Source organism: Durio zibethinus, chromosome 9 (genome assembly GCF_047325235.1).
Source record: "Durio zibethinus cultivar Kanyao isolate XHJ-2024 chromosome 9, ASM4732523v1, whole genome shotgun sequence".
Lineage (NCBI taxonomy): Eukaryota > Viridiplantae > Streptophyta > Magnoliopsida > Malvales > Malvaceae > Durio > Durio zibethinus.
Window position 1 is genome coordinate 6052217 of NC_143170.1, and position 143693 is coordinate 6195909.

Genomic DNA, 143693 nt, shown 5'->3' on the forward strand with positions numbered 1-143693 from the left:
TCAGAAGAGGTTTCAGGAGTTTAGTTACATGTGGGGAAGGTTATAGCACCCCCACATACCCATCCAAAGGATGATACCATATTATTTTAAATTTATCCTATGGTTTTAAGTATAATGGTATTAATATTCAATGTTAAATATTGAAAATAATTTATAAGATTCTCCATCAATCTGATAAAACTCTTAAAAAATATTTTCTCACCTTAAGAGTATTCAAGCATCCCATTTGATATTTTGAAGAGGCTCCGTCATCGAAAAAAAGGTTTATTTATTTTTTATTATTATTACCTCTTTTTTGTTGAAAATAAATCTAATTATTCCACCATTTGGGCCAAATTAGAAATATTTTCTCTTTGGAATTTCTAAAATTTTCATCATTTGGGCTTATTTAGAAATTTCCTTTTTTCTTTTTTTTTTCTTGGAAAGAAAATAATATGACAATTATTTCTATTGGAATTTCACCTAAATTATTCCACCATTTGGGTCAAATTTAGAGAAAATTTTTTACCTAGAGATTTATTAGAAATTGATCATTTACAATTTCTAAGAATCTCATCATTGGATAATTATCAAATATTTTCAAGCCAAATTTTTATGTGGAAAAAGAATACAATTACTTTTATTGAAACTTTCATCTAAATTATTCCACCATGTGGGACAAATTTAGAAGAAATTTCTCACCTAGAGAATTCTTAAAAAATTTACCATTTGAAATTTTTAATTCCAAAATTTTTATATTTTTTCATTTTTCATTTTTTTGTTTTAAGATAAATATTAATTATTGGTATTGAAACTTTATCTAAATTATTTCACCATTTGGGACAAATTTAGACAAAATTTCTCACCTAGGAATTTTATAAAAATTTACCATTTGAAATTTCTATAAATTTCATAATTGGATAATTAATATTTATACCCAAAATTTTTATTTTTATTATTTTATTTTTTATTAAATTAAATCATGCAAAAATACTCCTAAAATAACTAAACACATAGTAAAAAAAAAATAATTAAAAAAATTAAAAATTAAAAATACCAAAAAAAGGGAAATGACTTGGCTTGAGATAAAAACCACAGCTCAAAACGTGGCTCGGAGGCAATCGACTCGGCTTAGTAGCATGGTTTGCGAAACGAGTCAACGTGACAGGTCGGGTCATCCGAATGGAAACGTGCGGATTCCGGAGTCTTATTAACGTTGAAATGACATCGTTTTGCAGGGATATAAAAGGTTGAAACCCGATTTTCCTTCAAAATTTTCTTTCTTCCTCTCTCTCTTCTCTCATTTTCTCTCCCCTCTCTCTAGAACAGAAACCCAGAATCCAGTTGAATTTTCATCCGATTTTGGAAAATCACATCGAAATTTAGAAAACACATCAAAAAGTCCAAGTTTCGTCGAAAAGGTCACTGAAAAATTGATCGAATTCTGGAAAATTTCCAAAACTTTTCCAAAAAAAAAACCAAAAAATTCAAAAAAATCCCTAAACTACTTCTACGATTGCTACTAACACCTTTGAGTTTTTTTTTGCTTCTGTTTTCTTCTTTCTTTTTTTTTTCTGTGTTCCTTCCTACATGTTTCAACATATATTTATAGGGATTGATCAGAAGAGTTTCTGATTAATCCCAATTTCATCTGGGATTGATATTCAAACTTTGAATCCAATCCCAACTCTATCAACCCCCAAATTCATGTCCAAATCCACTCCTACCACTTTTTTTTGATTATTTTTAATTAATCTAATCATTATCTCCTAATTAATCAAGAAAAGATAAAATCAATCAAATAATAATAATAATAAAATAAATAATAATATAATAGTAAATAATAAAAATAAATAAGAAACAAAAAAAATAAAAAAAACAAAATAAAAAAATGAGCCCATATTGCCCATTTAGACCAAGCCCAATTGATTCGGGCCTGGATCAAATTGGGTGTTTATAGTTGCTTTTCTTTACATATTTTTTATGAAACAAGAATTGTGCAAAGACGTAGACACCCATTCAAGACTCAACTCGCCACTTTTTGTTGTTGTTTTTTTTTTTTTTTAAATCTTGATCAAAGCTCCTCTAATCAGAGGCTCAATGACTTTTAAAAAAATAAACAAGCCTCATCTAAATAAAGACTTAACAACTTTGGAAAAATAAATAAGGCTCTTCTAAACATAGGCTCGATGATTTTGAAAAAAAAAACAAAGCTCATCTAAACAGAGGCTTAACGACTTTTGGAAAGTAAATTCCTCCTCTAAATAGAGGCACCACAACAGAGGCAACCATGACTTTGGAAAAAATAAATTGCTCTTTTAAACAAAGGCAATCGCGACTTTTAAAAAAATAAATTGCTCCTCTAAATAGAGGCAACCACGACTTTGAAAAAATAAATAAAGCTCTTTGACAATCATGTTTTGAGGAGTCAAAGATCGTGTGTGAAGAAATTTTGTAATGGAAACTTAAAGATTCACAATTTGAGTTCAAAAGTGAAAGGTTTAGATTCGTAAGAACCTTTTAACTTTACAAGAGTTTTACTGAAATTTGATTCTCAAAATTTTAGTTTTATTCAAATTTTCAAGATCTTAAGATTTACATTTGCAACTTGCAAAACTCGTATCCAATATTTAAAGATCATCATTTAACTTGAAGTTTCATATCCAAAAGTTCAAGGCTTTTCACTTAAATTCAAAGGTTCACCTTTGGCAAACTTGGATTCACATCCAAAAAGTCTAAAGCTTTTCATTTGAATTTTGGAGATTTACATCCAAAAGTTCAAAGCTTCTCATTCAAGTTCAAAGGCTCACATGCAATAAAACTTAGAGTTTCACATCTAAGTTCAAAGGTTCTTACTTACAAAATTTAGAGATTTGCATCCAAAAGTTTAAAACTTTTCATTCTAGTTCAAATATTCACATTCGACGAACTTTAGGTTTTTACACCTCAAAGATTCTCATTTGAGAATTCAAAAATTCTCATCAAAATATTCACAATTTTGTTTTTCGAGTGACTCAAAAAATTTGCATGAATGAATGTCATGATCAAATATGCAAATGCCTTTTTAATGATGCAAATGCAACAACCTAGATTTTCAAAGTGTTAGGCATGTTCAAACAAAGTTTTAATTCATCAAATTATGTGCATGTACTATTCAAGCAACGATGCCAACATGATGCATGTAATGCGGACATCAATAATGTCATGAAATCCTAAATAATTATGGTAATATGGCTCTTAAAACTCCATCATTTTGAGTTTCTTAACACTAGCCATCTCAGAATAAATTTTATCTTCTATCACTTGGTCATTGCTCATAAGCTTCTCAGTACAAATTTCATTTTTCATCATTTGATCATCGTTCATGGGCTTTTCAATATTTAAGAGTAAATTTCATTCTTCATCATTTTATCATTGTTCACGGGTTTGTCAACACCAATTTCGCCCATGGCCTCATATTTTTTCATCACAACTCATAGGTTATGTTGACCAATTCATCCCCATATTCATTACTTGGACATACCACTTTTTTAAAAATTTGCCTCTTCTTCATTTTGTTGACCAATCCATCCCTATGTTCATCCCATGTGTCATTTTTTCAAGTTTTTATCATTTCTTTATCATTTTTACCTTATCATCTTGGATTTCTTTTCAAAAGAATGCAAGAATATTTTATGCACATTATGATTCATTCATCAGCATCTCAATTCATGACAAAGATAATGCAATCATACATTTTCTTGATTCATTTAGAGATGCAAGAATAAAAGAACATTGGGTGAATCAAGAGAAAGATAATCAATGAAGATGAGTTTGGTACAAAAATAAATGGAGAAAGAAACAAGTTGGATGCATGTCATTGGGATGAGTAGTATATCCAAACAATGAATATTCAAACAATTCTGAATATTAATCCATGATTCTTTTTCAAAAACTCATTTCATTGACTATCGAAATCATCTTGAGCTCATCAAATTTTGTTTCAGCTTTGTCCTTGACCTTCCATCCATGTAAATTATTTATCCAACTCTCAACTCAAAGATTTTTCTACCCAAATTACCCTTTCAGGTTTTTAATTTGAGTTTTCATTTTCTCTCATTTTCATATTTTTTTTCCATTTTTTCATTTTTTTTCTTTTTTTCTTTTTTTCTTTTTCATCCATTAGTGATATTTCTTCACCAATCAATCTTTAAAGCAATATAGCGTGATTTCATTATTCCATCATGAGCATGCCTTAACCCAACCTATGATGATTCAATTCGAGCATTCACATTTGATCTAAATGGACTTTTAAAGGTTGTAATGTAGGCCATGGTGAGGGATCATGAAAAAAATGGATAAAAGTAGGCACAAAACATGTGTTTAAAGGGTTCAAAACCAAATGATCATTTTTTATAATTTCAAATAACTTGTCATTTTACCCCTTTCCACTTCATTTCACTATTTTTTCCTTTTTTCATCGATCTCATTCTCCATAAAAGGATTCTCCTTATTTTGCCCTAAATCATGTGTGGCATTCATTTTTTTTCTTTGTTTTACTTTTTTTCTTTCTATCTTTGAGACCTTTTACAATTCTTTTTTTTTTGCCTCTTTTTTTCAAAAACAAATACCCTCCAATGTAGAAGGTGATTCTTGGTCAGGGTTCTTTAGAATAAGAAATCATAATAGGCTCAAAGAGATAGCAATGAATGGTTTTTCAAATGGTAAAAGAAAGATGGCCATTTTTCATCTCCAATGTGAATCCTTTCCTTGAACATCATCAATTGAATAAAAACAAGCTCATGGATATTTATAATAGACTGTATATCTTCAAGATATATCTATTTCACATCTACTAGTAGCTGGCTTCTTTTGCTCAAATAGTCTCTATAGATTAATGTGGATGAGTTCTCAAAATTAAATCCCAAAATTATTGTTATCATTGTCTAAACATTCATCATTTGAAATTCAAGAATGAGAATAAAAAGTTATGAAAGGTAGCAAAGTATGAAATAATGGTTGAATGAAAGAGAAAATGTAATGAAATGCATCAACTTGCCTTTTATTAAAATGATAACAAGTGAAATCATATTGCAAAAAAGAATTCCTAACATTAACATGAAAGAAATCTTAAAATGACAAGCAGCTTTTAATAGCCTAAACAATCTTTTTAAAAATATGTCCTTATGCAATCAGGTGAATAATCTTTATTGACATCTTGCCTCTCGATTCATTATAATTTTTCAGGCCTTTTCTAAGCAATATGTTCTTAATTTTCACTTAGAGCATTGGCATTATGATTAGACAATGGATTACCACTAACATTAAGTGTTGTTGCTTCTCTTTGATCAAAACTTATCATCTCATCCTTGATTAATCTTGCACTTTATGTTTCAAAGTAGTGCAATTTTTAATGAAATGGCCAGTAGTCGCAGTGGGCTATCAGATCATACCACTTAGGATAGGGTGACTTGAGTGACTCTACATGGCTAGGGGCAATTAAGTGGCTATTATAGAGCTCTCGATATAACTCTATATAAGTCATGAGAATTAGATCAAATATGGGTTTTTCTTAGATAGTTCGTTGCTCTTATGAACCACTTGCTGGGTTAGCAGGAAGAGTTTGAAATCTTACTAGAGGTTGAGTGTTAAGGTTGTATGTGAGAGCTTGGGGATTAAAAATAGGTTGGTATGTGGATTGGTAAGATGGTTGTGGCATGGATTGGTATGGGTAGGATCAAGAATTATTCACAGTTGGATAGTACGGAGAGTAACCCTATGGTGGAAAAGATTGATAACCCCTGAACTGTTTGTCAAAACTCACAGTTTGAGTTTTGATCTCTTTCTTGTCAAACATCTTTTTAGTTTTTCCTCCTTTCAACTTGCCATTCTTGATGGCACTCTTAATAATTTCTCTCGAAATCATCATCTCGATGAAATTCTTGATTGCATTTCCTATCATCTTTTTCATAATAGGGAGATTTCAGAGTGCTGACGAATAATACTATATTTTTTTTCAGTTAAAGGAGGTTACATCGAGTAGCCATATCCCTCTATCTTTAGGCATATTCTTTGAATGATTCAGTCATCTTTTTTTTTATATTTTACAAGAAAAGGTGATCAGGAGCCAAGTCTATGATATGTCGATATTGATTGATGAAGTCATAGGTCATCTCACTCCAAGAACGAATACGATTCCTATCCAGCTGGACATACCACCTAACAGTAGAGCCAGTAAGGCTATCTTGAAAAATAAGCATTAATAGTTTTTCATTATAGGCATGGGCTGCCATCTTTTGATAGTGCATAATGATATGAGTCTTTGGGCACTTTGTACCATTATATTTCTCAAATTCTAGTACTTTGAACTTTGGTGGAATAACTACATATGGGACTAAGCATAGCCCAGTAGCATTGACAGAACCATAAAACTCAATTCTTTCTACAGTCCGTAACCTTTGTTCAAGCATACTAATTTTTGAATCTTCTTGAGATTCTACCACATTTGTCTTTTTCTTCTCTTTTCCTTTTAGTTTATCCAAATCTGGAACTTGGATTGGTTCTACTACCTTTTCAGTAAAGACAGGATTCACATAGCTATGGTAATGTCTTGGATTAGAGGCAGATAACATTTCAGGATATATAGGACATGTAAATTGTGAGGTAAGGCTTCTTGTGTAGGTTGAGCTTGAGGTGGACTAAAATCAGGTGGGTATAGGGGGTCAGTCACTTTTTATGATGTAGGGCCTTGTTGGCTTGTGTTCTCTTCTACTTATTTCCCCTTATTTAACTTGTTGAGAGCATAAAAAATTTTACTCAACTCATTCTCAATGTTTTCTTGTGCTTTTTCCAAAATTTCAAATCAGTGAGAATTTTTTTGGTTTATTTGTCTGGCTCTGGCTCAGCTATTGTATGGATGAGTGAGATTTCTGCTGGATGGAGCTATCCTTGAACCTTGATTAACATAATTATATGATTATTAGGAATTATGATTTCTATGTATGATATACAAATGTATGCATGAAATATACTAATATTTTCCATATTGCCAATATTGATAAAAGAAATCTTTATTTGAAACTTTTTTAAATAAAATTTCAAAATTACATCATAATAAAGTCAAAGCAATATTCTAAAATCCTAAACATCATTTCTAATGCCTCCTTATAAACTTTCTAGTTTGCTGGTAATGATTTTGTACCTCGTCTAGAAAATCTAGCAATTGTCGCCCATGAGCTCTCATTGGTTGCACCATAACCTTCAAGTTTTCCACTTTTTCTTTTATTTCTGATGCTTTGTCCGTGGCAACGCATAACTGATCGAACAAATGCCTTAAATGCATTTTTTTTAGTGCATATGTCTTTTTATAGCTTACTTTACCTAGCTTACTTTCTGTATTCATCAAACAAAGCTTTTATTTATGTCGTGCGTTGATCCACTACTTCTTATAGCATCTGACTGTGTTCATGTGCCCTAGCAGTAGCTTTTTGTTCTTCATCCACCCTCACTTTTAACAATTCATTTTTCTTTAAGAGTCGAGCAAGTTCGGGTGTGACTGACGAATGTGTTATATCTAGATCATTAAATAAGGTTCTCCACTAATTTTTTTGCTCAATGAGGCTCTAGATTTTCAGCTCTTGAAGTCATGAACATTTTTCCATTTTGTAACTTCAATCGCTTGTTTTCTTGTTCCAACTCATCTTTCTTGGATTTGAGTTTTCTCTTAGCTGTTTCCATTTTAAGCAAAGGATCTTGAAGAATGGGTTTTGGGGGATGTCCTAATTGTTTACTAGGAATCACAATGTCTTTTCCCCTTCTCATGTGCCACACACTATATTCTAGGATGACGTCATAAGTAAGCCTCCATTGGTTAACCCTGGTGGTTTGCTTTCATGTTTTTTTAACCCTTTCGACCATTCCATATGCCCCTTTATCAGTGAAAGATAATTCTCACTGATTAAGTCCATAAGTTTTTGGAATGAACTGTTCACATCTGAATTGTTTTCTTACTAAAATTGGGGCATAAGTAACAGCACCCTATAGGCTTAATAAGAACACCCACGACTGATTTCCATAATTGTATAGTATTGTATCATGATGCATCCAAGGTGTTCTTCAAACTATTCCTTGAGTATCAAGGGCTCGAAAGTAAAAACCCCATTTTTCTTTTGACTTTGTTTGAGGCCATGTATTGTAACAAAACTCTTTCATTGGGATACTAGAACGAAGGTATGGTTTATGAAACTGACTTTATTTGCATTCCATATGACTCTTCATCCATACATAAAACAATGATAAGCACCCACTAAATCAACCTTTACCATTTATGCGACAAAAGTTTAGAGAATGAATGGTTTTTGCTAAAATGGTTAGTTCTGTATTGACCTGGTATGCTAACTAATCCATAAAATCTGTTATTATGACATCAACATACCCAATGACTTTTTGGAAGATCATCAGTCCATATAAAGTTATAACCATAACCACTAACCCCTGATCATCATTTATATGTCCCTGGATGAAATCTCATAGAAAACTCCATGGAATAGCCTTACTTTCACCTTTTATCTTGACACATGCATCGACTTGAGGTAGGCTAAGTGCAAACATTTGCATTAGCTTTTTATGATAGCCTACCTTGTTGGACAAGTAAATCTTGTCTAGGTTTGGCAAATCGAAGCGAAGTAGGACCATATATTTTTCAATTATAAGCACTATGTTTGTTTCATTGAAAATGAAACATCTATAACAAGGATCCTAAAACTGAACGATGGCTCTAATCAAATTATCATCTACTTTCACTTGGAGCAATGATGCTATGTCTCTATATTTATTCTCAAATGCCTCTTACCTTATTCTACTCATACATCCCTAGATACTGCTTACATCAACTAAATCATTTTATTGTAGCTCGAGATGAACTCTCTCGGGCAACGATGAGATAAACCATTTAGGCAAACAATTTTCTTATTTTCTTTTACCCTCATCTGACTTGATTTTCAATTGATGAGCAGATTCATAATGAACTAATATAGACTTTGGTTGCGTTTAATTTTTCATGGATGCAAGTGGGAGATCTGATTTATTAATAACTGATAAGTGGCAAATACTTCCTATATGGGAATGATGCAAATGATAATGTGAACATGAGAATGATGCATATGATGAAATGATGATATGGAAATGTTGCATATGCATAGAATCAAACAAACAGAAGGGTTAGATAAACAATATGCAAATTGTTCCTTCTTATGTCCTAATTTTGAGTTATATCTATGGATAGGGAGGAATGGTTCGATCTTAAGGTTGGCCATTTAAGGATGAACTATATGCAGGGTTAGGTGATTTTGACTATTAAAGGTTCCCAAATTATTTCTTACATCATCGTCCATCACAGACTAGTAAGGCAATCCAATCCTCACCTATTATAGGCTACTAACAGAAAAGATTCAATTTGAATGAGAGTATTTCGCTAGTCATTGCAAAGATTATCATTTCACGAGAGCGTAGGTACTTTACTCTCTCCTAAAAAGGATGGAGCTCGGGTATAGAGCTCATATAATGTAAGTGCATGTGATAGTGTGTGAAGGAACACACAAGTTTCATGCCCCAAAAATCAAATAAAAGTAAAAAAAAGGAAAGATGTTTGTAGACATTAATCATTAAAACCATTAGATCAAAAAGTAAGATAAATTCAAAAATTATGGCTTGACTTTCTAGCGTCCACAGTGGAGTCACCAAACTATCATAACATATAGATCCGTAAATCTATAGCTAAACTTAACAAATGAATGGAGTCACCACTAATTTTTTTTATCTAGGTGTGATTGGTCACCTAAGGAATCTGTCCTCTTAAGGATCTCCTAAGCTTGACTAAGGGTCCCTAAAAGAATAGGTTTGGGTTTACTAATCAGAATAGGATTCGGGAGTTCGGTTACATATGGGGAAGGTTATAGCACCCCCACATGCCCATCCAAAGGATGGTATCATATTATTTTGAATTTATCCTATAGTCTTGAGTATAATGATTTTAATATTTAATGTTAAATATTGAAAATAATTTATAAGATTCTTCATCAATCTAGTAAAACTCTTAAAAAATATTTTTTCACCTCAAGAGTATTCAAGCATCCCATTTGATATCTTGAAGAGACTACGTCGTCGGAAAAAGGTTTATTTATTTTTTATTATTATTACCATTTTTTTGTTGCAAATAAATCTAATTATTCCACCATTTGGGCCAAATTAGAAATATTTTCTCTTTTGAATTTCTAAAATTTTCACCATTTAGGCCTATTTAGAAATTCCCTTTTTTTCTTTTTTTTTTCTTGGAAAGAAAATAATATAACAATTATTTCTATTGAAATTTCACCTAAATTATTCTACCATTTGGATCAAATCTAAAGAAAATTTTTCACCTAGAGATTTATTAGAAATTCATCATTTACAATTTTTAAGAATCTCATCATTGGATAATTATCAAATATTTTCAAGTCAAATTTTTATGTGGAAAAAGAATACAATTACTTTTATTGAAACTTTCATCTAAATTATTCCACAATTTGGGACAAATTTAGAAGAAATTTCTCACCTAGAGAATTCTTAAAAAATTTACCATTTAAAATTTTTAAAAATCTCATTCTTAGATAATTTGTATTTAATTCTAAAATTTTTATATTTTTTTCATTTTTTATTTTTTTGTTTGAAGATAAATATTATTTATTGGTATTGAAACTTTATCTAAATTATTCCACCATTTGGGACAAATTTAGACAAAATTTCTTACCTAGGAATTTTATAGAAATTTACCATTTGAAATTTCTATAAATTCTATCATTGAATAATTAATATTTATTCTTAAAATTTTTATTTTTATTATTTTATTATTTATTAAATTAAATCATGCAAAAATACTCATAAAATAACTAAACACATAATTAAAAAAATTAAAAATTAAAAGTACCAAAAAAACAGAAATGGCTTGGCTTGCGGCCATGAACGGCTCGGCTTGAGACAAAAACCATGGCTTAAAACGAGGCTCGGGGGCAATTGGCTCAGCTCAGTAACAAGGCCTGCGAAGTGGGTTAACGCGACAGGTCGAGTCACTCGAATGGAAACACGTAGATTTTGCGATCTTATTAACGCTGAAACAACGTCATTTTGTAGGATATAAAAGGCTGAAACTTGATCTTCCTTCAGATTTTTCTTCCTTCTTCTCTCTTTTCTCCCTTTTTCTCTCCTCTTTCTCTAGAACAAAAATCCAAAATCCGGTTGAATTTTTACCAGATTCTAGAAAATCACGCCAGAATATGAAAAAACAAGTCGAAAAAATCCAAGTTTCACCAGAAAAGTCACCGAAAAATTGATCAAATTGTGAAAAATTTCCAAAAATTTTCCATAAAAAAAACCAAAAAATTTTAAAAAAATTCATAAACTGTTTCCACAATTGCTATTCACACCTTTGAGGTTTTTTTTTTGCTTCTATTTTCTTTTTTTTTTTTTCTTGTTCTTTTCTGCATGTTTCAACATCTATTTATAGGGATTGATCATAACAGTTTCTGATCAATCCCAATTCCATTTAGGATTGAGATTCAAACTTTGATCCAATGTCAACTCTGTCAGCCCCAAAATTCACGTCCAAATCCACTCTCATCACTTTTTTTATTATTTTTAATTAATCTAATCATTATCTCCTAATTAATCAAAAAATAATAATAATATAAATAATAATATAATACTGAATGGAAAAAATAAATAATAAAAATAAAATAAAAATAATTTTAAAAAATGAGCCTATTTTACCTATTTGGATAATGCCCAATTGATCCAGGCTTGGATCAAATTGGGTGTCTACATAGGTGCTTCATGTTTAATGAGGTAGACATGACATCGACTATAAAAGAGTACTTTACACTAATGGGTTTGCATCTTTACTTGCTAGATAAGATATATGTTAGAAGGTAGAAACTAGCATTTTGTAAGAAATTAATCGATCTCATGGGGGTTAAAAAAGAAGATATGAATGTATAAGTTCAAGAAAGAAATAGTGATATCTATCTGCCTTGAGAGTTTTTTTACTATTTCATCACAAAACATCCGAATGATGATCAAGGATTGGACATATTTACTTTGATGATATACAGTATGGTGGTTTTTCCCAGGATTCTAGGTCATATTGAGATAGAAATGATTGATTTCTTCTAGCATGTAGAAAAAAGTTGTAATCCTTTACCTGTAATCTTAGTAGAAACAAGTAGATCCCTGAATTATTGTCTTTAAAATAGGAAATGACATTTTTTTGGATGTGTACCATTGCTATATTTATGGATGAAGAGTTATTTCGAGTGTAAGAAGAATGCATTCTCAAAGCTTTACTTTTGCAATCGAGCCTCAATGAAAGAGTTTTGTGAGAGTGAATAGCCAAAACCCAAATCTAAAGAAAGATGGATGGTTTTATTACAAGGTCATACTTGCACCCAAGTAAAATAGATGGTTTTATAGATGAATCATGAACCAATGTTGTATTAGTGTAGACATGATATTGGGGTCCCACTTCTAGGTTTATGGGAAGCAATAAGTTATGCATCGCTTATGATACAAAGATAGTTTAGGGTTGAACAGTTTGTCTTTATGATACACAAACTCACTCAATTAGATTTTTTTATAGAGTGAGCCAAAGATGTTGTAAGGGGTGGATAATATGATTAAGGCTTAAAAGAATCCTAAAAGGGTGAGTCCTGAGTTTTTCACTAATAGGGTTACCCTAGGATATGTGGTATGGAAGGCAAAAAAAGGTAAAAAGGTTGTGTTCACTTTTAGAGATTCTTGTCAGTATACTTTTAAAGTTAAAACTTATAAAAAAAAAGAGTTTAAGTCTAAAAGAGATAAATTGAAGCAAGAAATCCACAAGCTCCAAAAAAAAGAAAGAAAATAAAGATAAAAGCAATAAAGCAAGAGGCTAAGATGAAGAAGATCACCAAAGAATGAGATAGCTATTAGTGACTTATTAGAACTATACAAAAATTGCAAGAAAATGACTACTGAGGCAGAAAAGTAAAGGGTAAGGGCCCAAAAGATGGCCAAGAAACATGAGACTGCATTTAATAAGTTAATAAAATCACTCGAGAAAGCAAAAGGTTGTGCATCCAAGTAGAGGCTAAAGAGATAAATATCATCGATTTGGATTATGAAAATGAAATATTGAAGAGGGAATATTCCTATATGAAAGACAACTGTGCTGAAGCACAAAAAGAGAATAAAGCACTTAGAGAATATATTTAGGTTTTAAAACAAAGATTGAATGAGCAAGGGAATTACATTGTCACACTCATAAAGGAACATAAGGAGTTATCATATCAAGTTTGGTGTGACAAAAGAAAAAATTTAGAATAGTAGAGGTGCATAAAGCATCTTGTGATCCAGATAAGTAAAGCAATAATCAAGGTTGGGGACATGGCTGAAGAGGCTGAAGCTCTTAGAGAAGTAATTACCCCAATAAGAAAGCATAGACAATGTTTGTTAAACTTCATTGAGGAGGCTAAAGACCAATATGAACAAGTCAAATGCCTTTCCAAATTAAGAATAATAGATTTTATGTAAATGGAAGGGTCAACTACCTAAACACATTGCAATTAGCCAATACAACAAAAGATGCAAATGTGTTTGCTGATGTAGCCAATAAACACCATGTTGAATTCAGACAACTTAGAAGAAATTTTTCATCCAAAGTTGTTAGCTTTTTAGGTGAGATGGTAATTCAAGAGAAGGTGAATTGGATTTCTTCAAAATTTTCTCAAATAATGATTTTAAAATAATTGAATAAAGAATTAATTCAATAAGCACTTTTAATGCAAATGCAATGCAAACAATAATAATTGATGAACCTAGAATCAAATGTAAACAACAACAAATGTAATAAGATAGGGATAGAGAAATCAAACACAAAGATTTATAGAGGTTTGATCTTTCTTCACAAGGCACCTATGTCTTTTCTTCTTGGTTATCCACACTAAAGCTTCAATCCACTATTCTTGAATTTGAATTGTCCCAATCATCTCTATAATGACTTAGATGCTATTTAATTCATTAAACCTTTTAGAATATTTATTTTGCTATTATGCTCTCAAGGGTTTGAGATTGATGCCACTTAAAGCACTAAGTACTTGTAATATAAGTTGATTTGCTTTTCATTTTCTTAGGTGTATATTAAATTGAATGGATTTTGTATCCTTTTACTTATTTATCTTTTTTATCATTATTGATTGATAACACTTTATAGTAGCTGCTCATATCATGTTTTTGTATGGCTTAGTGGTTTTGAATCCTTTTATATTGTATCCACGGAGTAGTTTGTAAAGCAACTTTATATTATTATTTGCTTTTGTAGCTTTTTTGACTAAAAAAGTTTGAGGCTTTTGGATTTCATAGAATCACTTGATTTGTCTGTAGATGGTTATGTACAAATTTGAGTTTACTTTGTAAAAATTGGTATTTAGTCTTATAGAAACTGAATTTTGCCCTTGCTTTAACATCTTGGTTCCATTTGTTACTAACCTATTGAATTTAGTTATTTGAAGTTTCTTGTCAGAATTAGAGTAAGGGAATTTGTCAAAGTTCACTCAATTCCTATTTTGACTCATATAGTCATTTGATTGCTATTTTTTTTAACTGAAATGCTTACTATGAATTTTATGCTCCCAATCTTTTTTTTTTTTCTATTACTTCTTTCATAGTTTTCTTAAATATCGATTTTTCCTTGGTTTAGTGGATTCTCATATACTTTTTGGTTGGGAAATAGTTATGTTAGGTGTTAAATCATATAAGTCATGTCAACACAACTTTGAGTCTTTGACCTTCAATTGATTTCAATACTCAAATGTAATTCATTTTGCTTGTAGGCATAAACTAGTCTTGGTTTCATTTCAAATTTAAAATGGCCTCGATTTGATTATATAGTCCAAATTCCCAGCAATACTGGGGGAAAACAAAAAGTTTTCTGAGATTGATAATTTGAAAGTCAAAATTTTTTCTACTAAGGTTTTTCTTACTAACTTTTTTATTAATAAAGTTCCCTTTATCTACTGTTAATTTATCATTATTTAGCTTTGCATCATGTGCCATGTTAATTGTTTCTTTGGTAGGTTGCAAGTAGTGAAATACCCTATGCTTATGATGTGGGGCCAGATACTTCAAATTTCATGCAGTTAGTATGACTTTTTGAGAAAGTTTTTCAAAGTTAATGGCTTTGCCCCACCGTTCTGGCTTTTCTTTTAAGTTTGGTTATGAATTTATTCCTTTTAAGATTTTAGTCATTAGACTTTATAATCCTTATTTCTTTTGTGCTATTATGTAAAAATATTATTTAATACTTATGAATCCTTATGTCAAGATTTATATCTTTATAGCAATCCTTATGTGGCTTCAAATTGTACATATCCTACAACTAACAAAGAGCTTAAACACCAAGTTATTTGCCTTGTAGGTCAATCGCAATAACTATTTGCTTTGTAATCTAAAATAGGTTGGTTAGATAGAAATCTAACTAATAAAAGCAATTTCAAATCAAAATTGTAATGTTAAAATATTTGAGGCAATAAGTGTTTCTATGTTTCTTAGTGGAAAAGAATCATTATAAGATATTTTGTCTCTTAGTTGGATTTTGTTCAAAGGTGTCTTTTAATTATTTCACTATAGTTTTTGCACATAAATAATGGTTATATGAAGTTGGATTTATCTATCATAGGTGTTTAGCAAGAGGGAAAAAGATGGGTGTTCAACAATATCCATTAAGCAAGATTACACTGAGATGACTATTACTATAAGTGAATAAGAACCTAAACATTTGATTGCTCATGGATTTATGATGGAATATAATTGCACATGCTTTGAATTGTAAGTAGATATTTGAATAGGTTATAAGTATAGATCCTTAATTGCACATGCTCATAAATCTTCAATTCTAAAAAAATTAGCATTAAATTCATTCCGCACAAGTACAAAAAATTCTCCAAAGTCGCACCTAAATTCAGTTGATAGATTAGTTCTTTTGAAATTTATGATTTTGACCTATTTATGGTTTTTGGATCAGTTCTTGATGAATTCTAACTTGTTTTGAGCCAAAAGTTTTATGTTAGATTCTTAACTCATATATCTTTAATCTTGAAAAAATTAGCTTCAAATTCCATCCACATAAGTACATAAAATTTTCCAGAATCACACCTAAACTTATTTGATAGATTAGTTCTTTTTGAAATTCATGGTTTTGACTTCTTTGTGGTTTTTGGATCAGTTCTTGATGAATTCTAGCTTGTTTTGAGCAAAAAAAAATTTTTTTTGTTAGATACTTAACTCATAGATCTTTAATTCTAAAAAAAATTAGCTTTAAATTCCATCCACATAAGTACAAAATTCTTTTCAAAATCATGCTTAAACTCAATTGACAGATTAGTTCCTTTTGAAATTCATAGTTTTGACTTCTTTATGGTTTTTTGGATTAGTTTTTAATGAATTCTAGCTTGTTTTGAGCCAAAAATTTTTTTGTTAGATTCCTAACTTATAGATATTTAATTATGAAAAAAAATTAGCTTTAAATTGCATAAAAAAAGTATAGAAAATTCTCCAAAGTCACACCTAAACTCAATTGACAAATTAGTTCTTTGCATGAGTGATAGCATAGCAAGGATCTACTCTCCTTCTTTGCATTTGGTTTGCTTCTTTTTCACTTCACACTATTAAATTTGCAAGTTTAAATTTAAATTTTCAATTGATTGAATTTATTTTCATGAATTTACTTATTGTTTGGTTAAATTTCTTTGAACATACTTTGTTTTTCCAGATTTATGTACTGTTTGAATGAATAGTTCAATGAGCTGGATTTCTTGTTATTTGATGCAATTCTTTGTTGAATTTTATGGTAAACTTGTTGATGAATCTTATCTTAGCTCAATTTTTGCTCATTCTCCTTAGAAGTTTCTATATTGAGCTTTTTCTTTTCTTAAATTAGTAAAATTCTTATGCAACTTAGTTTCAGTTTTAATTTGTTTTAATAATTTCTTATGATTTCTCTTCAGTTTCTGATCTTCAAATTAGTTTCTATTATAGTTCTTTACATGCTCTTTTAATTGTCAACTCATGCTCCATTAATTTTGCATCATTTAGACCTAGACTAGTAGCTTTAAATTCAATTTTCAAGTTTTTTTTTTTTTTCACTTTTGGTTTCAACTTGCACTTTGAATTTTTGAATTGTTTGCTTCACATTTGAAGTTCAAATTTGTTCTTACTTTAATTCTTCACTTGTTTTAATTTTGCATCATGTACTTTTTTGCCACTTAGATTTAGTTCTAGTTTATGAAGTTACAGTTTATCTATAGTAGCTTTGTATTTTTAGTTTTGCAAGATTAGTTGTATTTTACATTTAGTAAATATTTATATTTTTTAATATAAAAAATAACTTATTATTAAGTATAAAAACTTATTTTATTTTATTTAGTAGGTTCTTGAGCACGCTAGTGATCGTGGTGGAAAAAATCGTTCATCAAATGACAGTGCCCAAAATCTAAGCAGTCATCAATTTTATATATTTTAAATTTCTAATTAATGTATTGAAACAATTTGAATGTTATTGTATTAAATTTTGTGTTACATACATAATGAAACAAATTATATATGAAGATATTTAAATATTTATAATATTTAGTTTATGAATTTATATTCATTTTTATGAAATTAAAAATATTTATTTATTTATTTAATTATAGCAGTGAATATTGAAATAAATAAAAAAATAAAATTTCAAATTTGGCTGTGTTTACAGAAAAAAACACTACTAAATTTAATAGCATTTGTGAGCACAAATGCCTTTAAATTTTCTTATTTAGCGACGTTTATGTCAAAAAAATTTCTTATTTAGCGACGTTTATGTCAAAAAAATTTCTAAATTTAATGGCATTTTTCATTACAAAGGCCGTTAAATAAGAAATTTTAGTAGCATTTGTATTCTTAAAAGCCATTAAATTTAGCAGCATTTATGCATGAAAACACCATTAAGTTTGCGGCGTTTTTTCCTAAAATGCTACTATTTTTTCTGACGCAGGTATAGTTGACGTTTTTAGTGACATTTTTGACAAACGCTGTGAATCATTTAGTGATGCTTATAAATGCTACTAAATGTGAAAAGAATGCTACTAAAGAGCTATTCTCCTATAGTAAACCATAGAATTCATCATGAAATAAGCACATAGTAGTTCAGCACACATTATCAATAATCAATCTTTTTACAATAAAATAGTGGAAGAAAAGCAACAAGGTGTATTATGATCGAATGAACTAGACATCACTACTAGTATTCTAAATATTAAGACTCATGATAATGACAGATGAGAATTGTACTTATGTTGTTCTCCAAAGTTATTGCCCATCAAAGTAAAAGTCATCGTTTATCTGAACACCCTTTATGTAAACATTTCAAAATTGGTTATCATGGAAAATCCCTAGCATGGAAAACAAGAAATATACCAATTATAGCAAATGAGTAGAAAACTGTGTTAATAGTCAATACCAATCCCACTAAAAAATGGATCCAACCTAGGTTGAATTTTTTAACCCAAAATCCCCCAAGCATCAAGCTACCCCAATATTAAAATAACACATAAAGGTTTTGAAATATTTGCACATTTCAATCAATTCAGCTGCATACCTCTAAACAACCACGTAAACCTTGGTCCAAAATAACTATGAACTAACAGATGCATGAACAAGTACATCTATAGTTACCAGCCAATTAAAAGGAATTTTCATAAAGAATTCTTCAGTAAAACTTTACCTGCAGCAAAGCTAAAGCATTCTTAAAAGTTTCCTTGGCTTTATCTGAAAACCTCACATATATGGGACATACTCCTTGATACAAAGCCAACCTCTGTTGTATCCTTTTCCTGCATGACCATTAAAGTCATTGTCAGTCAAATTTTCAAGATCATAAAGCCCATCAATGCTAGATACTCATTTTCGGCCATACATTACTTGCCAAATATTGCATTTCTAAGTTTATAGATATTGTCATCCTACTACCTTTTAGGATTAATATTCTTCAACAAGCCAAACCTCAAATGGGTTAGACCATTTTTATGCCATAGTACAAGACAAATTAGACAGAAAACTAAAATTAAGCTCCTAAACCCCTCCCCCTCCTTCTTTCTCTCCCCAAAAAAGAAGAGAAAGAAACAAAAAGGATGAGGTTTTAAATCAAATACACAGTAACAAATTTGAGATTCAGGAATGGGTGAAACTTACTCATTTGCGAAGATAAAAATAGTGCCAGAAGGATGATGATGGCTAAGTAATATAGCTATGAAAACAGTTCTAGTGAAGACAACAGTAAAAAAAACTATACCTTTATTGCATAAAATAAATAACCCTAAAATTTAGCTGCATTAAAGATCCAATGAAATGATTTAAGTGATTACCCCATCAGATGCTGTTATAATTGAATGTAAATTTGGAATACAGTCGGCACTTTCATTTTTAACAATAACATGAATAACTACATCACAACCTACCAAAAGCAAAGAAAAAAAATCATTAGTGAAGAATTTAAAGCTTACACCAATTCCACAGTTATTATGTCATGAGAATACTATAAGAAAAAAATGGTAACTTACTTTGCAGATAATTCTTCAACTCATGAATTAGTTGTGCATCTTTAATAAAAGAAATAGCATAAAAATCAACTTTACTGTCTACTCCAAATTTTATGTCGTCCCAATCATTTTCTATAATAAACCATTCGAATAGTTAATCTGCCATTGCTTAAGATCCCTTAATTCTATAGGGAGAGAGTGAAGGGAAAAAAAGAGAAAATTTCAATTAGTTAATGAAATGATTTTGAAAGAATTTTGGTTTTCGGTTAATTTGGTTTAAAACCAAATTAATTGAAAATATAGTAAAACTCAAATATAAAATTAAAAAAAACATGAAATAAATCATTTTATTTTAGAAATTATTAGAGTTTTTTACTTAATACTAGACTTGACAATTTTAGACACGACATGAAAATGATACGAAAAAAATCATAGAGTTTTTTTAAAAAATGTTTCATGTTTATTTATATTGATACGAATTTTGACATAACATAATTCGTTTCTTATATGTGTTGATACATCTAAACACGTGTAAGACATGAAAAACATGATTATATAAAAGATGTCACATGGATACACATTTAATATGTGAGACGACACAAAAAATACGTTTAATTTAATTTTGTTATATGAGTATATATTTAATATGTTTAACACATTTAAAATACTTTTTATATTTATTTTGATTTAAAATAGATATATAAAAATTATTTTAAATTTTAATCTTTTAATTATGATACTTAATTAATAATTATGATAAAATTATTTTTTATATTAATAATATAAATATAATATAAATATTAATATTAATCCTGTACGTCATTATTTTATTATTTAATCTTTAGTAGCTCATTATTTTGAATTTGATACTAAAAGCTAATATAGTTATGTAATATATATCAATATATATTAATATATATTAATTACGTATTAAATGGGTATCAAATTTTTTAATTTTTTAATATACAAGTTTTTTTTTATATTATTAATATGCCAAGTTTATTAAGTTGTAAATGATGGATATTTAATAGTTATTTATTATTTAGTTGTATTTTTGTATATATTAATGTTAGTCGTATCTATTCATATATATTCATTTTAGTTGTACATATTCGTGTATATCCTTGTTAATTGCATCTATTTGTATCATGTTTAAATTAATTAATTATACACGTGTTAATCAGATTGTGTCGTATGTAATATGTATAATAAATGTGTCATGTTCGTTTTTAAATTTTAAATACATTTTATAATTCGTGTTGTGTTTGTATTTCAATAATTTATATCATTATACTTTTAAATATGACATAGAACACGATATAAAAATACAAATCGTTAGATTTACTTAATATTTTGGTATTTGAATATTTTATTAAATGATATTATTTAATTTATTTTAAATATAAAAGATAAAAATTTAAAATATAATTTAATTTAAATGTATTTATTATTTAATTAATTGAAAAAATTAACTAAATTAATTTAATTCAGTAAGTTTTTTTTTTTTGAAATTAACATATCTCATTCAATTCATTAAAATAATATAAGATAATATAATTAATTTAATTTTATATAGATCCTATCGAAATTAATTAAATCGATAGAATAAGTACTCTAAAGAAAAAAAAAGCATCGTTTGCATTTTTATCTAAAAGTGAAAATTTTTACTATTTTTTATAAATAGTGGAGAAGATCTGTACACCAGTTTGGGTTGTTTGGCAGGGCCTTGATGGGCCCGGATGTCACCGCTGTCTGAGCTACCCGACACTGGATACCTTGTTGGAAGCTCCGAAGAGTCAAAGACAGTTACGATTCTCTGCGAACGTCCGACTTGGCATCTTCGGTTTCAATTTCACACGTTTTTCATAGATCTTGCTTGTATGTGACCGTAACTAGCTGCAACTGCTTATCTAGTTTGAATAAACCAATCAACTACGTGGTAATTACTTTGAGGTTATTATGGTTTTCCATTGTTTTTGTTCATTTAACCGAGTAACCATCTAAAAATATAGATATTGTTGTATTAGAGATCATAGATTCTTATATAAACTTAGGCAATTTGAAAAGCAATTTTTCGAACAAGTTTTTTTTTTTCTTTTTTGAGATTTTTTTTCCTTTAACTCAAATACTTTTTTTCTTATAAACAATGGAAAAAAATTAATGAAAACTAAGTATATATTAGTTGAATATTCATTAATCATAACTTTTAATTTTTCAACCTAAAAATAACTAGAATAAGTACAAAATTTTTCATTATTTTAACATTTATGATATTAATCAAAATTGTCGTAATCGAAAATAACCTTATGATATCGTTATTTTCTGTTAAGTATCAAAATATCTAATTAGATTATAATCTTTTTTATTATAAAATATGATGAAATTTGTTGTTATCGAAACTTATTAATATGTAGTATGATGCGGATTCGTCATTGGCAAAACTAATTATATGATACTATATTTTTGTTATACTATAATGACCAAAGTTTAAGACCTATAATTGTTATACTATTGTTTAAGTCTAAAACTTAGAATAAGTCTAAACCTATGCGGTATAGTAATAATATTTACATCATTAATCGGTGACAGTAAATACAAAATGTATGAGATAATAATTAGATTGTTTAATATTTTAATACTGAATAGCTCTCTCTTAGTTTGCCTCTTTTATTTTTTTCAGTAGATTATTGACTTCGCACCCCAAAATTCAAACTTGGATATGCTTTGATTATTTTCTATTCTTTGACAGATCTCTACAACTACAAGTTTCCAAAAACCATCATTAATTGTAATTGTTTGTTGGCAATAATCAACAAAACACCCATTGTTGTCACTCATAAGAAGTCAATTTATTATTTTGTACCATTCTTTTTTAATTAAAATATTTTTTTTACTTTATATACATTTTATATAGAACATAATCAATATATTTAGTTGTAACGTGGTATTTTTTTTTGGGGTTATTTTCTAAATAAAATTTTCCATCTTAGAATAAATACCATAAATCATCACATATAGTGTTTTAGATGATATAATATTAACATATAGAGAACATCTATTGAATAATGACATTTAAGTTAGTTTCCAATCATGTTGGTCCTTGCACAAGACTTTGATATGCAATCTCCCACGCCCAATCTCTCTACTTGATTAAATTGTAGAAGAAAAAAAAATAAAAATGGTGGTAGAGAATATAGTTTCTCTTTTGACACGTTCTTAACATGCAATGGTGCAGCCTTTCTTTAAATAGCACCTCCATTTCTCCTGTTTTTCCACAAGCTTAAAGCACTCAAATATTTGGTCACCTAATAAATCCCTCAACGGTCAGTACTTTAGAGTTTCTACTTTTCCAAGCTTTCAGTTGTTGTTTTCAACCTTTCCCATTTGTCTTTCACTGTTTCTTCACTCACCTGCAGCCGCTAGTTTCAAACGAGAGAAAAGATTAATAGTTTTCTATTTTGAGTTGTTTTAATTTGTTTTGTTGGCTTGACAAAAGTTTCAAATGATTATTTTGGCTAATATATTATTATCTGTCTTGATTTGAATTTATCTGATTTATCTTAAAATTTTTAACTCATCAGGATTCAGGACCAGGGTGAAAGGGAGATCGATTAAATGGGAGCTCCACCTCCTGCTTTCACAATCAGACATCCAGACTATGCCATGTCCGACAACGTTACCCCTTTCCATGACTATGATTATAACTTCGGTCCGTTGTGGGATCCAGTTGCTTTCGTCAATTCAAAGCAAACATTCGAAGAGTGGACAACCAATGAATTGATCACTTTCGAGCAACTTGAGGAGTATGGAGCATACTATGTCGGAGACCGATCCGACATGTATGCTGTCTCTCATTTTGTGTACTATGTTAAAGGAGAGTACATGCCTGTCTTTAGAAAGATCAATGGCTATGATATGTGCTCTCATTGTGGCCGAATGAGAATCATGCCAAAAGAAAACCAAGGAGGATATGCCATTCCAAGACCTGTTTGTCTAAACCCACCACCGCCAAATTCACAAGAGCAACTAAAGAGGCTTGAAATTATGAAAGGTGAGAAAATAAACCCAAACCCAAATGCTACAGCAGCACCTATCGACGGAGACGATTATATAAAGGAAGATAGCAATGGGGATGAAGAGGGAATGAAAGGTGATGAGGATGAAGAAGTTTGCTTTTGGAATGACACAATTGAAGATTATTTCAGTGACAAGGCTTCTTCCAGTGAATCTCCAGGTTTTAATGACAAATAAAATGTTTCAAAAGAGTTCTATTTCTATTTCAGTTGGCGTTTAGTAGTGCTGTCGTCGTTGGTTGTAATATCATGTTTTTGTGTTTTGGTTCTTGGGTTCTGTTGTGTTTTAGCTTGTCAGCTGTATCGCTTGTCTTTTTCGGTCAAAAAATAAAATTATTTTCGTTGAATTCCAACTTTAGTTTCTACTTTCTAGCACTTCAATAAAAGATGGATTCGGAATAGATTTCCCAAGAAAAATAAAGAAAGAAATAGATTTCCCAATTATTTTCATCTGATTATCTGAATTCATATTTTCCCAAATTCAATATTAGTCTCAAGAAAAGCTCTTTATTGTATTAAAGAGAATCAGTTGACAGATTTGATTGATCGAAGACAAATCGAACTCTTCAATGAGCAGATTCTGCTATTATTGGTAGAAGTCATGGTTTTATCGTTGTAGAGTTTTTGATTATATTTTTCACTTGTACATAACTGGATAAGGATTAAAATCATATTTAAGGAAACGCTTTTACATTTAATATATTAATTTCATTATATTCAAAAGGAGACAATACATTTATTATATATTTACTTTTTTTTTTCAATATAACATGAATGATTAATGTCACAAAACACTAATTAACACTTCTCTATTATTTATAGCTTGACTGATTAGTTAATACATAATATATATGCGGTAGGGGAATTTCAAAGTTTACCCAATGCTTTGATTTTGATTATTTTTATTATACAAGGTTAATGTTATGAATGGTTTATAAATTGTAGTAAAATATTCAATATAATATTTATATTTAAATATTTTTAATATGATATTTGAATTATGAATATTTTAATTAATATGATACTCACTTTCATATGATTAATTTCAAATAATAACATATCACGGATAAATTAACAGTTCTTTAAATATCATATAAATTAAAAATATTTAATATTTAAATAACATATTAGAGATTTTTAAAATTTGAATATTATTTTTAATATTTTTCTATAGTTCAAAGATCATTTGTGACATTATCTTTTTTATATATTTGCAATAAATAAAAAAATGTGGAGGAAATATTTATTTCCTTTGACCTTTTTTCCCTGCAGCTGTGATATTGAAGTACTGTTGCTTGCTTTATGGAGGTCTTTTTTTATTTTTATTTTTTTTGCAAGTTTGAAACTAAACGTAAATATATACCATTTACTCAGCTTAATCAAATCAGAAACTATCATGAAATGACGAGATGCATCCAATTTCCAAATACACATGTTTTCTTACTATCTTTTATTACTGTTACGACAGACTACTAGACTGGCGCATAATTACGTAATTAAGACATTCATGGAAAAAAAAAAAAAACCACAGAAACAACTTATTCATTCAACACATAATTTGCCCCCACTAATTTGGATACATGGACTTATTAGGCTACTAAGCCTGGCAAGGTTGCTTTGCTATTCATAAGCATATATAGTTTACGCCTTTGTCTTAATGGCAGCACTATAGCCATTGACCCTGTCATAGTACCTGTTCCACAGCATAACACCTCCATACTTCGGTGATTTCTTGATCTCTGGAAGGATTTGAGAGATTAGCACGGCAGGTGGAATGTACCCACTTCCAGCTGCCGCCTTGGCTGCCGGTAACCCTAAAAACAACTTTTTTATTGCCTTTATGTCAGCCCACCGTTTCCATGAAGCTAAAATCTTGCTTGTGTTTCCAGGACTGTATTGGCATGGGGGATTGTTATAAAACTGAACCCAAACATAATCAAAAAGCCCAGTACTAAGGGCAGTCCCTAAGAATTTGTCAGGGATCGGACACTGAGGAGCGGCCGATAGGTATACTTTTTTTCCCGGCTTGCTATATGCGGCCAAGTAGCGTGCAAGATCGTCCCAATATTTAGTGGAGCCAAGCTCTATGTCAAAGTCGATTCCATCCAACACGGCACTTCCTAATGGCCGGGAAGCTGATGTTCCACCCAAAAAGTTGTTGTATAAATAAGCGGCTACCTTCTTGGCATCGTCTTTAGAAGCCAGAGAGTACTGACCAATGCCACCACCGATGGAGAGCATCACCTTGATGCCTTTCTCTTGGCAGTTTCTTATGGCTGAACTTGCAACCCTGCAACCACCATTTGATGGGTTGCAGTGGCCTGCAAGGTTGAGCAATGGGGTTCGGCCGCTGCCGAATTTGTTGAGGAAGGCAACGTTTACGAATTTGTATAGTCCAGAGTTACAAGTTTCGTTTAAGGTTGTCTCGGAGCTGCTTTGACCCCAATAAATTGCGATCCCACCGGCATGAGAGACCCCAATCAGGGCTAGGACTAGGACCGAAACAAGAAAAGATATGGCTTGTATTTTTGTGGTCATTGTTGAAACTGAGTTTTGTCTTTGGTTCCTCAATGCCAGTGGAAAGGTCGCTTATATAGAATTCAGGGAGAGCCCAACCAAAAGGTTGTCATATTAAAATATGAACGAAGATCCATTTATGGCGATTCGCTGACCTTTATCGTTTCAATTTAATAGTATTATATATGTACGCAAATAAACTTGAAGAGTAATGAAGACTAATTGGTATTTTGTTTTTTTCTTGATGAAAATCTTTAATGACTGACTTCACTCTCACGTTAAGATCTTTCAACAGGCTTTGGTTTCATGCCAGCCAATCAACTAGATGATATGTACGTTTTAATTAATTAGTAATTATTGTCAAGTGGAGAAGTTTGAAATGTGAGTTTCTGTTCATAATGTTGAAATTTCTGAGGAAAATAGAATTGTTTTATAGTTGCTTAGTAAAGTTCTGAACATCTTAAATGGATTTGGGTGCAATAGTATATATTCTCACAGGTTTAAACTTCACTTAAACCTTCGCCCAATGTGCCTTGGGTACCACTAGATCAGTCGATTAAGGAAATTAATAACAAATCACGTAGATCTGAGAGAGTCCTAAGTTAGTTCAAGTAAATGTGATAAAGTCTCCGGTGTTATTCAAATAAAAAGAGAAAAATACAATGAATTTAGGGCTTGTATCAATGCCACAATCCGCCATACTCGACGCCATGCTTAATGGGGCAGCAACTTTTGTTAATTCCAGTGAGCTTGACCTTGCCAATATAATGTTCCTAGCAAAAAAAAAAAAAAAAAATCATTTGTAGCGAAGTATTCGTGAAGCAAAAGGTCGAAAAGGTTTATCAGATAGAAATGCCGATCGACGAAAAGAAAAAACCTCCATAAGTTGGGGCCTGGCATCTTATTATATTTGTATATGCTCGATCATATAGAATGGAAGAAGATTCTTTTATATATATAAATGTAAATATGTAGTGACTCACAAAATCCATATCGATATTTTAACCCATTGGAATGCAATAATTTGTCTTCTTGCTCTGAGGCCTGAGATTGTGATAAGCTCTTATATATTGTTCATCTAACACTAGAAAGTAATGTTCATTACAGCAAAATGGCATATTAGCGACAATTTTGTAGCGGCCTTTTGTTTACAAACACCGCTAGCTTCTGTATTTTTATAAAACTTCAAGCATTTATTATCAAAACAGCACTAAATATTCAAAAAGCGACGTTTATACATATAAACGCCATTAAAGATAAAATTAACAGCGTTTATTGATTAAAACACCTTGAATAATCCTATCTGCTAAAATTAAAGTGATTATTGAAGGCGTTTCAGGCAAAAAATACTTTGAATAATCTGCTCATAAAAAATAAAAATGATTATTGAAGGCATTTTCTGCTAGAAATGCCTTCAATAATTCCCTTTAAAAAATTGTAGAGGATTATTGAAGACGTTTTTTTTGTCAAAAATGCCTTCAATAAATCTCCTTGTCAATAAATTTGTGAAAAATGGAGTAGCATTAATGGTTAGAGTATAAGGTTGTTAATTATAAGGTCATAGGTTTGATCCCTTCTTTTAACATTTTTTAAATTTTTTCAAGGATTATTAAAGGTGTTACCTTCAATATTCGACTTCAATTTTTTAGGGGAATTATTGACCCTAAAAATACTTAAAAATGGATGAAAGAATAGATCAAACCTACAACCTTATGATTAACAATCATATGCTTTAACCAACAACACTACTTTATTTTTTATAAATTTATTAACAAGAAAATTTATTGAAGGCGGTTTTTAGCCAAAAACACCTTTAATAATTTTATACAATCTTTTAACGAAATTATTGAAGGTGTTTCTAGTAGAAAACGCCTTCAATAATCGCCTCTATTTTTTATAAGCTGATTATTCAAGGCATTTTTACCTAAAACGCCTTTAATAATCCCTTATAAAAAAATTAAAAGGGATTACTGAAGGTATTTTTTTTTGCAGAAAACGCCTTTAATAATCCCCTCGAAAAAAATTGAAGGAGATTATTGAAGGCTTTTTTTGTCAAAAAAATGCTATTAATAGTCTCCTTTAAAAAATTGAGGGATTATTGAAGACGTCATAAATATCCTTGTCAATAAATTTGTGAAAAATGGAGTAGCATTGACGATTAGAGCATACGATTATTAATCATAAGGTCATAGGTTCGATTTTTCTCTTCAGCATTTTTTGAATTTTTTAAGGGATTATTGAAGGCATTTTTTACTTCAATTTTTTAGGAAAATTATTGAAGGCGTTAGAAATGCTTTTAATAGTCCCTTAAAAAATCTAAAAGATGTTAAAAAAGGATTGAACCTATAACCTTATAATTAACAATCGTATGCTGTAACCAACAACGCTATTCTATTTTTGACAAATTTATTGATAAAAAAATTTATTGGAAAAACGCCTTTAATAATCTTCTACAATTTTTAAGCGAAATTATTGAAGGCGTTTCTGATAAAAAAAGCCTTCAATAATCGTCTCTATTTTTTATGAGCAGATTATTCAATATGTTTTTTGCCTGAAATTTACAAGAGATTATTGAAAGTGTTTTTTACCCAAAAAATATCATCAATAATCCCCTCTAAAAAAATATGAAAGGATTATTGAAGGTATTTTTTGGTAAAAAATGCCTTCAATAATCTTCTCATATAAAATGAAGTGGACTATTGAAAGCGTTTTTTTGCAGAAAATGCCTTTAATAATCCTCTTTAAAAAATTAGGAGAAATTATTGAAAGCATTTTTTATAAAAAAAAATGCCTTCAATAATCCTCTTTGCAAATAGTGACTTTTTTAAAAAAGTAAACACAACTATCGTGACGAAATAGTGTGACTAAATTTTTTTTTCAAATTTGAAACCCCTTCTTTCTCTTTTATAATTTCTTTTTTTCCCTCAACTTTTTTCTTGGAAGAGAATAGTGAGAAAAAAATTCAAATCAAGAAGATTAACAACGTGGCAATGAGGCAGATGACTTTCTCAAAAAGGAGATAGGATTTTTCAAGAAAGCTTATGAGATTTCCACTCTTTGCAATGTCGAGATAGCTCTTCTAGTCTTTTCAGCCATTGGAAAGTTTTTTTAGTACTCCGCATAAGGTTGCTCTTACTTATCTCATATCTATATATGAATGCTTTGCCTTGATTCTTGTTTTATCTCTGCTGGTTTAATATAGAAATCTTTACTTACTGTTTGATTTAATGTGTTAAATGTGCTTAGGTGAGTGTGAAAAGAAACGAGAAATGTAATTATTTTGAAAGAAGATCTTTCGAATCAAGAAAACTGTATAAAAGTATAAATTCATGATAATGTACTTGAATCTTGTATTCTATTACAAAAAGAACTTCTTTTAATAATTTATCAAAAGCTGAAGGGTTTTGAGGTGGGAGGCCATGGTTTCATATGAATGTTTGTATGATATTTGTTGATGCTTGTTCATACTTTTTTGAACCTTGTTTAAGCCATATTTTATGACTAATCAATTGTCTTATAAGAAGTTTATGCTTTCCATATATCTTTGCTGGTGCAACTTAGAGCACAACATTGATATTTTACCTTTCATTTTTCTTGTCATTTTTAGTTTTCTTAATTGAATCTTGTTACAATTTTAGGTTTCCTACACTCTTTTTAAATGTTCTTTAAGGTTTTCATAATGCAATTTACAAATTCTCATGATTTCCTTTTCAAATTCTATAAAATTCACGTTGAACTCAAATATGGTTTCAAAACTACACACCTGACCTATCTTCAGTCTTTTGATCAAAAACTCAGTGAATTCTAGCTTGATTTACTTTAAAAAAATTTTCCTAGATTTTTAGTTCATAAACTATAATCCAATTAAAATTTAGCCTCAAATTCCATTCGTACAAGTACAATTAATTCTCCAAAGTTAAGGGTGAATCCAGAAGGCAGAAACAATCCATGCATGAGAACTTGATGAATGATGATCCTCTCTCCTTCTAGGTGTTTGATTTGATTCTCTCATATTTTGTATTCTTAGTTTTACATGTTTACTTGTTATTTTTTAATTTATTGCATTTATTTTCATGAATTCATTTGGTGTTTGGATAGATTTAATTGTTAATGCTCTGTTTTTCTCTGTTTTCGGTATCACTTGAGTTGCTAGTTCATTAAGCTGGTTTTTTCTATTTTGCTGCCATTTTCTTGTTGAATTTTATAGCAAACTTGATTGATGAATTGTTTCTTAGCTCATTTCAAGTTCATTTTCATTATAAGCTTCTAGACCTAATTTTTTCTTTCATCAACTCAGTGAGTTTCAGTTGAATTTCACTTTATATTTTAGTTGTTTCTAGTTAATTATTGTATTTTCTTGCACTTTTTGTTCTTCAAATCAATTTTCCTTTTGGTTCCTTAAAAGATATAAGGAAAAAAAATTGGCATGATTTGGATATCAATATTAGAGAAGGTTCAAGGTGTCAAAGGATTAATGTTTCTATGGACCAAAATGTTAATTTTCATAAAGATCTTCATTAGATGTATGTGTTTTATTTTTTGCATAATTGCTGGTAAAAAGATTGATTGAATGAGATAACACATTAACAATTTACTTCATTGGTGTGTAAAGTCAAAATATAATATGCAAAAATATTGATTACATTGCATAAGTTTATGCATATACTAAAATTGACACCACAATTATGTTTAATGAATTGTATTATATTTGTTTGAAAAATTGATGCTTATAAAGACTAAGATGGGAAAAAGCCTAAAAACATAAAAAAGAAAGACATGAATTGATTTATGACCAAAAGAATGATCATTTGTTATCAAGTAACGAATTAAAATAGGTTCTAATGGAATGGTCGATTGTTTAATTCTAATGTCTTGGTTATATATAGAATAGGTAAATTGTCACGTAGTTTCTATAAAAACAATCAAAAATAGGTAAAACAATTTACCATGAGAAATTCGATGCAAGTAGAGAATATATGCAAAAAAAAAAAAAAGATTTGGCTACAAGATTAGTTTATTATTAAATATGGCACCAAATTTTTTATAATAAGTTGAGTCAAGCTATTTGTATGATTCTATCTTTGTTGATCATTTATAAATAAATTGTTGATATATATATTTTTAATTTATTATTGGTTCAAATTTTGATTAGTGTTTAATTTTCATGAAAACCAATTAAAATTCAATTGACATATGTGAATAATTATTATTAAGATACGGTGTTCCATGGATTAATTGGTGGATAATAAATCAAATAATGATTATTATCAGAAACATGAGCAATGTGACATGTATTTTACTTGCTGCGTGTATTACACTAAAAGTGATTTTACAAAATAAAATTTTATTATAAACACTCACAAAGTGAAAATCATAAAAAGCCATCAAAGAGTTAATCAATGGTTACAAAAAAAAAAAAAACACTGTTGCTTTTTGCATATGGAATATTGATTAAACGAAAAGGCATGACATTGAAAAAATATTGAAACATTTGTCAGTTACTAACATTTTGAAATATGCTCATCAATGTTTAATTAGGCAAGTTTATAAATTAGAAAATAACATGCAAATTCAATGTTTCAAATGCACTAATACATTTATGTGTTTAATTTCATTTTGTGATGGCATAAAGAATATTGGTATAGTTTGCCATATATTACGAAAATGAACTGAATGTGATTGAATTTTCTTTCTTATACATATAAGAAAGATATAATCTATGAAGATGGAATACAATCATCCAATTAATAAATTATTGGTTAAAGATAATTAAAGTATTTTTGCTTCTTATACCTAAAAAAAAAAAGGCCATTTGTATGCTATTAAAATGAAAAGTGAACAAGTTTTTATGGTTTTCAATAGTTTTATAACAATGGCAAGGATGTAGCTGATTATATGCCATATTAACATATGGGCTTAGATAATAATATTTATTTGTGAAAGCCGTAAGCCTTAAAATTAGCCAATCAATGATTTAACCAATGCAAATTCATCATAAATTTTTGTATGAAATATGAGTAAAACTCATATTATAATTATTGTTTATATTATTTTATGAAAATGATTCTTTGGATATATGTTCATGACTTGCATTGATATTTGATCTAGATATGAACATATTGATCACAAAATGATTGTGAAAGTATTTTAAATTGGAGTTAAATATATTATAAACTCTTATTGTATATAGGCATATTGGTCCTATGAGAAAGTTTGATTTTATTATATATCTGAAAATGTTTTGACCAATTAAAAGTGGTAAATAACAAAGATATATAGGTTACACAATGGTGGAGAAATAAAGTTCTCATAAAATTTTGAAATCAAATTTAGAGGTTTCAATAATCATGAACTTGGAATTGGCCATTAGGCAATTACTAGATGTATTGAAAACTAATGATAACATTTGAGATAGTTGATTTTCACAAAAAGCCATCATTATAAATGAGATAATTTTAATAGCCAAATCTACATGATTTGTAGATATGATGTGGATTATTATAGCTGGCTTAGAATAGCCATAAGCCAAAATTGATGCCACAATCTTTATCACGTTTTGATAATTTTTGTTATGTATATGGTCTACTTTATGGATTGTACAAATAATTTATCATCTATGATTTTATATAATGAAAATTTCAAAGTATATTTACTTTGGCAGCCATCAGTGATTCAAAGATCTTGGGAATTTGAAAATTTTTATAATAGAAAAAAGAACGATATTTGATCCATTTAGGTGATGAAAATGGTTTTGTTCATGGTAATAAAAAATTATTAACTGTATCTATGATGAAATAGATTCATATAAATATTTATGAATTGACATAAAAGTCTTAAAAGGAGACTATAGAAGTATAATTATATTTGAAATTTGCTTATTGATGTAAACTCTTATATTGAGTTAAAATATAAAAGTTTTAAAACTTTTATTGAAATATTAAGATCTTAGCTAATTATCTTTCATTAAAGGTAGATTTGGAAGCCTCTTACTTAAAAAAAAAAAAAAACTAATAGTGAAAAGATAAATGAAATGGTAACTTGATTAAGTATATATGATATCTTGATAATTGAATCAAATTTTTTTTAATAAAAGAATGCATACTTACACATGGTGGGGGTGTTAAGAATCAAAAGAAATAAAAATTACCACCATAATGTTGCAAGATTTTAGTATAATTTTATGAGCAAATTATACAAGCTAATAAGTTTAAACACTTATTAAAGTAAAGTAATAAAAAGATCCTTAAAAATCTTAAAAGGATTAAAATCATTTTGGTTTATTCATTGAGTTTATTAAATTGTACTGAAATATAATTGTATTAAAATGTACAAAAATATGGAAATAGAATGGTTGATATTAATAAATATAGAGTTGTGACCATAACTTAAACCAACTATTTTTTAAAATGATAAGAATGAGGCAACAATGTTTGGAGCATATAAATGATATGCAAAATAAAAAGTTTGGACATATTAGTCTGAAATGAATATATTAGAAAATCAATCTCAAGTGTGGGTAATTACCATAAAAGAAAATTGAATTCCAAAATATTTGGCTAGTAGTACTACAAGTAGAATGGATATAAACCCTTATTATTAGACACCAATAATGGGAACCCAACTTTGAATTAATAACCTCTAACTACAAAGTTTAATAGGTAAAAAGCAGTTATTATTATGTGTCTATTAAACACTAGTAAAATTCATTCAAATTTTAGAAACCGGTGTGATCCATTGCATAGGGAGAATGAGTTTTTATACTCTTAATGGAGTTTTAAATGTCTAAAGCAATAGAAACATAATAGAAACTCTACCTATATAAACATAAAAGTGGTGTTGCTTCAACAAGAAGAATCGAAGTCTCTCTTGTAAATGTTTATGAATAGAATAAGCACATGGCCATAATAGTGCTAAAAGTAGTTACAAACCTCTAACAGAGGAATAAATAAGTATTATGTGTGTTATATCTTCAATTCTAACACTAAGAGTTGAGGTTTAATCTGTGGATACCATCAACTTCATTAGAATTCTAAGATATATATGCTAATTGAATGTTTAAATCAAGAGATACATTCTTGTATTCATAATATTTATTTGTGTGAAAGGTAAAAATTAACCACCAATATTCCAAATTAGTGGAGGATTGTCGGTAGTTTAGAATATGGTGCATCCCACATTAGATAAAAAGATTTAATTATTGATGAATAAAATTAATTTTTGTATTAATTTTATTCATATTTTAAATATTTATGTTTGAACAGAAATAATTATCATATGACAAATGGTCATAATTATTTAAATATAAATAGATTATTATACATAAAGGTCATGATTATACATAAGATCATAACCATTTGAATAGAAGTTTATGTCTATTCATTCATTATAAATAAAATCTTTCAGTATAACCATTTTCATTACTTTTGATTAGAGAGTTTGAGGCTTTTTTATATCCTAAAAGCGTAATTGCCTTTAAAAAAGTGTTCTTCACCTCTTAAAGCCAAAATTCTTTTCTGTTTTTCTCTTTCCTTATTTATTTTTTCTAACACCGTAATGACCAAAGTTTAAAATCTACAATTGTTATATTACTGTTTAAGTATAAAACTTTAAGTAAGTCCAAACCTATGAGGTATATTAATAATATTACATCACTAATCAATGATAGTAAATATAAAATGTATGAGCTAATAACATAAAATAACCTTAGATCATTTAATATTTTAATATTGAATAACTCTCTTAATTTACCTCTTTTGTTTTTTCAATAAATTATTGACTTCGTACCTCAAAATTCAAATTTTGATATCTTTTGGTTATTTTTTATTCTTTAACAAATCTCTATACCTATAAGTTTCCAAAAACCATCATTAATTGTTTGTTAGCAATAATCAACAAAATACCCATTGTTGTCACTCTTAAGAAGTCAATTTATTATTTTGTACCATTCTTTTCTAATTAATTTTTTTTTACTTTATATACATTTTATATAGAACATAATCAATTTGTAATGTGGTTTTTCTTTTTTTTGGTTATTCTCTAACTAAAATATTCCATCTTAGAATAAATACCATAAATCATCACATATAGTATTTGAGATGATATAATATTAACATATAGAGATCTTCTATTGAATAATGACATATATGTTGGTTTCCAATCATGATGGTCCTTGCACAAGACTTTAATATGCAACCTCTCGCACCCAATCTCTCTACTTGATTAAATTTGCAGAAGAAAAAAAATAAAAATGGTGGTAGAGAATATAGTTTCTATTTTGACACGTTCTTAACGTGCAATGTTGTAGCCTTTCTTTAAATCTCACTTCCATTTCTCCTATTTTTCCACAAGCTTAAAACACTCAAATATTTGGTTAGCTAATATATCTATAATGGGTCAATACTTTTAGAGTTTCTACTTTTCCAAGCTTTTAGTTGTTGTTTGCAACATTTCCCATTTGTCTTTCATCGTTTCTTCACTCATTTGTAGTCGCTAGTTTCAAATGAGAGAAAAGATGAATAGTTTTCTATTTTGAGTTCTTTTAATTTGTTTTGTTGTTTTGAAAAAAGTTTCAAATGATTATTTTGGCTAATATTTTAGTCTCTATTTTGATTTGAATTTCTCTTATTTATCTTAAAATTTTTAACTCATTAGGACCAGGGTGAAAGGGAGATTGATTAAATGGGAGCTCCACCTCCTGCTTTCATAATCAAACATCTAAACTATGCCATGTTCGACAATGTTACCCCTTTCTGTAACTATGATTATAACTCAAATCCATTGTGGGTTCCAGTCCTTTACGTCATTCAAAGCAAACATTCAAAGAGTGGACAACCAATGAACTAATCACTTTCGATCAACTTAAGGAGTATGGAGCATATTGGAAGGAAGGCCTTAAAAGACATTGATCACTTTCGATCAACTTGAGGAGTATGGAGCATTTTGGAAGGAAGGCCTTAAAAGACATTTTCACAAACATTTGGTATGCAAACTCCATAAAGCTTCTTGAAACATAATAACTCAAGCTTCAATGAACCATCAAAATTAAAACTTTTCACCATAATCATACACAAATTTTCAGCACAAAATTCACACTAAAAACTATCTTCAATCAACCAAACTCAAAGTTCAAATAACCATATAACCAACTATGAAGCATAGCTAACTTTCAAATTTATAAATAACAAACAAAGTAACATGTTCTTTACTTCAAAATGTATCAAAGATATTCATTTAGTAAAGTAAGAAAATAACTTACACAAAAGTTTGCATTTTTCTCACAAAGACAAAAAACCATTTTCTTCTTTGTACTTTCACCTTTAACACATTCTCTTCTCTACTTCTCTATACTATTTTTTCAAGCCATATATATTTATTCTATCATTTACTTTATAATGGCCTAACTATAAAACACAAAAAGGTTCTAACTCAAAATGAAAAATAAATGGCCTATTAGAAAAAAAAAAAAAAAAAAGAAAGATAAGTGACTAACCCAATGTAATTGGGTTTACAATCCAATATCTCTTTTTAAACCAAATTATCATTTTTCATTCTCAACATCACCCTCATCCTTTTAAACACATCAATCTTTAATGGCTTAGTAAAGATATCTGCTACTTGATCTTGAGACTTGCAATGCACATACTCAACTTCTTTCTTCTCTACATACTCTCAAATAAAGTGAAGGCGAGTTTCAATGTGTTTACACCTTTCATGAAACACCAGATTTTTTGCCAAAGCAATAGCTGAGTGATTATCAACAAAAATCTCTATAGGACACTTTTACCCAAACCCCAAATAGTCCAATACATTTCTCAACCAAATAGCATGACAAACGGTAGATTTTGTCGTTACATACTCCACTTCACAAGTTGATAAAGTCGTAATAGGTTACTTCTTGGATGACTAAGTGAATGCATAATCACCAACAAAGAAAGCAAAATCGAAAGTGCTATTGATTTAATCCAAATCTCTACCCTAATCACTATCTGAATAATCAATAAATTTCACATCATTGCAATAAGAATAGAACAGGCCATCATTGATGTTCCTTTGACATACCTTAGAATCCTCTTTCCCATACTAAGGTGTGATTGATCCGGTGCCTCAATGTATTTACTAATCAAACCAACTCCATAAAGAATGTTAGGTTTAGTGCAAGTGAGATAGCGTAAACTTCCAACTAGGCTTTTGAAGTATATAGGATCCATATTACGACCATTGATTTCTTTCCCTAACATTAAGCCATAATCAAAGGAGAAGTTCACTTTATTAGAAGACTCCATCTTGAATCTTCTGAGAATGTCTTTCACATATGCACTTTAAGAAATAAAGATCCCATTATCTTTTTGCACTACCTCAATGCCAAGAAACAGTGCCATCAAACCAATATCCATTATCTCAAACTCTTGACTCATACTTTTCTTAAATTCATCAAACATGGTTGTATTGTTTTCGTTAATGATCAAATCCTTAACATAAAGACACATAAATAACACATCTCCATAAGTGGCCTTCTTCATATACAAAGCATGTTCATAAGGACACTTATTAAACCCATTATTATGGAAATACTTGTCAATTCTAGCATTCCATACACATGGTGTTTGCTTGAGCCTATAAAAAACCTTTCTTAACTTGTACACATTGCCTTCATAACCCAGTTTCACATACCCCAAGGATTGTTCCACATATATCTCTTTTTCAAAAGCACCATTCAAAAATGTGAACTTAACATCCACTTGATAAATTTTTTAACCATTTTAGGCAGCCAAAGAAATCATTAATCTAATGGTCTCTAACCAAGCAACCAGAGCAAAAACTTCACCATAATCAAAATTGGGATTTTACTTGTACTTTTTTACCACCAACCTCACTTTGCATCTTTGAACTTTTTCTTTTGCATTCTTCTTAGTCTTTTACACCCATTTCACACCAATGGACTTTTTAGCTTTTGGTAAAATAGTTAAAAAATAAGTATTATTCTTTTCAATTGCCTTTATTTCCTCATCCATCGTTTTCTTCCATTTTTTTTATTGAATAGCCTTCTCAAAACAAATAAGATAGCAATCTATATAAAAATAATAAAGATTAATATCTTCATTATTTTTTATGGCATCATAAATCTCTATTAAGCTTTTAATTTTTCAAGGCTTTTTATTAAAGTTTTCTCTAGATGAAGATGATGATGATGAAGATGATATTGTAAAGGAAGTGTGAAAAGGTGTTTATGGCTCTATATATTGAACCACTCTAGGTTTTTCTTTTTCATGTTCAAATTGAAGTTCTAAAACACCAACTTCATCATGATTCCAATCCCACATGCCATTTTCTTCAAAGATCACATCTTTACTCATAAAAACTCTTTTAGAGAGTGGGTTGTACAACTTGTAACCTATAGTTAGTGCACTATAACCAAGAAAGATAAATTTCTTCCTTTTGTCATCAAACTTTGTTCTTTTAGCTTTCAAAATGTTGGCATAAGCAATACATCCAAATACTTTGAAATGGGCTACACTTGGTTTTAAACCACTCTAAGCTTTCTCTGAAGTCTTCAAGTAAATATTTTTAATAGGACATTGATTTAACAAGTATACAATGTATACAATCACTTTCGCCCAAAACTCTCTTAGCATATTTTTTCCCTTCATCATACTCTTTACCATATCCAAAATTATTTGATTTATTTCAATAACGCTATTAAGTTACAAGGAATAGAATAGGGTGACTTGGTGCATAATCCTATACTCCTTGCATAAGTGTTTGAATTAATACAATGTGTACTCTTCACATTGATTAAACCTTAGAATCTTCAAGTAATAACCACTTTGATTCTCTATAAAGGCTTTGAACTCTTTGAATACATCTAACAAGTCAAACTTCCTTTTCAAGAAATACACCTAAGTCTTTTGACTAAAATCATCAATGACAATCACAAAATATATATTCCTTCCACTTGACATTAGTTTCAAAACACCATAAATGTCGGCATGCACAAGTTTCAAAGGTTCAGTTGCTCTCCACCTACCGTTATTGCAAAAACTTAGCCTATGTTGTTTACCAAAAATGCACCCTTCACAAATTTGATTGGGATGATTAATATGAGGCAACCCCTTCACCATATTCTTACTTGCCTTAAACTATCAAAACTAAAATGCTCAAACCTCAAGTGCCATAACCAAGACTCATCTTGCATAATAGAACTCAAGCAATGAATTTCATCATATTGTAAATTCAAGCAAAACATTCTCTTTGACATCTTTACAATAGTAATCAACTTTTTATTCCTATCTTTTATAATGAAAAGACCATACTCCGTATTTATCACATAACCTTTCTCCAATAGTTGCCCCAAACTCAAAATATTCTTTTTCAAGAAAAGAATATAGTAAACATTGAAAATAAAATTATGAGAATCATTCTTGAGCTTGATGAGAATGTTACCTTTTCTTTTTACTCAAACTTTAAATTCATATCTAAAAGTAACATTGCCTTTCACCGTTTCATTCAACTCAACAAATATAATTTTGTTTTTAGTCATATGGTTATTAGCTACATTATCAAGATACCAAGTATTGCTTTTATCCATAATAGTCCTATTAAAAGTAAACAATAAAGTAAAATCCACATCACCATAATTCTAATCAACATAGTTTGCTTGCTCATTAACTTCACCACCTTGCTTTCCTCAACATTCATTACTATAATGCCCATATTTATGGCAATTATAGCATTATATGTTTCTTTTATCGTAACATTGTCGGTTTGGAAAGTTGTTAAAGTTGCCATCATTTCTAGCTCTTCTTCTTCTTCTTGGAGCATGCCATGATTGATGTCGTCTACCTCTTGCTCTACCTCTCCACCTGTACTTATAAAGCCTTTTCCGTAATCATCATAACCTCTACCACCACCTTCAGTGTAATGACCTTTATTTGCATACTTCTACCACAACCTCTATAACCTCTATCTCTTCCTCTTTGAGTATCTTGAATACCAACTTTCTTTTTTATCTTCATCCAAAGTAAACTTTATGTGAAGGGCTTGGTCAATGGAGCTAGTAATCTTTTTGTTCAACCTTTGTTCATGCACTTATAATGTTCCCATCAATTGATCAATTATCATATCCTCAAAGTCCTTTGCTTCTTCAACAATCATCGTATTTTGCTAAAACTTTGGAGTTAAAGATCGAAAAATCTTTTTTATAACCAGGACATCACCAAATTTCTCACCATTTCTCCTTATCTCATTCATAATAACCAACACGATTCTAAAGTACTCCAAAATGGTCTCATTCACATTCATGGATATGGCATTAAATTCATCCCTTAACACTTGTAGGCAAACATTCACAACCTTATCAAACCCTTTATATGAATTCTTGAGAATATCCCATAACTTTTTAGAAGTTATCACCATAGAAATCTTCTCAAAGTTTAACTCATCAATTGCTTGGTAAAGCACAAATAAAGCCTTTTTATCTTTTTTCCTTATATATTTAAGAGTAAACTTTTGAGCCTTCATTAGTCTCTCTTCTTTCGCTTTACTAAATTCCTTAAACCCCTTATAAATAATTTCTCATAGGTCTTGAAACTCTAACAACACCTTCATTTATTTACCCCAATTATCATTATTCCTGCCTAACTTAAAAATATGAGGTTATACAAAGTTGTTAGCCATCATTATGCCAACTTCACCAAAAACCACTATAAATCACCACAACAATAAAATAACCTCAAATAGAATGCCTAAGTTTAGTAAACTTCACCAAGGATTCAACACAAACAAATCACAAGCTTTGATACTACTTTTGTTGGAATGAATGCCCTAAAAGACATTTTCACAAACATTTGGTATGCAAACTCCATAAAACTTATTAAAACATAATAACCCAAGCTTCAATGAACCACCAAAATCATAACTTTTTACCACAATCATACACAAATTTTTAGCATAGATTCATACAAAAAATTATCTCCAATTAACCAAACTCAAAGTTTAAATAACCACATAACCAACTATCAAGCATAGCTAACTTTCAAATTTGTAAATAGCAAACAAAGTAACATGTTCTTTACTTCAAGATGCATCAAAGATATTCATTTAGTAAAGTAAGAAAATAACTTACACAAAAGTTTGCATTTTTCTCACAAAGACAAAAAGACCCATTTTCTTCTTTGCACTTTCACCTTTAACACATTCTTTTCTCTACTTCTCTACATTATTTTTTTCAAGCCCTATATTCATTATATCATTACTTCATTTACATTATAATGGGCCTAACTATAAAACACAAAAAGAATCCAACTCAAAGTGTAAAGTAAATGGGCTACTAGAAAAAAATAAAAGATAAATGGCTAACCTAATATAATTAGGTTTACAATCCAATTGAGCATACTATGTCAGAGCTTGATCTGACATGTATGCTATCTCTCATTTTGTGTACTATTTTGGAAAAAAGTACATGTTTGTCTTTAGAAAGATCAATGGCTACGATATGCATTCCGAGAACCATGCTAAATGAGATCATGGCAAAAAAAAAACAAAAAGGATATGCCATTCCAAAACTTGTTTGTCTAAACCCATTACTACCAAATTCACAAAAACAACTAAAGAGACTAGAAATTATCATCAATGTGGAAGGTGTAAAAATAAACCCAAACTTAAATACTACAGTAGCACCTATTAATGGAAACAATTATATGGAAGAAGATGGCAATAGGGATGAAGATGGAATGGAAAGTGATAAGGATAGAGAAGTTTGCTATTGGGATGACATAATTGAATATTATTTCAGTGACAAGGCTTCTTCAAGTGAATCTTCAAGTTTTTATGACAAATAAAAATGTTTCAAAAAAGTTTTACTTCTGTTTCAGTTAACCTATAATAGTGTTTTCCTTTTTGTTTGTAATATCATGTGTTTATGTTTTGGTTCTTCGTGTTTGTTTTGTTTTAGCTTATCAATTGTATTGTTTGTCTTTTTTCTGTCAAATAAAAATATTTTCTTTGAATTTCAACTTTAAATCTCAACTTTAATCTCTACTTTCTTACTAAGGTGATTCGATTATTTTAAATCAAATTAATCAAAATCGAATTAATCAAAGTATTCTATTTTATTTTCGTTAATCAAATCGAATTTATAAATTTTGAAAATTGATCCACTAAACTTAATTTGGTTGATTTGGTTAATTTTTCTAGTTAACCAAATAATAAATACATTTACATTAAATTATATTTTAAACTCTTAATTTCTTATATTTTAAAACTAAATAAAATTACAAATAAAATATTCAAATATCAAAGTGTTATATTAAAAACTCTAACAAATTATGAAATTAAATGATCCATTGTATATATTTTTTTATTTTATATTTGGATTATGTTATATTTTGGTTAAAATTTCAGTTAATTTGGTTAATTCGATTTTTGAAAATCGAATTAACTAAAAATAAAAATTCTTTTAAAATCATTTTCGTTAACCAACTAAAATTAATTCGATGACTGACTGATTAACCGAATTAAATTGGTTTGAGCGGTTAATTCAATTAAATTATGAATAAGGATGTCAATCTCATAACCTGATTTTTTACTTGAATGAGGATGGATATGAGAATGAGTATGATTTTAAATTTTTATTGGGTACAAAGATAGGAATAGATAATATAACACCCACCTCATATCCGTACTCTACATATATATTCATATATATTTAGTAAATAAATTTTTTATTAAATAATATAAATTATTATTTTAGATTAATTAGAATTAATATATTTTTATTGAAAAAATATATATTAATATATATTTATAAAAATTACTTAAATGTACAAGATAAAAATAAATAAAAAATTAAAAAATAAATTTTGGTTTTTATTTTTTAAAATAGTTATGGGTATGAAGATTCTTCATACCCATCAAATACTCGTAGGAGATATATGGATAAATTTGAAGTATCTATTATATGAGTATAGAGATAAGTATAATATAAAAATTTGAGAATGAAAAATATTTTACTTTCTTAATATTCTACTCATTGACATCCCTAATTAAGAACACTCCTCCTTTCTAACACTTTAATACAATATGGATTCGGTATAGATTTTCCAATTAAAAAATAAAGAAAGAAATAGATTTCCAAATTATTTTCACGTGTTTTACCGGAATTCAATATTAGTCCCAAGGAAAGCTCTTCATTGTATTAAGGAGAATCGGTTGATGCTATGGAAGTCATGATTTTAGGGTTGTAGAGTTTTTCATTATATTTTTCACTTGAAACTAACTGGATAAGGATTAAAATCAAATTCAAGGAAACGCTTTTATATTTAATATATTAATTCTTTATATTCAAAAGGAGATAATGCATTTATTATATATATTTTTTCAATATCACATTAATGATTAATGTCACAAAACACTAATTAACACTTCTTTATTATATATAGCTTAACTAATTAATTAATACATAATCTATATGTGGTAGGGGAATTTCGAATTTTACTCTATGCGTTGATCATGATTAATTTTATTTTACAAGCTTAATGTTATAAATAATTTATAAACTATAATAAAATATTTAATATAATATTTAAATTTTAAAAAAAAATTTAATGTAATATTTGAACTATAAATATGTTAATGTAATATTCACCTTAATATGATTAGTTTCAAATAATAACATGTGACAGATAAATAAATAGTTCTCTAAATATCATATTAATTAATAAATTCAATATTTAAATAACACACTAAAATTTTTTAAAATTTATATATCACATTTAATATTTTTTTATAGTTAAGAGATCATTCATAACATTATCTCTTTTATATATTTGCAATAAATAAAAAAAATGTGGAGGAAATATTTATTTCCATTGACCCTTTATCCCTGCCGCTTGATATTAAAGTATTGTACGTTGCTTGCTTTACGGAGGTTTTTTTTTTTTTTCAAGTTTGAAACTAAATGTAAATATATAGTAAATAGGGATGGCGGGTCGGGTTCGGAGTGAGTTTTGCTTGTGCGAACCCGACCTGATTTTATGCTTTATCAAATCCGACTTCGATTCGACTCGAATTTTTTTAATATTCGAACCCGATCCGATCCGACAATATGTAAATCGTACCCGATCCGTTTCGATCCGAAATTAATAAAATATTATTTTTTAAAATATAAAATATTATTTTTTAAATATAAATATTTTAAAATATCATTATATAAATAAATAAATAATTAATTAATTAAAAAATAATTTTTTAATAATGTCGGGTCGGGTAGGGTCGGGTTTTAGGTATACCCGAACCCGACTCAACCCCGATTGTTACCTAATTTTATCCGACCCAACCCCGACCCGAAATCCAAAATTTAAAAAATAAAACCCGATCATATAAGGTCGGATCGGGTCGAAACCCGTCGGGGACGGACTTGATTGCCGTCCCTAATAGTAAATACACAGCTTAATCAAATCAGAAACTATCATGAAATGATGAGATGCATCCAATTTGCAAAGACACATGTTTTATTACTATCTTTTAGTACTGCTACAACAGACTACTAGACTGACTGCCGCATAATTAACACATTCGTAAACCAAAAAAAAAAAAAAAAAACTTATTCATTCAACACATAATTTGCCCCACTAATTCGGATATATGGACTCATTAGGCTACTAAGCCTGGCAAGGTTGCTTTGCTATTCATATTCATATATAGTTTATACCTTCGTCTCAATGGCAGCACTATAGCCATTGACCCTGTCATAGTACCTGTTCCACAACATAACACCTCCATACTTTCGTGATTTATTGATCTCTGGAAGGATTTGAGAGATTAGCACTTCAGGTGGAATGTACCCACTTCCAGCTGCCGCCTTGGCTGCCGGTAACCCTAAAAACAACTTTTTTATTCGCCTTGTTTCAGCCCACCGTTTCCATGAAGCTAAAATATTGCTTGTGTTTCCAGGACTGTATTCGCACGCGGGATTGTTATAAAACTGAACCCAAACATAATCGAAAAGCCTAGTTCTAAGGGCAGCCCCCAAGAATCTGTCAGGGAACGGACACTGAGGAGCTGCCGATAGGTAAACCTTTTTTCCTGGCTTGCTATATGCGGCCAAGTAGCGTGCAAGATCGTCCCAATAATTAGTGGAGCCAAGCTCTATGTCAAAGTCGATACCATCCAACACGGCACTTCCTAATGGCCGCGAAGCTGATGTTCCACCCAAGAAGTTGTTGTATAAATAAGCGGCTAACTCCTTGGCATCGTCTTTAGAAGCCAGCGAGTACTGTCCAACGCCACCACCGATGGAAAGCATCACCTTGATGCCTTTCTCTTGGCAGTTTCTTATGGCTGAACTTACAACACTGCAACCAGCATTTGCTGGATTGCAGTGGCCTGCAAGGTTGAGCACTGGGGTTCGGCCGCTGCCGAATTCGTTGAGGAAGGCAATGTTTACGAATTTGTATAATCCAGAGTTACAAGTTTCGTTTAAGGTTGTCTCGGAGCCGCTTTGACCCCAATAAATTGCGATCCCACTAGCATGGGAGACCCCAATCAGGGCTAGGACTAGGACTAGGACGGAACGAGAAAAGATATGGCTTGTATTTTTGTGGCCATTGTTGAAACTGAGTTTTGTCTGTGGTTCCTCATTGCCAGTGGAAAGGTCGCTTGTATAGAATTCAGGGAGAGCCCAAGCAAAAGGTAGTCACATTAAAATATGAACGAAGATCCATTTATGGCGATTCACTGACCTTTATCGTTTCAATTTAATAGTATTATATATGTACACAGATAAACTTGAAGACTAATTGGTATTTTGTTTTTCTCTTGATGAAAATCTTTAATGACTGACTTCACTCTCACGTTAAGATCTTTTCAACAGGCTTTGGTTTCATGCCATCCAATTAACTAGATGATACGTACCTTTTAATTAATTACTAATTATTGTCAAGTGGAGAAGTTTGAATGTGAGTTTCTATTCATAATGTTGAAATTTCTGAGGAAAATAGAATTGTTTTATAGTTGCTTAGTAAAGTTCTGAACATCTTAAATGGATTTGGGTGCGGTAGTATATATTCTCACAAGCTTAAACTTCACTTAAACCTTCACCCAATGTGCCTTGGGTACTACTGGATCAGTCGATCAAGGAAATTAATAAAAAATCACGTAGATCTGGAAGAGTCCTAAGCTAGTTCTAGTAAATGTGATAATGTCTCCGGTATTATTCAAATAAAGAGAAAAATACAATAAATTTAGGGCTTGTATCAATTCCACGTTCCGCTTTACTCGACGCCATGCTTAATGGGGCAGCAAATTTTGTTGAATACAGTGAGCTTGACCTTGCCAATATAATGTTCCCAGCCAAAAAAAAAAAGTCATTTATAGCTACAGATGTTAATGGGTAAGGTATTAAGAGAATAGAGTACTCTTCATTCCCATTTCTGTTTTTAGATTTTTATATTATATTTATCTCATATCAATACCTAACATATATTTTAAATTTATCTTCATCTCTATTCTTAAAAATATTTAATGGGTATAAGTAATTTTCACATCTATAACTTCTAAAAAATAAAAACTAAAATTTATTTTTTTTATTTTTTTATTTTTATCTTGTATATTTAAATAATTTTTTATAAATATATATTAATATATATTTTTTCAATAAAAATATATTAATTTTAATTAATCTAAAACAATAATTTATATTATTTAATAAAAACTTTATTTACTAAATATATATAAAAAGTATGAGTATGGGATAAATATTATATTACCAATCCACATTTTCGTATCTAATAAAAAATTAAATTATACTCATCCACATCTCCATCCTTATCTCCATAAAGTAATAATATTCATCAACATCTCTATTCGAGTAAAAAGTTAAATTCTCCGTTAAATATGTATAAAATGGATATCCCTATTTATAGCAAACTATTCGTGAAATCAAAAACCTCCAAAAATTGGTGGTTGGCATCGTATTATATTTGTATATGCTCGACCATATAGAATGGAAGAAGACTTCTTCTTTTTTTAAATGTAAAATGTAATGACTCACAAAGTTCATATCGATATTTTAACCCATTGTAATGCAATAATTTTTCTTGCTCTGAGCCCCGAGGATGCTATATGCTCATATATATTGTTCATCTAACATTAGAAAGCAAGTTTTATTAGAGAATTCTTATAGTAATTTTTTTTATAAATGACATCACAACAAAAACGGGATATAGTCTGCTTTTTATATGATTCTTTGTTGCTTGCTAATTAAAAAAAGAAAAGGAGATAGAAAAAACCCCCTCAGTGCCTATGATGAGAGCATATTTCCATTGAACAATTAATAACTAATAATGTGAACTTAGCTTAATTCAATTCATATAATTTTTTTAAAAAATAACATCTAATATTTTTGAAATTTAAATCCAACACCTATAATATTAAGTCTTAAATTGACAAAACATAAACTTAAAAAGACAAATGGCACAATATTAAACCCTAAATTAACCTAATGTTTGCATTAGAATTGAAAAGGACAACTTTAATCTCATATCTTATCGTATTAATTGATAGTAATTTTTATATTATAGGATGGATACTATGAGATTGAGATATATAGTTTATGAAATTGCATATATAGGTCAATGGCACTAAATTACTCAAGCCCTCCGGGGAATATGCTTTAATTCAAAATCACCATATCTATTCTACAAATAAACTTAGATGCTTGAAATTTTATTTTATTCACGAATTTCTAAAATGGTAGAAAGATTAATATTCTATCACAACTTGATAAAAATTTGATAGACATTCAATGTCGGTTGGTTTGTTTTTGAAAATCAAATGGGCGTTGTTGGTGTTGGATGAATCTGGGGGAGTTGGGAGACATAGGAGGTAGGAGGCTTTGCAAATGTTTGCGGTTGCAGGACTACTCTTTCGACAATTCCACAGTTTCTAATTAATGCACATTTTCTAATTAATGATAATGTATTCACTGTCTGCAAGGGTCGGATGAAAAAAAAAAAAAAGGTAAACCCTAAACCAAATCTTCCTAGTTTACCGGGAACAGAAGGGTTTTATAAGGTTGAAAATGTTGCCACCTGCCTGTATCCTGCATGCCCTTCATTCGACCTAATTTCCTCAAATTTTAGCGTAACTCTCGACCCCCTTAATATCATAAATGATTTTTAAATTATAATAAAATATTTAACATGATATCTAAACTTTAAAATTTTTTAATATAATATTTTATAATGTGAACTAATGATATACTTTGAGAATTGAATTTCTACCCAATGTCATCAATTGAAGCTATCACTTTAAAAATGAATATTATATTAATTAATAAATTTATAATAAAAATATTATATTAAAGATTTTTAAAATTCAAATATCATATTGAATATTTTACTATAATTTAAAATTTATTCATAATATTAACCTTAAAATAAATAAATAAATAAACAAATAAAACTCTCAGCTGGGTCCTCTTCCAAATCTATACAAGGGACCGGTTGCTTGGCATTGTAGAATCACAATTACCAGACAAGACGCAACAATTGCAACAATGGGCAACTACAACACCAGTCATACCTATTCTCCTCTCCTTGTCCTTGCCATGATTGAAGCCTCTCAAGCCGGTGGGATCGCCGTGTATTGGGGTCAAAATGGCTTGGGGACTACCTTAACAAAACTTGTGAGATTCGACTATACAAGTACGTCAACATAGCCTTCCTCAACAAATCCTCAAATACACACACATATGGTCTTAGACCACCTTCAACCCAAGTTAAAAAGGATTACATATGGCAACTAGCAAGCTTATAACGGGTCAATCAAACTGGTTTTATGATGTTAAAGCCCATATATAGCTTTCCTCTTTTTTTTTTTTTTTTTGGTTGAAGGAGCAAATTAATCTCCCAATTGACGCAAGGTGATTTTCCAAGTATGAATCACTTTGATACTTAGATTAAAACACAAATAAACCATCATACCAGGTCCTTCCTATTTGTAATAGTTTGATTTCACTGGAAAATCACCTACATGGATGTAGTGATGTTTGACAATTCTATCAAACTAAACTGTTGCTAGTGAGCTGATCCCATGAAAATATGGGCAAATGATCACATTCCTTTGGATAAGAAAGAAGCTCAAGCACATTTATATCAGCCTAGGCTCATATTTTGTACTGAGACAATCTTGAATACAAAAATAGAATCGTTTAAAGTATCCCCATTCACACCAGGTCTTGTTTAGGGGGAAATCTAATGAGCCACAAATAGAAGCATATACTCAAGCACATTTATATCAGCCTAGGCTCATATTTTGTACCGAGACAATCTTGAATACAAAAATAGAATCGTTTAAAGTATCCCCATTCACACCAGGTCTTGTTTAGGGGGAAAACTAATGAGCCACAAATAGAAGCATATACCAGGAAATCTCAAGCAAACAAAAAAAACGCAGAATAATAAGACATACAGGCATAGATATGATGCAAGCCAAAAATCAATCACATGACGTGAGGGAAGCTCCCAAACCTAATCTGAATAACTCAGTCAAATGGATCTCCATCTTTCTTCAGCCACTACACTTTGCAGACCTGAATATTGTGAGTGGACTGGAATCGCCATATAGGCTGTCTACCACTCTGAACAAGTGCCACCTCTTCTCCCTCCTTCACCATTCCTTGCTTCTGTACATCAGCCATAGAATTCATCATGAAACAAGCACACAGTAGTTCAGCACACTATATCAATAATCAATCTTTTTGCAAAAAAACAGTGGTAGAAAAGCAACAAGGTGCATTATGATCAAATGAACCAGACTCCACAGACATCACTACCGGTATTCTGAATATTAGGACTCATGATAATGACAGATGAGAATTGTACTTATGTTGCTCTCCAAAGTTATTGCTCATCACGGTAAAGGTCATCATCTATCTGAATGCCCTTTATGTAAGCATTTCAAAATTGGTTATCATGGAAAATCCCAATCATGGAAACCAAGAAATATACCAATTACAACAAATGAGCAGAAAACTATGTTGAAGGTCAATGCCGGTCCCACTCAAAAATGGATCCAAACTAGGTTGAATTTTTTAACCCAAAATCCCCCAAGCATCAAGGCACCTCAGTATCAAAATAATGCATGCAGGTTTTGAACTATTTACACATTTTAATCTTCAGCTGGATACCTCTAAACAACTACTTGAAGTTTGGTCCAAAATAACTATAAACCAACTGATGCATGAATAACTACATCCATAGTTACCAGCCAATTAAAGGGAATTTTCATAATGAATTCTCCAGTAAAACCTTACCTGCAGCAAAGCTAAAGCAGTCTTAAAAGTTTCCTCCGCATCATCTGAGAACTCCATGTATATGGGACATACTCCTTGATACAAAGCCAACCTCTGTTGTATCTTTTTCCTGCATGACCATTAAAGTCATTTTCAGTCAAATTTTCAAGATCATAAAGCCCAGCAATGGTAGATACTCATTTTCAGCCATACACTCTTGGTCAAATATTGCACTTCTGAGTTCATAGATACTGTCATCCTACTACCTTTTGGGATTAATATTTCTTCATCAAGCCAAACCTCCAATGGGTTAGACCATTATTATGCCATAGTACAAGACAAATCAGACAGAAAGCTAAAACCTGGCTCCCAACCCCCTCCACCTCACCCCCCCCCCCCCCCCCCCAAAAAAAAAAAAAGAAACAGAAGGGAGGAGGCTTTAAAGCAAATACACAGTAACAAATATGAGATTCAGGAATGGGTGAAACTCACTCATTTGTGAAGGCAAAAATAGTGCCAGAAGGACGATAATGGCTAAGTAATATAGCCATGAAACCAGTTCTAGTGAAGACAACAGTGGAGATTCCAAGAGTATTTGACATCATAGTTGCATGATATGCAAACATCTCACTCGTATGGTTCTACAGAGAAAGTAACTCCAGTCAGTATTGATATTTGACAAAGAAAAACAAAGCATTAAGAATGTTGACCAAAAAACAAAGAAAAAAAAGGGAGTCATAAAGCATATGGAAAGTGCATGAAGCATGTTAAGTGACCTTAAATGCTTGACCAAGATTAGGTGGCATTTCACCAACAGATATGGTTGCTTCAGTTCGTAGTGCAACTGTATGCATCACTTTAACAGCTTTCAATGGGAACCTGCAAGAGAGTGAAATCTATTAACTAGAGTGCACGTAGGTAGAGTAATTTGCATAAAGTGTTCATACAATAAATTGCTCAAGAGCAAAGGTAAAGCGAGCTGGCAGATACGACATTCCAATTGTATGTCCCAAGGAAATTAGCTAAATTGATTTTTAAGTATAAGTAATGACCATATTCTTCTAACTTCACCAACTAGGATCCAAGAATATCCATATAAACCTGTCAGATTACCTCAAGGTAAATTTCCAAATTAAACCATTACTCCAATATAGATCATTATTTATTAGCATAAGACAAAATGAAATCCTTACCTAATTTTAATTTTAATAGAAAATTTAACAAGGATGACTTTCCAAATAAGTAAAAGGGGAATGACAAGGCATAAATTAGAATAAAATTCTAAAACGCCATGTAAGTAACTTATTAACTTACTTTCCATGTGCTGTTTCCCCAGAAAGCATGACAGCATCAGCACCCTCTCGAACGGCAATGGCAATGTCAGATACCTCTGCTCTTGTTGGTGTTGGATGAACAATCATGCTTTCAAGCATATTGGTTGCCACAATAACAGCTTTTCCCATGCTTCGACATGTTCTAATTATCTCTTCCTACATTTTAAAAAAAGTAGAGTTTTTAGTGGCCGAATAAACACAATTTTCATTTCTTTACTAGTTAAGAAAATATGTTTGATAATTCATGTAAATCCAGTCTTTACCGTTCAATTGAAAACTAAACCAACCTGCAAAAGAGGAACCTCCTCGATGGGAAGCTCTGCACCAAGATCTCCTCTTGCAACCATTGCCTAAAATATGAGAACCTGAATTACTTTCCACAGCACATATATTGCTAAAGTGGCAATAACTAAATTTTACTTTCAAATCACGTTATCGTCCAGACTTCCACCACCCTCCCCATTACAGCATAGAAAATAGTAAATAGAAGTAACAGCAAAATCCACCAGATGGTACTTAATATTTGAAATGAAAAGCCTCACAATATTGTAGCACCAATTTCCTAAAAATTTGAAGAACTTTTTTCTTCAGCAAAGATAGAGCTCAGAGTATGAAATAGTTTGAAAAAACTACACCTTTATTGCATAAAATAATAACTGTAAAATTTAGCTGCCTTAAAGATCCAATGAAAAGATTTAAGTGATCACCCCATCAGATGCTGTTATGATTGAATGTAAATTTGGAATAGAGTCAGCACTTTCAATTTTAACAATAACATGAATATCTGCATCACAACCTGCCAAAAGCAAAGAAAAAAAACTCATTGGTGAAGAATTTAAACCTTATACCAAGTCCACAGTTGTTATTTCCTGAAAATACTATAAGAAGAAAAATGGTAACTTACTCTGCAGATAATTCTTCAACTCATGAACTACTTGTGCATCTTTAACAAAGGAAACAGCATAAAAATCAACTTTATTGTCTACCCCAAATTTTATGTCATCCCAGTCCTTTTCTGCAGAAAACCAACTGAAATAGTTAATCTGCTGCTGCCCAAGATCCCTCAACTCAAAAGGGAGAGAGTGAGGAAAAAAAAGAGAGAAAGGAAAAGGCGAGGCAAGTGGAAAATCTACAAAGTAATAGAAATGACAACAATTAAAATTCAAGGACCAACCAGTTATAGAAGGCAGTGTAGCACTTTTTCCTCGGACATTTAAATGCCGCCTAGACTTAAGCTCACCACCATCAACTACTTCACACTTCACTGAATCTTCTGTCTTAGACTTCACCATCAATGACATCATGCCACCTATATCATGAACCAAAAGTCAGAGGAACATATAATCAACAAAAGGAAAAAGTCTACAATGTACTTTTACTCAGCCAATAGAATCAACAAAATTCCCCCATAATGCTGAAGATTTCATTTATGACTTAGACAAAGACCCAAAATGGATTGAAGTGCATTTGCATAGGCATAAGATTGTATTCCGTTCTCATGTATATGTTTAGGTAGAAGACATGCCTGACAACACTATCAACAAGCCCCTAGCTAAATTATTAAGAACTTGACAGATGAGGTGAAAACCTTCTAATTCATTTCTAGATCATTAAATTCTTTCTTCAGCAAATGCTCCCAAGGACCAGATTACATATTTGCAGTCTTAGGCTCTTGCTAATTGTATCATAATACTAAAAGCATATCATATTTTCAGACTAAAGGGAAAAGACGAGTATCAGTCTAGAACTGATCTACATTATTCTTGAAAAGTTCGATATGACTTTGCTCATGCATGCTGGCTGCTGGTTTCATGGGAGAGGGGGGACTAAGATTAAGCAATATATAAAACATCAAAAAGTTAAAAAAACCTGCATAGTTTAACAGTCTGTTGAAAGTATCAAGGTAGCATACCATCAACAAGAAGCATGTCGCCCACTTCTACATCATTAACGAAATCGTCATAGTTGACACTAACACAATCAGGTGTCCCAATCCCTCTCCGAATTGTAAAAGTAAATTCTTGCCCAGTTGTTAATGTAATTGGTTGGGGCAAGTCGCCACTCCTAACCTCAGGACCCTTATAAACAGAACCAAATATTCATAAGAACACAATAAATGAAAAGGATTAGAACTATCGCAAGAAAATTACATAACATGAGTTATATTATTGTTGCCTACAACACTATATCCGACCAATTATAAATCTGGATGACTTCATTATATTAGCAACAATATACTTTACAACCTTGTACAATTGTGAGATACTAAATTTAATTGCTCATAACCTCACAAGGATAACAAATAAACGGAGGCAAAAACTATATGCACATGCATGAACAGATGTATTTTATATTACAACCTCCCTCATTTAATTGCCCAAAACAGAAGCTGACAAATATACTGTCACTTGTACATGCTTGCTAGGCTTACTCCAGAATAGACTGCTATGGTTAAAACCATAACAGAGCCTGTTCAAAATCCAAGAAAAATTTTGGCAAGTTCATTTAAGTCTATGATAAGGGCATTATTTAAGAGGACAAAGTCCTGACAATAATTTTGGAAAAGAAAGATTCATGCCGTGTCTAACTCTCACAATACCAAACTCATTGACTAAGGCAACCAGACATAACGGCTTTACACAGTAAATAAATGAAATCAAGGGAAACTTGCCTTGGTGTCAAGCATGATTGCCAGAGTGTTGTCTTTGGATTGTGCATTATACTCCTTAACTAAATCAATAACTTTCTGATGAGATGCATGGTCTCCATGAGACATATTCAAACGAGCAACGTTCATTCCAGCCTCGGCCAATTTCCATATCATTTCTCGCGTGTTTGTTGAAGGGCCAATAGTGCCAACAATCTTTGTTTTACGTCTAACAATAGGCTTGGACCACATACCCACTGATGTGTCGCCTAATTGTTGAATCTCCCTTAACTGCTCATACTGCTTCCCCCTCTGAAGGAAAAAATGGTAAGAAAGGTTACAAATAATGATTCCAACAAATTTCTCTCAGCAACTGTCCACAATAAGTTATTTGATTACAGATATAATAACAATAAAAACATAGTGACTACGTCATGCAACAGCAAAGGCTCATCCTATACCAGAGTAAATAAGAAAAAAAAACTTGAATTTCTGAACTACAACATGTAATTCAGACTTCATCATTCTAACCAAAAAAATTAGGATGTTATAAACTTCAAGGCTACTTTTCTTTTGCTGGAAAAGTGGAAATGGGTGGATATCATGCCCCTTTCATTCATCTTTTATGTAATTGATATTTTAAATAATTCCTTTAGCACAAAGATAGGTATATAACCCACAGTATACCAAAAACTGACTTGTAACAAGATCTCACTGGAAATTTTGACTTGAGTCCTCAGTTTTTCTCATGATTTGGTTTCTTGTTAGTAAATGTAACAGTCTCAACAGTCTCAGTAAAGTATCTATAGTACATAGTACATAGTGGCTAGCAGATTTCCCCATTTCAGAAAAAAAAAAAATCCACATTTCTATCTGTGGATGGTACAAATTTCGATAATAGGAAAATGGATTTTCAACAAACCAAATAGAACCTTATTCAACTTGACTATATTGGGGAGATGAGGCAAACCTTGAGTTAGGAGCACACCAAAGGAGCCCATACATACATGTAGGACACCACTTCAACCCAAAAGCCTAAGCTATTTGGTTCTTGGATCTTCCATGTATATATGTCACCTTACATCCCACTTTTTATTGATGTGAGATGTGTCACACTCGCATGTGAACCTCAACTGTCCCTCCCATTTACTTGTGAGTTGTGATCAGCTCCCCATGCAAGTAAGCTGTCAATGCACCCTTAGGCCCAACACTCATCCTCGCATCTCTAGTGCGTCTGATTGTGTTAGTGCAACCTTAGATCACCTGTGAGTCTAGGTTGTCTCAGTGCCCTTTAAGCTTGCACTCGACCATAGGTTGTCTCAACACACCACCTTGTTGTTTGTTCAGAAATAATACATCACCATACTTGCCGCATCCAATTCAAACCTTTGGCTTTGATACCACCACCATACTTGCCACATCCAAGTCAATCCTTCGGCTCTAATTACACTTGCTGGGAAATGAGCCAAACCTTAAGTACATATATACATGTTGAACACCACTTGAACCTAAAAACTTAAGTTATTCTCTATTGGTTTCTTGGAAGATTCCATGTATATCCCACTTTCCACTTTTTAGCTGATATGAGATACATAAGTGAACCCACTCACATGAAAACCTCAATAGCCTGCAATCCATCTTATCACTCCACTTATGACCTAAACGATTTTCAGCCTATTGCTTTCTTAGTTCCTGACTTAATCCAGAAACATTAACTAAGATTTTAAGAAGGTCAATTTTTTTTTTTCTTTTCGCATGCTTTATCAGTAATCAAACACATAAGAAAAGAGGACGATCAGAAAGGTTCTAAGTCGGCACAAACCTTCGGTACATCCTCGGATGATACGGGAATAACTTCAGGCTCGGCACGTGCGGGGCTCTTAGCTGTAATCCGAGAGCTACACCTAAGCACCATTCTCTCGCTCTTCTTGTCACCACGTGCCAGCACTTTCGAAGCGAAGGTCGCTGGCTTAAGCTTCTCCACTCGCTCTTGACTGGATCCGGGGCCCTGGCTCAAGAATGAACCGTGGATCGATCTAGTGGCCACCACTTGAGCCATTGCTAAAACGAGAGAGGCAGAGAGAGAGAGAGAGAGAGAAAACGAAAACGTGTAAAAGGAGAGGAAGACGATGAAAGGTGTGGGATTTTTATTGACTATTAAGAAAGAAAATGGATGTTGGAGAAATCGCCGCTAATTTTGGAGCAAGCTGAAAACACAGACTTAAAAGGAGGCTGGGAAATGGAAATGAAGAGAGCATAGATTGCATCGACAATAGTACGGAGGTTTTTATTCATCTCCTTTAACTATTTTTTTCAAAACGGTTGGGAATTTGACAATTTGTTATTGTCAAGGAAAATACGACGTCGGCAGGAGTTGGATTGAACCCTTTGATGTGAGACGACGTCGTTCGGCTTGTCGCTTTTAGAATTCCGTTCCGAAATTCCGCATAGATTATGACTTTGAAAGGGAAAAATCGAATTCAAAATTTTTTTCTTTTTAAAATTCCATTTTATTTCATTGAATATTTTACTTCGTAAAAAATTATTAACTTTGTAGTTTTAATAATAATCACAGTTGGCAAATAATCAAAAAATAAAAAAAAATTCATGGAGCTCTTGTTTTACTATTATAATAAAACACATAAAAATTATTTTGTTTTTAAACAAATTAAGGCATGTTAGTTTTGAACTTATTACTTTTGTGTTCTTTAATAAATTAAAAATGAGCATATCTTAGAATTGTAACAGAACTTGAACACGTAAGGTCTGCAAAGTTAAAGGGTGAAATTTTTTATTGTTTAGCTTGCGTATAAATGCAATTTAATTTTTAAGTTATGATTGTAATTGAGTTAAATGAATAAATAGTACTATTAATAATATATTACGGATAAATATTTTTTAAAATAAAATCCATACACTTATATTAATCAACCATTTAAAAAAAAAACAATGCAAATAAAATTGATCACAAATAAAAAAATAAAGTGATAAACAAAACATAATTGTTAAAATAAATATAAAAATTAACTAATCTTGTTACTTTTGAATAAATTTTATAATTATTAAAATAAATAGAAAAATTAACGAATCTCTTTGATAAAGTTAATTATCCCAACATAATAGGTTGGTGAAAATTTTGCTACAACAATATTAGAAATTTGATAAAGTTGATTAGGATAGTTTAATAGATTGATTTATATGTGAGTCAGTTTGCTAAAATTTATTAACCATTATTATTAAATAAATTGTAATAATAATAAAAATATATAAATTATTTAAAATAACAATTTAAATGAATAACAATATCCATTTTTGTCATTTAATTTTTTTTTTTCACATCCATGCTTTTATACGTATATATTATAAATTATAGAGGTAGGTCAGAAATTTATATGCCTTAACGGGCCTAATGGGCCTTTAAATCGAAGTAATCTATTCCATATAACGGACTTAATGGGCGGTTCATGATTAGAAGAAGGCTATGGATTCTCTTTGTTATATCTTAAAGGGCCTAATGGGTCTGTAAAACGACGTAATCCAATCTATTTAATGGACCTAATAGGAGGCCCAGGAATCAGGACCAGAAGAAGGCTAGGGCTTTTCTTTTTTATTTCCTCGTTGTTGATGTTAATCCACTGACCATATTCTTCCACGTCTCTTGTATGCTCGAGCCTCATTATACCCTACAGCACCTGATCCCATCTTCGGATACATTCAAAAGCGCAGGAAATCTCGTATTACAGTTGGCACCACAAGAGCCCTAATCGGCCAATCTTCCAACAGTAACATGAACCTTTTTCTTCAACCATGTTCACCTTCGCACCTCTCTCGCAAAAATTTTTTTAGGTCTCATCATCCTTCCAAATTTCTTCTGATCTGATTCCTCCATCACCCAAAACCCTAGCCCCTAATAGTTTCTTCTCAAACCCCCAATTCGAAAGAGAAAAATGGACATGGAGGGCTTATCAGGGATCTGCGCCAGTCTTGACATCCTCGAGGAAGACTAGATAACGAGGCAGTTAGGGCGATCACTGTCTAGGTATCATTTGCCCCTATTGAAGTGAATTTTTGTTTAATTTATGTATTCTGATTTGAATAATCTTATTTCAAATAACTTACTTGAAGATGCATTGAAGGATTTACTGAGGTTTTTAAGAATGGACGATCCACAAAGGCGTGAAGTATTTAAGCAAGTTTGCAGGTGGAATATTGTTTCAAAAAACTTTATTCCAATTATTGAACACTGGCAACATTATTTGGTGTTAAATGCAGGTTGGTAAAGTTTTGATGTTAGGGTTTTTCGGTCATTTAAAAAAAAAAGCGTAGTAAATGCTACTTGCTTGGTATTGTTATCCTTCTGCTTTGAATTCTTCAGTGAAAGCTTTAGTTTTTCTTTCAATGCCTATCGAGCTTTCCTCCAGTGATATCCTTCAACAGATAAAGTATCTTTGGAATATGAAGGTTTCTCTCACGAGCAGTGAAGGTGTTGCAGTTACAGTTTCCCTTCTTGAAGGTCCCTTTGAAAATTTGGAATGGTAAGCAAGAAATGGACCCTTTAATTGCTAAGTTAAGGTGCAGGAAAAAGGAAAAGAAATTAGATGTTGTTCGCAAACCAACCTAAAATGTTGGTTACCAAAAATGAATGAGTTCAACTGTTTTGAAACCTTCAGAAACAAAGGTCTAGCTAAGCTGTTAGATGCTGTGATACAGGACGGTCATTTTTTTCATGTACATGTAAAGCAATTGTGCCATTAGATTAGATCGTTAGCTGTTGTGTTGATATCAGCGTTAATGGTTAACCCTTTAAATTTCAGTGAAGTATTCAAAGAAGATGACTAGAAATTGCTCCAGCTGGTAGTCACCTTATTTCACAACATTCTTGCCATCCAAGATATGTCATCCTTACAAAAGGCTGGCCAATTTTTTTATCATTGGGAAGACAGATTTCTTGAATTTTTGTTCTGTGAGAATGTAATGGATTTAATTATAGTTAAAACTCAGCAGAGTGGTGGTTCTCGTAGCTATCTTCAACATGATAACTTGCTTCTATTAGAAATTTTTCATTACATATTTATAGGGCAAGAACTGGAGTTGCTTTCCAAAGCTCATCTGAAATGTTCTGATGTTTGTTTCCCTTTATTTTTGTCTAATTTCATCTGATTGTTCAGTTTATTAATGCAATTCACAATTCCACATGCTTACTTGTTTCTATTGAATTCTGTATTATAGGAGGGTGCAGATGCCAAGGCTTTCATTGATGGTCTCAAGTCCATCATGGAAGAGGAAGCAAAGAAAAGAAGGGCTTCAAGACTCCACTATACTGGTCACCATTCACAGTTTAGGGGAACATTTAGACGGCTTACTATGGTATGTAGTATCATTGTCATTGACGTCGCTGATACTTTGCAGGAGTTGCATCAATAAATTTTATGACTAATCATGTTCTGTGTGAAAGGATGGTTCTAAAGCAGTGTATAAAGGAAACCCTGATTATCCTTTTGAAAATTCTTTGCTTTGTTGAGAATTAAGAGCTTGTCTCACAAACTGGAAGCTTTAATATATATACAAAAATTTAAAATATTGTACAAAAAATATAAAAAGATTTATAGTGGTTCACTCTCAATACAAGAGTTACGTCCACTTTTAAAACTATTGTAGAAATTTTATTATGATAAGTATGGAAAATTACAAAAGAGAAGAAATATCTTTTACTTCTTATATTTTCACTAGCTCTCTAACTCTTTATTTTCTTTTTCTCTTACTTTTCACTTTCTCATTTAATGCTTGCACATAAAAGCACAAGCCAAGGTCCTCTTTTATAGATGGAGTTCAAGGCTTTTATTAATTACAACTTCTATTAGTCAATTATCACTTAACTTCTACTAACAATTTACAATTAATGATTTACAACAATCAACTTCCATCTTCAATAATAAATGAAAATTGAATTTGTTTCCATATCTTCTAATAATACATGTTATCATTTTTGGCTTGCAAGTCAAGCTTTTAATTTCCAACAACTGGTATTAAAGAAGATTGAAGTTTGTTAGGTGGCATTGTTCAAGTATATAGCACTGTTTATGTATACGCTACTGCTCATGTATATGAAAATTTAGTGATGTAGATAAATACGATTTTAAGATATTTGTCTAATGAGAATAGTAAGATTGATTTTAAGCCTTTCAATCTTTCTTAGGAACCTACCTAGTGGGACTATTTTCGTAATTTCATGATTAAAAGCAATGGCTAGCGAAGAAGCTATAACATATAGAATCAACAAATTTGATGGAACATTCTTTTTGGAAAATGCAAATGGAAGATTATCTATTCAATGGAAAGTTGTGTTTATCACTTCTAGGCATGAAATCAAAAAATATGTCATACGAAGATTGTAAGCTCCTTGACAGATGGGTGTTGGAGTCATTCAACTAACACTATCAAAGAACATAGCTCACAATGTTGCCAAGGAGACATTGACCACAGATTTGATGAAGGCAAAGATTTAAATAGCGATTGTGGGGTACGTTTTCGGTTGCATCATATTTATCGAGTTTTCGAATATAATGAAGATCATTGTGGTCATCAAGATCATCGTGATCGTGAATTTTTTTTAATTTTACACAATTTATTATAAAATGTGATAATTATAATTATAATCATAAAAACTCTTATTTAATGATTTTTAAAAATTTTATATATATCATATTAAATTATTAATCTCTTTTTTTTTTAATTATGAAATCTCAATCTCTCTAACTAAATTTGATCTAAAAATATTTTAAAAATTACAAATTTTTAAATTTATATTTTAATAAAATTAATTATAAAATTAAATAAAATCTACCCACCCCACCTTACCTCCTAATGTACCTCACCTTACCCGATCCCATCCCACCCCATTTATATCTCAGCAACACCCCCCCCTTAAATAAAATCTACCCACCTTACCTCCCAATGCACCCCACCCTACTTGATCCTACCCCACCAATTTCTATCTCAGCAGCCCTAGCCCCTGACCCATTCTTTGATGCACACTCAAACACCCCCCAAATTTCCCCAAAATTTTCCCTATTCTTCACGTCATTGCCTCGCCTCAACCCTTTAGCCCTCCCTCAAATCAACTTAACCAAGCTTATCAAGTCTTCTTCTTCTCTCTTTTTTTTCATCTCTCTTTTGCATACTCTCATCTCTCTCACTCAGATTTTCGCAAACACAAATATCAACATTATTCTATAAAAATTTTAAAGAAAAAAGGTAACTTAATTTTTTTCTTATCTTCTTTTATTTTGATTGTTGATTAAAGACTTAGGACTTATTTAAATTTAGGTAACTGCCTGTCGATTGAATGGGTGATATTGTTTTTTAAGTTTTTTTAGATTGATTTTGAAAATTGAAACTGAGAATATAACGAGTTATCTTTTCTTTTGACTTTTGTTTTTACTTTTACTTTTGCAGTCTTAATTGTTAGCAGATTGTGTTAAAAGTTTTTTTTTATTTTATACTGATTATTGGTGATGGAAAAATGGGATAGCGGCAATAACGGACTGTTGTTGCTGCTATTCCACGTTACGCCGTTTTTTAGTGACCATTACACACTATTTTAAGTGTGATTAAATTTCTCAATCGTGTTTTTCTCGATGGCGGTGACGGGTGGTGGCACGATCGTAATTTCGCGGCCGTTATTTGAATCATTGGATAAAGGTACTCTCTAATATGCATGAAAAACCTATTGTAAATGATAAGGTTTTTCTCACAAAAAAGTTATTCTATTTGAAGATGGCTGAAGGTGCTTTAGTGGCATTGCATCTTAATGAGTTTAACACAATTGTCAATCAATTGACTTTCGTTGAAATTGATTTTGCTAATCAGATTCCTGCCGTAATTCTTCTGGCATCCCTACCAAGCAACTGGAAGCTTGTGATGACAACGGTTAGTAATCCTATTGGTATTGCAAAATTGAAATTTAATGATGTTAAAGACCGAATTCATGTTGAAGAAAATCATAGAAATGACTCTAGTGAAGCGACGACTTTGGATTTTGTCTTAAATCATAAGAATTGAGGTAGAGCAAATAACAGAAACTCTAATTGAAATGATAGAATATCAAAGTCCAAAAACGAAAAAGTAATTCTAAAGTTAGACAGAATATGAAGTGTTGGAACTATGAAAAGATAGATCACACAGAAACAATGCTATTTTTGGAAGTCAAAGTCAAAATATGTGAAAGTTGTATTTTTGGAAAACAAAAAAGACTTTAGGTTCCCAAAAGTTGGAAGGGAGTTGAAAAAAAAAATTAGAGTTTTATTCAAAAAAAAAAAATAGAGTTGGTCCTTGACATATGAGGGCCTTCACTAGTTACTTCTCTTAAAAGGTTCAGTTACTATTTAACATTTATTAATGACTCAACCAATAAGATATGGGTTTATTTTCTAAAGAATAAATCCAATGTGTTTGGTGCATTTAAACGGTGGAATGCCATGATTAGAATGAAACAAATCTAAAAGTGAAATGTTTGAAGTCCGACAATAGGGGAGAATATTTTGATAGTAATTTCAGACATTATTGTGTCGAGAATGGGATCAAGATGTTGAAAACCATTCCAAGGACACCTCAGCAAAATGGACTAGTCGAAAGGATGAACGGAACTCTAAATGAGCATACAAGAAGTATGAGAATTCACATAGGGCTACCTAAAGCATTCTAGGCAAATGCAGTCAACATTGCTGCTTTCTTGATCAATAAAGGTCCTTCAGTACCTTTGGATTGCAAAATACCATAAAAGGTTTGTAGTGACAAAAAGTTAAAACTCTCATTTTTAAAAGTGTTTGGATGTCTTGCATATGTTCATATTGATGATGCTGCCAAAAGTAATTAATTGAAATCTAAGAAATGCTATTTCATTGGTTATAGAGAAACTGAGTTTGGTTATCGTTTTTAGGATGATCAAAATAAAAAAAAAAAATTATCAAGAATAGAGATGTAATCATAAATGAGCAAATTCTATAAAAAGACAAATTAAGTAAGATTTCAAAAACTATAGATTTTGAAACAAAAAAGTTTAGAGATAATTCATTTGAAAGATTTTCCAGTGAATGATTTACAATAAAATTCTTGAGAAACTCAAGTAAACACACCTACAGAAGCACAAGAGAATATAGTCACAGATATCGATCAATCGACTCCAATAATAGAACTCAAAAAGTCTTCAAGGATAATCAGGCCGCCATAGAGATTGTCTCCCTTGCTAAATTACATTCTTTTAACTGACAAAGGTGAACTAGAATATTATGAAAAAGCAATGCAAATTGTTAATTTAATCAAGTGTGAACTAGCCATGAAAGATAAAAAGGATTTGTTGATGTCGAACCAAACATAGCAGTTAGGAAAACTACCAGCAAAAAAGAAAGCATTGCAAAATAAATAAGCTTACCGAATAAAAAAACATGATGGTAGTAAACAATATAAAGCAAGGCTAATGGTAAAAGGTTTTCAACAAAAGAAAAAAAGATCTACATGCAACAGCCACAAGGTTATGAGGTCCAAAGAAAAAAGAAAATGGTGAGCAAGCTTCTAAAAAGCCTATATGGTCTAAAATAAGCTCCTAGACAGGTAAAAGAAGTTTGAAAACTTCATTTGCAGTAATGGTGTTTTGAGGTCTCAAGCAGATTATTGCTATTATATCAAAAAGTTTGGTAGCTCTTACATTATGCTTTTGTTATATGTTGATGATATATTGATTGTCGAAATAAGCATACAAAAAATTGAAAAGTTGAAAAAGAAGTTATCAAAGGAATTTTCAATGAAAGATTTGAGCGTTACAAAACAAATCCTTGAAATAAGAATCACCAAAAATAGGGAAATCCTTAAGCTATCACAAGAAGAATATATAAAGAAGGTACTTTACAAATTCAACATGGATGGAGCAAAACCTATGAGCACTCCTCTGGCTTGTCATTTCTAATTGTGTAGAGATCAGTCACCCACAACAAAGCAAGAAAAAGAATACATGGCTAAAATGCCTTATGCCTCTGTCATTAATGGTCTTATATATGTCATGGTGTGTGTCGATTGGACATAGCACATGTAGTCGGAGTTGTGAGCAAATATGTGAGTAATCCGGGAAAACAACATTAGGAGGCAATTAAGTGGATTCTCAGATACTTAAAAGATACAACAAATCTATCTCTGTGTTTCAATAAATCAAACTTGGGATTGCATGGTAATGTTGATGTTCACATGGTTGGCGATATAAACGGTAGAAATAGTACTACCTATTATATTTTCATGCTCAGTGGTACAGCAATCAGTTGGGTTTCAAAGTTGCAAAATATAGTTGTACTTTTTACTACTAAGGCAAAATATGTTACAGTAATAGAGTCTAGTAAAGAGATGAAGTCTTTCTTGGATGGACTTAGTCACAAGTTTGATAGAAGTTTGTTGCATTGCAACAGTCAAAGTGCCATTCATTTGGCAAAAAATTTTATCTATCATGCTAAGACAAAGTATGTACAAGTTTGATATCATTTTATAAGATCAACTTTAGAAGATAGTGTCTTAGTACTTGAGAAGATTTAAAGGAATCAGAATCCAATTGATATGTTAAAAAACACTATAACAGTTGAGAAATTGAAGTTGCAACTCCATTGAAGAACGAGAAGTCGTGGCTATTGCTGGAGTTAGTTGATAATGAATGACTCTCCAAGTGGGAGATTATTAGAAGATGTGGAGACAAATTCAACTTTCATTTATTATTGGAGATGGAAGTTGGTTGTTATAACTATTACTTTTAATTGTAAATTGTTAGTAGGAGTTAAGTGATGGTTGGTTGATAGAAGTTGTAATTAATAGAGTGCTTGAACACCATCCATTAAAGGGGACCTTGGCTTGTGTATTTGTGTGCAAGAATCAAGTGAGAAAGTGAGAAATAAGAGAAAGAAGAGATACAGAAAGTTAGAGAGTTAATGCAAAATATAGAAATTAAGATATAGTTTTTCTCCTTTGTAATTTTCCATCTTCATTATAGTAAAATTTCTGTAGTGGTTCTAAAAGTTGACTTAACTCTCATATTGAGGGTGAACCAATATAAATCTTGGTGTTTTTGTGTAATATTTTTATTTTTTGCATATATATTATTGCTTTCAGTTTGTGAGATAGGCTCCTAATTCCCAACAAGCTTAAACATCATAAAGGCGATTTCAATGCAAAAAATTGTGAAGGGATATAGACAACTACCTGCAACGAGGAATAATATTCTGGAATTGCTTCATGATTTTGTGAACCAGTTAATGGTATGCACTTTGGAGTGGAAATGCCAACTTGTTTTTATGTCATCCCACCCCCACTCTCTTTGTTTTTTCTTTCTTTCCCTTATTCTTTGTCTTTCTACTGATCCTTAAATGCAAACTGAATGTTGTCAATATTAATGAAATTTATTCATGAGGATATTGACAAGGAACATCATGCATTCAGAATGGTGACATGATTGCTTTCTTTAAGATCGCTGAGTTTGTTACTTCTTTTCAATACCACAAGTTTTTGACCTCACAGGTGAAGAATACTCTAAGTTCTACTTCTTTTATTCGAAAGACATAGAGTGATTAGTAGAAGACACCCTACATCCGCACGGACAAACTTGTTCTAATGGGTGGATGCAGTTCTCATCAGTGAACTTTCTTTTACAAATGAATCACCACAGGTAATGTATGTTGTTGATGCCTGGAGCTTTAAACTCATTGTTATCCTGTTTAGTGTATATTTTTGCTGAATGCTTGTATGAAAAGTTACATTTAAATCTTTAAGTAGTAGGATGTGTAGGTCAATCAAATCCCTCGAAACCATCTTCCATACTTTTAAAATGTGTAAAATTAGAAGGATTTGGGAGTAGAATATGTTGGAAAACACTTATTTACAGTTGGTTGTAATCTTGTAATCTGTATATTTATATTTGTATCTCTAGAATTAAGTATTTGTATCCCTAAAATTAGGATAGACAATCCCTCAATTATAGGATTAGTTTTTTAGAAAGATTTAGTTTCCTAGTTTAACCCCTAGTTAGTTGTATATAAACCTAAGATTCTTATATAATTCTCAATTAGCAGTTTTTTAATATACATTCAGTTTTCACACTGATTTATTTTTTAATTTTTTCACATGATATCAGAGCTTTAGGCTCTTATTGGGAAGCAAAATTTTCAACCTTTCTTGCTAACTTTTTTAGGCCTTCATTGTCGAATCCTATTTAGGCCTTCATTGTTGAACCTTTTCAAAGAAAGATATCACTACCACCCAATTTGAGGAAATGTTAACTGAAAAAATCACTGGAGTACTACAGATATCTCAGAAACAAGGAGAGTTCGACAGGGAAGAGATTGAAAAACTGAGAAACTATTGAAAATCCTTGAAAAGCCTACTGTGGTATGTTCTTTGGGTAAAGTTTCTAGTTCAGGTAAAGCTTTCGGTTCTCATGGATTAAATGTCTCGGCTAAGCTTATTACGAGTTCTTGGGTCATTGACTCAGGAGTCACAGGCCGTATGACACATTCCTCACAAAAGTTTAGTACATAAAACATGTGTCCTAGTAATAAAAAAATTTTTGTTGCAGATGGTTCACTTACCACAATGGCAGGATTAGAAGATGTTTAAGTTAATCCCTCGTTTGTTCTAAAAAATGTTTTTCATGTTCGTGGATTGTCTACTAATCTGATATCTATACAAAAACTTACCAGATATATGAATTGCAAAGTAACTTTTTATCCCTCTTATCGTGAATTTCAGGACCAGAGTTCGGGAAAGATGATTGAACTTGCTAAGGAGAAGGATGGACTATACTATCTTGAAACATCAAATAACACAAGTAGTATCAAGAATAGTTTATCGATGTCATTTTTTTTTTTTAAAATCTTTCAATAAAGATAAAATCTGGTTTTATCATTTTCGTCTTGAATATCCTTCTTTTGGAACCTTAAGAAACATGTTTCCTTCTTTGTTCAAAGGATTAACTGTCGAAGATTTTCATTGTGATGTTTGCGAACTTGCAAAGCATAGACGTGTGTCTTTTCCAATCAGTAACAAAAGAAGTTCTACTCCCTTGTACTTGATTCATAGTCACATTTGGGGTTCCTCTACAATTCTTAATATTTCTAGTGCGAGATGGTTTGTTTCATTCATAGATGATTGTACCAGGATTTCTTGGGTTTTTTTACTTAAATCCAAATCAGATGTGAATAGTGTGTTTTTAAGCTTTCAAAACACGATCCAAAATCAATTTGGAGTGAGAATCAAGAGATTTAGGTTTAATAATGCAAGAAACTACTTCAACCAGAGTCTATCTACCTATTTTCAAAAAGAGTGGATTATCCATGAGTCATCTTGTGTTAATACTCCACAGCAGAATGGAGAGGCAGAAAGGAAAAACAGTCATTTACTAGCCACAACCCGAGCTTTTCTTTTTCAAGCAAATGTACCTAAATTTTACTGAGGGAAGCTGTTCTCACTGTCACACATATTATAAATAGGTTACCTTTAAGGGTTTTAGGATTTAAAACTCCTATGGAATTACTTTCACAATTTTATCCCAATCTCAATACCACAAACAATCTCACACCTAGGATATTTGATTGTACATCAGTTGTTCATGTTCACAGTCATAACAGGGGAAAGTTGGATCCAAGAGCGATTAAGTGTATTTTTGTGTGGTATTCTTTAACTCAAAAAGGATATAAGTGCTATCATCTTTCTATCAAAAAATTTTATGTGTCTGCAGATGTCACTTTTGAAGAAAATAAATCATTTTTTACTCAACCTTATTTTCAGAGAGAGACTTCATTCATGGAAGATAAGGATAAAGACTTCTTTTTGCTTGATTTGCCTCTTTTTTCAACATTTACACCCATTAATTCTTCTGAGTCAAAATCTGTTTTTGCTGAGCCCAAGTCAAACACTGAATTTGAGTCATAACCCATTCCAAATACGGAAGATGTGACAAAGGATAATATTGTTCTTGATTTTATGAAGGAATTACACGTGTACTCAAGAAAAAAAGTTTCAGATCCTGAACCAGAACCAGTCCAAGAACCTGATTCTAACTCTGAAAATGAGGTAACTACAGTTTTTGACTCTGTTTCTCAAAATGAGCATGAATATTCTAAAACTATAACTAGTGATTATAATCTGTCTATTGCCATTAGGAAAGGAACCAGAGAATGTACCAAGCATCCACTATACCCAATCTCCAATTTTGTGTCATTTGAAAAATTCTCACCATCCCACAAAAATTTTCTTGTGAGCCTAAACACTATTTTTGTTCCAACCACATTATCCAAGACATTATCTAATGAGAAATGGAGGCAAGCCATGAAAATAGAAATGGAGCCCTTAGAGAAAAATCAGACATGGGCACTGGTAGAGTTGCCTAAAGGAAAAAATCCAGTGAGATGTAAATGAATTTTCACTATAAAATACAAGGCAGATGGTACTGTTGAAAAGTATGAAGCCAGGTTAGTGGCTAAGGGCTACACTCAAACCTATAGAGTAGATTACCAGAAAACCTTTGCTCCAGTTGCCAAGATGAATACAGTTAGGATTTTGTTATCATTGGCTACAAATTACAATTGGCAGCTTCAACAATTTGATGTAAAGAATGCTTTTCTACATGGTGATTTGGAAGAAGAAATATATATGAAGGTTCCACCGGGATTTGGAGGTCATCTAGAAGCAAACAAAGTATGCAGGCTAAAAAAAGCTTTATATGGCCTTAAACAGTCTCCTAGAGCTTGGTTCGGAAGATTTGCCAAAGTGATGCTAGCAATGGGATATAAACAGAGTCAAGGAGATCACACATTGTTTATCAAGCACTTTGATTCAGGGAGAGTCACAGTTCGATTAATGTATGTTGATGATATAATTGTAACTGGAGATGATGAAAAAGAGAGAGAATCTCTAAAACAGTGTTTGGCTAGAGAATTTGAGATAAAGGAGCTAGGGAGATTGAAGTACTTCCTAAGAATTGAAGTAGCTCACTCACGCCATGGTATTCTCATCTTACAACAGAAATATGTGATGGATCTTCTGAAAAAAACTGGAAAGCTTGCATGTAAATCTGCAAATACCCCTATAGATCATAATCATAAAAGTGGAGAAGCTAATGAAGATGCTGCTGTAAATAGAGAGATGTATCAAAGATTAGTTGGAAGACTCATTTATCTCTCACATACTAGACCTGATATAGCATATGCTGTGAGTGTGGTAAGTCAATTTATGTATAGTCCTAAAAAAGTGCACCTTCAGGTTGTTTACCGTATATTGTACTGTTTGAAGGCCAATCCTGAGAGATGTATCTTATTCAAAAGAAATTCAGGGTTAGTTCTAGAAGCATATACAGATGCTGATTATGCAGGTTCAGTAACTGATAGAATATCCATCTTAGGCTACTGTACTTTCTTAGGTGGTAATCTTGTGACTTGGAGGAGTAAAAAACAGAATGCGGTGGCAAGATCAAGTGCTGAAGCAGAGTTCAGAGCAATGGCTCAAGGAATTTGTGAACTACTATGGTTAAAGATTATCTTAGAAGACTTGAAGATCAAGTGGGATGGATCAATGGACTCTACTGTGATAATAAGTCTGCAATAAGCATTGCACACAATCCTGTGCAACATGACAGAACAAAACACATTGAAGTAGACCGGCATTTCATAAATGAGAAACTAGACAGTGGGTTGATTTGTACACCTTATGTATCAACCAAGGGTCAACTTGCAGATGTGTTGACTAAAGGTCTCAGCAGTGCAACATTTCAGGAAATTATTTTCAAGCTAGGAATGGAAAACACCTATTCACCAGCTTGAGGGGGAGTGTGGGAAAACACTTATTTACAGTTGGTTGTAATCTGTATATTTATATTTGTATCTCTAGAATTAAGTATTTGTATCCCTAAAATTAGGATAGGCAATCCCTCAATTATAGGATTAGTTTTTTAGGAAGATTTAGTTTCCTAGTTTAAATCCTAGTTAGTTGTATATAAACCTAAGATTCTTGTATAATTCTCAATTAGCAGTTTTCTAATATACATTCAGTTTTCACACTGATTTATTTCTTAGTTTTTCCATAGAATATTATAGTTTAATGTTTTCAGCTTGTGATTCACATATAAGATTTGTTTTAGCAATGATTTCTAATTGAGCTATGTTAGGAATAGCACATAAACTCTCTTGTTAATTCTCCACTTCTGAACAAAGTAAACATGAGTTGCTTCCTATACTATCCTCACCTTCTCAGCCATTTACCCTGCTTTTTTTTCCCTTAAATATCCAAGCACTGTTAAAAAGTTTTAGTTTAACAGAAGCAGCAGTGCTGGAGAAACTTTTTTTCGTGGTAAACTACTGACTGGGGAATTAACATAATTTGATGCTTTCAAGTACATTTTCATGGTTGTAGAAGGTTTGAGTGTGATAAACAAAAAGAATAGTGGGACTGATTTACTAGACCTAGATGGTCCTTTTTTGCAAGATTTTGACCTTAATTTGAGGCCCACAGAAAGAGGAAAACTGATTTTTCTTTTCAGGTTATGCTAATTTCTTGTTAATGGTTGGTTATCGGATTATGTCCAAAAAGGACACAACTAACTATGAATAAATGGTGCCAAGAAAGACTACATTGCCCCTGAAGTTTAAATGTAAAGATTTAGTTCATGATGAACAGTTTTGATGATTTATGTTTTGTACCTTTGACCCATACTTGTTTATTTGTGTTGAACTTGCTTAAACATCCTGGAACATGTAATATGTAGTCTCCTCATGAAACTTTGAAATTGGTTTTGTTGTAGCTTTTGGTCTGCAAATAAGTAAAGTTCTGGTTGAAAGCTTCTTATTGAAAGGTTAAAATTAGTTACAGTTGTTCAGAATCTTCAGATCTAAAACCGTAATCTCTCAGTATTTTAGTTGTTATGAATTTAGTTTCATTCCTTCAATTGTAGTTTGATATATTCCTTGCTGAAATAGTCAATGGCTTCATTAGACTAGTCTCTTTTGTTTAATAAATGTTTGCATTGGACATGGGTTCCCTTTAACAGCCACCGTCTAAATGCTATATTTGAAGTTTCAGTTGATAAGTGTGCTGATAGCACATTTTCTGAAGGTGACGAATGTGGACCAATTGCAGTATCAATGACAGAATCAATGTTCCAACTTGTGATTTCAAGATGGTGTAATGCATTTGAGGCTTGAAAGAAACTAATGATTACGAGCTTCTAGCTGCAGCAAGTTCTCTTATGAAAAATATTGTGATATGTACTTGCTTTGACTATCTATGCTTTCGTATGCTTGCTTTGCCAAGTTTGTTTGCTGTTGAATTGGATATTGTTTATGTTACTAGCTTTTGTCTTTCTCTCGTGCACTCACAAACTAAGATACATTGATAAATGTTTTACCTACCTACTATGCCCAAAAACCTAAACATTTGCCTATATAAATAATATTTACTTGAGGAGAAAGAATCGTTCTTTTTATGTATCTGTAAAAAAAGGGCACTGTACACTTTCAGATACGGACAATTCTTTTATGAGGATGACCTTAGGTTATCTGTTAATATTTGAAATTGAGAAAGAACAGTTTCTTGTCATGGGATTCTAACTTATCCTTTTGAAAAGCTTCTACCCTGGTTGAGCGTACTGATCTGCTTACATGCTACCCCATTAAATGGAGTCCCCCCTCCCCCTCTTTTGTTTTCTGAATGCAGATTCTTATGTTGGATTTAGTGCTTAATTTATTTCAAGAAGATTCTAAGGTCATCTACAAAAATGCATATTCTTATGTGTACTGATCTGCTTATATGCTACAAAAAGTCCTTTAATTTTATTAGGCAACTCCCTCCCACTTCTCTCCCCATGTGCATGCCCATTTTTGCCTGAGATCCTACTCTGTTGATTTTTAGTCCATAAACTTGCATCATGCTTCACTGCTTATGGGTTTCCTGTTTTGCTTTTTATCCATTTTGAAAAGCTTTCTTCTCTTTCTTGCTTCTGTTGTAATTATACTTTGAAATGTGAATCTCAGGATTAAGGTTTCTAGAAAATTGAGGAAAGGGAGGAAGAAGAAAGCAGTTAGCGACAGTGTTACCAAAACTGAACAGTTTGAAGACCATGCTGCTGCACCAGATGGGGTTGGCTCCTTAGTTTGTGAACAATCAGCAGATTTGTGTCATAAAAAGAAAGCTCAATGAAGGAGACATCTGATTGGAAAGAAGATACTAGTACACCTCTCTTGGTTAATGAGCTAGGAACGTCTGAGACAAATATAGGAAGTCCTGGAGATCTGCCACAGGTTGATAATAATGCACCTGGTGATGCTGTCGGTGATCTTTGTTGCAGGACAGATGATTCTTCTGGTGATGAACAGCCTGACGCTGTTAATGAAGTTGATTTTAAAGTGTCTACTCTCATTTCAGCTTTTGCAAACTGCGGTATTATTCACAATTTGTGCTGGTTACATAAGTTTATAGGAGCAATTCCAGTATTACAGATCACTACATTATTGGCACGTTGCGGAAGATCACTGATGACCTCGAGCTTGCTCCAATGCTTTATCAGGTCAAAACTTGGAAATGCATTTTTCATAGAGAATATGCTGAATTTCTGAATGGAAAAAACCTAACATATGTTTAGCTTTATACAAAATTTTGCAGTTGTCACTTCTTAGAACATTCTATGACATACTTTTTAGAACAGAAGTCGTGTCCAACTAAGGGCCATGCTGATATTGTTGGCTTTATTACTAGTTTGGTCAGAAACATGCTTAAAAAATGAAGAACCAGCCCCTTTTTATTGAAATTCTCTTCTGGAAGACACAGAGAGAATGCCATTACAATAATGCTGAATATTTATTGCATGAACTGGGCCATTGGAAGAAAGGAAGTAGAAATCAGGAGAGTACTCCAGGAAATGGAGAATTAGGTCCTCACAGACCGGTGAATGGGTTTGCAGAAGCATAGTGAATTCACTGGGTGAGGATGAAGCTGATGTTGTGAACTCTCATGACCTAGGACATCAGAAGAGATGCTTGCAAATTTAATGCATTTGGCCTACATATTTCACCTTTCTAGAGGAAGAGCCATGAATTCAACTAGGATTTGGTATCAAATTGTTTTAAGGTGTTAGGTTATTTACGTGTGGTCTGGTCCCTAGGAGACAAAACTCAAGGATCTCTATGAGAAGTGAGTTTGTTTTGATTCAGTTGTCTCTCTGACTCTCACAATCATTTTGTTTTTTCTTCAAAAATATGATGCATCCACTTGCCAACATTAGAACCAAGGCCATGTGATATTGGATTGATCATTGGTATTCTCCATGGTGAACAAAGGAAATGTTTGCTCTTGGCTCATCTTAGTACAAGTTCTTTGTATTCCTTCAGAAGTTTCTGAAGTTAGTTTACACTTTTTCTGCTTTGCAAATATTTTGTTGCAGGTTCAAAGATTATCCGAACTGTGGCCGTTTTATTGCGCAATCCCTAGATCCTGATGGTGGAATTTTGCCTGCTCAAGTTTCTAACAAACTTAAACAGCTAGTACTTCGGATTAAGATGCTTGTTGTCTTTCTTAAGACGGCTAATTGTATTCTTTCCTGAACTGATCTTCAAAAGGGCAGGAAGACGTCGTTTGGTTAAGGACATTCTTCAAAATCCCATCATTAATTGAATCACTCTAATGTCAAGGAAAAAAATTATTAAATCCAATGCTATGCTCCTATTTAATATCTACTAGTACCCAAAAAAAAAAAAATCACAATGTATATCTTTAGATGCAAAAACTTCGAAGACCAATTTCATTTTGAAATGGAGAAAAAGTGCCCTAAAAAGTTGACTCCTATTGGCTCTCTGTTAATCTACGCAATAACATAGACAATTTATGTAGAGCATATTCAGAAGGAAAGCATCAAATCCAAAGGATATGATTACCATTGAAGATCTCGCCGAAAAAATTCCTCACAGAAAGACGGAGAGCTTCATACCATTACTTGGAGAAATAAACACGAAACCGAGGATCCGAGCTTGGGTTCTTCTTTAAGTAAGTAATGGCTGCATTGCATACTCAATAAAATCTGTCAAAAAAAAAAAAAAGGAGAAAAAGTAGAAAACAAAGAAACCAAAACAAATGAACCCACCAAGCAATGGAGTCCAATCATAACTCTTTAGAAGCAAACCATTTCCATTCATTTCAAAAAAACTCCACAGCTTTATCTTTCCTCCCAGACTGCAACGCATGAACAGTGTAACGCCAAAGAACGGAGCCCTCCAATTTCGACAAGGTATCAAGCATCGTAGTCTCAGACCACGAGGAAAGGCACTGCTTACAGAAACTGGATAGACCAACTAATTTTTCGGCCTGAAATTTAGGAATATACACCGCAAAAATTAAGTCTAATATCTTAGCAACTTGAAACCCTTTACCAATATCCGTACACGATTCTCTCTGCCTCTCAAAAGCTTGTAATGTATTTGTAAATCCTCCGAAGACCAAAAATTCCCTCACAAGCTCTTCAGCATATTGCATATTCTCCATGTTATATTATCTACAGAAAAAATAAACTTTAGACTAAATGAATCCATGGATCAACCAATATTATTCAAATTATCATAAAGAAAACTCGAAAATTAAAATTTATCCAAAGTATGAAGGATTCCAAATTAATTATCTAGGGTTTGGTTTGATTATCATTCTACAGATGTGTAAATTGGGAATAATCGATGGATTTTGTACCTTATAGACTTGCGCAGAGGATGCTACCACTTGTGTTCCTTGAGTTGGTGATAATAATGTTGTCTTTGTACAATCCAGGAACCTGCTGGTATCAATGCTTTTGTGTTTGTAAATATTATTAAATACCAGTAATGTGTTTTGCTCTGTCCTTTTTTTTTCCCTTGAATTAGGTGTTAGTTGCCATTGTTTTTCCATCTATATTCAGTAAGTGTGTTTTTTCTTTAGTGTGTTACCTGAATTTATCATGATAGATATTTTCCTGTTGTTTTGGCTTTAGATGACTGCAGTAATTTTGTATTGATTACCCTTGTTGATACAGGCATTTATGGTTTTCTTATGTGATCTATTACATAATGCCTCGTCAGAATATGCAGGATGTTCCTTTCATTTTATGGCAGAATTTTGGGTTTTGTTAAAGTCAATTTCCTGTTTTAACCCTTTATTGATATGATTGCAGCATCCCTGTAAAGCTGTTATGAGCCACTGTAGCTGTTGAAAGGCGATATACAGAGAGAAAGTCTACTGGGAACTATGTCAAATTTCCTTTTTTTGAGGCCTGCTATAGAACAAATAGTTAGATTCACTTTGCTTTTTTGCATTTAAATTTATCAGGTCGAGACTTAAACTTCGAACTTACGTGATTTTGAGATTCAAGCATTCACTTATTCGACGTCTCGAATTAGTCTGATCGTCGGTATTGTCCGCTCTGATCCTTGACCTCATGATTTTGTTTTACAAAAAGGCGTCTCGCAAGGCAGAGGTAGTGTGAACTCTTTTACATCCCAGTGACCCTTTTATTATGTTCGATGTGGGATTCAGGACTCTTCCTTAGATCCGTGACATTCTTCTCCACCCAATCTCGTGACATCCTTATCACGGAGACTGGTCACGCTGCCTACCTCCCTCGAAGTGCTTGGCGTAGATCGAACGGTTTAGGGCTGACTCTGATACCATTTGTCACGGGTCGAGACTTAAGCTCCGAATCCACACGGTTCCGGGACTCGAGCATTCACTCATCCGACGTTCCGGATCAATCTGACCGTCACGGTTCACACCCTTGTGAGGTATTGTCCGCTCTGACCTTTTTGACCTCACGATTTTATCCTACAAAAAGTGTCTCACAAGGCGAAAGTGATGTGAACCCTTTACACCTCAATGACCCTCCTATTATGTTCGATATGAAATTCAGAACTCTTTCTTAGATCCGTGACACAAGCACTTAGATCAATCTTTTGATAGTTCAAGTTTCCTCTGCACTTTTTTAGCCATGCATATAAAGTTGTTTTCTGGTGTCTATTCATTACTTTTTACACAGAATGCTTTAGTTATGAAGGTTGTCATACCAATATCATAGAGTACTATTAAATTTTTTTTTTTAATTATATGTTAAGATGTTAGATGAATTGAATACATGATTCTTGCTCAAGGCTAGAATGATATTTTATGCAATCAAAAACATTCTTTTCAGAACTTAACTGCTTTATGAATGCTTAGATTCTCTATCTATTGAACTTAACTGCTTTATGAATGCTTAGATTCTCTATCTATTGCTTGTTGTCCTGAAGGAGGCTACAATGTAGGGACCAGTTGGTTTCCAGTCACTTTCGATTTTTGGCTTTTGGCTTTTGGCCCAGAAATCTAGGTCAATGTCCATTTCATTCTCCGACAATTCTAGGAACCCTTGTCTGCTATTTTTGTTTTTGTAGATTGTCGGTAATAATAATAATAATTACTTCTATTTTTAATGAAAATGACATCTCTTTCTGTAGCTTTCAAGTTTTGAGAAGATTCAATCTCACCACCACTAGTCACTATTAGTGGATGCAAAAGCCCGAAATTTCCTTACCAATAGAACTTGGTGATATTTGCTTTTTCCTTTTTCTTCTCCTTGAGATTTCTAATATATCTTCTCAATTGATTCAAGGACCAAACTGCAGTAACGTGTGACAATGCGCATCATTTTATTTTATCTATTATCCATACTCTGCAATATTATTTATGTTCATTGTCTTCTTGTGTAATTGTCATATTATCCTTGTCAAAATTCTGTAAACCTGGCTGAGCAGTGTTTTGGTGTACTTTTCCTAATCCACAAGCTGTTGCATCTCGTTCAATTCCCCTTGTAATTTAAGGTTTTCCATGGTTATACGAATTATAATGGGATTAGGCAGGCCTGCACATTATATTTTCTTGATGTACTTCCCTATAATCTTTAAAGTTCTCCCTTTGCTTCTTTTTATGTTGGTTTGATATTATTATTTTGAGACATGTTGGGGGTATGGGTATGGAGATAAACTGTTCTCATACATGTTAGATTAAGGAAAGCACACAGCAATTTCCTACATACATTTTGTCACATTTATAGTTTCTTTGTTTATTGTACCAATGGCATTTATTGTGGTATAAAAAAGGTATATTATCCTTTAAGCTGAGACTTGAGTCATAGCAGTTAGGATGTAAGCATCATAATGGTGAAGTCATCCTTTCAACCATCCCAATAGAAAAACTGTAGACATTAAAACATGACAAGCGGATGATGAAACGAAAGCAAACTAAGTGAAAGCAACAACTTTTACTAGGATATAAGAATAAGTTGTTTAGGTTTGTTGAAGGAGGAATTTTATAAAGTACGAAGACATTAGTTACTCTTTTATTGTAGTTTTAAGTAGCATCTTGGATAAATTATACTTGTGCATGAACCTGCTCCTCATAAACCGGGATTGCTTTTCCATTGTTGTTGTTGTTTCACCTTTTATAGCATAAAATTTATGAGAAATGATAGAAAGGGTAGATTGTTATGTGCTTGCTTTAGTTTCTGAAATGCTGCTTGAGATACAGATGAAGTACATACATGAACCTAATTTCTTTTTACTTTTAATTTCTACCGAATATGGATTAAACAAATTTGCGATGAGAGGTCATCTGTTTTGCAAAGTTAAAAGGAAGTGTGGGGTAAAGGTTTGATGCAACAGTGCACTATGAGTGCTAGTGGGGTCTCACATTTCTGTTTGTTTTCTCCTTTTCCCTTTTCAATTATTAAAATTCATTATCTCTTGCCAAACAACCATATATATATATATATATATATATGGTTGTATATATTTGAGATATGTTACATAAGAGGCGGGCCTTTGCTATTGCCTACATTTAGTCCCTTTCCCTTACAGTTCAAATTCAATCTCTTCTTTGTTTTCCTGCATCCATTAATAGAGTGGAAGCCATGGAAACTTCCCAGCCCCTTTCCATTGAAAGCTTTTCATACAGTTGGTTAGTGAACCTAAAACCTTCTTTAGACAGTCTAGACAGCTCCCTCAAATCCTCTCTTGATGCACGTGATGAAGCTTCTTCCTTCATTGAGATGGACCCAAGAATGCCACCCTCTAGGAGATTCTTCAGAAATTCTCAAGATTTTAAGTTTGACTTTCCCATTTCACAAACTCCTCTCACCCTTGTTCATGCAGATGAGCTTTTTTCCAATGGTTATGTCATGCCTTTATTTGTTAACCCTTTGAAGATGGAGGCATATGAAGTTTCTGATTCAACTTCAACCCTGCCTACCTCTTCACACGCACCGAACCTTGTGGTTCCAGCTAGTAAAACACATCGTCCTCCTTTGAGAAGGTGTCGAAGATTGTCCAAGCGAATATTTTTGAAATACTTGGATTTTCTTAAGCCATTATATAGAAGAATACGAGGTTGCAAGTCAAGTGGTAGAGCTGAAAGTGTTGATGCAAGAGTTCAGGTAATGAAGAACTGGGTATATTCAGCAGGAACATCTCCTCGAATAAGTGTCGCATACTCCACCGATGAATGGCGAAAGTCATGTGATTCTGAAAGCTCAATTTATGAGGCAGTTCTGCATTGCAAAAAATCTATTGGTATGCTAATCTTCTTTTGCTTATTGTTGTTCTATTTGAGTATTTGGAATCAAATTCTGAAGCTGGTATTCTTTCCTATTTCGTTTTCAGGAAAATGAATGGAGAAGGATCCATTTCAAATCCACATGGGAGAGAGAGGAAATAGGAGGTGTCAAGGAGGTTATCTGTTCACTTGTTTGTCCTCTTCCTTCTCTTCTTTTGGGATGACAATGTACATTTATTCTGTAAGGAAGTCAAAGCTGTGTAAATGGTTGGCCATGGAATTCTGGCCCTGAGGGGGAAAAAGAAGAATGCTACTTTGAAATTTTGTTTTTTATCTTTTTCTTCGAAAGAGTAAGACTAACTGCTTCAAGGAATCCTTTCCTTTATTTCTGTAAAGTTTTAATTTTAATGAAATAATGATTATTTTATTGAGGGTACATATCCTTTAGTTGAAAAAATTAATAAATTTGTATGAATAATGAAATGTGCTTGTTTTGCAGCTAATTTCTTCTTTATTTCTTATGATGAGGAATTGTATTACAAAGAAAATAAAATCAAACTCTAATGTCATCATTATTTAATAGACATTTTTATTCTCCCTCTATTATTAATATCACTGTCTCTCTCCACATGCCAAAAGCAGCATAACTTTCAAGTATGCTCAAATTCTCTTTCACCTGCTTTGTAAGTTTAGTTTCCATCACAATCAATTAGAAGGGAATTTTTTTTATTAAAAAAAAAGGAAAAAAACTCATATCCATTATATGATAAGATGCCATAAATGGTCACAGCTGATAATTTCCATATTCATAATTGTTGATTTTTATAGTTTGTTTGATCCCATCAAATGAGAGTTTTGATTACATGAAAGGAAGCCTTACAAGCCTTTTACTAAATATTTAGTAGATTCACATATCCACTGCTATCCCCACCTACTTAATTAGAGAGAAATGTTGCATATATCTGAATAAAATCTCTCTTCTATTATCCAAAACTTTATGTGATGACATATAAAGTCTTCCTCTTAGCTTTGATTTAAACAAGAACAGACCCTTTTTATTGCCAGTTGATCCTCCATTTGGCTTTGATATTATCATATGATTTTCACTCTTCCCAGGTACAGACTGAAAAGAAAAATGTGTTATTGAAGTAAAAAACTCTAAAGTTAAACATGCTTCATTCTTATGAAAGCTTTTGATTCCCTGATGTCATTTTAGAAACATGTTGCATCGATTTTGGACTCATCCGAAGTAATTAACTGTATTGCAGACCCCTCCTGGACCATCCATTAGCCAGAGCTTTAACTTGATTTTCAGAACACAATCATTTCTAAGGCTTTTTCTGTGCCCATATATTTGCAGCAATATTCTAGCATAATATTTTCATGCATTATTGTATGAAGAGAAGAATAATTCTACATTTCTGCTACTCCTAAAAGAAAGGCAAGAACTGCAGCCTCATCATTCTGCATACAATCTCTCCTACAAGTTTATAACATTTTTTAATTTCAAAACTTTTTTCAAGATTTTATGGTTTATTTTATTGATAATGTGATTATTGAATAAAAAGAATTTGGGGTTTCTTCAGATGATAGGATAATGTGTTACTAACTCATTGTGCTGAAAAATTATAATTGGGAGAAATTGACAAAGTAGGTTTTTGCGTTATATATATATATATGTATGTATATATATATATGGATAGATAGAGAGAGAGAGAAAAAGGAATCAAGGAACTTCTGGTCCCCTAGGTCATGGGGTCCAAGATGAGATGGATCGTGCCCTTACAAACATGCCCGTTCCACCCTAGTTGTCCTGCCATTTGCTTGTAACATAACGCAAAGTTAAGGTGGCCTGTTTTCAGCGAATGAAGTGGCAGAAAATAAAAAGGGGGCATGAAATGAGAAAGTTCTGCACATGCCAACCAGCAGGATAGGGATACATGGACAAATTGTGCTAGGAGAAACGCCAAGTTCTGATAACAATGGTTTTCTGTGTCAATCTACTTAATTTTGTCTTCCATGTTGGATTTGCTGCTTCTCAACAAAAGAAGCACAACCAAGCGTAGCAATATGACATTGTTTTTCACCTTGCTAATTGCTACATCAGCATAGGTGGGGACCGAAACCTCACACATGCTACTTGTCGCGGCTATATATTTTCAGTCACTGTAGCTGCTAACAAGACATTAGCTTTGTCGTATCAGTGTTTGTCTCCAATATGACATTAATGATTGTCATAACGGATTTATATCGTTCGAAGAATTTAAAAACTAAATAAAAAAAAATAGAGTTGTCATTAATGTTTTTTAGTTAAATATGATTGGTTATCAATTAAAATATATTTTTTTAATAAAATTTTAAAATTAATTAAAATTTTTTAAAATAAAAATTTTAGGATCTACGTAACAGTATAAATTCGAGAGTCGATTACGTATGAAAAAAAATTAAAATCTTCATAATGTCCATTTAAAACGGTACCAATTAATTATGTATTATTTATTGATTTCAATAAAAACAGTCTTATTTTTTGTATTTGAAAAATAATTTTTTAAATAATTTTTTTTATTTTTAATTTATTAGAAATTATTTTTTAATGTATTTTTTAGTGCTCAAATTTTATTCAAGAAAAATAAATTAGAATCCTTTTATCAAAATAATTCTTAAAATGTTTTAATACGTTGATAACATTAAAAGAACTTTTTCTCACCTAAAGATTTCTTAAGCATCGCTTCTCGAAATACCTTAAAATCTCATCATCGGAGGCTCAAATTTACTTTTTGTAAAAAAGTTATATCATGCATGTAATGCAGAATGTTACCATATTAATGCACATATTTTATTCTCTTTTTTTAGAAATTTTATTAATTATTTTATTAATTTTTATTTTTAATTTAAATTTTTGAAGAAAAAAAGAATTTTTATTATATTAAAGTTTTTCTATAAATATTTCAATACACTGGTTATATTAAAAAAAAAAAATCTTTTCATCTAGGGATTTCGTAAAGCATCACTACTCGAAATACTTTTAGAATCACATCATTAGATAAAATTTTCTTTTTTATTATTTATATTACTATTTTTTAATAATAAATTAATTAATTTTTTATTTTTTTTATTTTTATAAAAAGAAAATTTTTATTGTATTGAAAATCTTTTTGTAAATACTCTAATGCATTGGTAGTATTTAAAAAAAATCCTTTTACCTAAAGATTTCGTAGGCATCACTATTCGGAGTACCTTTGAATCTCATCGTCGGATAAAAAAAAAATTTCTTATATTTTTATTATTTTTAAAATTTTTAAGGTTTATTTTTATTTTATAAGTTTATTTTAAAATTTAACAAAATTATAAAAAAATTTAACTACATATTTCATAATTTAATCTAACAAATATAAATATTTTAATATGCATAAATATTAATAAAATAATATATAAAAAATAAAAAATTTCAAAAATTTTTTTACCTAAATCGGACCGATCAACGGTCCTATCAAAGCTGGTCCAATCAATTTGGCGGCTCAATCCAGTTTGGTTGGTTCAGAACCGATCTGACTTGGTCTGGGACGGTTCGACTGGATCGATCAGAGACTGAAGGGATGCGGGTCACCGGGTCAAGTGCGCGGACCCAGGGTCAGGTTATGGGTTAACACGTGGATCTTTAGGGCTCAAAACAACGTTGTTTTGGTCCTTATTGAAACGATGTCGTTTTGATTCTAGCAATTTTATATAAAATGCCCAAAAAAAAATTTTAGCCATTCTCTCATCTCTCACACAAAAAACCCTTTTTTTAGCCAAAACGCAGGTGGCTGACTAGGTGTCGTTGTCACCATTTCTGGTCATTGATTGCCGTCATCAGTGATCGTAAAAAATCAAAATCACCTAAAATGTTCTCCTCAACCCCTTAAACACAAATCTAACCTCTGTTTTCACCTGAAAGTATCCCAAACAATGCAGATCTTTTGGGCAAACTTTTTTTTTGTGTTTGTGTGTTGTTTTTTTTTTTTTATGCTAGCACTGCGTTCCCTGTTCTAAGGGATTGTGTTTTTGGATTTTTTATTTTTTTTATTTTTTTTGCAGGGTATCTTTTTTGACAGAATATTTTTTTTTATTCTGAAAAAATTTTTTGATAATTTTTTGTTTCGATCCTCCTCTCCCTTCAATCATGCAGGAAATGAGCTTTATTTATAAAACTTTCTAAGATTCAAATCTCGGATTTTCTGGAATTTAAATCTCATATTTTTAACATAAAATTCACGCTATCAAGTTAGGTAGGATTTTATATGGCTGCTGGTGGTGGTTGCAGTAGTTGAAGGGACGCGAGTCACCGAGTCGGGTGCATGGACCTCGGATAGAGTTACGAGTTGACACGCGAATCCTCAAGGCTCAAAACAACGTTGTTTTAGTCTTGAAGCAGCGTCGTTTTGATTCTAGCAATTTATATAAAAGGCCCAAAAAAAATTTTCAACCATTCTCTCATCTCTCATAAAAAAAAATCCTTTTTTTAGCCAAAATGCAAGAGACCGATCGGGTACCGTCGTCGTCATCGCTGGTCGTCGACTGCTGTCATCAGTGATCATAAAAAGCTAAAATTACCTAAAATATTCTCTTCAACCCCCTAAACACAGATCTAACATCCGTTTCACCTGAAAGTATCCCAAACGACGCAGATCTTTCGAGCAAACTTTTTTTTGTGTTTGTGTGTTTTTTTTTTATACCGGTGCTGCGTTCCCCGTTCCCTGTTCCAAGGGATTATGTTTTTGAATTTTTTACTTTTTTTAAACTTTTTTACAGGGTATCTTTTTTGACATAATGTTTTTTTTTTTTTCTAAAAAATTTTTTTGATAAATTTTTGTTTCGATCCTCCTCTCCCTTCAATCATATAGGAAATGAGCTCTATTTATAGAGCTTTTTGAGATTCAAATTTTAGATTTTTTTATATTTAAATCTCATATTTTTAACCCAAAATTTACGCTATCAAATTAGATAAGATTTTATACGACTGCTGATGGTGGCGGTGGTAATTTTAGACTTTAAGGGAGAGTGCATTTAATGTACTCGCATTTTTTGTTAAACTGATCAGAACAGAAAAGAAGAAGAAGAAGGAAAAAGAAAGAAACAAAAAAAAAAACAGAAAAATAGAAAAAGAAAGAAATAATAATACAAATAATACAAAATGGTGCTTACAATGATGGATCTACGAGATGAGGATATAGGCTTTCGCAGTTGCGTTCTCAATGTAAAATTGAAGGACTCAGATTATTTCTGATGAAAGTGTTCTGGAGATCACAAGACAAAAAATTTACTTGTAAATCTGCAAGGCAATGTCCCTATATTACTAAATGAGAGGGCTATACTACTAGCTGCAACTCAAGTACCAATGTGATGATCTACAGGAGAAAAATCACCAAATAAACTTCACATATAGTATTAAATTTTGTTCAACAATGACATTAATTAAGGATTTCTGATGCTATCAATCCTCATTTTATGAAAATTATTAACTCATAACTTCATTGCCAAGATGCAGAGTCTTCTTAGGAATTACTTAAACGAGAATATAAATTAATGAACATCCAGGGGACCGATCGAGTCTTCTATATTTTCAGAATCCTCGTGCTCCTTATTACACTTTATTAGAGGAACAACTGGTTGGTGAACTTTAATTTTTGTTCTTCTATTAGTGTATATACATATATATATGTATATTATATAATCCATCTCCAGACTTTATACAGGACTAGGAAAGCATGCAAAAATATCATCAAATTTGCGTATCCAGAACCCTGCAAGGCTGCAACCATGCATGAGAAGACACGCAAGTCTTGGACAAATTACGGACAGGAAGTTAAAAGCTCACAAGTATGCAAACTTTTCTTTTTTATAGGAGAGGCGGTGCCAGGGCTCGACATTTGGTTTTGCGGTCATTTAAGATTATATATATTTTTTATTTGTTATATTATTCAAAGTGAATATCAAATACGGATATATATTCAACACAAAAATTCTCAATTTATAAAAAAAAATTTATATTTAGATTGTTTGACCCTCGTATTTATGTTTATGGTATATGTGTCGAGCATGAATACTTGATACTTCAAAAAAAAAAAGAAAAATCTTAATAATTAATATAGTTCATTTGGGGATTTATCAAACAAAAAAAGAAATAAAAATGGTCACAAAAATATGAATAGATAAATGCAGTGGACTAAAATGAAAAACAATACACCCTTGGTTAGTGGTTGAAGGTATAGAATTTTGTTAAAAAATCTAAAAAGATTAATTTGTTTTTTTTTTTTTAATTTACATAGCTGTAACTCAATATTTATGATAAGTTTATTGCTTTTAATTAAAGGTTTGTGAATAATGATTTTAGATACAATACATAAACAAATAATTATATAATTTATTTATTTTAAATCATAATACATAAAATTAGGTCAGAGATAAAAAAAATAAAATTAATAAATAACAATTTTAATTTAATTTAATATAAATACTTATAAAATTATTATAATGTGTAGCATATCTTAAAGGGCTTTCAAAAGTTTGGGTGATCGGCCACTGAGAAGAGGGTTTTTTTTTTTTTTTTGGTTATGGTGAAAATTGAGCACTGAAATGTAAATATTAAAATCAATAATGATAAATGAGCTTAGATGAAAATAATTGATTATTAAAAATATTAAATTAAAATTTATATATAACAGAATTTATGGCATATTTAAAAAGTTAATAAATTATTAAAAATTATTAAATTATTTATTTATAGATAAGAGAAGGGATCTAGTTATAGTAGTGTAAGAGTTACATTTTTTTTTTATCTTTGGATCAAAACGGTTAAGTGTAAGTAATGAATTTAATTTTGATCCAAGAATAAAAAAATTTTTATAAAATATTATAAATGGATTTGTAATATGTTTATAAATGAATATTTGAAAAATATTTATATATAAAATTTAATATTATTTAAAATTTAAAATCTAAACAATTTTATTTAACATAAATCTAACAAAATAAAGATATTTAAATTTGAAAAAAAAAACAAAATTTTATGTTTGGGATATGTTAGGAAATAAAAAAAGAACAATGGGGTATTAACTTTGAAACTCCCCCACTGGTTCCAGCCATTGCCCTGGACCCTTCGCACGCCAACTCGAGGGCTGATGGGCTTAAGGCCTTGAGACTTAAAGGATGTTATCCAAATGGCACCCACGGGCAAAAAGGTGCCCAGACCCTAATTCCCATACCAATAAAAGTTAGTCTTCTCGCTTACATTCCTCCGTCGAATGTTGTAATCTGTTCAATCCCTGAAATGTCAGATCCAACGGAGAGATACCGAAAGATTTGTCTTGGGGAATCACTGCCGAGAGTCTACCGATACCCAATAGCATGTAAAGAGCTCAGCTTCATTCTCAGAGGCGCTTATAGTAAACTCCCCAAAAATCTCCAATCCCTCATCTTTCAAGATATTCTCTCCGCCTTTCGTCTCCTTCCCGAGTAAGCCCCCCCCCCCTTTTTGTTAGTTCTTTTTCTGAATTTTGTCTTGTCTCTACCCAGTGTGTATTCTTTATGAATGTTAATAATTTAGTACATTTCTATATGATTGTTCCTGTCCCAATTAATTTTGGGTTCAATTTGCGGCCTTAATTTTCTTATAGGTATCTGGATGAAGTTTGATTAAGTTGGAAGCTTGAATTTTATGAAGTTTCTTTTCAAATTGGCTGTGTTGTATCAAGCTTTTACATGTATGTTGAATCAAATTGGGCACTCATTAATCAATGGTAGACCGTATTTGGAAAAAAAAAAAAAAAAGCTTTCAAAATGGTTGAGCTTAAGGAGAGTTGATCGCATGGCACACCCCAATATCTGTCAAGCATGATATGCATGCTTCATCAGTATCTTTATATTAAGGATTGACATATCTCCATTTACAAAAAGTTTTAGCACATGATTCAGTATGTGGTCATGCTTTAAATCAAATTGGACGTATGATTATTACTTTCATTTTATTGAATTATTCTCTATTGTATTCAGGAACTGGTTTGAGTGGCCTTAAATCTTAGTTTAAACTACTCCCAATTACATTAAGAACTAGTATTTGTTGGTTTTAATCTGTTTTTGGGGGTGGGAAGGGGGAAAAAGGGGGACATTGATATAGATGATTGCTTCAAAACATCGTTGATTATATGGGAATTTAGGCTTTGGGTTGATTATTACATAATCAACACATGCACGGTTGTTCATGCTATTAAGAACTAGTATCTGTCGGTTAGGGGTGGACAATTGAATGATAGATGAGACTGCTTCATAACAGTATTGATTGAATGAGAAGTGGGAACTTTATATGTTTTGGGTTGATTGTTATATCACACTATGTATACACTATCATACAGATAATATAGTTCATCGTTTTTGTTTTTTTTTTTTTATTTCTTGTATTTATGAAGTTTATTGTAAATTTAGAATGCAGACAGGTGGTGCTGTTGCAGCAGCTCATCTCCTACTGCAGAGTGCAGAAGCTACTTTGCCAAAACAGAAGAAGAGTTTGGTTGTTACAGAGTTTAAGCATGCAAAGGTTGCTCATACAAGACGAAGGAAAGCACACAGGGAAGAAAAAGGTAAACTTTTTAAATAGGTGCCACTCAATGTCTTAGGCTCTTAGCCAAACTGAATTTCACAGTATAAAGTTGAGAACGGTAACCATATAGTTGGTGTTAATCAAATATCTTTTTTTTTTTTTTCAAACTACTACTCATGTTTTTACCTCCCTATATATTTCAGGGTCTGCCCAATTGCCTCAAGATGTTCTTGTTTATATATTTAGTTTACTGGATTTGCAATCTTTAATCTCTGTAGCACAAGTCTGCTGGTAACTTTTCCTCCCTTTTTGATGCTGGCTTTCCATTATTATGATGCATTTACTAGTTTAAAGTTGTAATAGATAGCAGTTGGCATCCTTTTCTGATTCCTTTAAAATTTTTGTTGCTTAGTTTAGTTACTTTTGGTTGCTCTTTTGGAAGGTCATGGAATTTAGTAGCAAATGATAACCATCTATGGAAATTGCAATATACCATAGTCTTTGGCAGATCTGGCAATTATTCTAGGACTAAGATGCAGTGGGGTGGCAGATTGCTGAAAGAGGATTGTACGTTTCTGGAGGAGAATTTCGTTTCACAGACCCATATTGATTGGAAAGAGACATTTAAAAGAGCATATATAGGTATGCAGTATATGTGGACTTATATGTTATGTCTAATCACTTTTGTAATGATCCATACGTGTATAATTTTATGTGTAATCACTTTGTTAATGATCCATATACACATAATTTATGTGTAATCACTTTGTTAATGATTCATATGCATTCTAAGTGTTGCTGCAAACAATGTTTGTAAGCTTTTTTATATCTTCTCAAGATGGACCTCCCAGAATCTCTCTAGCATGGCGGTGCACACTTTTGAATATTTCACTTGCAAATCATCTTTCCCATCTTACAGTCGTTTAAATAATGTTCTGAATATCAGGCACTTTTTCAAAGAAATTAATGTCCAATAGGGGTTATTGTGGGCATTGTAACACGGTTGTTTGGCTCAACAACTGGAAATGCTCTGATAGACAATGTGAGCTGAAATATGAAAGCCTGCTGATTAAGCCTATTTCACCCCACCAGGTATTTGTAATTTCATATTGCTGCTTTTAGGTTTTCATTTCATGTACACTAAACGTTCCCCATGGTTCAGGTTGTCGAGTACATAACGGACGGTTGTATATCAATGATATCTTCTTCAGATAGCGATAGCGAGTCAGATGAAGAACCCATTTCTAGATTATGGGCTTATCCTAGAAACATATGTAGATGGGAGAAAAAGCCCATTGTTTAGAAGTATTTTAGTAGAATCTTTCGTAAAGAAGATAGCCTACAGAGATGGACGGTTTCATTGATCGTTGGAGTTGACCCATGTACATGAATGTTCTTTCTACCGGACAGAGTAATGTAACTATCTGTAGATATCATTTTGCTGACATTGGACTTACCGTAGATTTTATATAATAAAAATAGATGTGGAAGTTGTGTTTCTATGGGTGTAATTTTTCAATGTTTGCAGATATGAAGGTGAATGTACTGTTTATATTGCTACATATTAACTATATGTAATACGGTCAGGAATGGCAATAAGTCGGAATAGGTTTTTGTTCGATCCAATCTCATAACATTTACATCCGATTTCGATCTAACTTGACATTAAAATATTTTTTTTATTCTATCTAATCATATATTTATAAATTGTAACTAATTTCATTTTATTTAAAATTATTTAATAATTTTAATTTAATATAATAATTAAAAAATATTATTTTTAATATAAATTAACTATTAAATAATAAATTTTTAATATAATAATATATATAATTAAATAATTAAATAAATAATAAAAATATATTTTTTTATATATACTCATATTTGGTTGGAACAGTGGAACCTAAAACCTTACATCAATCAAAATTTGATTTTAAAAAAAATCTTGACTCGCTTTCGACTTGACTTTTAATTTTAAAAATATATTCAATCTTATCAGATCTTAACAGATTAAAACTCGTCAATTACAAACTATTTTATTATCTTTAAATATATTTGTTAATATCAAAGTATTCGTAAAAGTTTTTTGTAATTTTTTAATTTTGTTCGATTTATAAAGATGAAGGTAAATAAGAAAATAAAATATTTCTAACCGCTAAAATGTAATTATGACCTAAATAGATTAAGAAAAATATAGAGTAAATTACATGATTAATCATTAAACTTTAGATAAATTTTTAGTTTGATCATCCAACTATAAAAAATAATAATTTAATCATCAATGTTTTTAAAATTTATTTTTTGGTTACTCAATTGTAGAAGCCAATGATTGATTGATGTAATATTATCATATCATCTAACATAACATAGTGATGTTATCTATGTGCCATAACAAATTAGTTATTTTTATATATTGTAATTAGATTTTTATCCGTATGATATACGAAATAATTTTATTTATTTAATATAAGTATATACATATAAATTAGTTTTTTTTCAAAATTATATTAAAATTTTTAAAATTTATAACATATATAAAATTTATATATACTAATTTAAAAAATAAACATTTTGAAAAAAGTAAGAAAAAATATCATATCTTCCCTTTGGACAATATTATCTACAATAATATTTATATACTTGCAAGATATATCAAATAAAAACAAATTATATTTTTCTTTAAAAAACAAAACATATATATTATTAAATGATAATTTAAATAATAAAAGAAATATTAATATACTTTCACTTTTATAATTTTGATCAAATTGTTGTACAAAATATGAAAATATTAAGAAATATATGAAAAAATTTTGAAAAAAATATCATTTTTCATAATTAAGAAACTACAATAGTAACAAAATATATCTTGAAAAAAATGTAAAACAAAAAAATAAATTACAATAGTAATGGAATTTACTTTTAAAAAAGTTATAAAATGAAAAAAAAATTGATATAACACATTGCATTTATATTCTTAAACTTGTAGAAGAACTATTGAATGACAATTAGAATTGAATAAATAATTTTTAAATTAATTTTTTTAATTTAAAAGAGATATAATAAGTAATAAAGATGAAATCAAAATTTTTGTATATATTTGAAGTATAAATTTGATAATTAAAATTGAGTTAAATATAATCCTTTTTATAGTCTTCTTATTTTAAACATTTAATATGAAAAGTTATTTGAATTTTCAATCTCTTACATAAATTTTCGAAAGATAATTTTTTATTGATTCAAATCAAAATAAAAAGAATTGTTGGAAGATTTAGATAAATTTAATCTTTGTAATATTTAAACATGTTGAAAGATTTTGATAATTAAATAATTTCTTAAATAAGATTATTTGATAAACAATTAAAATTATTTATTATGAAGATAAAATTCATATTTCAAATTTTTAATTTTAAAAAACATATATCTAGAATAATTTGATTTTCAATTATAATTTGAATTATTTTGCTATTTGAGAAATTTTAAAATTATTTAATTTATAATTAAAAAACTATTTTACTCATTTAAAAAGCTATTTTACATGTCATTTAAAAAAATTATCTATGTAGACAATCACGTGATAAATCTTATCAAATCTAATATATATATATATATATATATATATATTATAACAATATACATAAATAAGTTTATCACATAAGCACTTATGTAGACAACTCTTTTAAATGACACATAGGATAGTTCTTTTAAAAAATAAGATAGTTTTTTTTAATTACAAATTAGATAATTTTAAATTTATTCAGATATCAAAATTATTCAAATTATAATTAAAAATCACATCAATTTAGAGATTTTTTTATATTAAAAATATAAAAATATGAATTTTATTTTTTTAATAAATATTTTTAGTTGTTTATTGAATAACATTATTCAAAAAAAAATTTAATTATCAAAATCTTTCAAACATATTTTAAATTTGTAAAGATTAAGTTTATCAAATCTTTCATAATCTTTTTATCTTGATTTAAAAAATTATCCTTTTAAAAAATTTATATAAGACATTAAAAATTTAAGTAACTTTAGTTAATATTACTAAAGTAAAAGTATTTTAATACTTTTTTATTATTTAATTATCATTCAATAATATATATTTATTTTTTTTAAAAATGCATAATTTATTTTTATTTGATATAATATTACAGGTGTATAAATATTATTGTAAACAAAAATATAAGAAAAAAGATACAATTTTTTTCTTACTATTTTTATAAAGTTTTATTTTTTAATGACAAGTGAATATATATAAATTTTTCATATGCTATGTGTATTAAAGATTTGAATATAACTTTAAAAAAAACTAATATATATATATTTATATTAAATAAATAAAATTATTTTGTGCATTGCACGAGTTATAATCTAGTATTTATATATACTAGAATATACATATATATATGATATATAATTGAAATTCAAAATTAAAAGAAATTAATATATAAAAAATGTACCAAAACGAAAAAACCATCTACTAGATCTTGCAAAAAAGAAAAAGGGGTGTAATAGTTAATGGCATTAAAAAAAAAACTAATAGATTTTCTAACTCTATTCTTTTATTAAATTTAAATAAACTAAATAAATTTAATTATTTGATATAATAATAATGGTTCTATATTATAATTTGCACTAAATATTTATTATTATTATTTTGATAAAAATTCAATTTCAAATAATGATATTGACGTATTTATCATCCACGTGCGAGTATAAACTTATCAGCTCAAAGATGTAATAGATAGAAGAAGGCATCCTCCCCGATTCCCTTAAATCATTTTTGTTGCTCAGTTTAGTGACTTTTGGGTGCCCTATTGGAACGACATGAAATTTAGCGGCAGATGATAACCATCTATGAGAATTAATGATCAACAGGGGATATTGTGGGCTCTAAGTATGTGATTTGGATGAGAAATATTTAAGAGGAATTTTATTTGTAGAGGAATTTTTAAAATTTTAAAATAAAATTATTTTTTTTGAAATAATAAAAATTAAAAATGTCAATATTTTTTGAATTTGAATGAAGAATGTTGGAAAGTTCAATTTTTTTTTCTCAAATTTTATTTACGGAGGTGAAATTTGTAAAAGTTTTTAGTTTTATAATAAGAAGTCAACATTTATTATGTATATATGTATATATATTTTTTTACGCAATTTTTGTTTTCTTTAACTTTAATTACAAAATTTTATTTTAAATTTTGTTTAATTTTTTTTATTTTCAGTAATATTTATATATTTTTACAAATCTAATAACACTCATATTATATATATATTTTTAATACTTTGCTTTTTAGATCTTTAATATCATTACTTATCCATTATAACATTTGTTATCTTATCAAATTTTAATATTTAAAATATCTTTCTAAAAAGTAATTATCTAAATAATGAAATTATAAATTCTGTTATTTTGAATTAATGCATTTTTAAATTCTTCAAATTTTAAAATTTTCAACCCAGATTCATCTCAAGGGTATGTTTAGATGAGACATTTGGATTACAAATTTCATTTCAATTATGATTTAAAATTTTTTAAAATAAATTTATTTATTTGAATAAAAACAAGAGAAAATTTTAAATTTTAGGAGGAATTTCAAGAGTCGAATTCACTCTTGAAATTCCACCTAAAGAGGTAAATTTTTAAAATTCTTCCAAAATTTTCATCCCTTCCACGTAACTCGCCACAAAATATAAAACTTAAAAAAAAATCATTTTATTTAACTCTAATATATTTTTTATTTTTTATATTATTAATAATATCTATACATTTTACAAATATATTGATAGTCATATTATTATTATTATTATTATTTCATAAAATTCAATTTTTTTTAAATTAGCATTTTGAAACGATGTAATTTAAAATATTTTTATTTCCAAATTTTTTAAAATTTTAAAATTCTTAGTCCAAACTCACCGCAACAGGCTGTACGAGACGGTACGTTCAAATATAAAAGCCAGCTGAATAAGCCTATTTCACCTCAATAGGTATTTGTAATTCCAGTTGCCGTTTAGATTGGTACATCTCCAAGCGCATACTTTGTATGTTTTATAATTCCATATAATGCATCGGGAAAAGGTTCTTGTAATTCTTTTTTTAAAAGAAAAGGTTATTGTAATTCTTAAATTCAGTACAACATTTAAAGATCGCGTTAAATAACATAATTCTAAAAGCCAAGAATTCAATGTGGGCATCAATAATAGATTAAAAAATTAACAACGCAAAACCATGTGATCTAAACTAATCATCATTAAATGCCATATTCAATGAGGAAATGTTCAGCTAAAAGATTAAGTAGAAACTGGGACTCAAGAGGGTTTGATCAAAATGCCATAGTTAATTGATTTCAGAAAAAAAAAAAAGAAAAAAAGAAAAGAAAGAAACTTTCATGTCGTCTAATCTTTCTTCTTCTCTTTCAATGGAATCTTACTCAGAACCTTCTCATCAAATACTGCATACTGCTTCTTGATCTCAACTATTGCCTTCTCAGAAAATGAATCAACCTTGTCCTCATATTTCTCATAAAACACCGGCACAGTATGTAGCAGAACAAATACTGTCATAAAATCAATCTAGCCTCAGTTATAAAAGCCAGAAAGTTTAAAATATATAATAATCAAATTCATTACCTATGTAGAACAATGTCAAGAAGTCACAACAATTGCCCACAATTGACAGAATCCATAATCCAGCAATAACCTATGGAACATAACAGCAAAGCAATTCCTAGTAAGTAATCTTAATTAGACTTGACAATTTAAAATATAATATAAAAATAATTCCAAAAAAAAATGTTAGCAAAAATTATATGAATTTAAAAAAAATAAAAAAATAAATTTCATATTTTTTATTTACACACGAATTATAGTATATAATTTTTTATAAAATATGACGTAAATACGTAAATTTCTCATGTTATGCAGGCCACGAATAGGTGGATTGTGAGGTCTAAACTTTAGTCAAAATAGCACGGCAACTAGAAGAAATCAAGGCAGATATTAACATACACCAAGAAACGTCTTCAAATCTCTTCCAGATGCAATGTCTCGCACAACATCTAGAGCTCGGTTAATTTCAATTCTGACAGCAGATGCAACTTCAAGGACACACTTTTCAGGAAGTACAACTTCTGGAATGTTTGGTGGAGAACTTCGTATCGAACAAAGTTGTACGTTACAACAAAATTCAATCACACAACCATAAGGACATAAAGAAGAATGTTTGAAAACCTTACTTGTCGATGAAGTTAGAGACATTAGACCACAGGAAAAGCATTGATAAAGAGAGTATCAAGATATGGCAAAGCAGAGTGATTAAATGGTATTCAAGCATTTCAAAGAGAACCCACAATGCTGTTGCACCACCAAGCACACTTCCAGAAATTTTCTTGTTCCTCCATAGAAGGACATCAGCAACTGCAAAACAAGATTCAATTAACAGAAAGATGATAATAAACAATAGAAAATAGATAAATAATAGGATGGTACAGAATTTTTGCCATAAGCTTTTGCCAAGAAATATTGATTGATAAATTCATAATATTATCCTTTTAGAAAGATTCAACAAAACTTCCCTTCAAATGAAGAACAGATTCAAAACTATGAACGATGCATTCATAATTCACAAATCACATAAACGTCAAAAAAAAAAAGCACAAAAATCAACACAATTTCGCTGAAATCATAGCTTAGAAAGATTTCGTATCTGGACTAAATAAAAAACGTAAGAAAATGCATGATTTGAAAAAACTAGCAACGATCTGATCGGAATAAATTACTTTAGCAATTCCATAATTTAAAAGGCAGATAAAATCAATAAACAAAACAGAGCATGTCATAAAATGCAACCGACATTCATTTAAATGACCAAATATCACAAAAACAATTGATAAAATAATTTCGCAGAATCTAAACAAATAAAATGATAAATCCTAAGAGATAGGTTAAGATTTAGATTGTGAGTACGTTTTCCAGCGCCTAAGACTTGGTGAAGAGGCTTCTCTCTGCCAAAGAGGCGATAAACTTCGGATTTGAGAACGTCAGCGTGAGAGAGCTTGTCGTCGTCGGAATCGGAAGAGGATGAGGAATCGCCGTGGATCTTCTGGGCGATCATCTCCCTCAGCGTCTCTTCGCGGTCCGCCATTGGATGTCTGCGTTGGATCAAACAAAACGAGGGGTATCGGGTTTTTCAGAGCGAAAGAACAGTAGGTGACGCAAACCGAGGCGTTTAAATTTGTAGCGTTGGGGGGAGGGGGAATGGGAATCCGAAGCTTAGGTTCGGGTTGGGATGAGACGAGCCTTACGAGTATAACCGAAAACAAGGAAACTGCAGGCGCCAGTAATTTCTTAATTGAGTTATGTTATTTCTCTGGTAACTGGCCATCAATGGGGCCCGCCACTTTTTCTATTTGGGTTTTGTAATTTTGGACGTGATACGGAAATAAAACTAATAAGAAAGAATATGAATGATATGGGTTAAAGTTTAAAATCCATGTATGAAAACGGATTAACATTCAATTGCTTACTGAGCCATAACTTCTCCCTTACAATTGTATTATCTTCATTTTGTGCCCTAGGTTGTAGGTTCCCTGTCCATTTTCTTCATTTTTTTTATCTTCATTCTAATAATTTTCTTTGTGAATACCATTCTTCAATCATCTAAGAGATCAATTAAAAAAAGTAGGGAGAGAATTTAAAGAAAAAACCAATGTTTGCTAATAGAGATGATCCTCTAATCAACAATGTATTTAGCAACACTTCATTGCCTGAATACTACCTCAAGTGTTTTAAATCTAATCCTCCAAGCAAACAATGACAAACATTAAAGGCTTTAGGATATATCAATTGATTGTACTTTATGTCAATCTTTAACTTTATGGAGAATAGTGATTCAAATTTCAGAAGAGATTTTGATAAAAATTTGTTCAAGATGAGATTGATTAGTTATTATTTGATAGATAAGAAGACTTGTAAAAAAAAAATTATAAGAAGAGAAAAAGTCTTGATAGGCTAGTTAGCATGTTTATAAATGGTAGAATATGAGAAAAAGATATAAAATAGTTGTAAGGTTTTATTGGATAGACATTAAGAGATTAACGTCTTTCTGATAATGTATATTTGAGTAGACTAGAGGAGAATGAGATCGCTACATAAATATAGTGCATGAGTGCACGTAAGTTTGTATTTATTTAAGTTAAAAATACTCCACAAAATTAGAAGAGAATGAGAGAAACTATATGTATTAATTATTGAATGGTTGATTGATATTGTATACTTGTAATTCTCTATAATTAGTAGATATTTTCTCTCATCCATGAATATAAATTGGTTGGGCTGAACCATGTTAAATTACTTCTTTTTGTGTGATTGATTGATCATTTGATATGCTTCCACTAGTGTGAATGTTCAATTGGATTAGGGGCTTTTTACCTAACAACTATATTAAAGTTGTTGTAATCCTAATAATTGGTATTAGAGAATAGGTTCAAGACGTGAAAAGAGGCAAGCCCAAAAGAGATTGATTTAAAGGTAGAGTTCGTGTTTGCATTTTAAAAATCGATTTACGTGAAGATATAAGAAAAGATTATTATGAGATTTTCAATGCAGGTGGAGCCAAGTATGTCTAGCATGAATATTGATAATTTGATAGAATTTGAGTTACGGTAGAAATTGTTAGGATTAGTGATTAAAATTCCAAAAGCGATTTTGATAGATATTTATTCGAGAATAGATTGACTAAATATTTCTTGATGGACAAGAAAACTTACAGATGAAGAATTCTAAAAGGAAATAAATTCTTAATAGACAAGATAATATTGTTATAAATAGATGGAGTATGAGTAAAAAATGTAAAAAAGTTATAAGATTTTATTGGAAAGACATTAGAAGATTAACCTCTTTATTGGAGTGTACGTTTGAGTGGACTAAAAAAGAATAAAATGGTCTCCATAGATATGATGCATAAGTGCACGAGTGTGCATTTGTTTGGGTTAAGAATTAAACCTGACAATCTAAAACATAACATAACGATATGACACAAACATGATATGAAAAGAAAACACAAAGGTTACACGACTTAAAATTTTTGCAATAACTATATATGGGTTTAATAAAACAAAAATATATATATTTCATGTTTTTGTGTCAACACGACTTGTGATATACAATTTTCGTGTAAAACATGATACAAATACTCTAATTTTAGCATTTTACATGGCATAAATACACAAATCATCAGGTTTATTGAGAATATTCCATAAGATAAAAGAAGAATGAGAAAGACTATAGGTATTAATTATTGAGTGGTTGATTCAAATTGTATGTTTGTAATTTTATACAACTAGTAAATCTTTTCTCTCATCCGTGGATATAAGCCAATTGGCTTAACCATGTTAAATTGATATCTCTTGTGTAATTGATTGATTGTTTGGTTTTGTTTCTATTAGCATGAATGTTTAATTTTATTAGGGGCTTTTTGCCTAACAACTTGTATCAAAGCTATCATAATCTTAACAAGTTTTGGGCAAAAATTTTTATAGCTATGCTTCCAATTCGAACGAAAAGCAAGTTGAAGATTTTTCGATTAGTGTAAAATTAATATATGGAACATTTTAATCGCAACGCTAAATTCATTGACAAGACATCTTTACCAAAGTATAAGTTTAAAGTAGGGCATCACATAATGCTCATTACAGTTTGTCGATGGTACTTTTGAGTAGTGATGAAGTGGAGTTCAATTGGATGGTGAGCTGGATAGAAATTGAATTTGTAGCAAGGAAAGCATGGCTAAGAGGCATCGAAGTTTGTTCTTCAAGATGCATTCCGACATTTAAATAAATAAGATAAAATATATTAGGGTTAAAAAAGAAGATGGGAGTTAATGAAAGTAATGAAGAAAATTTAAGGAAAAAAGTTCAGAATAGTATACTTGGATCTCCTTTTACCTTTTATATAAGATATGGCTAGTGATGGAATGCGGGCAATTGATAGTTGATAGAAAGTCCACACTGAGCTCAAAGAAATCCATATTGGTTATAAGTTAGTAGTATTTAATGATTTCAAGCTAGTTGATCCATCATGAGATTACACATTGATGGGACATTAGTAGAGGTAGCTGAGCAAATAATTCTTAGTGGGTGAGCAGCTCCAAGCATACAAGAAAATTAGGTAGCAAGTACTATAGATACTCTATTTAGTCTAGTTCTAATTTGTGTCTAAAATTAAATCAAAGAATTTTTTGTTATTTTACTTTATTTATTTGGTTTAGGATTATTAATTAATTTATGGATTTATGGTTTTTTTTTAAAGAAAAAAAAGAAAAGAAGTTTGGCCGAAACTAAAAGAAAGGAAATAAGTTTAGGGAATGATGGATTCTAATTGGAGTGATTGAATTGAAAGTCCAATTGCAAAAGGAACATATATGGGCTTATTTTGAAAAAAGGATGAGAAGGATACTAGGATTAAAAAATCTAAGGTTAAGTTAAGTTAGGAGAAGTAATGAAGAAAATCTTATTCTAATATGATTAGGATTAAAGGCCTATTTAAAGAGCTACAATTCACACAGAGGGATTAATTAGAAAAACAAAAGAAAGAGAGCAAAAAAAGATATTCATGAGAAATCAACAAAAAATAAAAGTACAAATTTTTATGGCAGTATTATTTTTAAGGAACGTTCTTTGGTTAGATTATAGCATCAGTTATGATTTAAGGGGTTTAGATTTAGGGAAATAAAAAGGGAATTAAATTATGGGTTTAGGAATTTTTTTGAATTTTTTGAACTTTTTTTAGAAATCTTGAATTTTTCGATCAACTTTCCAATAAGGTTTAAATTTTCCAATCAATTTTGAGAGCCTTTTAATTTTTCGATCAATTTTCCAGCAACATTTGAATTTTTCAACTAGCATTCAAACTCTTTTTTAGATAGAAGTTAGAATAAAGATTAATTAGATAGAGAAAGTATAAGGGAAAAGTGAAAAAAAAAAATTTTTGCGCTTAATATACCTCACTAAAACAACATCGTTTTAGTCTTAAAATTTTTTTCCAAACCCGCGCTTGACTAGATTGAACCTGTACACTGGCCCAAAGTACAACCCAACCTATTTCGCATGAATTCCCTTTTCTATTTTAATTTGATTTTTTATTTTTTTCCTTTTATTATGTTTGGTTAATTTATGTTGATTAAGTTATTTATTTTAATTTTAAAATTTTGTATTTATTTGATTTGTAAAAAATGTAATTTGTAAAATAATTAGAGATAAATAAAAATTTGTCCAATGATAGAATTCTAAGAAAGTTACAAGCATGTAATTTTCTAAGAAATTTTTAGGTGATAATTTTTTCTAAATTCGATCAAGGCATTGGATGATTTAGAAATTGATCTCAATATAAGAATTTTTATTTATTTATAATTTCAAAAAATAAAATTGAAATAAATTATGGCGATTTAATTGCATGATTAATTATTAGATAAATTGTGATTACATGAGGTAAATTTTTTATTTGATTATTGTAATTTATTGAATTGTGTATTTTATTTTATATATTTAAATTAATTTAGTTCTATAAAATATTTAATAAATCTAACAACAGAGCCATTTCAAAAAAACCAAAATGTTACTTGAATACTTTTTGTTCTATGATATGCATTTGCATCATTTAAATCTGTCATAACGAGTAATTACCAAATAATAGTTTCTTAACAAAGAGTTCTCACCTACATCCACGGACTACCTAAAGCAATTTGAATTTATCATTCCACTAAATAAGTTTCTCACCAAACTTGAAAATCATATCAGAAGAAGCTCAATGAAAAGAAGGTGATCGACTACCAGTTAATTACACTTTTTTTATCCCAAAAAGAGTTCACCTTAATCTCAAGCAAAATGATCTGATCGACCTTGCTAATATTTGAAAGCAATAAGATTGCATAAAAAAAGAAGTTTTCCAAAAAAAAATGGAGATTTAGCATTACTTTTTCAAGTAGCTATAGATCAACAGCTTATTGAGGCTATAATGCAATTTTAGGATCTTTTATATAAATGTTTCACATTCAATAAAGTAGACATGGTACTAACAATCGATGAGTATTTAGTTTTTTTTCACTCTAATTTCTAAAATTCTGACAAGGTGTACTAGAAAAATAAGAAAGTGGGTATCGTAAAAAGCTCACTCATATAATTAGGGAGGAGGTGAAAACCATTAATGGTTATGTGAAAGAAAAAGGAAAAGGTAAGTGCATCCCTCTGAGTGTTTTGTGAGATTCCATCTATAAGCACCTTAATGATGAAAAGGGTATTAAAGTGATGGCCTTAGCTTTTATGGGTTGGTGATATTCCCAAGAGTTCTTGGATACATTCATGTTCTAGAAGCAGACTTTTTTAAAAAAGTTAATTACTGTGTCAATCCATCTCTTACAATATAGGTAAAAACACTGAGATCTTTGAATTATTGTATACAAAATAGGAATGATGTTTCATTAGATGCGTACAATTATTGGTTATTTAGGGCAAAAGTCACCTAGAGTGCAATGGTGGTAACTTTTGTAAACCATACTTAGCTTTCAGTATTCCTATCAAAGAATTTTGTAAGAACACCTAGCTTGAATAAAAATCCAAAGAAAAATGGATTTCATTTCTACGTAAACTCACAAGCAAAGAAATAGTATCTATCCCTTATTCTTACCAACACATGCCACAATAATCTTTTCAACCCATTTTTTGACCATCCACATGCACGTTTAATCCTACAAACACACCTTCCCCTAACCTAGTTTCAAAACCTAATTAGACAAGTGGTTCTAGATGATTACGAGGAACCTAAGAAGTTACCTACAATCCAATTCCCATTTACTACACATAATTGTTTACAATTGGTAAAAAACCATTTGATAATACCCATCCACTTAGAGCTTTTGAAACCACTTTACCCTATATGGTATGACCCCAACACTCGATGTGACTATCATTATGGTAATGCTGGCCATTCTACTGAAAATTGTATCATATTGAAATATAAGGTATGAAACCTAATCAAAGTTGGATTGATAAGCTTTAAAGAAAAAGGAGCACCTAATGTTAGTGAAAACCCATTACAAATAATACTAGGCAACCATTAATGCCTTAAGTGATGATAAGGTTTATTATTTCAATAAAAAAATAAAAAAGGTTAAAACCTCGATAGCTTAGGTATGTGATGCTTTGTTCAAAGTTAATATGTTTTGACTCATAAACCCGTACACCTACTATGGAAAACATTATTCAAGTCAAGTTTACGAGTATTACTTGGGAACTATAGGACATTTTACCCAAATTATGATCAATTTCGACATGAATTACAAAAATTGATAGATTTCTCTTAGATTAATTTTTATGAAAAGCGAAGAGATGATTGGGTTAGCACCATAATTAATGAACCTACATCATATATGACTTCAGTGTTGATCTCAAGGCTAATAACCATTTTTTATGAAAAAAAGATAAGTACAAGGTAGTAAATCCTATTCAAAAGTCAGATGTCACCTTTCATATGCCCTATCTTTTCCCTTACAAGAATGATAAGAAGGTTTCATGGAAGTATGATTGTGATATTGTAGTTCGAGGTCAATAAAATGAAAAAATTAAGACAAACACTGCAAACATAACTAGTGTTGAAAGGCATAACATGAAGTAAGAGGTGTTATACTCTTAAAATGTTGAAAGAAGTTAGAAAAAAAAAAAAGCAAAAGAAGAAGAAAAAAGAATGAATAATCCTACGTCAATTCTTAAGGTAAAGTATCAAAAGCCTATTTCGAAGAATGAAGCTTGTGAAATTCTCAAATTGATTAAGTATAATGAATATAGTGTAGTTAAGCAACTTAATAAGATGCTAGCTAAAATATCACTATTATCTCTACTGCTGAGTTGAAAGACCCATTGTAATGCATTACTTAAGATTTTAAATCAAGTTTATGTATCTCATAATATATTTATTGAAAAAATTGATCACTTGGCTAAAAATTTGGTGGCTACAAACTACATAGCCTTTAACGATAATGAGATTCCTTTAAATGGTATAGAAAATATTAAGGCCCTTTACATCACTACTAAATGTAGAAGTCATATCATGACAAAAGCTTTTATTAATAATAGGTCTTTAATCAATGTCATATCTATGTTAACATTGGTTAGATTGCCAGTTGACATCTCTTATATAAAAACTAGCCAGATGGTAGTGCAAGCCTTCGACAAAGCCTAAAAAAAAGTGATATGAGAAATTAAGATACCACTACAAATTGGTTTTTGTAATTTTGATATCAAATTCCAAATGATAGATATCTCACTATCAAATAATTATTTATAAAAAAAGTCATAGATTTACATGGCAAGTGTTGTGCCATCTTCATTACACCAGAATGTCAAGCTTGTTGTAAATGATCATATTGTTTACGTATCTGCTGAGGAAAATTTACTTGTAACCAAGCCAATTATCACTCCATATGTAGATGCTATAGATGAGGTTATCAAATGCTCATTTAGAGCCTTTGAGCTAGTTAATGATACTTGTATGGATTAGGGGTCTAAATTATATGTTTCTCGATTGTTTGCAACTACTGGATGGTTGTCATGCAAACTATCGAAAACGGTTGGTGTCTTGGAGTAGGGTTTGAAAAATATCTTCAAGAGATCAAAAAGCCACAAATGATAGTCGATAACAATAAAAAATTCGGTTTAGGATATAAGCCAACAAGGTTGGATAGGAAGAAAATGATAGAAGTTGAAAAGAAAAAAGAATGGCCAGTATTTAAAGATGTGAACCAAAGTAAAAAAAAAAATATATCCTTTATCTTTATGATACTTTTTAATCATGAGGATTTATCCATCCTGACATGCCAAAAGTTGATTTTGAAAAGTTTATAATAAGTATGAAGGAAGTTTTCATTTGCCTTTATATTTAGATGATAAATGGAGAAGTAATTAGAGGTTATATAAAGATTAGTTGGTGCATCCATGTTTTTCAGGCTGGGAATTAAAAAATCAAAAGATAATAGAGCTGCTACTTATCCTTGAATCTTCTAGAAAGTAATATAGTGAATTGAACCCATAAATGTCTATACCTAATAGAATTAGGGAAATCTTTTATGTATGGGCTATTTTATTCTTTATCATTTTAATAAAATCATTAGGAATGATGCATTTTCATTCCATTTCTTTTTTCAATTTTGTTTCCCATTCTTTCATGCTTATATATTTTGGTAATATACTTTTAGTTTTACCCATATTTAGGTTTTTAAATAATGAAGATAATGATGACAAAAATCTAGGGCTCAATTTTGAAAACCTAATTCAAATTGGTGAACTTAATAATAAAGACGACTCAGATGAGGATACCTTACCTCATGATTTACTGAAATTAATAGAACAAGAAAGAAAACCAATTGAGCCCTATCAAAAGATTATAAAGATGATAAATTTAGAAGATTCTGAAAATGTAAAAAAAGTTAAAATTGGCATTTCGCTTCCTTCAGCTGATAGGTAAATATTAAAGGGTCTACTCTACGAATATGTAGATATGTTTGCATTAGCATATCGGGATATGCCAGGGCTTAGTACTGAAATTATAAAGTACAGATTGCTTGTAAAGCCAAAATGTAAGCCTGAGGTGCATGAAGCCTAAAATGTTGTCAAAAATAAAAAAGAAAGTAAAAAAATAATTTAATGTTGGCTTCCTACAAAGTGATCAAATATCCTGAATGGATGGTTAATATAGTTCCAATTCTTAAGAAAGATGTAAAGTTTCGGACGTGTATGGATTATCGAGATATAAATAAGGCAAGTCCAAAAAATAACTTTTCATTACCTTATATTAATACTTTTGTAGATAATAATGCAAAGCATTTCATGTTCTCATTCATGAATGGTTTTTTTGGGTATAATTAGATTAAGATGGCCAAAGATGACATGGAAAAAATCACATTTGTAACAATATGGGGCACATTCTGTTATAAGGTCATGTCATTTGGGTGGAAAAATGCTAGAGCTATATATTAAAGAACAATGGAAACTATTTTTCATGATATGATATATAAAAAGATAGAAGTGTATATGGATGATATGATTGCTAAATCTTATGAAAAAAAGGATCATGTTGTTTATCTCATAAAATTGTTTGATAGATTGAAAAAATTTCAGCTCAAATTGAATTTTTTTAAGTGTACATTTGGTGCTAGATCTGGAAAGGTACTAGGCTTTATGGTTAGTGAAAGAGGAATTGAAGTTGACCCTAACAAGATACATGCAAACCAAAATTTATCTCCTCTTTTCACATAAAAAAAGTACGAGGATTTCTGATGAGATTGAATTATATTTTTTGTTTTATCTCTCAACTCACTCGTAAATGTGATCTTATTTTTCAGTTTCTTTGTAAGAATAATCCTAGTGGGTGGAATGGTGCATGTCAAGAAGCTTCAACAAAGTGAAAAAATACCTATCAAATTCACTTGTGTTAGTGCCACCTATTATAAAAAAGCAGTTGATTTCATATTTGATAGTATAAAGAATTTAATAGGATGTGTGCTGAAGCAATAAGATGAAAACAAAAAAAAAATGAAAAAATCGTCTATTATTTAAACAAGAAATATATTGAATATGAGTCCAAGTATTTACTAATAGAAAAGATGTGTTGTGCATTAGTTTGACAACTCACAAGCTCAGGCAGTACATGTTATACCACACTACTTATCTAATAGCAAAATTAGATCCTCTCAAGTACATCTATGAGAAATTGTCATTATTTGAGAGGATTGCAAAATGGCACGTAGTGCTTTCTAAGTATGATATTGTATATGTAAGTCAAAAAGAAATAAAAGGTAATGTAATAGCTGAATTCTTGGTAAAACGTGCAACTAATGACTATGAACCAATGAAATTGGATTTTTTTGATAAGGATTTGATGAATATTTTTCAAGTTAATAAAGGAGAGCCTATCAAGAAATCATAGAAAATATACTTTTATGGAGCTTTAAATGCTTTAGGATATAGAATTGACGTAGTTCTAATATCTCTGAATAGGAATTATTGCCTAATTACTGCAAGATTGAATTTAATTGCATAAATAATGTTGCTGAGTATGAAGCTTATGTTATGGGTTTACAAGCAGTAATTGAAAGAAAAATCAAAGTTTTGAAAGTTTTTGAGGATTTTGCCTTGGTTATTTATTAGTTACAAGGGGAATGAGAGACAAGGGATCCAAAGTTGGTCTAGTATCACAAGTATATTTTTTATTTAATCAACTAGTTTGAAGAAATTCAATTTGAACATTTACCTAGAGAAGAAAATTAAATTGCTGATGCTCTAACTACTCTGGATGCTATGATCAAGTCAGATGCCAACACTAAAATCTTGTGAAATATTCACTAGCATATTGTTCCAATGTGGAAAAAAAAGTTGATGTGAAGTCGTGGTACCATGATATTTTGCAATGTATTAAGAATAAGAGTTACCATAAGCATACAATCGAGAATGATAAAAGAATTATCAAAAGGATATCTATAGGATTCTTTCCTTGATAGAGAAATTCTTTGTAAAAATAAAAAAAAAAACCCTAGACCAACTACTACTCTGAGATGTGTGAATGTTGTTGATGTGAGGAAAATCTTTGAAAAAGTCCATAATGGGATTTGTGGAGCTTATGTTAATGGTCATATAATGGTTAGATAAATCATAAGGGTAAGCTATCACTAGTTGACCATGAAAAATGATTGCATTAATTATGTAAAAAAAATGTTATAAATGTCAAATCTATACAGATAAGATTCATGCACCACCAAATGTTTTGCATGTTTTAGCTTTTTCATGACCACTCTCTATGTAAGACATGGATGTCATTCGACCTATTGCTTTGAAAGTTTCAAATGAACATAGGTTTATTTTTTATGGTAATTGACTATTTCACAAAAATGGGTGAAGGTTGTATCATATGCAAGTGTGACATGATCAGTGGTCTGCAAGTTTATAAAGAAAAAAATTATTTAAAGATAAGGACTCCCAAAAAGGATCATTTTTTATAATGATAAGAATTTGAATAGCAAGATGATGAAAAAAGTTTGTGTTCAATTTAAAATTAAGCATATTGCCCAAAGATGAATGGGGTAGTAAAGGCTATAAATAAAAATATAAAAAGGATTTTGAAAAAAATGACTGATACTGATAAAGACTGATATGACAAGTTACCTTTTGCTTTACATACTTATAGAACCTTAATCCATACTTCTATTGAAACCATCCATTCTCGTTAGTTTATGGGGTGAAAGTAATGTTGCTTGTTGGAATTAATATTCATTCTTTAAGATTTCTAAAGGAAGTTGAATTAAAAAAAACATAATGGGTTTAAGATCGCTATAAACATTTAAACCTCATTAAGAAGAAGAAGCTTACAGTACTTTGTTATAGTCAATTATATCAAAAAAAATTATGAGAAATCATGATAAAAGGCCCATCTTTATCATTTTCGAAAAGAAGAGTTGGTTTTGAAAAGAATTCTCCTAAGTTAGTATGATAATAGGAAAAAATGGACACCAAATTGAGAAAGTCTATATGTGGTGAAAAAAGCTTTTTCAAGAGGGGCACTAATCTTAGTAGAAATAGATGGTGATGATTTACCTAACCAAATAAATTCTGATGCTGTGAAAAAGTATTTTGCATGAAAAAAATAAAAAATGAAAAGGTGGATTCAAATTGAAAACCCGAAAAGGGCAATTAAGTTGAATGAAGGATGTCTAAGTTGAAAACTTAAAAAGGTAGCTTAGATATGGGAGAAAGTATAGCATCATCTATAAATCTCAAAATATAGGGGCAATGGTAGTTTAATGGGCTCTGAAGGATTAAAAACATCAGTTGAATGTGCTTTTAAGATAAAATCCTAGATTTATTTATAATGGTTGTTGATTTATTTAGGGAATTGTATCCATATTCAAACATTTACCTTTGTAATTTGATTGCCTTTTTTTTACCTATTGTCATATTTGTTACACTTTCTTTTAATAAGAAATATTTTTTTTATTTTATTTTTCATGCCTTTATTTTCTTTTCTTTTATTGATTAGAAGAAATGGATGATTGCATAACATTTATCATTAAATTAAAATGATGATTAATAAATGAATGATAGCAAGAAAGATCCATGCATTACTTTGAAATGATGATAAAGACAAGGGCAGTCGAAAATGATGAGATTAATAATGAGATCAAATGATGAGACTAACCAAAGATCATGAGGTAGTTATAATTCTCTAAGAGATAAAAAGAAGACTTGAAAGTTGAGGAATGAAAGCATTAAAAGGATTTTGAGAACCATTTTGCTACAATTAAAGTTGCATTTATGACATTGCATTCATGCTTTGCATTCATAAACATTGTATTCATGTAATTTGTTTGATAAGAAGTTGTGATCTTGGATCTTGAAGTGGTGATTAATAAAAGTGTGAAATGCTTTACTTGATGAATGTTTTTCCAAAAATGAAATTTTAATCCTTGGTGGAAGATAACTTTCGAAGATAAGATTTTAATTGAAAATTTTTTTAAAAAATATGTAAAGTAGTGATCTTCAATTAAGGAAACTTTTTTGCAAAAATTAGACATTTTGATGAGATTTTGATTCTTATGTGTGGAAAATCTTGTAAAGATAAATTTCAATCTTCATTTGAGAAAAAGTTTGAAACCTTTAGATGAAAGAAATGATTTCAAGAAGAGTTGGTGAACCTTGGTTAAGAAGCCTTTTATAATTTTTTAAAGTTGTTGAGCTTTTAATGAGATAAGCCTTTTATAATTTTCTAAAGTTGTTGAGCCTCTGATGAGAGAAGACTTTTAAAATTTTTCAAAGTTGTTAAGCCTCTGATGAAAAAGGCTTTTTAAAATTTTCAAAGTTATTAAGTCTTTGATGAGATGAACTTTTTAAAAATTTCAAAGTTATTGAGCTTCTATTTAGAATAGCCTTTTATGTCATTCAAAAAGTCTTTGAGTTTCTATTTAAATGAGTTTTCAAAAAAATATTTGTTGAGTCAATTAAGATCTAGATATAAAGGTTGTCTATGTCTTTACATAGTTTCATAGAAAATGCACAAAGAGGACCAACTGTAAATACCCTATTTAGTCTGGTGTTTAATTTGCATCTAGAATAGAATCTTAGGATTTTTTTTGTTATTTTGCTCTATTTATTTGGTTTAGGATTATTTATTCATTTCTAGATTTATGGTATTTAAAAAAAAAAAGTTTGGCCAAAACTAAAAGAAAAGAAATAGGTTTGGGGAAGGATGGATTCTAATTAGGGTGATTGAATTGAAGTCCAATTGAAAAAGAATGTACTGGGCTTATTTCGAAAAAAGGATGAGAAAGATGCTTGTATTAAAAAATCTAAGGTTGAGTTCGGTTAGGAGAAGTAATGAGGAAATCTTGTTCTAATATGATTAGGATTAAAAACCTACAATTCATATAGAGGGATCAATCATAATCAATCCAAAAAAAAAAAAAAAAGCAAAAAATATATTTGTGAGAATCAGCAAAAAAAAATAGTACAAATTTTTTTTTTGTAGTTTTGTTTTTTAGGAAAGTTTTTTGGTTAGATTATAAGATCAGTTGTGAATTAAGGGGTTTAGATTTAAGGAAACAAAAAAAAAATCAAATTTTGGGTTTAGAATTTTGTTTGAATTTTTTGAAATTTTTTTTCTGGGTTTTTTCTGGAAATCTTGAAATTTTCAACAAATCTTAAATTTATCGATCAAATTTTTGAAAGCATTTGAATTTTTTTGATCAGTTTTCTGATAACCTTTAAAATTTTCGATTGACATTCAAACTCTTTTCTAGAGAGAAGTAAGAGGGATGAGTGGCTAAATAGAGAATGTGTAAGGGAAAAGTGAAGAAAAAATGTTTTTTTGGGCCTTATATGCTATATTAAAACGACGCTTTTTTTCCTTTAAAAAATTTTGCCAAACCCACACCTGACTTGATTGAACTCGTACATTGATCCAAGGTACAACTCAACCTCTTTCGCATGAATTCCCTTTTCTATTTTCATTTGATTTTTAGTTTTGATTTTTTAGTTTTTCTTTTTGTTGTTTTTTTTCTTTTATTATGCATGGTTAATTTATGTTGATTAAGTTATTTATTTTAATTTTAGAAATTCTTTTATTTATTTGATTTGTAAAAAATTTAATTTGTAAAACAATTAAAGATAAATAAAAATTTGTCCAATGATGAAATTCTAAGAAAGTTGTAAGAGTATAATTTTTTTGAAAATTTTTAAATGAAAAAACTTTTTCTAAATTCGATCAATGCATTAGAGGATTTAGAAATTAGTCTCGATATAGGAATTTTTATTTATTTCTAATTTGAAGAAATAAAATTGAAATAAATTATGATAATTTAATTACATGCTTACTTATTTGATAAATTGTGATTACATGTAGTAAATTTTGTATTTGATTATTATATTTTATTGAATTGCGTATTCTATTTTGTATATTTAAATTAATTTTAATTTTATAAAATATTTAATAAATCAAACAATAAAGCTTTTTTAAGAAAACGGGCGAATTACTTAAATACTCTTAAGGTGAAAAATATTTTTAGAGGGTCAATTAAGGTGTTAAAAAAAACCTAAAAATATGTCCAATATTTAAATATTAAAAATAAAAATAATAAAAATAGTAAGAATAAATTAGGACTATGTTAATTAAGGTTAAAGAGATAATTTAAGATTAATTGGTATCAATTTATAGACATTATGGGATGTTATAACTTTTTCTATATATAATTGAACTCTCAAACTTAGTTACATTAAAAGATCAGAACTTATTCTTTTTAGAGATTAGTCAAATTTAAAATAATCATAGAAAGAATAGATTTACTTAGACAATCAATCACATCTAGATAAAGACATATTAGTAACAACTCCATGAGTTGTGTCTAATGGACTAATTAAGAGACTTACACGTTATGACAAATACCTATGACGGGTAAAAATTTGGGTGTAGATCACTTTGGAGAAATAATTTGGTAGTTAAATGTGCCGTTTTGATGATCAAACGTAATACAGGTGTGTTGATCTAATAATTGGAGACAATCCTCCAAATGATTTAAATTCAAGTATGTGCCATTTCGAAGGCTTTACTTCTAAATCTTTAGATATTGTGAACTATTACCAAGTTGGAAATTTGTATAACCAGTTCATGATGGCTAAAATCCCATGGATGAACCACCTCAACCCATACTTCTGCGTTTTGAGCAATGCTAGTCATATTCATGCTTTACAAACTCATTCCAGACTAGCATCTGCGATGCCCAAAAGAATTGGGACGAGATTGAGTGAATTAGCACCTTTAGCTACTGACCCGTTAGGCAGCTACACCGTTTATAGCCCATGAAACGTCTTTGATAACCCAATTCATCCTCGTTCAAAGCCTAAACAAAGTCAGCTAACAGGCCAGAGAGAGACAACATAATCTTCTTTCAATGTCGAAGTTTTTAAAATCAAACCTGTAATTGACAGCAAACATGAAGACCCCACATTGTCCTCAACAAAATTCACAGAATTCCCTAAAGCAACGAAAAGAGCAGCCAACGTTTCTGAATTTTTTAAAGAGGCGTGAGAGCTTTATACACCAAACCAAACCCACAAACCAAAGAGAAGCACAAACATCCATGGGGGGCTATTGAGTGGAAAAGGGAATTCAATTCAGATAGGGAACAGTAGAATAGAATGATCTTTATCTACCTGAGAAGAAAACAAGGGTAAATATGGCAATGATGATGGTGATGAACATCCTTCTCTTTTTCCCCCCTAAAGACAAAGAAATCAACTTGCGGGTTATCATCATAATTTAGGGCGGAGAATCTTGCAACTTATGACGATTATGCCATTGTATAAAACAAAATGTGAATGCCTGTTGATTCTTGTAGCTTACTACACATATGAAAAATATGATTCTGAGGATGTGTATAATAATAATGATGCAATGCTTATGGTAGACAGTGTCAGCTTAAACCTTTTGTTTTCTATCTAAAAAAAATAATAGTCAGCTAAAGCAGGGAAAGGTCTCAAACAGACGTCCCGCTTGCCATAAACATGGGATGGAATTTTAGAAGCTATGAAATATTACAAAACATAGAAGCAGTTTATGAATATGTGATAGATCATATGAAAAAAGCCATCAGAAGCAGCCATGAAATGTCTTTGCTTATGTTATTGAAGTTTCAATTTTTTATTCAAAGTTTTTTTCAATTTTTAACTTGATTAAACCTTAAAGCATAATATGATTAGTAACTATATGTATATATTCAAAGCAATACATAGATGAATTGAATACTTCGTTTGATAATGATAATAATGCCACTTTTCATTTTGTTTGCTTAATGGGAAAATAAAGGAGCACCTAGGATACTGTCCAAGGGAACTAAAAAATTATATTTGCATCTTTAAAAGAAAAAGAAGTGCTACTTCAAAGTAATATGCTTAAGGTTACCTTTGTTTCTTTTGGGCTAAGAGTTTCTTCTTTATCATTATGACTTTCACTGTAAAGACCATTCAAAAGAAGGGCTAAACCCATCTCGGCGAGTCAAACCTTTTCTGGTAAGACAGTAAGACTTGGACCCTTTGCCCTCGGCTCAAAAAAATGTAGAGTTAGACCTCTTCAAAGGTAGCCGCTAAGGCTTCCAAAGCATTGCATTACATGCGTGGCCACAGCTACACCGCTGCCTTTGCCTTGTAAAAGAACCCAATGTCTGACCTACCAGATCTTTTAAGACCATGTGGGAAAGTATAGCACTCTTTCGTTTCCAACAAGGAGCTACCGTTTCCTCCTTTTCTTTTTGGCTCTTTTCCCTTTTTTTTTTTTCTGTAACAAAATCCCCGTCAAACTACCTCAGTAATAAAAGAGCTTTCATTCTTTTCCCATTCCACTCGCCTTCCCTTTGGCGCACCCTGGCTTTACATTTCGCAACATATTTTGCATTCTTCAATTTATCTTTGTTTAACATATGCATGTTTGTAGAATATAAGTGGTTTTCTCTGAAATGTACTGATATTTGTAAGCTATGTTTAATTCCCGACATTGTCCCAACATTTCAGAAACCTTGAGTTGACTTCAAAAGCCACCTAACAAAATGCAAGAAATATCATCCCCACAATTTCTTCATTGAATTTCTTAGCCTTGCCTCCAATCATGTTTGAACGAGACCTCATTATTTTTTTTTTTTGGGGGGGGGGGTCAGATAGATGTAGCTAATCCTAAATGCAATGATAAAAAAACAAAAAAAGAAAAATAGAAAAAAGGGTATGGCTAATGGCCAAATGGGCTTGGACTCGGTAATAATGTATCTAAAATAATGCCTCGTCCAAACCATAATTGATTGAAAAATTAAAAGCTAGAAGTAGCAGCAAATAATTATAATGAAGATGCGAAATTTGTCATAAAAAATGGTCTGATTTTCGTTATCCAAAAAATATAGGAATAAAAATGTTCAAGGCAACAGTATTGTACAAAGTTAAACCTGATACTGGACGGAAGTAAACAAGCAAACAGAAGCGATGAAATTGAAAAGACAAGACAAACAGTGGAAAACTACAGAATCTAAGAATGGTGGTGATGGAGACTGCGCGTGGAGGCTGAGTCCAATGCCTGCAAATCTGAATTTGTAACAGTATATCTGTATTTTCTGTATCGTATGCTAAAGCTATAACCATTTTAGAGAGTAAATTGCGTCATTTGTAAAGATCTGTCTTTCTCTTTTCTCTTTCTTAATCTCGTAAGGCCGGTCACGTGCTCTACCTGTATTTCCACGCAAACAATTCCTTAGGCTAGCAAAAACAACCAAACCTACAAAATAAACACTGTTCAAAAGCAAAGCTCTCTCTCTCTCTGCCTAGTCTCTTTGTAAAAGTGGAAATAAAAAGCTTGGCTCACCCTGAGATGCCCCTGAAACACCATTTTCAATTTCTGTCAACTCACCCATAAAACGGAGTGCAAAGGGTCTCTTTTTTAGAACTAGTTTTTTTTTTTTTCCCATCACATTCGTCTCTCTCGTATTCTTTCTTCTCTCTCTTTCTAATTACCATGGAAGCTCTCAGTTTTCTCAGATTTTGGAAACCCAGCTATGGTGTTCACAAGGAGAACCCAAACCAACCGTGTTATGGAAACAGAGGCTCCACCCAGATTCCAACGTCTTTGATTGTTTCAGATCATGAGTTGGATGAAGGGGAGGACTCTTTCATCGACTTGGAGCTTCCTTTACATGATTTTGACGACAAGGGAAACGTCTGCAGCTACGGCCGTGAAGAGAACGGTGTCAAAGACAAGAAAAGATTTGATTCCAAGGAAGAGGAAGTGTTCCATGAATCAGCTAAGAATGTTGGTGATAAAGAGCTCGACTTGCGACAGCAAACTCGTTCTCTGTCTCCCAACGATCACTTCTCCAAAAGAAAGATCATCCCCATTGAGTCAAGCTCCAAGCCTCAATCTCCCATAACTCTGTTAAAATCAGCTCCGAAATTTCGAGTCTTTACTCTCAAGAAGTCAAAGTCAATGGCAAATACTAGTAATACACATAGCTCAGAGAAAACAGAGTTCTTCGGTATTTCTATGGAGACCCCAAAGCATGAAAAGAAAGGCAGCAGCAAGCATTTCAAAGTGAAATTCAAATTAGAGGAGTCTCCAAACCTCCCAATCTTCACCAGGGAAAATAGTTTGTGGAAAACAAAAGGCAAAACGGAGGACTTGTTATCAGACGATTCCTCAAAGAGATTATCAAAAGATCTGATACAAAAATACTTGAATATAGTCAAGCCATTGTACGTAAAAGTCTCAAAAAAGAACAGTCAAAGTGACAAGACAAAAGTCTTAGGTGACTTATCAATGTCATCTCCAGTTGCTTCTCCGGCAACGGTATATTCCATGAAGGAGAAACAGGGGAATCTTTCAACAGGGGTTAGAGGGGTGTGCAAGCACTTGGGAAAGAGCAGATCAGCTTCGGCTGCAGCATCGCCGATTAGTAGGAGAGATGATTCGCTGCTACTGCAACATGATGGGATCCAAAGCGCCATTTTGCATTGCAAAAAATCTTTCAATTCATCAAGAGGTACTAATTATAGTAATTAATCTTGTTTTATGTTAATCATAACCTTTTGGTTTAATTTGGAATTCGATGCTTAGCTTTTTTTTTTCTTTTCTTGTTTTGGCAGCAGAATCTTCTTGGTTGTCGAGATGCACAAGTGATTCTTCACAAGAGAAGTTAAGCAATGCATCTTCTATAGGTATAGTTTCATTGTCTTAAACTAATAATTGAGTCTTAAAATCTTAAATTTACTTATTAAGTTCTGATTGAACATTTTATTTTCCTCAGATTCTTCCATTCTGTCACGAATTACAAGCAATTCTTCGTACGAGAAACTGATGGATTCAGGTAGAATATCCAGCTAAGAAGGAAATGTCTTCAGCACCCGAAAGTTCTAGAAAACGCGGGGAAAAAATGTTGTTAATCAAAGCCAATAGAAAGAAAACATTGGACAGAGACTTTGATTTTCATTATCATGATGTAAAAAAATGAAAGGTAAAAAAAAAAAAACGGAGAAAAAACAAGAATTTAGAGAGGGTAGGATTGTTGTTTGATTGTTAGCTATGATGAGCAGTGAGTAGCGTAGGTTCACTTGTAAAGGTCGTGGGTCATTATGAAGAGACTGAAAGTAACTCTATAGTTGGATTTTTTTGGTTGTGTGACTGTGTATGGTCTTGCATTTCTGCTGTTAGCCATTATGTTATCTTTGAAAGGTGATCTGTTCATATCAAAGATGTGATCATTTCTGGATTTGAAGGACCTGAAATGACTAAACAGTTTTCTCCGCTTTGTTCTTTCTTTTCATTTTCTGGGGTGAGAATTTGAGACAATGCTTTTTCCAGGACAACTGGTAGTTTCTGATGGGAAAGGGGAGAAGTTGGACAGGAACGGAATGGGAATATTTACTAATGTAGGGGTCCCTGCGTTCTTACAATACATAAATAATTTTACTTCAAATCTTCCGTATATATATTTTTTTGTAAGAAAAATTTAAAGTAGATAGATTATTTTATCTTTCAGATTAAAAAAAAATATGTCATACTTGACAAATTAAAATAGATAATTATAAGTCATGTATTCAAGATTATCTCAATAAATGATTATCAACAGGATTCGAATTCAAAATCTTTTCATCGAGAGAAATGATTTTAATCGATTAAACCAACGACAAGATTCGAACTCAATTTTTTTATCGAGAGAAATAATTTTAACCGATTAAACCAATCACTTATTAGTAAGTCTTTCATATTTTAACAACATCAATTCACACCCATGAAATTTTTATAAAAAACCAAACCAAATAAGTGAATTGACTAATGCAAGTTTGAACAAGAAACCAAAGCCATATGTATTTTTTAATCTTGGTTCTTTGTTTAAAACACTTTAAAAAAAAAATGATCATATAATGATTAGTGATGGCTACGGAGAAGAGAGTTTTTATTCGTATTGAATTCGATTCGATTATATATATATATATAATTTAAATTCAATTCAATTTAATGATATTTTTATTTTTTTATATTTAAATTTGATATAATTTGATATTATATAAAATTATATATGACGTAATCTAAAATTAATAAAAAAAATTTTTAATATAATTATATATAATTAAAAATTAATTTATATATATATCAAGTTAAATAAGATTATATTTGTCTAAAACTCAATTCTAACATGATCTGATCTCATATTTATTTTTTAAAAAATAAATTAATTTTAAAAAATCAAATCAAATCAATTGGTGGGATTCAGACTAAATTGCTTTCTCTAATAATGATACATGTGCAGTTTCATCCTGCTTTTAGAAAGCACTTTTGAACAGTAAGACGGGTTAAAATTCTAATTGCATTTCATTCAAAGGAAAGGTAAACAGATGCTCTGAGTCTCTCTCTGGCTAGCCATCCTACATGCAGATGATATGTTGAAAAATATTCAATCTGCCTACCTGTTGCCGCAGCCAGGAAACTGCCAATAAAGTTCCCGTGACAAGTATCTCTCATTATTTATTGTTGTACCATTGAAATTGAAAGTTTTATACCTCTGTCCACTGTATCCATGGTCTATTCAGATCTGTAACCTCAGAAAGTATGCCATGGTGATCGTACCCTGGACAATTGTTTCCCACAAGTTCCTTGTCTACATTCTGAATTTTCTTATCCAACCTTCACAGTACAACTGGGGTCTCAAGAATCTTTCATTTCTTATCTACGAGTCAAATTGTCCTTTTTGTAGTTGGGAGACCTACCTATTTCCTCTCCTCTCATACTTGTGTTTCCAGTAAAAGTTGTCGCCAGATTCAATTCTTCATGGGATAATTTGTTCTACACTTTCAATATCGTATACCTGAATATAAAATCCCACAATCAATGAACATCTATAGGCTTATATCCAGAAAAAGGAAAAGCCGTGAAACTCTACTTGTTGACAAGGAAAGGAGACCCATAAAATATGAAAAATCAATCCTTCTCCGTACTGCTATAGTTCATTCAGTATTGGATTGATCCGTATTATATTTATGAGCTCAAGTTATCTCCAATTTAACAAATAGGAGATTTCTTTTATCTTCATTTTTAATACTCCTTTTAGAGACAACATACCTATCACATTTCATGAATTTCACATGTGGGCATGCAATATAAATTTCGTATTGTAAACATAATATATTTATCACAAAAAGGTTAACGAATAGGTTAATACCTGCTTTGAGAACACGTTAAATGTTTAAATAAACATTTAATATAAAAATCAAATGGTAATATGTAAACTTTTCACGAAAGAGCTACAGTAAACACCATTTGCTTTTTTTTTTATTTTTCTTTGTTTCTATATTTTTTTTTCTTTTTTCTTTTTCCTTCTTTTTCTTTCCTTATTCAATTTAATTTGACAAAAATATAAGTGCATTAGATGCACTCTCCCTAAAGTCTAAAATCATCACTATTATAGCTCCGTGGGCAAAAGCTCCTGTCATGATGAATCCTGCAATGTATTGGTGATGGGTATATAATGCAGCTTGAGTAGTAAAGTCTTGTGCTAGGAACGCATAAGCAGGTAAAGAGTACATGTGTTGAGCTACCAATGACGTAATAACCCCTAAAGAGGCTAGGGCAAGGCCTAATTGAAAATGAATCGAATTATTGATAGTGTCATAAAAACCATTATGCCCACGCCCCAATCGTCCTCTCGGAGGAATATGTGCGGTAACCGCCAGACACCCTACCTAACTTGGCAGCGTAAATTTCAACCACTAAAATTTCACAGCTCAGTTGAAAAGCTGGAATTTGAATCCCAAAAAAAATATGGGATTTGAATCCCAAAAAGCTTTATAAATAGAGCTTATTTTTTAAAAAAAGGAGAAGAGATAAAAAAAAAAAAAAAAAAACTCGAAACCTTAAAAAAAAAAGGTTGCCAGATTCAAGAAAAAAAACTTTCTATCAAACAAAAAAATTCAAAACAAACTAAACGCATACAAACGTAGAAACAACAGCCTCTGGAAATGAGGACCACAGTGCCAAACATAAAAAAAAAAAAAAAAACAAACACAGACACACATCAAAAAAAATTTTGACTGAACCTTCCAAGCCATATTTGCTTCGTTTGAAACCCCTTTTTCACAAAAGCAGGCTCAAATTTGGACTTTGGAGATTGAGAGGAATATTTTGGTTTTTTTTTAGATTTTTCGATCGTCGTAGATCGACGACTGACGGTGGCGACGATGGTGATGATGACCAATCGATCCCCTTGGATTTTGTCTGAAAAGGGAGAAAGGTGAGGTTTTTTTTTTTTTGAGAAAAGAAAAAAGTGATCAAAAAAAATTTTGGGGCCTTTTATATAAACTGCCAGAGCCAAAATGACGTCGTTTCAATAAAGACCAAAATGACGTCGTTTTAGCCCTTGAAGATCTGCGCATCAACTTATGACCCGACTCAGAGTCCGCGCACCTGACCCGATGACCCATCCATCCCTTAACCTCTGACCAGTTCAATTGAATTGACCTAGACCGAACCACTGATACCAGATTGAACCATTGGACCAGACCGTGCGTTGATCGAATGGTTGACAGGTCCGATTCAGGTTTTTTGAAATTTTAAATTTTTTATATGTTATTTTCATAATATTTATGCATATTAAATTATTTGTATTTGTTAGAATAAATTTTGTTAAAATTTTTATAATTTTGATAATTTAAAAGTAAACTAAAAAAATAAAAATCAAATAAAAATAAACCTTAAATAATTTTTAAAAATTAATAAAAAATGTAAGAAAAAAAAGAAAATTTTTTATCCAATGATAAGATTCAAAGGTACTCCAAGTAGTGATACCTATGAAATCTCTAAATAAGAAGATTTTTCTAAATATTACCGGTGTATTTGAGTATTTATAAAAAAATTTTAATACAATAAAAATTTTCTTTTTATAAAAATAAAAAAATAAAAATTAACTAATTTATTAAAAAAACAAAATTAAAAAAAATAATAATATAACTAAGGAAAAAGAAAATTTTATCAAATGATGGGATTCTAAAAGTATTTCGAATAGTGATGCCTTATGAAATCCCTAGGTGAGAAGATTTTTTTAAAATATTACCAGTGTATTGAAATATTTATAAAAAAACTTCAATATAATAAAAATTTCTTTTTTTTTCAAAAATTTAAATTAAAAATAAAAAATCAAATAAAACAATTAATAAAATTTCTAAAAAAGAAAATAAAATATGTGCTTCAACATATTAGTATTTTACATTGCATGCATAATAAAATTTTTATGAAAAATAAATTCGAGCCTTCGAAGATGGGATCTAAGGTATTCTTAGAAGCGATGCCTAAGAAATCTCTAGGTGAGAAAGAGTTCTTCTAATGTTACCAACGTATTAGAATATTTTAAGAATTATTTCAATAAAATAGTTCAAATTCATTTTTCTCAAACAAAATTTGAACAATAAATAAAATAAAAAAAACAATTCCTAATAAATGAAAAATCAAAGAAATTATTTTTAAACACCGAAAATAAGAGTATTTTTATTAAAATCAATGGATAACACATAGTTAATTGGTACCATTTTAAACGGGCGCTATGGGGGTGTTAATTATTTCTCACGCGTAATCGACTCCCGAACCCAGATTGTTTCGCAGACCATAAAATTATTTTTTTAATAAACTTTAATTAAGTTTAAAATCTAATTAAAAGGATAAATTTTAACATGTGGCCAATCACACCTAGCCAAAAAAGATTGATGGTGACTCCATATTTTTTTTATTCATTTCCAAATTCATCGGACGGACACAAAACCGTTATGACAACTTGACAACTCCACTGGGGACGTCTTTTGTTTTCGAGAGTCAGGCCAAAATTAACTATGTGTTATCCTCAATTTTTTATTTAAACAGTCTTAATCGATTTCTTATATTTTTATTTTTCATTTTTAATAAAAAAAGTAAAAAAAAAAACAAATCGAAAACAAAAAGAAAAAAATTCACACACGTTTCTTTTACTATGCCTCTTATGCTTTATTTTTCTGTATATATTACTCTCAATAAATTAGGATATATTTGCACATACAATAACACGATGCATCTTATACATAAGCTTTATACCCAAGCTCTATCCCTTATAGAAGGAAGTAAAGTACCATGCCTTTGTGGGGTGATAATTTTCGTAATGACAAGTGAAATACTTCCACTCAAATTGAACTCTTTTCGTTCGTAGCCTGTAATGGTTAAGGATCGAGATGCCTCACTAGTTCAGCGTGAACGACAATGAGGAACAATTTAGGAACCTTTAGACACGTATCAATCTAAACTCAACATTTAATAAGCCTAAGAAACCAGCCTTAGATAGAGCCTTATCCACCTTTTTGTAGAAAATACCTAAGAATAAAAGTTGTGTGTAATACAAAATAAAACAAAAAAAAATCTTAAAACTTAAAAAAATATTTTTTCTCAAACTGCATCCTTACATTAACTCAATTTTGTTTCATTTTAACTCAATTTTGTTTCTTTTTCTTTTTTTTTTGCATTAATCATATCATATAGTTCTGCATCGAAACATTTGCTCTAGGATATATTTCTCCCAAAAAGTCTTTATGGATCTCATAGAACTATAGATTTGCTCATTCTCAGTCAGTGTCTCGTATGAGCCGTATAATGATGTACATGTTTGGTCGAAAGAAGTCCAACAAAAGAATGGAGATTGTTTGCCTATCGACTTTGTATCTGAGTTACCTGAGAAAGTACATTTGGATTTCACACAAAATGATTTAGAAGACTTAGCCATCATATAGGGTCAGTTAAATGCAAAAAAAAAAAGAAAGCTTTTACAAGAAGTATGGGCAGATCGTATCTCTCATTTTAGTAGTGATTGATGAACAGATGGTCAGGACAACTATACAATTTTTGGATCCATCTTATAGATACTTCACTTTTAATCAAAAGGATTTGGTGTCAACCATTAAGGAGTATTCGATTTTGCTTGGGATAGAACTATAATGTCCAGATAAAGTGTTTACTCGAAAGTCAAAATCAGGTCATCATAAAAAGTTGGCCAAGTTTATGAGGGCTAAAGTAGAAACTATTGATTCCTTTGCAAAGCCTAAAGGTGAACATATCGGCATCCATTAGGACTTTCTTCGAGATTTTATTCAAGAGCATTTAAATAATGATTAAAGCATGGCTGTGTTTGCTCTATCATTGTATGGCATGATAATTTTTTTGAAGACTTTGGGTTATATTGAGATAACTATGATAGGCTTTTTTAAGCAAATTGAAACCCAAGCAATTAATCATTCATCAACAGTTCTAGCTAAAACCATTAGGTCGTTGAATTTCTATTGACGAAATGGAAAATGATGGTTTATAGGGTGTGCATCGCTATTATCTGTGTGGGTTAAAAGTCATTTCAAGTGTGAAAATAGTATATTTTCAAAGCCGTATCTATGGAATAGAGCACCAATTAAAGAGTTCTGTAAAAGTTGATGACCAACATTGAAGACTAAGAAAGAGTGGGTCATTTTCTTGCGAAGGCTTACCGAGGATGAAATCGAATGGATGGTGCCTTGGATGCCTCGTGTGCCTTTGTTGTATCATAAAAAAAGTGAGCCGTAAATACCACTGTTAGGGCTATAGGGTGTTGTAAGTTACGTTTCATTGATGGTGCTTAGGCAATTTGATGTAAAACAGTTTGTTCCTGCTACTCATGGCCTGATTCAAGTAGAATTCATTTACGGGGAATCAAATCTATCAAGAACTTTGGAGCAATTAATCCAAGCGTGGAAAAAATGCAAAGAATGAGATTAGGATCTCTCATCGACAAAGTCGCTCCTAATTATCATATTTGAAAAGTAAAACAGCCTAGAGATATAGTACTTTCTCTTAATGATTACTCACACCAATCGGTTAATCTTTTGATAGAAGTATAATTATCAAAAGTTGAGCTTGTTAAGAAAGAATTAGAAGCTGAAAAAGAAAAAATTTAAGACTTTGCGAGAAGGTGAGACAATTAAAATATGAAGTAAAAATATAAAGAAACAGATTGGAAAAGATCATAAAAGAATGAGATATGGCCAATAATAATTTAAAAGATCTGCACCAAGAAAATAAGATATTAAGAGTTTAATTCGAAACCAAAAAAGTCACCAAGTCTTACCTTAGTCGGCAATGTGAAATGGATGAGCTCCGAGAGAAAATGGACTAATGGAAGGGCAAAGCTCAAGAAAAGTAAGAAGAGGCCACCAGAATTTTTTAAGAATATCAGAATTGAAAGGGGTTATACTTTACAGCTTCAGCAAGATTGGTAAAATACCAAAAAAAAAATGAAAAGTTGAAAGCCATGCTCGTAAAAGAGAGAAGAAAGCATTTTGAAGTACTAAACAAAAAAAAATCACTTCACTAGGTGATTTAAGGGTTAGAGATGCAACTGCAAGACCACAAGAGCCATATTTATAATAGATGAGTGGCATAAAAGGAAAAAAGATTAAATCTTCACATGTGATTCAGAAAGAGATGCTCGCATAAGATGAAAAGCAAAAAGCTTAGAAAGGCAACAGTATATAAAACACATGACCAATCAAGTTTGCAAGGCAGTGAAAAAAGCATGAAAGATGGTTGAAAAGGTAGAAGCGTTAAGAAGAGAAGTCAATCCCATAAGAGAATATGGACAACGCTTAGTGAACTTTCTAGATAAGGTGAATGACTATTATGAACAAGTCAAATGCTTCTATGGATATAATTCTAGGATGGTAAATCTCATGTAATAAAAGTTATATGGAATCAATAAAAATTTTTAGTGTTGAAATTCGTCCAAAAGTAAATATCTCTCACTTGCATTCATGCATCATGTACATCATTTTCATAAAATAAATAAAAAAATAAATTTTTTAACACATGGCATTCTGATTTTTTTAAAAAAAAAAAAATTTTGTGGTAATAAAGGTTCAAGAATAACTCATCCACCAAAAATTTTAACCTAACTTACTCATCATTCACACAATACTAAGACTCAAACAAGAATCATGGAATAAGAACAAGCCAGTCAATTTGAGATAATTGAAAAAGCTCAAGAAGAACTAAGAGGGGATCTTAGTATAATAATAAATATCTCAAGAAACTTGACAAGAGAAAAGCAGTGAAAGAAAATCTTAGCTTTTAAGAGCAATTGCCAAATACAGTAGATCATGTTTATCCTCTAGGGTTTGAGCCACGATCGACCCAACATTTTCAAGAAACTAGAGTACGAATGCCTACTCCTAATGGATATTTCAATCCTTATCTAGGAATAACATCCACACCTGCTCTAGGATAATTTCAGAATTTTGTTAATCTCGTTATAATGAAAAAACCACCCTAACCAATCTTTGTTCCTGATTTGGATGATCTTAAAGAGAAAAAAAAGCTAGGGATGAAGACACTCGAGAAAGTAGAAGATACTACTGCCCAACAGAAGATGAAAGTATTAAAAGAAAGATTTAGGACCGTAGAGGGAATAAATTTTTATGACTTCACGGATATAGCCAACTTTTGCTTGGTTCCAGATATGGCCATTCTACCTAAATTTAAAGTCTCTGAATTTAAAAAATATGATGGCACGAAATGCCCAATGACTCATATCATCATGTATTATCGTAAGATGATAGCACATACTCGTGATGAGAAGTTGTTAATGCATGTATTTTAAGATAGTCTTACGAGATCTGTAATCAGGTGGTATGTTCAACTAGATAAAACTCGTATTCATTCCTGACAAGAACTCACAAGGACATTTCTTACACAATATCAGTATGTCAGAGATCTAGCTCTAGATTGTCTATCTTTATAGAGTATGAAAAAAAAAGTAACTAAAAACTTTAAAGAATATGCATAAAGATGAAGAGATATCATCGCACAAGTATAATCTCCCTTCATTGAGAAAGAAATAACTGTCTTGTTTGTAAATACCCTGAAAGTATCATACTATAAGAGACTGATAGGCAATACAACCAAAAACTTTGTAGATATGGTGATATCGGGTGAGATTATTAAAAATGTTATAAATAATGGTAAGCTTGATACAGGAGAAACAAGCAGCGTAAAAAAAGGTGGAGTTCTTAAGAAAAAATGAAGCTCAAGCGGTGAACTATGTGGGATAGCAATTCAGAGGTTTCATGCCCTACCCTACAACAGTCTACCAAACCCATTACGCTCTCATAAATAATATTATATCCACTCTTCATCTGTATCAATCATACCAGCCATTACCATAACCAGTTTATCTACCTTAATTTCAGTCATCTTTTCAGACACCTACCTATTTTTATAATCGTCCTATTGCACCTACAAGACTAAAATAAAGACTTAGTCCAAATAGTGGTCCAAAAACTTCAAGAAACACCCAAAAAAAACCCACTTTTAACCATATTCCCATGACATATATGGATTTATACCTTCAACTTATTGAGAAACATTTACTCGTTTCTATTATTGTTGAACCCTTAAAACCTTCATTTCTCAAATGGTATAACCCCAATGCGCATTATGATTATCACTATGGGAACCCAGGTCATTCCACTGAGAATTGTACTACTTTGAAGCGTAAAATGCAAAGGTTAATCAATGAAAGGGTGTTAAACTTTGAGAACAACCAACAAGGGACTCCAAATGTTAATGAAAATCCTTTATCAAACCACATTAGGCCATCGATAAATGCTTTGATTGATAGGCAAGCAAGCTATGTAAAAAGAGGGATAAAAGATGTCAAAACTCTTATGGCTAAAGTGTTTGAAACTTTAGTCAAAGTTGACATGTCGAAGTCAATAAAACCTCAGAATTGCTCTGAAGCGATTAACTCAACTGAGAGCTATAATTATTATAGAGGTGCTTTGGGGCATTCTATCGAGAGTTGTCACCAATTCTGTCAAAAGGTGCAAAAGTTGATGGATATAGGTTAAATAGAGTTTTACGAAGAAAAATAAGAGTTGATGAAAGTTGAAGTGTCTACCATTAATAAATTTGTGTGTAAATCAGTTACTATTTATTATGATGAGAAGCTGACACTGAGGTCAGAAAAATTCATCTCCCGACCAATAGTGACAATTAAAGTTTTTGGCCTTTTTTCATATTAGAATGATAAAGTAGTACCATAGAAGTATGATTGTGATATCGTAATTAATCTAAATACTAAAAACATAACGGACGTATGAAGTATGACTTGAAGTGAAAGATGTTATAATACTCCAAAAGCTTTAGAGAAAGCCAGAAAAGAGAAGGCAAAGGTGAAAAAAAAATCATAATAATCTTATTGCAGTCCCAAAAAAAGAATATTATAAGCCAATTTTTGAAAATGAAGTTTGTGAATTTTTAAAGCTAATAAAACATAATGAGTATAGCGTGGTAGAACAGCTTAACAAGATGTCAGCTAGAATTTTTTAATTGTCATTATTGCTAAGCTTAGAATCACACTGTAATGCTCTACTGAAGGTGCTGAATCAAGCATATGTGTCTCACAATATCTCTGTTAAATACGTGAAATAGCTTGTTGGCAATCTGACAATTTCAAACTATATCTCTTTCAGTGATGAAGAGATTCCTCCTAAAGATCGAGAAAGTACCAAGGCTCTCCACATTAATGTAAAATGCAAAAGTCATATAATGGCTAAGGTTTTGATCGATAATGGCTCATCCATCAATGTTATACCCATGACTACTTTGGTAAAATTACTTGTGGATGAATCTTACATGAAACCTAGTCATATGATAGTTCGAGCCTTTGATGAGACCCAAAGAGAGGTGCTGAGAGATATAGAAATGCCATTACAGATTGGCCCGTGCACTTTCAATGTGAAATTCCAAGTTATGGATATCTCTCCCTCGTACAATTACTTATTGGGTAGGCTGTGGATTCATATGAAAAGTGTTGTTTCATCCTCATTACATAAAAAATTTCAAATTCATTATTGATAAAAAATTGACATGTGTGGTAGGAGAAGAAGATTTATTGGTCACCCAACCGGTAAATACTCTTTATGTAAAAATAACAGATGAAGCCTTAGAGTGCTCATATAGATCTTTTAAAATTACTAATGCAATATATGTGATTGAATGATCTAAATTATATTCATCACACTTATCTACGACTATTAAAATGGTCATTAAGCAACTCACTAAAATGGGATGGTAACCTAAAATTGGACTAAAAAAGAACCTATAAGGAATCATAGAGCCACCAGCAGTATATGATAAGAAAAATAGATTCAGCTTAGGATATAAGCCAACAATAGGGGACAGAATGAAAATGGTGAATGAGAAAAAAGATAAATGAATGGTTAATCTTAGGGGATATGAGCCAAAGTCAGAGCTCATGGTCATCCTTTACCTCTATGATTCTTTCCATTTGGGATGATATATTTACCCAGATTTACTTGGAGCCCTAAGTGCAGGATGATGAAAGAGTTTTTTGAGCTACCCATTCAAATGGTAGATGATAAAAAAAATAAAATATGAGATGAATAGCTATTCGTGCACCCTTATCCTTCAGATTTTGAGTTGAATAACTGGAGAATCATAGAGCTACCTGTTGTTTTTAAAACTTTTGAAAAGTAATATATTATAAAACTTTAAATCCCTAATTACTTTCTGTGAGCATTGGGTGATCTTTTGTGTGTCTTTATATTTGAAAAAAGACTTAGAAGATGCATCCATATTTCTTCTATTATTTTCATCTTCATTTTGCTTTTCATTTTCTCTTTTCATCATTTTCTTGCCATTTCATTTTTGTGTGCCAATATTCTTTTCATCTTACCCTTTGCAGGGTCTCCAATAATGAACACAAAGATAATCATGGTAATAATCTTGGATTTGATTTCAAAAACTTAATTTATGTTGATGAACTTGATAATGAGGAAGATTTGAATAAGTACACACTACCTCTTGATTTGTTAAAATTTATAGATCATGAAAATAAGTCAATTGAACCCCACCAAAAAATTATCAAATTAGTGAATTTAAAAGACAATGAAAATAAAAGAGAGGTCAAAGTTGGTACATCTATTTTACCAACTGAAAGGTAAAAGCTAGAAGAGCTGCTCTGAGAATATGTAAATGTGTTAGCGTGGTCTTACCAAGATATGTCAGAACTCAGTACTGATATTGTAGAACACAAGTTACCTTTGAAATTAGAATGCAATACTGTACAGCAAAAGCTAAGGCATATGAAATCGGAGATACTGCTAAAAATTAAAGAGAAAATGAAGAAGCAATTTGATGCTGAATTTTTGAAGGTGACAAAATATCATGAATGGGTAGCCAACATAGTATCAGTTCTAAAAAAGGATGAAAAAGTGAGAATGTGTGTCGATTATCGAGACCTGAATAGGGCAAGTCCTAAGGATAATTTTTCTCTATCTCATATCGATACTCTAATAGATATTACTACTAGGCACTCCACATTTTCCTTTATGGATAGCTTATCAAGCTATAATCATATCAAGATGACTTGAGATGATATAAAAAAAAATCACATTTGTGACTATGTGGAGGACATTATGTTACAAAGTCTATCTTTTGGGTTAAAAAATGCTAGTACTACTTATCAAAGAGCAATGGTAACTCTATTTCATGATATGATGCATAAAGAGATAGAAATATATGTGAATGATATAATTGTAAAATCTAGTGAAGGAGAATATCATGTAGTCAATCTCAAAAAATTGTTTGACAGGTTGAGAAGATTTTAGCTAAAGTTGAATCCTGTCAAATGTACATTTAATGATAAATCAATAAAACTATTAGGCATTATGGTTAGTGAAAGAGGAATCAAAATGGACCCAAATAAGATACAAGTCATTCAAAACTTATCTCCTCATCATACTTCAAAAGAAGTACAAAGTTTCTAGAAAGATTGAACTATATTGCCCGTTTTATCTTTCAACTCACCTACAAGTGCAATCTTATTTTCTAGCTTCTTAGAAAACATGATCTAAGAGAATGGAATAATGAATGCCAAAAAAACTTTTGATAAGATTAAAAAATAATTGTCAATTCCACTTGTGTTGGTACTATCAATCTCAGGAAAACCTTTGATTTTGTACTTAACAGTGCATGAAAATTCAATGGGGTGTGTGCTGGGTAAAGAGATAAAACTAACAAGAAAGAATGAGCAATTTACTACTTGAGCAAGAAATTCACTGATTATGAGTCCAAATATTCACCATTAGAGAAAATGTGTTATGTATTGGCCTAGACAGCTCAAAGGCTTCGACAATACATGCTATATCACACTACTTAGCTCATAATAAAGTTGGATCCTATTAAGTATATCTTCGAGAAGCCTTCATTGATGGAGAGAATAGCACGATGACAAGTTATACTTTCAGAATATGATATTGTTTATGTGACTCCAAAGGCTATTAAGAAAAGTGTAATAGTCGAGTTTCTTACCAATCATGCAACCAAAACTTATGAGCCAATGAAACTAGATTTTTCTGATGAAGATGTGATGGCTATTAAAGAAAATAAACCTATTGAGAAGTTTTTAATGATGTATTTCGATGGAGTTGCTAATGCTTTAGGTCATGGTATTGGGGTAATTTTAATATCTTTCAATGAACATTATTATCCCATCACAGCCAAGTTAAATTTTAATTGCACAAACAATGTGGCTGAATAGGAGGCTTGTGTTATGGGTTTACAAGTAGCGATTGAAAAAAAGATCAAAATGTTGGATGTGTTTAGAGATTCAGCTCTAGTCATCTATCAGTTACGAGGAGAATTGGAAACAAGAGATTCCAAGTTAATCCAGTACCATAAATACATCTCTGAGTTAGTCAAGCTATTTAAAAAAGTTTAATTTGAGCATTTGCCTAGAAAGGAGAACTAAATTGCTGATGCATTAGCTACTCTAGCTGTAATGATTAAAATAAATGCAAATACTGAAATCTAACCTATCAAGCTGGACGTGAAAGATGAATTAACACATTGTTCAGGTGTCAAAAAAAAAGTTGATAGGAAGCTATGGTATCATGACATTATGCAATACATTAAAAGCCAGCAATACCCGAAACATGCAACAAAAAATGATAAAAGGATTATCAAAAAGTTGGCTATGAGTTTTTTCCTAGATAGAGATGTCTTCTATAAAAGGGATCGAGATTAAATGCTTTTAAGATGTGTGAGTGCAGCTGAAGCAAAAAAAATTATTAAAGAAATGCATGATAGAGTTTGTGAGGCACATGCAAATGGTCATATGATGGCTAGACAAATTATAAGGGCTGGCTATTATTGGTTGACAATGAAAAGTGACTGTATTGATTAAGTCAAAAAATATCATAAGTGTCAGATTTATGCTGATAAGATTCACGTTCTTCCAATAGCATTACATATTTTGGCTCTTCTATGATCATTCTCTATATGGGGCATGTATGTCATTAGTACCACACTCTAAAAGCTTTGAATGGACATAGATTCATCTTTTGTGATAATTGATTATTTCACGAAGCAGGTAGAAGCTGCATCATATGCTAGTGTGACTTGATCTATGGTATGCAAGTTCATAAAAAATGAGATAATATGTAGATATGAGCTTTCAAAAATGATTATTTCTAATAATGCCAAAAATTTGAATAGCAAAATGATGAATGAAATATGCATTCAATTTAAGATTCATTATCATAATTCGGTACCATATCGTTCAAAGATGAATGGGGTAGTGAGGCTGCAAATAAGAATATCAAAAAAATCTTAGAAAAAATGACTGATACTTACAAAGGTTGACATGAAAAGTTACTTTTTACTTTACATGCTTATAAAACATTAGTCCGAACATCTACAGGGGCTACCCCATTCTTTTTGGTATATAGAATGAAAGTTATGCTACCAGTTGAAGTGAAAATTCCTTCGCTGAGAGTCTTAATAGAGGTAGAGTTAGAGGAAGCAGAATGGGTTCAAAATGGCTACGAGCAATTGAACCTTATTAAAGAGAAAAGACTTACAACACTTTGTCATGATCAATTATATCAAAAAAAGATGATGAGAGCACATAACAAAAAAATTCATCCCCATCGCTTTAGGGAATGAGACTTAATGCTGAAAAAGATCCTCCCAAATTAACATGACAATAAAAAAAAATATACACCAAATTGAGAGGGCCCGTACATGGTGAAAAAGATCTTTTTCTGATGGGGCATTAATTTTGATAGAGATGGATGGAGGTGATTTGCCTATTCTGATAAATTTAAATGCTGTAAAGAAATATTTTCCTTAAAAACGAGAACAAAAAATAAAAAAAAGGTAAAAAAAAGTGAAAAAGAATGACATATCTAAGTTGAAAACCTGAAAAAGATGGCTTGTATATGAAGAAGAAGCATCATCAAGAGAAGATCCCACGACACAAGGGTAAGTGTAGTTTGACGAATTTTGAAGAATCAAGAAAGTCATCTAATTTAGTTTTAAAAAAATTTGAGAATATTTTATTTATGATTATCTGGTAATCATTATTTGGGTACCTTTGTTCCTATCTATGCATTTAATATCAGTCTAATGAAATTGCTATCTTTCTTTTGAAAATAACGCATATCCATTCCTTTATTCTTATTTGATATTTTTGTTCACCTTACAATTGAATAGGAGAAATATGTGACTGCATTTTGTTTGTCTTGAACTTAAAATGATGAAAAGGAAAACAACCACGAAAGATCTCAACTTTACTTTTTAAAAGTTGACAAAGACAGATGAAAAAAGATGAGAAAAGCATGATAAGACATTGATGTTGCAGACTTTTGAAGAAGAAAAATATTGTTAGGGAAGAATACAACGGTCAGATGTTAAAAATAGATTAGTCGTATGGCAATTGTTGAGAATTCTGATAAAAAAAGTAAAAAGTGGGAGATTTAGATAACATTTTTACTACAATGAATAATTTTGATTGCATTACATGCATTACATTTAGAGCACTTAGTACATACATTCATGAACAGTTATAGTAAAGACAGAGACCTTCCATTTCCTAATGAAAAATAAGATTTTGATATTCAAATAAAGATAATAATCAAACAAAAGATTTCAAAAGAGAGAAATTTACTTGTTCAAATATGAGAACTTGGTCTCGAGAACAGATAAGATTTTTAAAGTTGTTAAGCCTTTGCTTAGAGGAGCTTTTTCAAGATAAATTTTTAAAGTTGTTAAGCCTCTGCTTAGATGAGCTTTTTCAGATGATATTTTTAAAGTTATTAAGCCTCTACTTAGAGGAGCTTTTCCAGGATGATGAATTTTAAAGTTATTGAGCCTCTGCTTAGATGAGCCTTTTTCAAATAAGATTTTTACTGCTTAGATGAGCCTTTTCCAAATAAGATTTTTAAAGTTATTAAGCCTTTGTTTAAAGAAATTTTTTTTAGATAAGATTTTTAAAGTTATTAAGCCTCTGCTTAGAGGAGCTTTTTCAGGATGATGAATTTTAAAGTTGTTGAGTCTCTACTTAGATGAGCCTTGTTAAATTTTTTAAAGTTGTTGAGCCTTTACTTAAAGGAGCATTTTTCAGATAAGATTTTTAAAGTTGTTAAACCTCTGCTTATATGAACCTTTTCAGATAAAATTTTTAAAGTTATTAAGCCTTTGTTTAAAGGAATTTTTTTCAGATAAGATTTTTAAAATTGTTAAGCCTTTGCTTAGAAAAGCTTTTCCAAGATGATGAATTTTAAAGTTGTTGAGCCTCTACTTAGAGGAGCCTTTGTAATTTTTCAAAAGTTGTTGAGCTTCTGCTACGAAGAGCTTTTTAAATTTTCAAAAATATTGTTGAACTTCTGTTTAGAAGAGCCCTAAAAAAATGTTTTTATGCTCAATGTTTCTTCTTTTCGAATAAAATGGTTATTTTATTCCTAATTCTCAAAAATAGGCAATGAGAGGCAGCTGTAAACATCATTTTATATTTTTTTATTTTTTTTTCTTATCCGATTTAGTTTGATAAAAATCTGAGTGCATTAAATGCACTCTTCCTAAAGTCTAAAATCGTCATCGCTAGTTGTCGGCAGCAGCCTGACACCTTGCCTAATTGGCAGCATGGATTTCGGTCACCAAAATTCTACAACTCATTTGAAAAGCTAGGATTTGAATCCCAGAAAGCTCTATAAATAGAGCTTTTTTTTTTTTAAAAGGGAGAGGAGATCGAAAAAAAAAAACTCGAAACCCTGTAAAAAAAAAGGTTGCCAGATTTAAAAAAAAAACTTTCTATCAAATAAAAAAATCCAAGGCAAACCAAACACATACAAACGTATAAATAACAGCCTCTGAAAACGAGGACCACAGCACCAAACAAAAAAAAAATAAACACAAACACATAAAAAAAATTTTTGACCGAACCTTTCAAGTTAGATCTGCGTCGTTTGAAGGTCCTTTTCACAAAAACAAGCTCAGATCTGGATTTTAAAGATTGAGAGAAATATTTTGATTTTTTTTATTTTTTGATTATTGACGACCGATAGTGGCGATGGTGGTGATGATGACCGATTGGTCTCCTTGGATTTTGTCTGAAAAGGGAGAAAGGTGAGGTTTTTTTTTCTGAGAAAAGAAAAAAGTGAATGAAAAAAAATATTTTTGGGCCTTTTATATAAACTGCCAAAGCCAAAACGACGTTGTTTTAGCCTCTGAGATCAGTGCGTCAACCCGTAACCCAATTTGGGGTTCGCGCACCCGACTCGATGACCCATCCATTCCTCAACCTCTAACCGGTCCAACTGAACTGACCTAGACCGAAACGTCGGACTAGATTGCGTGTTGATCGGATTGTTGATTGGTCCGATTCAGGTAAAAAAAAAATTTTTTGAAAATTTTATTTTGTTATATGTTATTTTCATAATATTTATGCATATTAAATTATTTGTATTTATTAGAATAAATTTTTTTGAAATTTTTATAATTTTGATAATTTTAAAATAAACTAAAAAAAATAAACCTTAAATAATTTTAAAAAATTAATAAAAAACGTAAGAAAAAAAAATTTATCCGATAATGAGATTCAAAGGTACTTCGAGTAGTGATACCTACGAAATCTCTAAATGAGAATATTTTTTAAAATATTACAAGTGTATTGGAGTATTTATAAAAAAATTTTAATACAATAAAAAAATTTTTATAAAAATTAAAAAAAAAGTAAAAATTAACTAATTTATTAAAAAAACAAAATTAAAAATAATAATAATATAAATAAAAAAAATTTATCCAATGATGGGATTCTAAAAGTATTCCGAGTAATAATGCTTTACGAAATCCCTAGGTGAAAAATTTTTTTTAAAATATTACCAGTGTATTAGAATATTTATAGAAAAACTTCACTATAATAAAAAAATTTTCTTCAAAAATTTAAATTAAAAATAAAAAATCAAATAAAACAATTAATAAAATTTCTAAAAAAGAGAATAAAATACGTGCATCAACATATTAGTATTTTGCATTGCATGCATAATAAAGTTTTTACAAAAAGTAAATTCGAGCCTCTAAGGATGGGATTCTAAGGTATTCCGAGAAGCGATGCCTAAAAAATCTTTATGTGAGAAAGAGTTCTTCTAATATTATTAACGTACTGAAATATTTTAAGAATTATTTCAATAAAAAGGTTTAAATTTATTTTTTTCAAATAAAATTTGAACAATAAATAAAATAAAAAAATCAATTCCCAATAAATGAAAAATCAAGGAAATTATTTTTAAACACCGAAAATAAATCTATTTTTATTAAAATCAATGGATTGTACATAGTTAATTGGTACTGTTTTAAACGAGCAATGTGGGAGTGTTAATCTTTTCCCACGCGTAACCGACTCTCGAACCCAAACTATTTCACAAATCATAAAATTATTTTTTAATAAACTTGAATTAAGTTTAAAATCTAATTAAAATAATAAATTTTAATAAGTGACCGATCGCATTCAACCAAAAAAAATTGGTGACAATTTCATATTTTTTTATTCATTTTTAAATTTATCATATGAACATAAAATCGTTACGATGGCTATCAAACAGAATAAAGAATATTTTGAGATCATGTTAAATTTTAAGATTAATATTAAATGTAAAATCAGTAAATAATAAGTGAAGTGATCTTTATTGTATTTGTGTATTCAAATTATCTCTAATTTAATAAATGTAAAAGTTCTTTTCCTGTACCGCGTCTAAAATTTAACACATAGACTGCCAAACAAGAGATCCAATGAATTGGGTATTTCAGTAAAGAAGGCGGTAATTTTGTTTGGGGTCGTAAATTAATCGAGGAGAAGGACCAAGCTCTCTTTGTATGCAGCAATAAGTAAACCAAAATTTTCAAGGCACACCATTCTAATGACACGAGTATGTATGCCAAAAAGGCCATAAAAACAAAACCCCCACCCCCTCATTTGCAGACTCCACAGTCCACAGTGCACCAGAAATAGCTTTGTAAATGGATATCGCTTGAATTAAAGATGGTCTAAGCTTTTCTGTTCACGCTTATGTGGCAGTTAAACTACTCGAGTGTAATATTACCTTGATGGAGTCTCATTATGGAAATCTAAAGTAAATAAATCCGCCAATTGCATTGTTCATCCATCAGGTCCGGACCATCGTTGGAGTGACATGATTTTGACCTCAAAATGGAATCTCAACTTGACCAAGGCACATCTTCAATTCGATTTTATAGCATTTGTCAAGCTCATTTGGTCACAAACACGAGGAGAGCATGTTCTTCAAGGGATTTATGTAATGTAATGCTACACATCATGTTTATTTGTTTTTTCTCCACCAACAAAAAGTGAAATGAAAAGAGAACAGTGATTATGATTTCTTTCTCTCAAAGAGAGGAAAAGTGGAAAACAAAGCAACCAGGGAGACACTACACAACAGAGAACCGGGACAACAAAAGAATTCGTACGAGGACCATAAATTTGCCTTGTTTCTTTGGCTGATCATATGTCTAATCTTTATGTAACATTTTTAGGTGTCGTTTACCAGCAGTTGCATTAGGCCACGATAGATGTTGGAAATTTGGGATCCTGATGGACCCATTTTCTCAACATGAGCGTCCTTGTTCGTAAACACAACATTCTCCCAAAACATGAGCAATTTGCTTAGAGTTCACCGGATCTGTCTTTTATTGAGTTGCGTCGGCAACATTATGATTATTCATGGTACCCCTTTCATCGTTTTTGGGTCAATAAAATTACTGATGAAAAGGTTAAATTACCATTGGAAGACATGGGCTTGGCCCATTTACTTGACCCAAGGATCAATCATGTCTTCTCTTATTTGGTATAAACAAATAAATCCAGGATCAACAATTTCTACATCTCTTGTGGAGGCAAATGATCGAGCGATCATTCATCATTGAACCTGGTTTTATGTATTTTTGTAGAAATATATAAGATTATGTATAAGAGTTTAAAGATTTAACACGTGGATAATTAAGTAAAATCAACATGAAAATGGTTTAATTGTAAAATCATTTTATGAATTAAAAGAGTGATGAAAGAATTGGCTGTTATCCCACACCCTGACATTCTCGATTGGCTCCTGCCAAGTAAATAGAAGGAAAAAAAGAAAACCAGGTACTTCAACCAAAAGGGAAAAAGGAAAATTCCAACTTCTTGCCTTGCTTTTGCTCCAAATGTAAATAAGTTAAACTATTCATGAATCATTTAAGTTTGATTTGTGAATATTTGAATTTAATTTGTTTATTATCAAATTGAGCTATTTTAATATTAAGTCACAATAATAAAAAAAAGACACAAATCTTATTCCAGGCCTGAACCCAGCACCAAACCATTATAGTTATTATAAAAGGTGTATTCATCTTCTTAAAGAGCCTATCACAATGACAGTGTAAAGGATGCTTGAACTTTTTTCATTGCAAGACTATTGCACCTGTATCTTTTGATTATGAAGCCAATAGCAAATTACAAGTTTTTTTAAAAAAAAATAAAATTGAAAAAATTATCAATATTTATGATGAAGATTTGCAAATTTTGATGTATACATATAAAATAGTATGTGAAAACTACTTGATTTTTTTATTTTTTGCTTAAAAGATAAAAATAAAAATCCATATTATGAAATAATTTTCTTTAAATTTTATAATATGTTGTTGATTTAAACTTGTTCATTTGATATATGTTAAAAAACTAGTTAAACATTTGATTGATTGTTATAGTCTTATAAAAATTTTATATTATGCCAAAAGAAAAGAGTAAATAGAAATCTTCATTCAACTTGATTATCATTAATTATATCATTAAGAGTGACTTCCAATGTTGGGGTAAACCGTAATGATCGACAAAACTTCAACCATCAAATGACAAAAAAATAATAATAAAAAAAAAAGAAGTCAGCATAGATGGCGGTCAGCAGTTGGGACGAGAAGTGCAGAAGAAGACTAAGCGGTAAAAACAAATGCAATAATGCTTGTGATTGGAGAGAACACATTTCGAAGCAAGAGTGCTTAAAGTCCCATCCTCTAGAAGCCTAGAAAATTTCTAGTTGTCCCCATTTGCTCGCACCCCATTCCCACTTGATATGTCTAAAAACTTTGAAATTCCACGGCTTAAGGATTTGGATTTTCCAATTTCTAGTCCTCTTCTCTTATCCCTATTGACGAGCTACAATTTCAGCTTTGACGAGAACTCCATTGTCACCATCCTGGACCATTGTCATGGCAGTGAAATTCCAAGTCTGTTTCTATTGGCATAATACATTAGAGTACTCTCTATTAGATAGCTGTTTTGATTATTTTTATGTTTTTCTTTAAGTTGTTATTAAAGAAAGGTTAATGCTTCATTTAAATGATCGAATTTAGTTTCAAAACAACGTGATGAAGGGTAGGAAGAGAATCTCACCGGCCCTCAAACGAAGCATAAGTAGTATTGTAAAACTGATCAGTAGCCAATTTATTTTTTAAAATTAATTTCTATCAATTCTTAGTAAATTTGAGTAAAGAACACTAATCAGTCGTGAACTGTTGCATCAACAAATTACTGCACCCATCAAAAGTATTAGCATTTGATAAAATGAGTTTTTTATAAGCAATCTAAATATTAAATAGACAATCTCATTAAAAAAAAAAAACCCCATGATAAAGAAAATAAATAGGCACTCGAGAGACTACCATATCAACATACATATATGTCCCCTTTTGGTGAAAAAAAAAAGACACAAAATAAAGCAAATCCCCCATAAGACTGCAAGAAAGTAAAAAAGAGCACAATGGTCCTACGCAAAAATCAAAAGTCCATAACCTAAACAACTTAGGTAGCGTATCACTTGCATATGATATTTCCTAGTGTTTTTGTGGCAATTTCAATGTCCATGGTACAATTCATTTGGGCCGACTTCTTCCTCTTGATCACCTTCATCAGGTGAATCTTCCCATCTAAATTTGAGTAGCTGGTCAGACGTAGAACCCCCGACCTAATATCACTTCCCAATTCATTAGTATTTGATAAACTGCTCGAGCTCAATACCACCATAACATCAACCTTTTTCGTTGATCTAGCCCTGGCTCGAGCCTTCTCAATAATGGCCACGCCAACCGTTGTGTCCCTGTATGCAAACGTGACGTTACCAGCTTCATACTTGAAGTGACCAAAGTTTGTGTTTTTTACCGTGAATTGAGTATTCATTCGCAAATTGAACGAAGGGGAAGCCCCGGTTTCAATATTGAAGGGTTCAACAAATGACCCTGACCGCACCCGAAACTTTGGGTTTTTGATACGCATAACTGTTAATGCGAAAAGCAGTATGATTCCCGTCTGAAACACAGCAAACAATACAATATACAATAGGCACTTCATTCGCTTCTTTTTCTTTAGCTCTTTCGAGTAAGCGGCAGCAGACTCTTCGCCACTTCGTGGATGGCCATTATCCGATACCAATGGATACGGGGATTCTCTCTTCTCTGCCATTTTTTGTGCTAATTACTAATTCCAAAGCTGAGAAAAAATTTTCCAAGTCCAGTGGAGAATGAGATACGATATATGGGGGCATATTAACAAGTACTTATAGAAAAATGATTCGTCAAGAAAAAGATGGGAATTGGGATAATAGATTGAAAATGTTGTGTAGAAAGAATGAGCAAACACTTGCGTTGAAAAAATGGTGCAACAAGTCACTTCATCTAGTAGTTCTTAGACTATTATGCTTTCTTGAGACTTAAAGGCGTTGGGCGAGTATGCGGACATGAAACCTTGACTTCATTGGCTTATGATGCAATTGGATTAATACCTTTCAGAAAGGGATTAATTTTTCTTGGTGTTCTACTTTCAATATTAGTAGTCGTAGTAGAACCTTCTACTCAGAAATGACTCATGGGCAAGCTATGTCAAGGAAACAAGTGACAGCCCAATGGCATTGCACCATTCCAAGAAAAAAACATATTCTTTGGTACCTCAAAATTAATTGAAAGAATTCCATATTGCAAGTGGTAGTAGATTTTTTTTTTCTGAAAGAGATCTTAAAATTTAATTATTCAATTCTTAAAATATTTTTTTAAAACGGGCATCGACCAAATAGATTTTTTTTTTCTTTGAAAACCAAAAGAGTACTATTTTTTTATCCTATTAGTTCGTGGTCGATAATTATCTAAATTCTTATGTTTTATTGCAATCAATTAAGATTTTAAATATTTATTTTTATCAATTGAATCCTTATTATACGAAAATTGATTAACTGTCAACATTTATTTTTGTTTAATCAATAATTCAATTTGGGTGAAAATATATATTTAAATATTTAATTAAGTGAAAATATATATTTTAAGATTCAACTGATTCGATATAAAAAAATTTCAAAATTTAATTGATTATAATAAAATATTAAATATTTAAATGATTATTAAAATTTTATTCAAAAAATTTTTTATCCTTTTGCAAAAAATAAAAAATCAAAAAAGTAAATCAAAATCTTTTTTGAGGTAAATAAAAGTAAACCGAATTTAGGTGATTCTAGCTTTTAACATAAAAATAGTTAGTAGTCTATCATATAGCTTTCACTAGTATTAGATTAACTGGCGAATTTGTACATTTTAATGATTGCCGTCCAAAAACACAATACTAGCTTTTAGCTTAAAAATAGTTAGTAGTCTAACTATAATGTATTTAACATTACTTTTACGTTCAAAATCTGCTTTTTGAAATTCAAACACAATACTAAACAAACGAGACCCAACTCATTATAATGATTCTAAAAGCGTCCTATACCGTTCAACATATTTTAATAAGGCCAAAGCCCAAAGGCTTTATAAAAGTGACGTTTGATGGTAGAATATAATTTTTACGTTGATGTACTGATAAAAGTTTGTTTATGAGATGAACGTAACTTATGATTATATTTTTAATTTCTTTCGAGTTTTATCGGCGTGCTATCAACGGGCATAAAAAGTAAAGTTCCCTTCTGACTTTATCATGTTTTAGCTCTGTTTCTTTCCTTATATAATAAAAAAAAAAAGAGTGACGTTTTCATCTAGAAACCGGGAAGTGCTGTGTATTGTGATTTTTTTTTTTTTTCAACCAAAGAAGAAAATGCCACGAACAAGGCAGGCAGTGGCACCCTTCTCTTCTTACATTTCCACGTTGATACTTGACATTCGTGGCGATGTTTTATTTGTTTATTTAAAATTGTTAAGTATTAAACTTGATAAATGAAATTAAAAATTTATCATTTTATCTGTTTATCAAGATCACATAACTTTTGGTTAACGTGTTTTTATCATATTGTACTGTATATTGAGGGATTAGTATGAACTCCATGTATAGTTGTTAAGGACTAGTTCATGGAAAAACAATTGTTTCTTATGTAACCTTAGCCAGCTAGCCTTGTTTGTTTCCCATGGCTCCAGCCACTGGACAGGTCAATACAAATATTATTAACGACTTTGCTTGACTATCTAACCATGCATGGAAAATATAATTAATGAGAAAACGATCATAATTAGTCCTCCAAATTTGACTATGGTGCTTACATATAAAATTTGAATCGGCCCAAGTTTATTCCGAAGTTAAATGATCAGGTAAGTAGAATTGTAAGGCGAAGACTTTCAAGCTTATCCAATCCGATTGAGTCTAGCGCAATGAAAGAATAAAGAGTAATATTGCATCCACTTTTGTTTTTTTGACGACCCTCACAAATATTCTTGTAGCTAGGTTAAACTTACCACCATGTATTTCGGTCGCACCACTTGAAGCCAATCCAATTGAGTTTTGGTATCAGAATTCATATTTTTAGGCCAAAATCATTTAATTAATTCGATGATAGTCAAGAGACTCATGTAAAACATCAAATATGTCATACACGATCCAAAAGTGATAAAGCACAAAATAACATCTGACAGTAAAAATCAAATCGCTATTAATCAGTGCACACAAAAGCTCTTTACCCCTAAATTTTCAGATCCAACCACAAATCAACCATTTCGTATACTTCCATCGGAGCCAATAAAAATCTGATTCATCACTCACAGTAAGATAAAACCAAAAACACAACTAAATTGAGAAACACACGCCAAGAGATACCAAGCTCATTGGAACACAACTACAATACAACAGAATAGCCATCAAGACATTAGAGAAGGCTAGATAGCACCAGCCATCCATGAAAAACACTTCCTTGTGCACACTAGCCTTACTCAAATCATCACCGAATCAAGGAGATTCTGTCCAATCACACCATCCTTAACAACTCAAATAGATTTCTTGAAAAGAGAGACAAGTCATAAATCCTTACATCCCAAGTATACAGCACCGATGAAACTTATGGGTGCTTTAGATTTTTAGTCACCATATCTTTCAATCTATCAATAACAATAGCATCCTCGCAATTCGCAAAGAAAACCAAAATTTTTCCTAAATCCCCAAGTGGCTTGCGCTTCTTCCGTAATTGAAGTGGATTCTGAAAATCATCATTTGATAGGGATTCATTTGCATACTTAATTCCTTTATTCTTGACTCCTCTTAACTGTATTTTCTTTGTTTTTCTTCCTCTCTTTTTATCTTTTAGTATAGGGTTAATAGTTTCTATAGCTCTTAAATTTTGATTTAAATTTTATTTTAATTTTTAATTTTTAAAAAATTTTAATTACATTTTTAATTGTTTAAAATTATCTTATTTTTATTCTTCCATCCATAAAACTATCTAAATTAACTAAAAATATCAAGTGGCGCCACGTGATGATGTGAGTTCGCATCTCATGTGGTAGAAGATGAACCAAAATAAAATTTTTTCAAAATTTAGGGACTAATGATAAAACTATTTTAAAATTTTATATATTTCATATATATTATATAAAATATTAACTTTAAAATTATATTTTTTATTTTTTTGTAATATAATTTATTAGTTTTTTTTAGTAGAAATTATATTTTCAAAAATGAAAATTAGGTTAAAATTTTCAAATTTCTTTTTTAAAAAATTCAATATCATTTTTAAAATAAAAAATATTTTTATTAAAAATATTAGTTTACTCAAAAATCATAATAAAAATATTATTTTCTATCAAAAAATTATTTTTAAAAATATTAAAGATCTTTTTTTTCCTTTTTCAAATACATTTAAAAAACAAAAAATATTTTAAATTATATATTTTATTTTATATGAATATAAAGTTTTAAAAAAAAAAGTTTCAGATTTGATTTTTTGATAGAAAATAAATTTTTGAATAGATTAATAAATATATTTTTTAAAATGATATAAAAATTTTTACATAAAATTTTTTAAACAAACATAGAATTTTTTACTTAATTTTTAAAATGAAGAGGAACTTTTTAAAATTATTTTGAAATTTTTAACTTAATTTTAATTTTTTTAAAAATATTTTTTCTATTAAATTATTATTTTATTGATAAATCATGTCATAATAAAAAATAAAAATATTAAATTATAATATTTTATAAAATATATTTGAGATATATAAAAATCAATTTTTCCTTAATTATTTTTCCTTTTTTATAAAATTTATTTTATAAAATATATAAAAAAAAAAGGAAAAATAAAAGATATTTAATATTTTTTAAAAAACAAATCTTTGATAGAAAATAATATTTTTATTATAATTCATGAGTAGAAAAATATTTTTAATAGTAAATATTTTTTAAAAATGATATTGAATTTTCTAAAATTAAAAATTTTAACTTAAATTTAATTTTTGAAAATCTTTTTTCTATTAAAAACAAAAAAACTAACTAATAAATTATATTACAATAAAATATAATTTTAAAATTAATATTTTATAAAATATATAAAATTTTGAAATTATGTTATCTTTGATCTTTAAACTTTTAGTGATTTTTTTCATATCTCTCTTTTGTCACATAAGATATTAGCTAACGTCATCATCTGATGCTAACTGATATTTATCATCAATTTAGATGATTTAATAAATGAAAAAATCAAAATAAAATAATTTTAAATAATTAGGATCCAATTAAAAAAATTTTAAAAATAAAATTAAAATTTAAACCAAGATTTAAGAATTACAAATGCTATTATTCTTTTAAAATAACTTGTCAAGAGCTTCCTCTCAATCTCCTCCAAAAATATTATTTTATGAATTTCTGATTTTTTAGACAAAGAACATCGCTTCATGAGTACAACATTTTCAATACCAGCCTGAAGATTTAACTCCATATTAACAGTTGCAATCAATTTAGAATCAATAACTATCTCCCTCACGTTAAGACCATTCTCATCAATTCTATTATCAACATCCACATAGCATCTTCTACCCCTAAACCCGCTCTCTGAACATTTGTCTTGTTTTTTTTTTTCAAGAATGACAGTAAGCTGAGAAAAAGGCTTTTTCGGCCTGTACCTGGGCCTTTTGGGACGATGACTCACTAGGGCGTAGGTCCTCAACACTATCAGGCTCAGACTCACTCTAGTGTGATCCGGCTTCAGGGCCTAGCGAGATTAGGGTCCAAATCCAACTAATTTGCACAAAATAAATGCAATTATTTATTTATTCTTTTTTTTTTAGATTACAATTTCATCTCAGGTGTTTAAAATTTCTCAACAACTGTCAGCGACCGCTCTCGGATAATGTTGCCACTGTCGAAATTGTGTACATATGCCAATGGAGAAGTCACGGATTGGCAAATAGCTAGTAATTTAACGCAACATTCCTCGTCAAGTGCTGGCTCAACCCACTTAAGACTCTAGAGAAAAGAGAGACAGAAACTGTGTTCTCGTGATTAATTAGTAGCTGTAGCTGGGCTGATACTTGATTACCTGCCTTTTTCTTCTCAACTGCAAAATTCACCCCCCACCCACCCGCACCGGCCAACTCCCATCTATTCCAAAACTGGCACATATTTTGTCATCTAATACTAAATAATAGTAGTAGTAATTATAAAATTTTGTTCACATGACTTAGTTTCCCTTCCTTCAACAATGCCAAATTGCCAACTAATATCATCTTCTCTATTCCTGAAATGGTACTACTATCTCAAACCTTCTTTGTCTTCATGCCTTTGCCCTAATTTCCTTCCTTTCCTCTTTTGAATCACTGGC

The 143693-nt window shown here is 30.7% G+C and overlaps 8 protein-coding genes and 3 pseudogenes across 13 annotated transcripts; 5 read left to right on the forward strand and 6 right to left on the reverse strand.

The window, feature by feature from the left end:
* Positions 1-24946: 24946 nt before the first annotated feature.
* On the reverse strand, positions 24947-26282 carry LOC111316246 (hevamine-A-like). Its single transcript, XM_022918267.2, has one exon. It carries the CDS (start codon positions 26201-26203, stop codon positions 25307-25309), a length of 897 nt encoding a protein of 298 aa, XP_022774002.2. The 5' UTR covers positions 26204-26282; the 3' UTR covers positions 24947-25306.
* Positions 26283-44778: 18496 nt separating this feature from the next.
* LOC111316255 (hevamine-A-like) lies at positions 44779-46062 on the reverse strand. Its single transcript, XM_089765208.1, has 2 exons — positions 46031-46062; positions 44779-45834 (listed from the first exon to the last, which is right to left on the reverse strand). Exons 1-2 carry the CDS (start codon positions 46060-46062, stop codon positions 44883-44885), a joined length of 984 nt encoding a protein of 327 aa, XP_089621334.1. The 3' UTR covers positions 44779-44882.
* A 3201-nt stretch (positions 46063-49263) lies between these two features.
* LOC111309601 (plastidial pyruvate kinase 2) lies at positions 49264-56726 on the reverse strand. Of its 2 annotated transcripts, none has more exons than XM_022908613.2 (12): positions 56275-56726; positions 54477-54764; positions 53718-53883; positions 52980-53114; positions 52710-52820; positions 52513-52601; positions 52093-52155; positions 51786-51961; positions 51248-51350; positions 50964-51112; positions 50493-50601; positions 49264-49862 (listed from the first exon to the last, which is right to left on the reverse strand). In XM_022908613.2, exons 1-12 carry the CDS (start codon positions 56509-56511, stop codon positions 49755-49757), a joined length of 1734 nt encoding a protein of 577 aa, XP_022764348.1. In that variant the 5' UTR covers positions 56512-56726; the 3' UTR covers positions 49264-49754. The 2 variants fall into 2 exon arrangements, with proteins under 2 accessions (XP_022764348.1, XP_089621836.1); XM_089765710.1 differs by having other exon boundaries at positions 55423-56726.
* Positions 56727-58129: 1403 nt separating this feature from the next.
* Positions 58130-73680, forward strand: LOC111309612 (uncharacterized; annotated as a pseudogene). Its single transcript, XR_016345105.1, has 5 exons — positions 58130-58491; positions 58578-58724; positions 58828-58987; positions 59682-59819; positions 72500-73680. The product of XR_016345105.1 is annotated as an uncharacterized LOC111309612 (transcript).
* On the forward strand, positions 73122-74065 carry LOC149516755 (uncharacterized; annotated as a pseudogene).
* On the reverse strand, positions 73907-75013 carry LOC111302893 (uncharacterized; annotated as a pseudogene). Its single transcript, XR_016345106.1, has 2 exons — positions 74602-75013; positions 73907-74515 (listed from the first exon to the last, which is right to left on the reverse strand). The product of XR_016345106.1 is annotated as an uncharacterized LOC111302893 (transcript).
* A 2867-nt stretch (positions 75014-77880) lies between these two features.
* Positions 77881-79503, forward strand: LOC111316266 (putative membrane-associated kinase regulator 6). The gene is made up of 2 exons (XM_022918286.2): positions 77881-79075; positions 79166-79503. The coding sequence occupies exons 1-2, from the start codon at positions 78418-78420 to the stop codon at positions 79171-79173; spliced, it is 666 nt and encodes a 221-aa protein (XP_022774021.1). The 5' UTR covers positions 77881-78417; the 3' UTR covers positions 79174-79503.
* A 6756-nt stretch (positions 79504-86259) lies between these two features.
* LOC111316276 (F-box protein At5g52880-like) lies at positions 86260-89133 on the forward strand. 2 transcript variants are annotated; one of them, XM_022918290.2, is made up of 6 exons: positions 86260-86552; positions 87519-87673; positions 87837-87924; positions 88046-88275; positions 88580-88725; positions 88796-89133. In XM_022918290.2, the coding sequence occupies exons 1-6, from the start codon at positions 86368-86370 to the stop codon at positions 88934-88936; spliced, it is 945 nt and encodes a 314-aa protein (XP_022774025.2). In that variant the 5' UTR covers positions 86260-86367; the 3' UTR covers positions 88937-89133. The 2 variants fall into 2 exon arrangements, with proteins under 2 accessions (XP_022774025.2, XP_022774030.2); XM_022918295.2 differs by having other exon boundaries at positions 86262-86552; positions 88076-88275.
* A 4722-nt stretch (positions 89134-93855) lies between these two features.
* On the reverse strand, positions 93856-95914 carry LOC111316293 (reticulon-like protein B3). The gene is made up of 5 exons (XM_022918299.2): positions 95608-95914; positions 94878-95058; positions 94651-94792; positions 94273-94342; positions 93856-94199 (listed from the first exon to the last, which is right to left on the reverse strand). Exons 1-5 carry the CDS (start codon positions 95783-95785, stop codon positions 94039-94041), a joined length of 732 nt encoding a protein of 243 aa, XP_022774034.2. The 5' UTR covers positions 95786-95914; the 3' UTR covers positions 93856-94038.
* Positions 95915-113082: 17168 nt separating this feature from the next.
* LOC111316304 (membrane-associated kinase regulator 5-like) lies at positions 113083-115430 on the forward strand. Of its 2 annotated transcripts, none has more exons than XM_089766192.1 (3): positions 113083-114742; positions 114846-114917; positions 115007-115430. In XM_089766192.1, exons 1-3 carry the CDS (start codon positions 113722-113724, stop codon positions 115081-115083), a joined length of 1170 nt encoding a protein of 389 aa, XP_089622318.1. In that variant the 5' UTR covers positions 113083-113721; the 3' UTR covers positions 115084-115430. The 2 variants fall into 2 exon arrangements, with proteins under 2 accessions (XP_089622318.1, XP_022774043.2); XM_022918308.2 differs by having other exon boundaries at positions 113151-114742; positions 114849-114917.
* A 21757-nt stretch (positions 115431-137187) lies between these two features.
* On the reverse strand, positions 137188-138255 carry LOC111316315 (late embryogenesis abundant protein At1g64065-like). Its single transcript, XM_022918315.2, has one exon. The coding sequence runs from the start codon at positions 138095-138097 to the stop codon at positions 137453-137455; it is 645 nt and encodes a 214-aa protein (XP_022774050.2). The 5' UTR covers positions 138098-138255; the 3' UTR covers positions 137188-137452.
* Between the last annotated feature and the right edge of the window lie 5438 nt (positions 138256-143693).

Bases quoted from the DNA above. Each gene is read 5' to 3' on its own strand.
- LOC111316246 (XM_022918267.2), bottom strand. From the start codon at position 26,203: ATGACCACAAAAATACAAGCCATATCTTTTCTTGTTTCGGTCCTAGTC.
- LOC111316255 (XM_089765208.1), bottom strand. From the start codon at position 46,062: ATGAAACCAAAGCCTGTTGAAAAGATCTTAAC. The intron at 45,835-46,030 runs GTGAGAGTGAAG...ATTCTATACAAG, and splicing joins CCTGTTGAAAAGATCTTAAC to CGACCTTTCCACTGGCAATG.
- LOC111309601 (XM_022908613.2), bottom strand. From the start codon at position 56,511: ATGGCTCAAGTGGTGGCCACTAGATCGATCCACGGTTCATTCTTGAGC. The intron at 54,765-56,274 runs GTTTGTGCCGAC...TTTTTCCTTCAG, and splicing joins CATCCGAGGATGTACCGAAG to AGGGGGAAGCAGTATGAGCA. The intron at 52,821-52,979 runs GTTGGTCCTTGA...GGTTTTCTGCAG, and splicing joins TACACTGCCTTCTATAACTG to AAAAGGACTGGGATGACATA.
- LOC111316266 (XM_022918286.2), top strand. From the start codon at position 78,418: ATGGAAACTTCCCAGCCCCTTTCCATTGAAAGCTTTTCATACAGTTGG.
- LOC111316276 (XM_022918290.2), top strand. From the start codon at position 86,368: ATGTCAGATCCAACGGAGAGATACCGAAAGATTTGTCTTGGGGAATCA. The intron at 87,925-88,045 runs GTAACTTTTCCT...TTTGTTGCTTAG, and splicing joins TCTGTAGCACAAGTCTGCTG to TTTAGTTACTTTTGGTTGCT. The intron at 88,276-88,579 runs GTATGCAGTATA...TCTGAATATCAG, and splicing joins ATTTAAAAGAGCATATATAG to GCACTTTTTCAAAGAAATTA.
- LOC111316293 (XM_022918299.2), bottom strand. From the start codon at position 95,785: ATGGCGGACCGCGAAGAGACGCTGAGGGAGATGATCGCCCAGAAGATC. The intron at 94,343-94,650 runs GTATGTTAATAT...TATGTTCCATAG, and splicing joins ATTTGAAGACGTTTCTTGGT to GTTATTGCTGGATTATGGAT. The intron at 94,200-94,272 runs GTAATGAATTTG...ATTTTATGACAG, and splicing joins CTTGACATTGTTCTACATAG to TATTTGTTCTGCTACATACT.
- LOC111316304 (XM_089766192.1), top strand. From the start codon at position 113,722: ATGGAAGCTCTCAGTTTTCTCAGATTTTGGAAACCCAGCTATGGTGTT. The intron at 114,743-114,845 runs GTACTAATTATA...TTGTTTTGGCAG, and splicing joins ATCTTTCAATTCATCAAGAG to CAGAATCTTCTTGGTTGTCG. The intron at 114,918-115,006 runs GTATAGTTTCAT...TATTTTCCTCAG, and splicing joins AAGCAATGCATCTTCTATAG to ATTCTTCCATTCTGTCACGA.
- LOC111316315 (XM_022918315.2), bottom strand. From the start codon at position 138,097: ATGGCAGAGAAGAGAGAATCCCCGTATCCATTGGTATCGGATAATGGC.